Source organism: Ornithorhynchus anatinus, chromosome 9, assembly GCF_004115215.2.
Source record: "Ornithorhynchus anatinus isolate Pmale09 chromosome 9, mOrnAna1.pri.v4, whole genome shotgun sequence".
Taxonomy (NCBI): Eukaryota; Metazoa; Chordata; class Mammalia; order Monotremata; family Ornithorhynchidae; genus Ornithorhynchus; species Ornithorhynchus anatinus.
In genome coordinates this window covers 60,050,108-60,168,925 of record NC_041736.1, presented here as the reverse complement: position 1 = coordinate 60,168,925, position 118,818 = coordinate 60,050,108, and the positions used below count along the sequence as shown (strand labels likewise).

Here is a 118,818-nt window from a genome sequence, read left to right as displayed (position 1 = left end):
CAGCGTGGCTCAGTGGGAATCATAATAATAATTATGGTATTTAAGCACTTACTCTGTGCAGAGCACTGTTCTAAGCGCTGGGGGAGATACGGGATAATCAGATTGTCCCCCGTGGGGCTCACGGTTTTTTAATCCCCATGTTTGCAGATGAGGGAACCGAGGCCCAGAGAAGTGAAGTGACTTGCCCAAGCTCTCACAGGAGACAAGTGGCGGAGCCGGAGTCAGAACCCACGACCTCTGACTCCCAAGCCCGGCCTCTTTCCACTGAGCCACGCTGCTTCTCCGAGAGCCCGGGCTTGGGAGGCAGAGGTCAGGGGTTCAGATCCCTGCTGCTCTGCCACCCGTCGGCTGTGTGACCGTGGGCAAGTCACTTCACTTCTCGGTGCCTCAGTTCCCTCATCCGGAAAATGGGGATGAAGCCTGTGAGCCCCACGTGGGACAAACCCGGTGACCTGTATCTCCCCCAGAGCTTAGAACGGTGCTAGGCACCTAGTAAGCGCTTAACGAATACCACCGTTATTACTGTGGCATCCAACCCGATCAGCTTTTGTTTACCCCAGTGCTAAATAATAATAATAATTGCTATGAAGTGGTGGAGCTCCGAGGGGAGACCGGGTTTTCTGCCTCCCGGGCCCTGCGAACGGCACCGGGGAACGGCTTTCAGCCTCGCTGGGCCTTCGGGGAGGGGCAGGGAAGGACGGGGAGCGTCAGGGGGGTCGGGGGGTTCATTATGGGTCACCTGGGGAGAGTCGGAGGGGTCGGATGGTCCGTGCCGGGTCACCGGGGGAGAGTCCGGGGGGTCGGATGGTCCGTTACGGGTCACCCGGGGAGAGTCGGGGTGTCGGATGGTCCGTTACGGGTCACCCGGGGAGAGTCGGAGGGGTCGGATGATCCGTGCCGGGTCACCCGGGGAGAGTCGGGGGGTCGGATGGTCCGTTACGGGTCACCCGGGGAGAGTCGGAGGGGTCGGATGGTCCGTGCCGGGTCATCCGGGGAGAGTCGGGGGGTCGGATGGTCCGTGCCGGGTCACCGGGGGGAGAGTCAGCGTGTCGGATGATCTGTGCCGGGTCATTTGGGGAGAGTCAGGGGTGCGAGGCGGTCCGCGCCGGGTCACTGGGGAGAGTCAGGGGTGCGAGGCGGTCCGCGCTGGGTCATCGGGGAGAGTCGGGGGGGTCGGATGGTCCGTTACGGGTCACCCGGGGAGAGTCGGGGGGGTCGGATGGTCGGAGCCGGGTCACCGGGGGAGAGTCGGGGGTGTCGGGTGGTCCGGGCCGGGTCGCCGGGGGAGAGTCGGCGGCGTGGGGTGGTCCGTGCCGGGTCGCCGGGGGAGAGTCAGGAGGGTCGGATGGTCGGTGCCGGGTCGCCGGGGGAGAGTCAGTGTGTTGAATGGTCTGTGCCGGGTCCCGGGGAGTCGGGGATGGAGAGGGAAGAGTCGGGGCGGCGGATGATCCGTGCCGAGCCACCGAGGGGATAATGAGAAGGATAACCGAGCTACTTGCTGAGTGCTTCCTAGGTGCCAGACCCCGTACTGAGCACCGGGATGGGCACGAACAAATGGGGTCGGACACGGTCCCCGTCCCGCGTGGGGCTCGCGGTCTCGATCCCCGTTTTGCAGACGAGGGAACTGAGGCCCGGAGAGGTGAGGCGGCTTGCCCGAGGTCACCCGGCCGACGAGGGGCGGAGCGGGAGAGTCGGGGGGGCGACGGAGGGTCCGTGCTGGGTCAGCGCGGGGGAGTCTTCGAGATGACGATGACGACGATGGCATTTAAGCGGAGAGGGGACAGTCGGGTGATTCGACCGCGAGCCCGTCACCGTGCAGGGATCGTCTCTGTCGCCGCATCGTCCATTCCAAGCGCTCGGTACAGCGCTCTGCGCGTAGTAAGCGCTCAGTAAATACTATTGAATGGATGTTGGATGATCTTATATCGGGTGACCAGGGGAGAGTCAGGGATGGAGAGGGGAGGCCAGGACGGGGAAGAGTCAGGGGCGTCAGGAAATCCGGACGAGCGGCCGGGTGTCCCGGAGTCAGGCGCTCGGTACAGTGCCCTGCACGTAGTAAGCGCTCGATAAATGCGACTGAATGAAGGAGTCGGAGGGGCCGGCCCTCGGTGACGTCATTCCCGGTTTAACGCCTGGAGCGAGCCCGGGCTCCGTCGCGACGATCCAGCCGGGCGCCGGGAGAGGCGACCGGCGGGGCCGCGGGGCCCCGGACGGGGGAGACGTCCCAGGACGCCGCCGCACCGGCTGATTTGGCAACTCTGACCTCCGCTCCTTGTGACCCGGGGGTCACCTTGTTCGGCCTGTCGATATTTGTCGCGCGCTTAGACCGCGCGGGGAGCTGTAGTAAGCGCTTAGGGGAGGGACGGAACAACTAGCGGACGCGATCTCTGCCCTCAGAGCTGCCAGACTGAGGGGCCGAGGAGACGCGCCAGAGTTTAAAGTAACGAGCGTCAAAGCGCTCTTCACGGGGTGCGGGGACAATAGGGCCGCGCAGAGTAAGCGCTCAATGAATTGGACGGATCGGTCCGTCCGATCGTACCTACCGAGCCCTTACCGCGCGCGCAGCACCGTACTGAGCGTTTGGAAGGATGAATCGGGGGAAAGAGATGCGATTTCACGAGGTCTTTGAAGATGGGGTGAGCAGTCACCTGGAGGATGCGAAGGGGAGAGGCTTTCCCAGTCAGTCGGCCGGAGTTACTGAGCGCTCACCGTGCGCAGAGGACTGTACTGAGCGCTCGGGAGAATACGACGACGCAAAGGCGCGTTCCCTGCCCCAGGGAGGGCACGCGCGAGAGGTTGGCGGATAAAACGCCGAAGAGCAGGGGGCCCGGTAGGAAGAGCGCAGGCCTGGGAGTCGGAGGACCCGGGTCTAAACTCCCGGCTCTGCCAGTCGTCCGCCGTGTGACCTCAGGCGAGTTCACCTCACGTCCCCGGGCCTCAGCCACCTCACCCGTAGAACGGGGATGAAGGCGGCGGGGAGAAGTCCGCCGGCCCCGGCGGTCCCCCGGTGGCCCGCCGGCTCCTCCGCCGTCCCTTCCGGCAGCTCCGCCGCATCGGGCGCTCGGAAAACTTCCTTCGACAGATCCCCGCCGGCCCCCGCGATGCCGAGAGAGCGTCCGCTTGAGCGGCGCCCGGATCGCCACGCGGCCCGGGAGGCCGTTTGGGACGGGGGCGCCCCGTTAGGCTCTGCCCACGGGGAGAACGGTGGCCGGAGCTGGCGAGGTCCAAGGGGCCGGAGACCCGCCGGGCCCGCCCGGGGCCGGGCCCGCCGCTCTGGAAAGGCGTCGTCCGCCGGAGAACGCCTTTGGATCGGAATCTACTTGGGGCGCGGACCGGACGGGTCCCCGCCCGCCCCCCTCGGGTCCCCCCGGCCCCGGCGACCGGGCGGAGCCCCTCCGAGGCCGACCCGGCCCCCGCGACCGCGTCCCCCCTCCCCGCTGCCCTCCGTGACGATAATCCTCGCGGTTAGAGCCCGGGCCCGGAAGGCCGAAGGACCTGGGTCCTAATCCCGGCTCCTCCACCTGCCCGCTCTGTGACCTTGGGGCCACCCGCTTCTCTTCTCCGGGCCTCAAAAGTTCCCTCATCCGTAAAAGGGAAGCAGCGGGGCTCGGCGGCAAGAGCCCGGGCTTGGGCGTCGGAGGTCGCGGGTTCGAATCCCGGCTCCGCCGCTTGCCAGCCCTGCGACCGTGGGCAAGTCCCTTCACTTCTCGGGCCCTCGGTGACCTCATCTGTCAAATGGGGACGAAAACTGTGAGCCCCACGTGGGACAACCGGATGACCTTGTATCCCCCCCCCCCCAGCGCTTAGAACAGTGCTTTGCACACAGTGAGCGCTTAACAAATACCGTCGTTACCATTATTAGAACGGGGGGGGGGGGGTGTTAAGGCGGCGAGCCCCACGCGGGACAGGGACCGTGTCCGATCCGACTGAGCCGGGATCGACCCCAGCGCTTAGAACGGGATCAGGCACGTAGCGTGCGCTTATGAAATAATAAGAAGCGCTTACTATATGTCAAGCACCGGCCATCAGTCGAACTCCCGGACTGATCAGGAGGCACGCGGAGAGACCCGCCCGTCCAGGCCGAACTCCGGTCCCGCCCGGAGACACGGCCACAACGGAGCCGGTCCTCCCACTCTCCGGAGGTCCCCCCGGCAGGGCGGAGCTGGAAAAAAGCGCGCGTCAAAGGTCCCCGCGGGTCTGTGCTGGTGTTGTGGCCCGGTGTCGTGTCCGTTCCGGCCCGGCCCCATTCAATGATAACACTGATGACGACGATAACGGTTGAGGTGTCCGTTAAGCGCCCACTGCGCGCCAGGCACCGGACGGAGGTACCGGGGCGGACAGAGGCAAATCGAGGGGGCGGGGCGGGGCTCGCGGTCTCAATCCCCATTTCCCGGACGAGGGAACCGAGGCCCGGAGGAGTGAAGCGACCCGCCCCGGGTCACGCGGCAGACAGGGCGGCCGGGCCGGGATGAGAACCCGGGCCCTTCCGACCGCCGGGCTCTAGCCGCCGGGCCGCGGCGCCCGTCCGACCGTCCGGAGCTTCACCCGGCCCGACGGCCGAGGCCGAGGCGGACCCGGCCCGTGAGAGAGCCCGGCGGGGGGCCCGGCCTGCGGGCGGAGCCGGAAAATGAAGGAGAAGCACAGAGGGGAGGGTCAGGGCGGGAGTCCTTTAAAAGGAAAAACAGCGAAAGGCGCGACGGGGCGACACCGACGTCCACCCCGGCTCACCTGAGACCGGGCACGGGCCTTCCCCCGCAGACCCACTCGGGTCGGGGGCCTCGGGGTTCCGGATCCGGCCGGTCCGACGGGCGGTTCCGACCGGGGGAGGGGGCGGGGGGGCACGCCGACCCGCCGAGCGGACGGACGCCCCTGCCTGGAGCGGGCGCGGGGCCGCCTACTCCAGGGACTTGGCGAACTCCGCGTAGTCGATGTAGCCGTCGTCGTTCTTGTCGTCGTCCCGGAGGACGTCGTCGATCAGGCCGGTCAGCTCTTCCTCCCGCATCACGTGCACCCGCTCGCTCCCTTCCTGGCGGAGAGAGAGCCGGGCCGGTCCTGGGGCGGGGGGGGTCCCGCCGGGGGTCCGCCCCTCGCCCCCCGGGGCGGCGGCCCCTCGCCCCCTCACCTCCTTGTGGACGTGGCTGATGGCCGTGGCCAGCTCCAACCCATCCAGCAGGTCGTTGCCGTCGTAGTCGTGCATCTTGAAGTAGTGGAGCTGGAGCTCCTGAGGGGACATCTCGGCCTCGGGCTTGTCGATGACGCCGTCTAGGTGCTCCAGGATGTGGCTGGGGCGGGACGGGGCGGGGGGTGGGAGGGAGGCGCCCTCGGTCCGGCGGCGGGACCCGCCGGGCCTCCCCCGCGGCCGCCGGCCGGTCGGCGGCGCCGGAGCCGAGGGACGGCCCGGGTCCCGGCCCGCCTCGGCCTCCCCGGCCTTCGCTCCCCGTGGGCGGGCGGGGTGCCGCCCGGCCGCTCCGGTCGGCCCGGCCCGGGGATTTTCGGGGAGGCCCCGGGCGTTCCCCGGGGGCGGCCGGCCCTCCCCCCGGGCCCCCGCCGGGGACCCTCCCTCCCGCGGGCCCGATCGGGCCGGGGCCGCCCGCGCCCGCGGAGGGCAGACGGCCGACGCCGTCGTCCCGGACCGCCGGAGCGGGAGGAGGTCGGCACCGAGGGGGGACGGAGTCTCGGGCGGGGGGATGGTGGACGCCCCCGCCCCACCCCTCCCCGCCGCCCCGCTACGCACTCTTTGTCCTGCACCGTGCTCCGGTCCAGACGGCCGCCCCGGGGGCGGCCGTCCGCGTGCTCTTCGGCCGAGCCGAGGCCGCACAGGAGGAAGGCGGCGACGAGGGTGACGCGCGTGGAGGAGCGCATGTCTCCGGGTCCCCGGCTGGAGGACGGACACGGGGAACCGTCTCGGGAGCCGGAAGGCGACGCCGAGCGCGGAGCCGGGGGTGGACGGCGGCCCCGGCCCGGCGGCCGGCCGTGCCCCGAGGGCGGGGCTTCCTTCGCTCGATCCCACCGAGCACCTGCGGCGTGCGAAGCGCCGTACGAAGCGCCTGGACTCCCCGGGCCCCCTCCGGACCCGCCCACGCCCACGGGCTCAACGCCCGCTCCGCTCACGGGAAGGAGCGGGGCCGGGAGGCGCCCGAGACCCCCGGCGCGGGGCACGTTCCCCAGATCCGGGCTCCGGACCCGGGGGGGGGGGGCGTCCGAGCCACCCGACCGTCCGTCGGCCGTTATCGCTTTGGGGCCGAGCGGCGTCCTGGGCGCTTGGGAGGAGCCGGAGTTGGCGGACGCGTTCGCCGCCCACCGCGAGCTTACGGCCCAGAGGGGGGTAAGGGAAATTTTAAAAATTACGCTTATGGAGGTAAGCGCGGCGGGCCCGAGGGAGGAGTGAATAAAGGGCGCAGAGCGAGTGTGCCGACAATAATGACGTTGGGATCTGTTAAGCGCTTACTACGTGCAGAGCACTGTTCTGCGCGCCGGGGTGGATACCGGGTCATCAGGTCGTCCCACGTGGGGCTCACGGTCTTCACCCCCGTTTGACGGGGGAGGTCGCCGAGGCACAGAGAAGGGAAGGGACTCGCCCACAGTCACACAGCCGACAAGAGGGAGAGCCGGGATTCGAACCCATGACCTCTGACTCCCAAGCCCGGGCTCCCGCCACTGTGCCACGCGGCTTCTCTAAGTGGGGAGAGCGGGGCTTGCCTCCCCCTCCCCCATTTTACAGATGAGGAAACCGAGGCCCAGAGAGGTGAAGTGACTTGTCCGGGAGCTCTCGTCCCGCCCCCGCCCCCCCCCCCCCCCCCCCCCCGGTCTGCTGGATAACCTTGGACAACTCCCAGCGGGGAGGGGCGAAGCCGGACTGGAACCCAGATCTCCTGCCTCCCCTTACCACTAGCGCGGACCCCACGGCGGGTCCGGGCTGGGGCGGACGGGACAGGGAACCACCAGACATCTCTTTCTAGAGAAGCGGCGTGGCTCGGTGGGAACAGCCCGGGCTCGGGAGTCGGAGGTCGTGGGTTCGAATCCCAGCTCCGCCGCTTGTCAGCTGGGTGACCTCGGGCCAGTCACTTCGCTTCTCTGGGCCTCGGTGACCTCATCTGGAAAATGGGGAGGAAGACTGGGAGCCCCACGGGGGACGAAGCGATCACCTGTAATCCCCCAGCGCTTAGAACGGTGCTTGGCACGTAGTAAGCGCTTAACAAACGCCATCATTATTAAACAGAAGGGCTGTTCGCGAGTGAGAGGAGGGGGAAAAAGAAAAACCCCATCGATTTTTCCACAGAGAAAAAGAAAAATCAATCCAGCTGGGGGGGAGGGGGGAAGGTCGCGCCGGGACTCTGGGTCCTTCCCAAAGGCTAAAGGCAAATTGCATCAGCTTCCTTATCCGTCTCCCAAGTGCAACCTCACTAGCCCACAAGGCCACAGAAACCTTATTAAAACGGGGGTTAATAATAATAATAATAATAATGATAACGACGGCATTTGTTAAACGCCTACCATGTGCCAAGCGTCGTTCTAAGCGCTGGGGGGATACAAGGTCATCAGGTTGACCCCCGTGGGGCTCCCGGTCTTCATCCCCATTTTCCAGAGGAGGTCACCGAGGCCCAGAGAAGCCAAGTGACTGGCCCCAAGTCACCCAGCTGGCAGGCGGCGGAGCCGGGATCCGAACCCACGACCTCCGACGCCCAAGCCCGGGCTCTTTCCACTGAGCCGCGCCGGGTAGGTACAGGATGGCTTATCTATTCATACACGTGACTCCTATTAACGCCCGTCCCCCCCCCGGACCCGAAGCTCGGTACGGGCAGGGAATGCTCATTCCGTTGAATCGAACTCTCCCAAGCGCTCAGCACAGCGCTCTGCATCTAGTACTCTTCCGGTTGCAGAGCGCACTTGCTCAAATAGCAGTTGTTATCATTATCATTATTGATTAAGCAGCACACGGAGCTCCCACCCCCCGGAGGTGGCCCTTCGGGAAGCGGGGGTGACAGACCGCCAGGGCTCTGCCCCTCCGGCGGCTCCGGGGAGGGCGGGGGAACCGTATCCTGCAGAGGGGCCCCGCTGGACCCGGCTTTGGTTTTTAAAAATGCTGAGCAGCGTGGCTCCACGGAAAGAGCCCGGGCTTGGGAGGCAGAGGTCACGGGTTCGAATCCCGGCCCTGCCGCTTGCCAGCCGCGTGGCCGTGGGCGAGTCGCTTCACTTCTCCGGGCCTCGGTGACCTCATCTGTCAAATGGGGACGAAGACCGGGAGCCTCACGGGGGACCACCCGACGAGCCCGTCTCTCCCCCGGCGCTTAGCACGGTGCTCGGCACGTAGCGAGCGCTTAACGGATACCAACGTTATTATTATGACTTGTGCAGCACTTACTGAGCGCCGGGCGCCGTGCTAAGCGCCGAGGCCGGACACAGTCCCTGTCCCACCTGGGTCTTGATCTCCGTGTGACGGAGAACTGAGGTCCGGAGAAGTGAAGGATGAGACTAATTATGGTGTTGGTGAAGGGCTTACTATAATAATGTTGGTCTTTGTGCAATAATAATAATAATAATAATCATCACTAACACTAATTATTGTACTAGCGCCTACTATTCCTATTGGTTATTATGAGTACTGAGCACTGCGTGAACGGGTTGGACACGGTCCCCGTCCCCCGTGGGGCTCACTGTCTTCCTCCCCATTTTCCAGATGAGGTCACCGAGGCCCAGAGAAGTGAAAATGACTTGCTCAAGGTCACCCAGCTGATAAGGGACCGAGCGGGGACTGGAACCCATGACCTTCTGCCTCCGGGGTCTACCCAAGTGATGATAATAATAATAACGTCGGTATCCGTTAAGCGCTTCCTATGTGCCGAGCACCGTTCTAAGCGCTGGGGGAGACACGGGGGAATCGGGTCGTCCCCCGTGGGGCTCCCGGTCTTCATCCCCATTTGACAGATGAGGTCACTGAGGCCCAGAGAAGGGAAGTGACTCGCCCACAGTCCCACAGCCGCCAAGTGGCAGAGCCGGGATTCGAACCCATGACCTCTGACTCCCAAGCCCGGGCTCTTGCCGCCGAGCCACGCTGCTTCTCTGCTTGACTCGCCCAAGGTCACACATTCGGCGCTTAGAACAGTGCTTGGCACATTGTAAGCGCTTTAATGATAATGTTGGTATTTACTAAGCGCTTCCTCTGTGCCAGATCATTGGTCAGAGCACTGGGGTGGGCTCAGGGTCTTCATCCCCATTTTTCAGATGGGGGAACTGAGGCCCAGGGAGGTGAAGTGAGTCACTCGAGGTCACGGTGCTTGGCACGCAGCAATATTGGTCTTTGTAAGCGTTTACTATGTGCCAAGCACTGTACTAAGCGCTGGGGGGGGGGGGGGGACGAGGTGATCCGGTGGTCCCACGTGGGGCTCGCACAGTTAACCCCCATTTGACAGATGAGGAAACTGAGGCCCAGAGAAGGAAGTGCCTCGCCCGAGGTCACCCGGCTGACAAGGGGCAGAGGCGGGATTCGAACCCACCACCCGTGACTCCCCAGCCCGGGGTCTTGCCAGGGAGCCATGGGTGGGGGGGGGCGGGCCAGCCGGAAGGGGGCGCTGCAGCTTCCCCGGGACCGCCCCCCCGGACCTCAAGCCATCGGGGGAGGGGCAGGGGGGTCCATACCTCCGCTCCGTCGCCCGCCCAGCGGCCGGTCCTGCCGCCAACCCTCCTCTCTTGGCCCTGCCCGGCCACCGTCCGCCCGCCCGGACCCGCCCCCTCCCCCCCCGCCGCCTCTGCGCACGCGCCGGCCCCCTCCTCCCGCCGCCTCTGCGCACGCGCCGGCCCCTCCCGCCCTCCCATTGGCGGCCGCGCCCCCTCCCCCCCGACCTGGGCTCGCGGACGCTTCTGGTGGCTCCACGTGGCCTCGAAGCCCCGCCCCCCCGAGCGGGGCCACGCCCATTTCTCCCTCCCCGCGCGCGGAGGCCAGTGGGAAAACCGGTTGCTAGGAGACGCCTCCACCCTGGCCAAGCGGCCTATTCATTCATTCATTCATTCATTCATTCATTCAATAGTATTTATTCAGCGCTTACTATGAGCAGAGCACTGTTCTAAGCGCTTGGAATGGACAAATAATAATTATAATAATAATGTTGGGCTTTGTTAAGCGCTTACTATGTGCAGAGCACTGTTCTAAGCGCTTGGAATGGACAAATAATAATTATAATAATGTTGGTCTTTGTTAAGCGCTTATTATGTGCAGAGCACTGTTCTAAGCGCTTGGAATGGACAAATAATAATTATAATGTTGGTCTTTGCTAAGCGCTTAGTATGTGCCGAGCACTGTTCTAAGCGCTGGGGGAGATACAGGGGCATCAGTTTGTCCCACGTGAGGCTCACAGTCCTCATCCCCATTTGACAGATGAGGTCACTGAGGCCCAGAGAAGTTAAATGACTTGACACCGGGCCTGGGAGGCGGAGGGACGTGGGTTCTAATCCCACCCCCGCCCACTGTCGGGGACAACCTTGGGCCAAGTCACTTCACCTCTCTGGGCCTCGGTCCCCTCATCTGTCAAATAATAATAATACTGTTGGTATTAAGCGCTTACCATGTGCAAAGCACCGTTCTAAGCGCTGGGGGAGAGACAGGGTCATCAGGTGGTCCCACGTGGGCTCCCAGGCTTCATCCCCATTTTCCAGATGAGGAGACTGAGGCCCAGAGAAGTGAAGTGACTTGCCCAAAGTCACACAGTTGGCAAGCGGCGGAGCTGGGATTAGAACCCATGAGGTTACTGAGCCCCAGAGAAGGATAGTAATAATAATAATAATAATGATGGTATTTAAGCGGTTACAATGTGCCAAGCACTGTTCTAAGCACTGTTCGGTACAAGGTAGTCAGGTTGTTCCCCGTGGGGCTCCCAGTCTTGTTCCCCCTTTTCCGGATGAGATCACTGAGGCCCAGAGACGTGAAGTATTACTACTGCTAATGATGATGCTATTTGTTAAGCGCTTACTATGTGCCGAGCACCGTTCTAAGCGCTGGGGGAGATCCAGGGTCATCGGGTGGTCCCACGTGAGGCTCACAGTTAATCCCCATCTTACAGATGAGGTCACTGAGGCACAGAGCAGTGAAGGGATCATAATACGGATGGTGTTTGTTAAGCACTTACTCTGTACCAGGCTCCGTTCTAAGCGCTGCGGTAGACAGGCGATGCGGTTGCCCCCCGTGGGGCTTACAGTCTTCATCCCCATTTTAGAGACGAGGTCACTGAGGCCCTGAGAAGTGGAGTCATAATAATAATAACTGTGGTGTTTGTCAAGCACTTACTCTGTGCCAGGCACCGTTCTAAACGCTGCGGTAGACAGAAGGCGATGCGGTTGCCCCCCCGTGGGGCTTACGGTCTTCATCCCCATTTTAGAGACGAGGTCACTGAGGTCCTGAGGAGAAATAATAATAATTGTGGTATTTGTCAAGCACTTACTCTGTGCCAGGCACCGTTCTAAGCGCTGCGGTAGACAGAAGGCGATGCGGTTGCCCCCCGTAGGGTTTATAGTCTTCATCCCCATTTTAGAGATGAGATCACTGAGGCCCTGAGAAGTGGAGTCAAAATAATAATTGTGGTATTTGTCAAGCACTTACTCTGTGTCAGGGACCGTTCTAAGCGCTGCGGTAGACAGAAGGCGATACGGTTGCCCCCCGTGGGGCTTCCAGTCTTCATCCCCATTTTAGAGACGAGGTCACTGAGGCCCTGAGAAGTGGAGTCCTAATAATAATAACTGTGGTATTTGTCAAGCACTTACTCTGTGTCAGGGACCGTTCTAAACGCTGCGGTAGACAGAAGGAGATGAGGTTATCCCCCTTTTCCAGGGGAGGTCACTGAGGCCCGGTCGGTGCCAGCCTCAGGGAGCGGCTAGTAGGGACGAGGCAGTGTGGTAGGCGCCTCCCCCGTCGCCAGGCGGCGACTGGCTCTCCTCCCCTCTTCAAAGCCCTACTGAGGGCTCACCTCCTCCAGGAGGCCTTCCCAGACGGAGCCTGCTCCCCCCCCCCCACCCTCTGCTCTTCCCCTCAGCACCGTGATCACCTGTATATATTATTTATCACCCTATTTATTTTGTTAATGAGGTGTCCACCCCCTTCCTTCTATTGATCTCGATGAGGTGGTCTTGTTTTCGTTTGGTTCTGCCGTCCGTCTCCCCCGTTTGGACCGGGAGCCCGTCTTTTGGGCAGGGATGGTCTCTATCTGTTGCCCAGTTGTCCATCCCAAGCGTTTAGTCCAGTGCTCTGCGCATAGTGCTCTGCAAAGCAGCGTGGCTCGGTGGAAAGAACCCGGGCTTGGGAGTCAGAGGTCATGGGTTCGAATCCCAGCTCTGCCACTCGTCAGCTGTGGGACCGTGGGCGAGTCACTTCACTTCTCTGGGCCTCGGTTCCCTCCTCTGTAAAATGGGGATTAACTGTGAGCCTCCCGTGAGGCAACCTGATGACCCTGTATCTACCCCAGCGCTTAGAACAGTGCCCCGCACATAGTAAGCGCTTAACAAATACCAACATTATTATTATTATCAGTGGAAAGAACCTGGGCTTGGGAGTCAGAGGTCAAGGGTTCGGATCCCGGCTCCGCCACATTGTCAGCTGTGTGACTTTGGGTTGGGAGAAGCAGCGTGGCTCAGTGGAAAGAGCCCGGGCTTTGGAGTCAGAGGTCACGGGTTCGAATCCCGGCTGGGCCACTCGTCAGCTGGGTGACTGTGGGCGAGTCACTTAACCTCTCTGTGCCTCAGTTACCTCCTCTGTAAAAGGGGGATGAAGACCGTGAGCCCCACGTGGGACAACCTGATTCCTCCGTGTCTCCCCCGGCGCTTAGAACGGTGCTCGGCGCCTAGTAAGCGCTTAACAAACACCGACATTATTATAGTAAGCGCTCAATCAACACGATGGAATGAATTTATCTTGCTGAGGCTGCCTGGTTCTCCTTCGCTTTGCTGTCTGGCTCCCCCGTTTAGGCCGTGAGCCCCTCTTTGGGCAGGGACGGTCCCTCTCCGTCGCCGGGCTGGCCTTTCCAAGCGTTTAGTCCAGTGCTCAGCGCAGAGTCGGTGCTCAAGAAATACGATTGCATCAATGCGTGAGGGCCCGGACCCCCCGGGGACACACAGACAGATAGACAGACACACACACACACACACACACACACAGACAGACAGACAGCCTTGTGACGTGCCCGGGGCGGGACCAGGACCAGGACCAGCAGGAGAGGAGGAAGAGAGGAGGAGGAGAAGGAGGAGGAAGAGAGGAGGAGCAGCAGGAGGAGGAGCAGGAGAAGGAGGAGGAAGAGAGGAGCAGGAGAAGGAGGAGGAAGAGAGGCGGAAGAGCAGCAGTAGGAGGAGGAGGAGCAGAAGGAGGAGGAAGAGAGGAGGAGGAGCAGCAAGAGGAGCAGGAGGAAGAGAGGAGGAGCAGCAGGAGGAGGAAGAAGAGAGGAGGAGCAGGAGAAGGAGGAGGAAGAGAGGAGGAGGAGCAGGAGGAGGAGGAAGAGAGGAGGAGCAGGAGGAGGAAGAAGAGAGGAGGAGCAGGAGGAAGAGAGGAGGAGCAGGAGGAAGAGAGGAGCAGCAGCAGGAGGAGGAAGAAGAGAGGAGGAGCAGGAGAAGGAGGAGGAAGAGAGGAGGAGGAGCAGGAGGAGGAGGAAGAGAGGAGGAGGAGGGGCAGGAGCAGGAGGAAGAGGGGAGGAGCAGGAGGAGGAAGAAGAGAGGAGGAGCAGGAGGAAGAGAGGAGGAGCAGGAGGAAGAGAGGAGCAGCAGCAGGAGGAGGAAGAAGAGAGGAGGAGCAGGAGAAGGAGGAGGAAGAGAGGAGGAGGAGCAGGAGGAGGAGGAAGAGAGGAGGAGCAGGAGGAGGAAGAAGAGAGGAGGAGCAGGAGGAAGAGAGGAGCAGCAGCAGGAGGAGGAAGAAGAGAGGAGGAGCAGGAGAAGGAGGAGCAGGAGGAGGAGGAAGAGAGGAGGAGGAGGGGCAGGAGCAGGAGGAAGAGAGGAGGAGCAGGAGGAGGAAGAAGAGAGGAGGAGGAGCAGGAAGAGCAGTAGGAGGAGGAGGAGCAGTAGGAGGAGGAGGAGCAGTAGGAAGGGAGGAGGAGGAGGAAGAGAGGAGGAGGAGGAGCAGCAGGAGGAGGAAGAGGGGAGGAGGAGGAGGAGGAGCAGAGCGGCCGAGGTCCGTGTGGGGAGGATGTCGGCGTCGGGGGTCCCGGGCTGGTCCCGGCAGAAGGTGGAGGCGGAGCTGGAGCGCTGCCGGGCCCGCTGCCACTGGGGCCCCGTGCCCACCCTCGTCCTCCAGCTGCAGACCCTCGCCTTCGCCGCCCCCGCCGCCGGACACACCGGTGAGACCCGCCCCAACACTCGGCCCACTGCTCCGCGCCCAGGAAGCGCTCAGTACATAGCAAAGAGGGATGGGGCCGAGCCGGGCCGGCAGACCGGGCCCCTCCGACTCCCGGCTTCCCCCCGGCTTAGGCCTTACCGCCTCCCCCGCACGACGACGTCGTCGTCGTCAATGGAAATCATTCTCTTCTCAGTGGAGATGGTGGTGGCATTATTATTCGAAAAGTCGTTTTTATGCTGATTACTCTTGTACTGACGTCCGTCTCCACTGTAGACGGCGCCAGGCCCCGGCCCTTAGCCGCCAGGCCGTGCTGCTTCTCCCGCCTGTTAGGATTAGCATCATCGTTAGTGATGGAAATATAGTTCTAGCAGAATTGGAAATGATATTAGAAATGGTGGTTTTAATGTTAATAACGTCGGTGTTCGTTAGGCGCTTACTACGTGCAGAGCACTGCGCTAAGCGCCGGGGGAGACACAGGGGAATCAGGTGGGCCCACGTGGGGCTCCCGGTCGTCATCCCCATTTGACAGATGGGGGAACTGAGGCCCAGAGAAAGTGAAGCGACTGGCCCACGGTGACACAGCCGACAAGGGGCAGGGCCGGGATTCGAACCCATGACCTCCGACTCCCAAGCCCAGGCCCTTTCCACTGAGCCACGCCGCTTCTCTCTCTCTTGTACTGATGTCTGTCTCCCCTGTAGACTGTGATGGGCCCCGACTGCTGGACCGTACCGCTTCCCGGGCATATTGTGATTGTCATCATCATCATTGATGATAATCATAATCATAATGTTGGTATTTGTTAAGCGCTTACTAGGTGCAGAGCACCGTTCTAAGCGCTGGGGGAGAGACAGGGTCGTCGGGTGGTCCCACGTGAGGCTCACGGTCTTCATCCCCATTTGGCAGATGAGGGAACTGAGGCCCAGAGAAGGGAAGTGACTCGCCCACAGTCCCACGGCTGACAAGTGGCCGAGCTGGGATTCGAACCCATGACCCCTGACTCCAAAGCCCGGGCTCTTTCCACTGAGCCACGCATTAGCAGAGAGAGTTCTATTATTAGTACTGGGAATGGTGTTCTGATTAGAAACAGTGCCCGTTAGCAGAAGAGGGGTCTTTATTATTATTACTATCTGCTTGTACCGCCGTCTCCCGCACCGGAGGGTGTGAGCTCGTCGCGGGGAGGGCGTGTGTCCGTTTAATGTTGGATTGGCCTCTCCCAAGCGCTCAGTCCAGTGCCCCGCACACAGTAGGCGCTCACTAAATAGGACTGAATGAATAGGGCAGAGCCGGGTCGAGAACCCAGGTTCCTCTGACTCCCGGGCCCTACCCGCTGGGTCATACTGCGTCTCATGCACGTTGTGATTATCAGCGTCATCGGCATTATTAGTAGTAGAGAAAAGTTATTAGTGCAAACGCGTTATTATTAACAGAAATAGTGTTATCGGAAATAGTGTCTTTATTATTATTATTACTATTTACCTGAATTGATGTCGGTCTCCTCCACGGTAGACTGTGAGCTCGTCCTGGGCGGGGAATGTGTCTGTCTGGTGTTGGATTGGCCTCTCCCAAGCGCTCAGTCCAGTGCCCTGCACACAAGAAGCGCTCAATAAATAGGAATGAACGAATATGGCAGAGCCCGGCTGAGAACTCAGGGTCCTCTGACTCCCAGGCCCCGGGCCCTGCCCGCTAGATCGTACTGCTTCTCCTGCATTTCGTGATTATCATCATCATCATCAGTAGCAATGGTTCTATTATGATTGGAAATGGTGTTATTATTATTAGAAATAGTGTTATGATCAGAAATTGTGTTTTTATTCCTGTTACTGTTTACTGGTAGTGACGTGCGTCTCCTCCACCGCAGACTGTGAGCTCTTCGTAGGCTGGGAATGTGGCTGTTTAGTGTTGGATTGGCCTTTCCCAAGCGCTTAGTCCAGTGCTCTGCACACAGTAAGCGCGATAAATACGAATAAGTGACCGAATTGATTTGGCAGAGAGGAGTTAAGAACCCAGGTTCCTCTGACTCCCAGGTTCTGCCCACTAGGCCACGCTGCCTCTCGTGCACATTGTGGTTATTATCATTAGAAATGGTGCTATCGTTATGATTATTGGAAATGGTGTTATTATTATTAGAAACTGTTATGATCAGAAATAGCGTTTTTATTATTATGACTGTTTACTTGCCCCGACGTCTGTCTCCTCCTCCCTGGACTGTGAGCTCGTCGTGGGGAGGGCCCGCGTCCGTTTAGGGTTGGATTGGCCTCTCCCGAGCGCTTAGTGCAGCCCCCTGCACAGAACCAGGGTGGCTCAGTGGAAGGAGCCCGGGCTTGGGAGTCAGGGGCCGTGGGTTCAAATCCTGACGCCGCCACTTGTCAGCTGGGTGACTCTGGGCAAGTCGCTTCACTTCTCTGGGCCTCAGTGACCTCATCTGTCAAATGGGGATGAAAACTGTGAGCCCCACGTGGGACCACCAGATCACCTTCTATCCCCCCAGCGCTTAGAACAGTGCTTGGCACATAGTAAGCGCTTAACAAATACCACTATTATTATTATTATTATTTTGTGGGCCTCAGTGCCCTCCTCTGTCAAATGGGGATGAAGACCGGAAGCCCCACGGGGGACAACCTGATGACCTCGTATCATCCCCCCCCCAGCGCTTAGAACAGTGCTCGGTGCATAGTAAGCGCTTAACAAATACCACTGTTATTATTATTATTTTGTGGGCCTCAGTGCCCTCCTCTGTCAAATGGGGATGAAGACTGGGAGCCCCATGGGGGACAACCTCATCGCCTTGTATCCCCCCAGTGCTTAGAACAGGGCTTGGCACATAGTAAGTGCTTAACAAATAGCACCATCATTATTATTATTATTATTATTCTGTGGGCCTCAGTGCCCTCTGTCAAATGGGGATGAAGAGAAGCAGCGTGGCGCAGTGGAAAGAGCCCGGGCTTCGGAGTCAGAGGTCATGGGTTCGAATCCCGGCTCGGCCACTTGTCAGTTGGGTGACTTTGGGCGAGTCACTTCACTTCTCGGTGCCTCGGTTACCTCATCTGTAAAATGGGGATGAAGACTGTGAGCCCCACGTGGGACGACCTGATTCCCCTGGGTCTACCCCAGCGCTTAGAACAGTGCTCTGCACATAGTAAGCGCTTAACAAATACCAACATTATTATTATTATGAAGACTGGGAGCCCCACAACCTCATCACCTTGTACCCCTCCCCCCCAGCGCTTAGAACAGTGCCTGGCACATAGGAAGCGCTTAACAAGGCCCATCACTAATATTATTTAGTAAGCGCTCAGTAACTCCCATCAAATATTAATTGCCATTGTTCTGTCTCTCCCGATTAGACCGCAAGCCCGTCAAAGGGCAGGGACTGTCTCTGTTACCGGTTTGTCCATTCCAAGCGCTTAGACCAGTGCTCTGCACATAGTAAGCGCTCAATACAGACTATTGAATGAATGAATGAATGAATGAATGAATGAATGAATGAATGAAGCCTCCTAGAGCGCCCCCGTCCGGTGGGCGGTGGAAACGAGGAGGGCCGGGGCCCAGCGGACTTCCGGTTTCCGGTGGGCGGGGCCTGCGGAGCGGAAGTGGGCCCGCCCTGCCCATCCCCCCCCCCCCACCGGAAGTCATCCCAATCACCATGGTGATGCTACTTGTTAAGCCCCCACTGTGGCCCATTGCCTCATTCCTCCATTCGGTCGGATTTACTGTGCCCCTGCTGGGTGCAGAGCACTGTGCTGAGCGCTTGGGAAGTGCCATTCAGTAGCAAGTAATAATAACAGTGACGATGGCATTTGTTAAGCACGCGCTTACTATGTGCCAAGGACTGGGCTAAGCGCCGGGGAGGTCATCAGGTTGTCCCACGTGGGGCTCACGGTCTTAATAATGATGTTGGTATTTGTTAAGCGCTTACTGTGTGCAGACCCCTGTTCTGAGCACTGGGGGAGATACATAGTGATGATAATGTTGGTATTTGTTAAGCGCTTACTCTGTGCAGAGCACTGTTCTAAGCGCTGGGGGAGATATAGGGTCATCAGGTGGGCCCACGTGGGGCTCACAGTTTTCATCCCCATTTCCCAGATGAGGCCACTGAGGCCCAGAGAAGTGAAGTGACCTGCCCACAGTCACACAGCTGACAAGTGGCAGAGCCGGGATTCGAACCCATGACCTGTGACTCCCAAGCCCATGCCCTTTCCACTGAGCCACGCTGCTGCCCACATTAATATATGTTAATATATATATATAAATAATAATATTGTATTTAAGCGCTTACTAGGTGTGAAGCACTGTTCTAAGCTCTGGGGGAGATACAAGGTCATCAGGTTGTCCTACATGGGGCTCCCAGTCTTCATCCCCGTAGGACAGATGAGGTCACTGAGGCCCAGAGAAGCGAAGCGACTTGCTCAAAGTCACCCAGCCGACAAGCGGCGGAGCCGGGATTAGAACCCATGACCTCTGACTCCCAAACCCGGGCTCTTTCCACTGAGCCGCGCTGCTTCTCTAAATAAATAGTAATTATTATTATTTAATATGTGCCGTGGAGTCATTTCCGATTCATAGCGACTCCATGGATATAATTTCTTCAGAACGTCCCGTCCTCTGCCACCTTTCTAACGGTTCTTCCTTTATCGCGGTTAGGGTCTCTATCCATCTTGCCGCCCGTCTGCCTCTTCCACCTTTTCCCTGGACTTTTCCTAGCATCAGTGTCTTCTCCAGGGAATTAGTCCTCCTGATTATGTCTCCCAAATAGGCTCATCGAAGTCGAGTCATTTGGCCTTCCAAAGGCCTCTTTGGTTTAATTTGCTTCAAAATCCATCTGTTCGTCTTTCGGACCGTCCGTGGTATTCGCAAAAGCCTTTTTCAGAACCACATTTCTAAAGAATCGATGTTCTTCCTGTCCTGTTTTTTCACTGTCCAGTTTTTGGATGCATTCGTTGTCAGAATTATAGATTTGTACAGACGTATACATAAGCGCTGAGGGGCGGGGAAGGGGGGAAGACCAAAAGGGAGCCGGTCAGGGAGATGTGGAGGGCAGGGGAGCCGAGGAAACGTGGGGCTTAGTCCGGGAAGGCCTTCAGTAGGGACTTTGAAGGGGGAAAATTATATCGTTATTATTATTATTAGAGAGGTTGGGGGGTCAGTGGAATTGATTGTGTGTGTGTGCATGGGTACAAAACCATAATTTTATCATCATTAGAGATGTTGGTGGGTCGGAGGAATTGATTTTGTGTGTGTGAATGGGCACCAAATCATTTTTATTATTGTCATTAGGGATGTTGGAGGGTCAGTGGAACTGATTCTGTGTGCCCGCATGGCTACGAAACCATTATTATTATGATGATGATTGTTAGAGAGGTCGGTGGATCAGTGGATTGTCTGTGTGTGCCCGTGGGTGCCCGTTTCCGTGGGCGGACGTGTACGTGAGCCGCACCAAACCGGATGACCCGAGGGATGGGTGTAGGTGGATGTGCCATTTGGATTTGCTCCCGAGTTAGAGCGGAACCCGGATTAACTGTGGGCTGGGAAAGAATCACCTTTAAAGACTCAGTTAAGAAATTATTCATTCCTTAGAAAAGCTCAGAAAGGAGGAGGAAAAAAATATCGCCCTGCCTCCAGCGCTTCCCTGCCAGTGGACCCTCCGCCGTGGGGGCAGGAAATCAGTCCGTCAGCGGTATTTAGTGAGTGCTTACTGCGTGCGGAGCACCGCACTAAGCGTTTGGGAGAGGTCAACACGACAATGAACGGACACATTCTCTGTCCACAGTGAGCGGCGAGGTCTCCCGGCTCCGCCCGAGCGGGCACCAGGGCCTCTCCCGTCGTGTGCCATCTTGAGAAGCGGCGCGGCCTAGCGGGTAGAGCCCGAGCCAGAGGACCTGGGTTCTAATCCCGGCTCTGCGCCTTGTCAGCCGCGTGACCTTGGGAAAGTCACTTCACTTCTCTGGGCCTCGGTTTCCTCATCCGTCAAGTGGGGATTAAGACGGCGAGCCCCGTGTGGGACAACCCGATCACCTCGTATCGGCGCTTAGAACAGCGCTTGGCACCTAGTGAGCGCTTAACACATACCGACGTTATTACTATTATGACTGGGAGGCCTCCGACACGCGTCTGTGACGGGAGGGGTCTCTCGCTCGGCCTTCGGGGCCCCCCGCGTGCACCCACGTGCACGCCGCCCCGCGCGTAACCCGTTTGGACGCCCGCTCCGTCTTGCAGATGACTTTGGGAAGCTGCTGCTGGCGGAGGCCCTCCTGGAGCAGAGCCTGAAAGAGAACATCGCCCAAATCAAAGACGCCGTCCCCCTCCTGGAGAAGAGCGAGTCGAAATTGGGCGAAGCCAAGAAGTACCTGACGGGGATCCTCACCAGGGGACGGCTGCCGGTGAGTGCCCGCCCGGCCGGCACCCCCCCCCCCCGGGCCCGGCGGTCGGCGCCTAGGCCGGGGCGTCTAGGCGGCGGTCCTCAAGCTCCCCGTGGGCCGGGAGCGGGTCGGTTATCTCTCCCGAGCGCTTAGTACAGCGGTCTGGACATCGGAAGCGCTCGGTAAATACCGTTGACTGACCGTGTTCCCGGCCTGGAGGATAGAGCCCGGGCCTGGGACCGGGAGATGTGAATCCCGGCTCCCCAGCCCCGCGTCTGCTGTGGGATCTTGGGCAAGTCACTTCACTTCTCTGGGCCTCAGTGTCCTCCTCTGTCAAATGGGGATGAAGACCGGGAGCCCCACGTGGGACGGGGACCGTCTCCGACCTGATGACCTCGTATCTCCCCCAACGCTTAGAGTGCTCGGCGCGTAGTGAGCGCTTAAATATCAGCGTTCTCACTCCTGTCAATACAACGGTCCCTGTCCGTCACGAGCTGACGGTCTAGAGGGGGAGGCGGGTGTGAGTGTAAGTATTTTATGACCGAAAGATAATATATACCAGCGGTTACCGTTAAGCGCTCACTACGTGCCAGGCACCGTACCGAACGCTGGGGTGGATGCGAGCGAGTCGGGTCGGCTCCGGGGAGAGGACCGTTCAACAGAGTTGGTAGACCCGGTCCCTGCCCACGGTTAATCGGTGTTATCTCCTGAGCGCCTCCCGCGTGCAGAGCACCGTACTGAGCGCTTGGGACCGTTGAATACGGTCGGTAGACACGTCCCCGGCCCACAAGGCGGTTCCAGCGTGGAGGGCGGGCTCTAGAGGGAGGCGGTGGGGTCGGGCGGGCCGGGGGCCGGCGAGGGGGAGGAGGGGGTCCGTCCGGGAGGCGGGCGCGGCCGGGGTCCCTCGTTTCCGTCCGTCCATCCCTCCGTCCCTCCGCCCAGCCCAAGTACACGCGCGAGGCCATGCTGATCCTGGGGAAGCTGCACTTCGCCGAGGGCTCCTACCGGGAGGCGGTCAGCATGTACGCCCGCGCGGGCATCGACGCCATGACCGTGGAGAACAAGCCCCTGTACCAGCTGCGCCTGGTGGCGGAAGCCTTCGTCATCAAAGGTAGCGGCCCGGGAGGGGGCCCGCACGGCCCCGGGTCCCCGGGGCGGCGGCGGGGCCCGGACCGTCGGGCGGGGCCGGCGCCGCGGGAGCCCGGGAGCGCGGGGCGGCGGCCGGGGGCGGGCGGAGCGACGGGCGGCGGTCGAGGCCGGCCCTGCGGGAGCCCGGGGCGGCGGCGGGGGGGCGGGACGTCGGGCGCCCCGTGAGTCGGCGGCTGGTGCCGACGCCCCGGGGCCATTCCTCGCTCGGCCCGGGGCTCCGGCTCCGGCGGGGGTTCCCCGGGGGTGGGGGGCCGGTGGCCTTCGGGGACCCCCCCGCCCTCGGGGTCGGAGACGGGCCACCGACGCCCCCGACTCTCCCCCGGCGCCCCGGCCCGGACCCTCCGAAACCTCCGGCCTTTCCCGTCTCCGCCCCCGACCTTCCCCGGCGAGCTGGGGTGGACCGCTTGTCCGTGGATCTGTCCCGACCCCTCTGGGCCCTGCAGATATCTGCAGCTGCGTGAATAACGCTTTTCCGGCCGTGGGAAGGCGCCCCCGCCTCGATTTTCTTCGTCTCCTGCTCCTTCGAGCTAGGCTGGGGAAAGGGCCCTGGGGGAGGCGGAGGGGAGGGTCGGGGGGGTCGAGGAGGCCGCGTCTTATCTGAGCCTCCCCCTCCCTCCCTCCCTCACCCCCGTACCCCCTCCATCTGCCTGTCCTCCGATCAGAGCGGGAGTGCCCCCCCGCCCTGCAGTTTCTTCCATTCTCCCCCCACCCCGCCAGCTGCCACGCCAAGCCGTTCTCACTGATTTCCCCCCCGAACGGACGCCCCAGGCCCGCCGCCGGTCTGAGGCGGGCTGGGCTCGAGGAGGGAGTGAGCCCGGCCCGCCCGGGACCGCCGAGGCCCGCAGAACCCCCGGCAAGGCACGCCGAGCCCGTGGCCCCTCTGCCGTCACGCCGGGCTGAGGGAGGGGAAGGAGGCCTGGGGGCAGTGGACGGAGGGGGGGTGGCGGGGATGGGAGAACCCCCGAATCTTGGCACCCCGGCCCCTGAGGCTTCCCAGAGCAACTCGGTTTCCCAGGGGTCTGGCACCTGTCCCTCTTCCTCCTCTTCCTCCTCCCTCCCGTCCTCCTCCTCCTCCTCCTCCTCCTCCTCGGCCGCTGTCAGTTCTTTTCTGGACGGTGCCCCATTTATCTGCTTTCTCTACCCTGCTTTCTGTCCCTTTCAGCTTTATCCTCCAGCTTGCTAGGGGGCCGACAACTCCGCTGGCCACAGGTCCTCGATGGGTAGGTAACCAGCGCCTTGTCCCGAGCATGGTGGTCTGGCTTTGGAGGGGCGGGGGGTCGCGCCACCTCCCTCCCCCCCAGCGCCGGGGTCCCCTCCCTCCCGGGGGTCCCGGGCCGGGGCTCGCGCTGGCAAGACCCCGCCTGCTCTTTGGTGGAGGGCGAGGGAAGGGGAGCTCGCGCCCTAGCCGGGGTCCCAACCGAACAGGAGCCGGGAGGGGATAAGGATGTAGCTCTTCCCGGGAACGCCAGGGAGCCCGGGGGGATCCAACTGGGGAAGACCTCCTGGAGGAAGAGGAGGAGGATTGGGCAGGGGGGAGATGTGGCAGCTGGGAAGGGAATCCCTCCTCCCTCTCCCCGTTCCTCATTCCCCTTGTGCCCCTCCTCTTCCTCCTCCTCCTCCTCCTCTCTCTCCTCCTTGCCCTCAGGGTCTCCTCCCTTGGCTCAGCATGACTCCTGCCCCCGTGACCGGGCAGTCTGAGAGACGCCCCCGCCGGCCCCCCGACTCCCGTCGGGGCCCACCGATGCCTCGCCGGTCCCCCGGGGGCTGCCCGACGTTGGGGTGTAGGGGCTGGAGCGGGCAGTCTTCCGCACTCGGCCGGAGAGACCTGTGGTTCCCTGGAGCGTCCGGGGGCCGAGGGCCCGGGGGGACGGGACAGGGGCCCCGGGGTCTCCCGAGAGGGCCTCGCTTCCTGTGGGAGAGAGAGAGAGACCGACCGTGTCTCCTCCCCACGGGCCTCTCCCCCTCCCCCGGGCCCGTCGTCCCCTCGGCCTAGGGCCTCCTCGTCCGCCCCCGGCTTCCTCCGTCCGGCCGTGACTCGGTCGGCAGGCCCTGCCACCTGCATTTGGTGCCCGAGCGACGAGGCCGGATCTGTAGATTGAGCCGCGACTATGGCATCCCACCCCCTCCCCATCCCACCCTCTCCCCCTCACCCGTACCCGACCGACCCGCCAGCTCCAGCACACGGTTGGGGTTGAATTCTGCTCGGGGCCTGCGGCTGCTCGCCCCAGGGGACCCCAGCTGGGACCCCGGGGGAGCCGGATGGCCTCAGTCCGCTGGCTGGCCGGGGGAACCGGCTCTCCGCCCGAGGGCGGGAAAGGGGGAGGGAGAGAGGGCTCTCTGGGCCCGGGGCCTCCTGGGCCCCGAGCCTCCACCCCTCTGGCTTCCACGGGGTCGCCCTGGTCGTCCTCAGCCACCTGCAGGGCCGCCTCTGGGCCGCTCCCTTGCCTACCGCCCCGGGACTGGCCCTTGGCCTGGAGAACGTGAACCTAGGTGGGACTGACCAAACCCTCCCTCTCCTCCCACCATTTGCCCCCCCAGCTGTACAGCCCTGTAATCAGTCGATCGGTCCCATTTACCGAGCGCTTAGCGTGTGCAGGGCGCTGCGCTAAGCCCTCGGAGGAGGACGCTAGAAGAGGGTTGTAGCCGCGGTCCCCGCCCACTGCGAGCTCAGCGTCTAGAGGCGACTCCCCGGGGCAAGGGGAGCCTTCCCCACCCCCGGTACTGGCCGCCCCCAATCTCGGCCCGCAGCCGGACCTGACCCGTCGCCCGGCTCGGCCTCCCGCCGCCCGAGGGTGGGGCGTCTCCTCCGAAGACGAGGGTCGGGGGGCCCCGGGGGAGGGAGACCCCGGCCCGCTGGGTGACCTTGAAAAAGTCGCCGGACCTCTCTGGGCCTCCTCCTCTGTAGAATGGGCATAATGATGCCCGCCCCCGCTCTGTCTCCCAGGATCGTGGGGCGGTTAAAAGGAGACGAGTGACGCGAGAGCGCTTGACCCAGCCCCGGCGACTGTAATAATACTAATGATGATAATAATAGTGATAGTAATTGTGGGTTTGTTACTGCTTCTCTCTCTCAAGCGCCGGGCTTGCCACACTGCAGTCAGTTACGCTGAGAAGCAGCGTCCTCTAAAGGGTAGAGCCCGGGCCTGAGAGTCACAGGACCCGAGTTCTAATCCCCGCACCGCCGCTTGTCTGTTCTGGGACGGCACTGTTGCCTAATGGATAGGGCACGGGCCTGGGAGTCAGAGGGACCTGGTTTCTAATCCTGGCTCTGCCACTCAATAATAGGATAATTATCTAATTATCTGCCGCGTAACATTGGGCAAGTCGCTTCACTTCTCCGGGCCTCGGTTACCTCATTTGTAAAATGGCGGGGATTAAGACGGTGAGCCCCGTGAGGGGCTTGGACGGTGTCCAACCTGATGAGCTCGTATCTAGCTCACCACTTAGTACAGTGCCTGCCACAGAGTGAGTGCTTAACACGTACCGCGAGTCCTATTATCATTATTATTATTATTATTATCATCATCACTGTTATTATCGTTCTCGTTGCCGCCCTGGTGGTGGTGACGGTGTGGGGTCCGCGCCAGCCAGGGAGGGCCGCTAGAAGGAAAAGCCCGGATCGGATCGGAGAGTGGGGAGCCCGACGGTCACCCCGGGGGTGGGGAGGGGGAGCGTGGGGAGAGGCCGGGGGTCCGACCGGCTGCCGTCCTTGCAGGCCTGTCCCTGGAGCGCTCACCCAACTCCATCGCCTCCCACACGCGGCTCACGGAGCGGCAGGAGGAGGTGACGGCCTGCTTCGAGAGGGCGTCCTGGATCGCCCACGTCTACCTGCAGGAGCTGGAGAAGGTGGCGGGCACTCGGGGTCCGTGGGGTGGGCGGTCACGGGACCCACCGGCCCCGGGGCGGGAGAGACGCCCTGAGATTCGGCCACCCCGACGGCACGTCCGCCGCTCTCTCCCCACTTGCCGTGGGATTGCGGGCTCCCGGAGGGCAGGGAGCGGGTCTGCTCACCCTCTCCTCCGCCCCGGCGCTCGGCACGGCGAGCTCAGTCAATCAGTCGGTCGATCGATGGTATTTATCGAGCACTTAGGAAGCGCAGAGGACTGGGCCGAGCCCTTGGGAGAGGACAGAAAATCCGAATTGGGAGTCGGGTTCCCCGCTTACAGTCCGTCGATCCGTCAGTGGTATTTATTGAGCGCTTGCTACGTGCGAAGCACTGTACTGAGTGCTTGGGAGAGGGCAGTAGAACAGAGCTCGTAGTCGGTACCCCTGCTCAGCATCAATCAATTACTGGTATGTTTTGAGCGCTCACTGTGTGCAGAGCGCTGTTCAACGGATTTAGCGGTCACGTCCCCCGCCCCAAACGAGCTGACAGTCTAGAGGGGCTAGTCTGGTGCGAGTCCAGAGAAGCAGCGTGGCCCGGGTTCTAATCCCCGCTCCGCCACTTGTCCGCTGCGTGACCTTGGGCGAGTCACCTCCTTTATCCACGCCTCACTTCCCTCGTCCTTAAAACCGGGGTGAAGACCGCGAGCCCCGTCCGGGACGGGCGGTTAGCCTGTACTCATCCCAGCGCTTAGTACGGAGCCCGGCGCTCACTATTTTTTAAGAAAAGGGTTTGGGAGCCGGGAGCGGCCGACCTCCTCCCTCTCGGACGGCGCCGGGGGCCAGACCGACCCCGGCGGTCACTCGGCTTCTGTCCCCCCTCCGGCCCCAGGCGGCAAACGGCACCAACGCCAGGCACGTGAAGGGCAGCAGCGGTGGCGCCGCTCCGGACTTTGAGCTCACCTTCTTCCTGGAAGCCGCGCTGCAGAGCGCCTACGTGGCCAACCTGAAGAAGGGGTGAGTGTGCGGCCGCCGGGGGGTTGGGGCAGCGCCGCCAACCCGCCGGGCACAAGGTAATAATAGCAACGCTAAGATTCACGGTGTGCGTTAAGCGCCCGCCCCGTGCCGGCCACCGTGTCGAGCGCCGGGATGGATCCGGGAGGATCGGGTCGGACACGTCCCCGTCCCACGTGGGGCTCCCGGCCTCGGTCCCCGTTGTACGGACGAGGGAGCCGAGGCCCGGGGAGGTAAAGCGAGGCCCCGGCTCACACGGCAGACGAGGGGTGAGGCTGTTCGTTAAGCACTTGCCGTCCATTCATTCAGCCGTATCGCCTGAGCGCTCGGGGTGTGCGGAGCGCTGGACTGAGCGCTTGGGAGAGGACAGCAGGGCAACGGACAGGACGCGTTCCCCGTCCCCAACGGGGCGAGCACTGCCCCGAGCCCTGGGTTAGACAAAAGATGATCGCACTGGACACCTGGGCCTCACGATCCAAGGGGGGACGAGCACTTTCGCTCCGTTTTACAGCCGAGGAGACCGAGGTGCAGAGAAGCGAGGCGACTTACCCAAGGTCACACTTACCCAAGGTCACACAGGTCTGGCTCCCGAGCCCGCGCTCCAGTAGGCCACGCTCCCGTTTTGGGATTGGCTGTTTTGGGGAAAAACGCAGGAATGGTTTTTCCAGGGCGATCGGCTGGGAGCTCTGGGCCTCAGGCGCGGGAGCTCAGAGCTTAGAACCTTTTTTTTTTTTATGTTATTTGTTAAGCGCTTATTACGTAGCAGGTACAGTATTAAGTGCTGGGGTAGGTACAGATTAATCAAGTTGGACACAGTCCATGTCTCATGTGGGGCTCACAGTCTTAGAGAAGCAGCGCGGCTCAGTGGAAAGAGCCCGGGCTTGGGGGTCAGAGATCGTGGGTTCGAATCCCGGATCTGCCACCTGTCAGCCGTGTGACTGTGAACAAGTCACTTCACTTCTCTGGGCCTCAGTGACCTCGTCTGTCAAATGGGGATGACGACCGTGAGCCTCACGTGGGACAACCTGATGACCCTCTATCTCCCCAAGCGCTTAGAACAGGGCTCTGCACATAGTAAGTGCTTAACAAATACCAACATTATCATCATTATCATTATTATTATTATTATTATTATTAATCTCCATTTTACAGTTGAGGGAACAAGGCCATACAGCAGACAGGTCAAAGAGCCGGGATTAGAACCCAGGTCCTCTGACTCCCGGGCCCATCCTCAATCTACTAGCTACGCCGCTTCTGGGCTTGTGGGGTCGGCCCTGGAGCCGACACGCTGTGTGACCACAGGCAGCTTGCTTAACCTCTCCGGGCCTCCTCAGTTTCCACCAACTGGGATCTGCCTGCCGGGGAGGCCGTGCGGAAGACCCGAGGCCGCAGGCGGGGAAGGCTCCGTCGGGGGGGGGGTCTAACAGTTGGAGGCGGCGTATGCACCCCGAATGGCAGCGTGGCTCAGTGGAAGGAGCCCGGGCTTGGGAGTCCGAGTTCATGGGTTCTAATCCCGCCTCCACCACCTGTCAGCCGTGTGACTTCGGGCCAGTCTCTTCACTTCTCTGGGCCTCAGTTCCCTCCTCCGTCAAATGGGGATGAAGACTCTCCACCCCAGGCGGGACAACCTGATGACCTTGTATCCACCCCAGCGCTTAGAATAGTGCTCGGCACAGCGTAAGCGCTCGACAGATCCCATCGTTATTATCGTATTTCTCGGCTACATCTGCCCGTGGCCCGTTATAACAGTCCGGTCCGTTAGGCCCCGGGGGAGTTCAAAAAAGCCTCCTGTCCCGCGGCAGCTGCCGAAGGGGAAAGGCTTTCTCTCCCCTCTCTGGTCCCGTCAGCGGCCCCGAGGAGAGGGCCCGGCCTTGGAGCGGGACGGCCCGGCGGTCGGCCCGAGCGAGGCCTGCCTCCCCTTCTCCTCCCCCTCAGGCGGGGAGACCGGCGGGGGGGCAGGGCCGGGGCCGGGCTCCTCGGCGGCCGCGGCGAGCAGCCTCGGGTGGAGCGGGTGTCGTTGCCGCTTCCCGTATCTGCGGCCTTTGGGTCGGAGGCCCGTCGCTTCTGCTTTCCCCGCGCCCTTTGCCCGCCGGGCCCAGCGTGGCCCGCTGGCCGCCCCCGAGGGCGGGGGGTGCAGCGGAGCGCGGACCCTCCGGACTGACCCGTCTGAGCCGCCCCGCGGGCCCCGGGAGACCGGCCCTCCTGCCCTCTCGCCCGGGGAAGGCCACGGTGCCGATTTGAAGGGGCACACGTGGCCTCAAGCGGCCTCGCAGGTAGATTAGTGAGAGTAATAACCGTGGTCATCGCACTTACTGTGTGCCAGGCACCGGGCTGAGGGTTGGGGTGGATACAAGCAGATTGGGTCGGACACTGTGCCCGTTCCACTTGGGGCTCACGGCCTTGGTCCCCGTTTTATTCATTCAGTCGTTCAGTAGTATTTATTGAGTGCTTACTATGCGCAGAGCGCTGTACTAAGCCCATGGAATGAACAGTTCGGCAACAGATACGAGACGGTCCCTGCCCATCGATGGGCTCACGGGTCTGATCGGGGGAGACGGACAAAAGCAAGACAACCTAATCACGATAAATAGAATCAAGCTTTACAGCCGAGGTCACCGAGGCCCGGAGAAGTGAAGTGATTTTCCCCGGGGTCACACGGCGGGCAGGTGGCAGGGCCGGGATTAGAACCCAGGTCCTCCGACTCCCAGGCCCGGGCTCTTTCCACCGGGCCACGCTGCCGTCCGGGTTCTCCGCACACAGTGAGCACTCGGTAAATGCCATCGATCGGGAAAGGATTCCCCACTCCACGGATCCCTCTCGATCCGGCCTGCCGCAGTCAATCAGTCGGTGGTACTTACTGAGCGCTTACCGCGTGCAGAGCACAGTGCTAGGCACTCGAGAGAGTACACTACGGTCCAATCACCAGCTCGCTCCCAGGTCTCGTAAGTGAGGTGCCCGCTCCTCAGTCCATCCATCAAGGGGCTGCTGATTGAACGCCTGCTGAGTGCGCGGCACTGTACTGAGCGCTCTGGGGAACCGGCACCCAGGAGCTGGTGGCGGAGGCGGTCTGTTCTGTCGAAAGGAAACGAGGAAGCCCCGCTGGACGCCTGTGGCTGACGGGGCCCTACCTGCCTCCAGGGGGTTCCCCCCACCCCATTCTCTGGGAACGGGAGGGCGGGTGGGCGTTCCCGCGGCCCAGAGGTTTATGGAGTGTTTATGGAGTCTGTTTTGGTTTTTGAGACCAATAATGATAATAACTGTGGTATCTGTTAAGCACTTACTATGGGGCAGGCACTCTGCCAAGTGCTGGGGGTAGATACCAGGTAATCAGGTTGTAAATCGGGTTGGACAGAGCCTCGGTCCCACCTGGGGTTCCCCCGATCCGGGGTCTGTCCGTCCCCCACCCGCCGTCCCCCGACCCCCCCAAGCCTTAAAGCACGGGCTTTGAAGTCAGAGGTCATGAGTTCAGATCCCAGCTCCGTCACTTGTCAGCCGTGTGACCGCGGGCGAGTCGCTTAACTTCTCTGGGCCTCAGTTACCTCATCTGTAAAATGGGGATGAAGACCGTGAGCCCCACGTGGGACATCCTGATTCCCCTGTGTCTACCCCAGCGCTTAGAACGGTGCTCGGCACATAGTAAGCGCTTAACAAATACCGACATTATTATTCGTCTCCCTCCCCCCGAGCCCCACGGCACTTATGTCCACCTCTATAATTTATTTCTGTTACCGTCCGTCTCTCCCTCCGGACGGTGAGCTCTTTGTGGGCGGGGAATGCGCCTGTCTATTGTTCCGTTGTCCTCTCCCGAGCGCTTATTACGGTGCTCTGCACGCAGTAAGCGCTCGATAGGAGTGACCGGCCGACCGACTGGCGGTGTTCGGGGGAGCCGAGGGAGGGGAACGACCCCGACTCCTCCAGGCCCGCCGCCCGGCTTCATCCCGGGAACTCGGTGGGCCGGCCCGGCCTCACGCGACGACGACCTCCCGCTTCCTGCCTCCCGCTAGGAACATCGTGAAGGGCCTGAGGGAGCTGAGAGAAGTCCTGCGGACCGTGGAAACCAAAGCCACCCAGAACTTCAAAATGGTGAGGGGGTCCCTCCTGGCGGAGAGGGGCCGGGGGCGGTGTGGGCGGGAGCGCGCCCGAGGTGTCGGGGGAGAAGGGGTGCAGGATCATGCGGGACCCTGTCCCCATCCCCTGCCTTCCCTCCCTGGTGTCGCTGGGGACGGGGAGAGACAGTAGACCCAGCCACCATTCGTTCATTCATTCATTCATTCATTCGTATTTATTGAGCCCTCACTGTGCGCAGAGCACCGTACTAAACGCTCGGGGGAATTCAATACTACGCTAAACAGACACGTTCCCCTAGAGTGGGGGAGACAGACATCAAGAGAAAGATCAGTAAATGACAGAGATGTGTCCCAGCCCTGGGGCTGGGAGGGGGGATGACAGTGCTTGGCACATAGTAAGTGCTTAACCGTACCATCATCATTATCATCGTTATTAAAGGGTCGAGTCAGGGCGACGCAGCAGGGAGTGGGAGAAGAGGAAAGGGGGCTTAATCGAAGGCAGGGGGAGAGTCATTGTCAGATTAGAGGAGGGAGGGCCGTTCCGGGCCAGAGACAGGATGTGGGCGAGAGGGACGAGATAGCCGGACCCGCCGGCCCCGGCCCGGGAGAGTCAGAGAGCCTGGGCTGAGGTGGGGGGCGGCGCCGAGGGCACGTACGTGACCCCCACTGCGGCAAGAGAGGGTCCGGGGAGACCGCAGGGTGAACTTTGGGCCCGGGGAGGGGAGGGCTGGGCGGGCGACCCGGGCACCGCTGCTCTCGGCGGCCGTGGAGCCTCTCTCCGTGTCCGCGAGGGCGGGCTGGCGGGCCGCCCCGCCCGGAGGCAGGGGGATGGACTGGACGACCCGACCCGTCGAGGGCTCGTCCGCCGGGGAGCTCCCTGAGGGGCCCCGGGCCACAGGGCTTCCCTCCGGAGCGGGATCGGCCGGGTGCAGTTCGGGTCGGGGCAGTCAGTGCCGTTCATCGAGCGCTTTCTGTGTGCGGAGCACTCCGCTGAGCGCGTGGGAGAGGACCGTACGACCGAGCCGGGTAGACAGGTTCTCCGCCCACGAGTTGACAGTCTAGAGGGGGAGATAGACGTTAAAAGAAATGGGGGTTTTTTTTTTATGGTATTTGTTTAGCGCCTACTGTGTGTCGGGCACTGCGCTAAGCTCTGGGGCGGATACAGGCAGATCAGGTTGGGTACGGTCCCCGTCCCACGTGGGGCTCCCCGCCTCAACCCCTCTTTTACAGAGGAGTCTCACCGAGGCTCGGAGAAGTGAAGCGACTTGCCCAAGGTCACCCGGCAGACGAGCGGCAGAGCCGGGCTTAGAACCCAGGTCCTTCTGCCTCCCAGGCCCGGGCTCTATCCGCTAGGCCTGGCTCCTTCCCTGATTGACGCGTTTAATATTAATTAGAGAGCACTCGGTGATTCCCCGTGAACCGCTAGTTAGCGGTCATTAGCGGACAGCGGTCACTCCCCAGAAGCCGCCCTCCGCCCCCCGGGAGCCCCGACCCGCCGCCCGGGGCCGCGGGGGGCCGGGGGGGGGGGGGGGGAGGCGGCGAGGGGGGCGCCGCGGCCCGTCTCCGGCCCGTCCCGCCGAATCTCGCGGGGTGCCGTTGGGCAGACGGCGGCCAAGCAGTTGGCGGGCGTCCTCCTGCACTCCCTGAGCGAGGACTGCTACTGGAGCCCCCTGTCGCTCCCGCTGCCCGACTTCGTCACCAAAGAGGAGACTGGCTTCGTCACCCAAGCGCTCCGCAAGCCCCACCTCTACACCGGAGACAAGTAAGCTCTCCTCCTCCTCTTCCTCCTCTTCTTCCTCCTCCCCTCCTTCCTCTTCCCTCGCTGCCCCCTCCCGGGAGAGGCCTCGCTGACCAGCGGTCGGAGCCCTGCACTGGGAGTCTTGTTCTCCCCTGCACCCGGCCCGTCGGGTGACCGTGGGCACGTCACCCTTGCCTCCCTGGGCCTCAGTTTCCCCCTGTCAATCAGGGAGGTCCGTCCACCGCCCCCCCCCCCCCCCGCCTCTCACGGGAGGCGTAAGGACGCATTAGATCATTGATGAGGCTTGGGGGTGGGGGGGCGGTCGCCAGAAGACCTCGCCAGGGTCGGGGCGGGGGAGGGAAGCAGCGTGTTCCCGGAGGAGCCGTGTGTTCGGGGCCGGATGGGGGAGGGCGCGGGGCCGGGGAGTAGGGGCGACAGTGTCGGGTGGTGGATGAATCATGCAGGAGGGTGTCCCGTTACCCCCGGCGGGGGCGGGGGACGTCGCGTCCGGGCGGAGGAAGGCAGGCCCGGACCCGGGCCGAGTTTCCGACCCCCCCCCCGCCCCCGTCTCCCGCCCCCGCCCAGCCTCTACTGCCCCCAGGACAACATCGAAGAGGCCCTGCTGCTTCTCCTCATCAGCGAGTCCATGGTGAGTGGGCGGGCTCGGGCCCCCGGCCCCCCCCCGGGCGGGCAGGATGGGTGCCACGGGAGGGGACGGCGAACGCGGTGGTCCCGGGGCCGAGGCCGCGGGCTGGCGAGCCGGGAGGGTCCTGCCCGTCTCCCGCGACCTGTCGGCGCCCACCCCGAGCCGCCCGCCGCCGGACTTGGGAAGGTCACCGTGGGGGGCGGGGGCGGGGTGGGGGAGGAGGAGGGGAGGGCGGCGCAGAGGACTCCCCTCCCAGCCGCAAATCCCACCTCCGTGGGAAGCGGGAATCGCGGGGGGACGGGGAGGCGAGAATTGGCGATCCGGGACTGACAGACCGCTAGGCTTCGAGCCCGTCGTGGGCAGGGAACGCGTCCGTTGTTCGGTCGTCCTCTCCCGATCGCTCAGTACGGTGCTCTGCGCGCTGTAAGCGCTCAGTAAGTGCGACCGACAGACCTCGGGCCTCCCCCGGGACCGACCGGGGGAACGGCCCGAACCGGGGCCGTCACCGGGAGCGGAGGGGCAAGCGGCGGCGGACGCGGCAAGGCAGCCGCCCCCTCCAGAGCGCCGAGGCCGAGAACACCTCCAGCCTCACGTCCGTGACCTCGTTTCGGCCCACCGGGCCCGTGAGGGCGGAACGGGGGCCCGGCCAGGTTAACCGACTTGCCTGAGGTCACCCCGCGGGCTGGAGCGGGGCTGGGATTAGAACCCGGGACTCCCAAACCCCCTGCCCCGGGCTCTTTCCGCCGGCCCACGCGGCCTCCTTTCCGGAGAGACTGGTGCCCTGCCGAAGAGGTCCGGTATCTCTGTGGGGGGTGGGCAAAGCCAGACCGGCCCCATTTGGGGAGGGGGCGGGAGGGGGGCATCTCTGGGAGTTCAGATACCGGGAATCGAGCCATGAAGGAGGATGGCCCGGTTTCCTCTGACCAAATGCCCAGCAGCCTGGCATCGGGGCCCGTTTCCCCCCCCACCCCGGCCACCCCCGTGGGGCGGACGGGGTTTCCCTTGCGGCAGGTTTCTCCCCCCTGCGGGAGGCCAGTCACCTCGGAGAGGGGGGCCGCGGGCCGGGGAAGAAGCCGAGTCCCAGCTCGACGGTTCCCTCGGAAGATCGGGATCCCTCCTCCTCCCGCGTGATTGTCCTTCCCGGCAGAGGCCACCTCCCCCCCGCGGCTTGTCGGGAGGCACTTCTCGTCCCTCCCGCCACCCTGGCCTAGCCCCCGGTCCGCCCAGCCCGGGGACGCCGGGACCCTCGGCGGGACCGTGTGCTGGTGGCTCCTGGACACCCGCCCTCTTGGTCTCGGATGGGTGGACCTTCCGGGGCCCCCGACTCTCTCCTCTGCCCCCCGGGCAGACCCGTCACCTCTCCTCACCGGCCCGGACCTGGGCACCGCCGCCCCCCCCCCCCCCCCCAGGGGTTATCCCCGTCCCAAGACCTCTCTTCCCACGCCGAGCTTGAGGTCCAGAGGGTTCCCGAGCTGCAGTGCGGACTAGGAGGTCGAGCCCGGGCCTGGGAGTCGGAAAGACTTGGGTTCTGATCCCGACTCCACCGCGTGTCTGCTGTGGGACCGGGGGCAAGTCGCTTTGCTTCTCTGGGCCTCGGTTTTCTCGCCTGTAAAATGGGGGTCGCGACCGTGAGCCCCGCGAGGGACCTGGAGTGGGTCTAACCCGATTCGTTTGTATCCATCCCAGCGCCTAGAACGGTGCTTGGCGCAAAGGAGGCGCCTCACGAGTACCAGTCAAAAAAACCAAAGAAACGCACGGTGACCCACTGTGCCGCTTGCCGCCCCTGACCCCGGACCCCCCACCCCTTCCCCAGGCCAACCGAGACGCGGTGTTGAGCCGAGCGCCGGACCAGAAGGAGGACCGTGCTGTGAGCCTGCGGGACGCCTCGGCCGTCTACGACCTCCTGAGCATCACGCTGGGCCGGAGAGGGCAGTACGTCATGCTGTCAGAGGTACCGCGTGGCTCGGCGGAAAGAGACCGGGCTTGGGAGTCGGCGGTCACGGGTTCGAATGCCGGCTCTGCCCCTTGTCAGCCGGGTGACTGCGGGCAAGGCACTTCGCTTCTCTGGGCCGCGGTGACCTCATCTGTAAAATGGGGATTAACCGTGAGCCTCACGGGGGACAACCTGATGACCCCGTATCTCCCCCAGCGCTTAGAACGGCGCTCTGCACATAGTAAGCGCTTAACGAATACCAACGTTATTATTACCGTGATCTCGCCACCGGCCGGCAGGGGGCGGTAGGCCCAGCGGCCTGAAATACCGTGATCTGGCCGCTGGCCGGCAGGGGGCAGTAGATCCTGCGGTTTCAAGTGGTGTTTTCACTACTGGCCGGCAGGGGGCGGTAGGTCCCGCGGCCGGAGGTACCGCAGTCTCGCCGCTGGCCGGCAGGGGGCAGTAGGTCCTGCGGGCTAAAGTGGTGTTCTCACTACTGGCCGGCAGGGGGCGGTAGGTCCTGCGGGCTAAAGTGGTGTTGTCACCACTGGCCGGCAGGGGGCGGTAGGTCCCGCGGCCGGTGGTCCCGCAGTCTCGCCACTGGCCGGCAGGGGGCAGGATGGCCCGCGGTCGGAGATACCGTGGTCTGGTCATTGCCCTGCAGAGGGGCAGGTTGGAGATACCGTGGTCCCGTCATTGCCCCGCAGGGGGGCAAGATGGCTTGCTGTCGGAGGTACCGTGGTCTGGCTCCCCACCCCGTGCCCGTCCCAGAAGCCGCGGGCCCTCCCCGCTCCGTTCCCCACCCCCCCCGGGCGAAGGGGTCGGCGGGGAAGGGCAGGAGGAAGCGTCCCAGCGAGACCCCCCCGACCCCCAGCGCGATGTCGGGACCGGGCCAGGTCGGCTGGCACGGGCCCCGTGAAAGACCCCAACCCCGGCTACCCCTTCACCCCTCGCTCCAAGATGGGCCAAAGACGAAGAGCGGCAGGGAGCGAGGCTAGAGCCGGCGGGCCGGTGCCTTGCCCAAGAATCGGAGAACCGTCAGGGGTCATCGAACCCCCTCTTCCCGTGATTCCCGGACAGGACCGTGCCGAAAGCGGCCCCGGAGCTCTCGTGGTCTCCCCGGGTGGCCGGCCCCCTTCAGGCCCGAAGCCCTTTTCCCGCTCCCTCTTTCGGTCGGTCGGAGATTCTTCCCGGAGTTTGAGCTAAACCCTCCAGGCTGCCCTCGTGGGCCCTTCCGGCGTGACTTGGGCGGAGGGGTCGGACCGCAGGGGCCGGAGAGTCAAACCCGTCATCGACCGGGGGGCGGGCGGGAGGGGAACCGGCCGGCCGACGGCGTCCGAGCGGCCTCGGGCCCGGCCCTGACCGCGGCCCCTTCCGCAGTGCCTGGAGCGAGCCATGAAGTTTGCGTGTGAGGAGTTTCACCTCTGGTACCAGCTGGCCCTCTCCATGGTGGCCTGTGGCAAGGTGAGACGCCAGCCTCTCCTCTCCCTCCATTCAGCTCTCTGGGGGCGCGGGGAGAGGTCGGGGTAGAACCCAACCCAGGAGTTAACTAAGTCCTGTGGTCGTTTAGTTGCATCGTACTGTACGTTTCCAAGGGTCCCGCGCAGCCCCCTATTCGTTGGATCGTATTTATTGAGCGCTTACTGTACGTGAAGTACTGTACTCGGCGCGCTGGGGAGAGGACAGAATAACACCAGACACATCCCCCGCCCACGAGGAGCTCGCGCTCCTTCTTCAAGTCAGGAAGTTGAGTGATCTGCCCGTCCTGGGGGGCTAGCGGCTGGTCGCCCGGCCCCGCTCCCCACCGGGCCTTGGGCCTTGGCTGGTGCTGACGGGATTCCCTCCTCCCTCCTCCCCTTCCTCCCACCCCTCCCCCTCCCCTTCCTCCCACACACCCCACCTTCCTCCTTCCTCTTCTTCCCGGCCCCGTCTCCCTTGGCCCGGCCCGCTGGGCTGGGCGCAGGCCGAAGCTGGAGCCCCGCAGCCCCCCTGCAGCCCCCGGGGCCCCGGTGCGGTGTGGGTGGGGGGGTTTATGGGGTTCCTGGGGGCTGGGGGAGGTGGGGAGGAGGTGGTGGGAGGACCTGCCCCTCCCCAGTCCCCAGTCCCCATTCCTCTTTCTCTTCCCGCCCGAACGCTCCTCCTCCTCCTGCCCTGCCCTCCTCACCCGACCTCGCTGTGGGCGGGGAACGTGGCTGCCAGCTCCCTTCTAGCGTCTGCTCCCGAGCGCTTAGTCCAGTGCTCTGCGCCCAGCCGGCGCTCAGTAAATAGCGTGGGTTGATTCGCCTCTGGCCCCTTCCCCGTGTAGGTCGGGGGTTGAGGGAGGAGGGTGCGGCGGGGTCCCCAGAGAGGGAGGGTCGGCGGCTGCGGGACCGGTTGGAGTTGGGGTTCTGGGTTCCGGACCCGCTCCCTTCTTCACCCGGGAGCGGTCGAAGCCGCTCCGGCCCCGGCGTTGGCAGCCGGCGTCGGCACCGGGCGCGGGCGGCCCCTAGAGCGGGAGGGGCGGGTGGGCCCCTGGGGCCGGTGATGGGGGCGGGCCCGGGACCCCCGTCTGCCCGGAGGTCGCCGCTCCCGGCGCCCCCGCCCCATCCCCGCGCCCTCCCCGCCGCTTCCTCGCAGTGCGCCTACGCCGTGTCCATCCTGCGGGAGTGCGCCAAGCTGCGCCCCGAAGACCCCACGGTTCCCCTCCTGGCGGCCAAGGTCTGCATCGAGCCGCTGCACTGGGTGAGCCGGCGGGACACCCGCGGCCGGGCACGGCTTGGGGCGGGGGGCGGCGGCGGGGGGCTCCGGGGGGAGGACGGGCGGGCGGGCGGGCCGGGGGAGGCCGGAGGAGACGTACGGGTGTCCTCTCCCAAGCGCTTAATAAATCCCGCCGGTGGAGGGGTCGACTGGCACCAGCGATGCCGTCTCTTGCGCTGGGTGGGGGCAGCGGTCATTAAATGGGGCGGGCGGGACCCGATGGTTACCGGACGGGGCCGGGAGTCAGAAGGTTACGGGTTCTAATCCCATTCGGCCACTTGCCTGCTGGGTGACCTTGGGCCATTTGCTTCACCTCTCTGGGTCTCAGTGACCTCATCTATAAAATAGGGCTTGAGACTGTGAGCCCTCATGGGACGGGGACTGGGTCCAACTCTTTTTGCATGTGTCAACCCCGGCGTTTAGTACGGTGCCTGGCACATAATAAGCGCTTAACAAATAGCACAGTCGTCATTATTCCCGGCCGCCTGCTGAGAGTAGGACACTGTACTGAGCGCTTGCCAGAGGGCTGCAGGACTCCTCGCATGCAGTGGCCCGGGCACTGGACAGAGGCGGGCAGGGCCTGTTACCCCAAGGCCTCGTGCTCTGTCGGGGGCGGGTTTTCCGAGTGAGGGGCCGCCCTCCTGGCTCCGTTTCTCCGGAGGGGGGAGGCCGGACTGCCAAGAGGCCAGAGCGGCGGGCCCTGCCTCAGTTTCCCCTCCCTTGGCCACTCTCTGCACCTGAGCCCTGCGGGGAGGGGCCGGGGGACCAGAGACACCTCCCCTTCCTCGGACAGAACGCTTTTCCCTGAGGGAGGAGGCCCAGGGGAGGACTCCGAGCCCGCCGGGGGTCGGCGTCAAGCTGTCGGGGCGGGGAGGACCGGGCCATCCCTGTCCTCGGCCCCCCCCAACGTGCCCTCCGCCCTCTGCCCTCCTGCCAGTTCTGCAAACTCCGGTCGGCTTCCCGGAAGCCCTAGGTTTAGGTTTTCCTGCGTTGGGGGAGCCGTTTCCTCAGATGTCGTAATCACAGCGATTACGTGCACCGAGATGGCCCGCTAAGAAATTCAGGAGCGAATCACTCCAGATTGAGATCGGCCGAGTTAGGAGACGAAAGGATCGGGTGACAGCAAACCCAGCCGAGCCCCGGGGGGAGGGAGACCCGAGCACGTCCCCGGAGCCGGGTTCGGGACTGTCGTTCGGAGGTCCGGGAGGGGGAGAAGGGGCGCGGTGAGCGAGCGGGAGCAGAGGCTCCCCCCCGCCCCCACTCCAGCTGGCCGGGCCCCCGGCCGGGGCACGGGCACGTCCGTCCGCTACTCTGCCGAGGCCGACGGCTGCTTACCCGCCCTCCCCGGCCCCGTGCCAGACGGCCCGGGCCGGCTCACTGCGGGGAGCGTCGGGGATGGTTAAAAGGGAGAGTCGGGTGTTGGGTGGTCTTATATCGGATCACTGGGACGAGGGTCGGGGGTGTTGGATGGTCCGCGCCGGGCCCCTGGGCGAGAATCCGGGACGGCCGGCAAGCCAGCGTCCACTCCCCAGCCGGGGGCTACAGGCCGACCGGGCCCCCGCCCTCGCTGGCATTTCTCATCCCTTCTACCCGCCCTGAAGCCAACCTCACCCCTTCTGGACTCAGAGCCGGGGCTCGCCGTGGTCACTCTTGTCTCTCCCCTCCCCTTCCTCCCTCTCCCGTCCCCCTTCCTCCCCGTCGCCCCCGGCCCTCGCCCCACCTCGGATGCCGGGCAGCTGGAGGAGGCCGAGCGCTTTGCCCAGACGGTGGTGGACATGGGCGATGCCGCCGGGGAGTTCCTCGCCAAGGGCTACCTGGCCCTGGGCCTCACCTACAGCCTGCAGGCCACCGACGGTGAGTCCCGGCCCGGCCCGGCCCGGAGTTAGACAGCGAGGGCTGTCGGCGGCGGGTGGGCACAGAAGCATCGTGGCCTAGTGGACGGAGCGTGGGGCTGGGAGTCAGAAGGCCGTTTGTCTGCTGAGTGACCTTGGGCGAGTCACTTCACTTCTCTGGGCCTCAGTGACCTCATCTGCTAAAGGGGGGTTGAGACTGGGAGCCCCATGTGGCACAGGGACCGCGCCCAACCCGATTAGCTTGTATCCACCCCGGCGCTTAGTCCAGTGCCTGGCACGTAGTAAGCGCTTAACAAATACCACAATTATTGATTATTACTACACTTCTCTGGGCCTCAGTTACCTCTTCCTTAAAACGGGGAATAGACTGTGAGCCCCATGTGGGACTGGGACCGGGTCCAACCCGATTGGCTTATTTGCTCGTATCTGCCTCAGCGCTTAGTACGGTGTCGGCCCATAGTAAGCGCTCAACAAATAGCACAGTTATTATGATATTGCTCACTGTCTAAAAGGGAGGTGAGCAGGATTCTCCTCCATTGCACAGGTGAGAAAACAGAGGCCCAGGGAGCCCCCTTCCCACCCCCTACCCTATTAAATGTACCCAGTCTGAACTCCTGCCCCTGGCTTTTGTGGGTCAGCGGGGTAGGGGGGAGGTCAGGGTGGCGGGGGGGAATGGGCAGAGACAGACCATTCGCCCGTTGACCTCCTGGGAGCCGGCCGGGCGGGCAGCCGGGCGTCTCCTGGCCCTGGCGCCCACCGCAGGAGGGGCATCGGACTGCTCAACCCCAGCTCTGCCCGATGTCTCCCGTAGCTCGGCCCGCTCCCTCAGGACACCGGGGCGGGATGGACTGACGCCTTTTCCCTGCGTCCCACCCTCCCGGCCAAGCCCTCAGCCGGTCACCGGGGGCCGAAGCGGGTCCCGGGGCCGGGAGGCGGGGGGAGATTTTAACAGGCCCCCTGGCTCGGAGCCGGGCAGGACGTCCAGACGGCCCGGGGGCTCCGTGCGGGGCCGGGGGTGGCCCGACATGGCTGCACTCCAGGAGTCCCAAGGTCACATCTGCCTCTGCTCGTTCCTGCCCCTCAGCCACGCTCAAGGGGACGCAGGACCAACTGCACAAGAAAGCCCTCGAGACGCTGGAGAGGTGAGAGAGACGTCCTCTTCCCCCGAGAGCGGGAAACCTGCCCCGGCCTGGCCAGCTCCACCCCTTGCCCCGGCCTGCCCCGCCCGCTCCCCACCACTACCCTGGCCCTCCCCGGCCCCATCCTGCCCCAGTCCTGCTCCTTCCGGCCCTACCCCCCGCTCTCCACCCTCTTCCCAATCTCCTCCTCCGCTCTTGGCCCGGCCTGCCCTCGGTTCGTTCCCCCAGCGGGGCCGAGAAGACCCCCGGACAGGATTGAAGCTGCTGCAGACCCCCCAGGGCCTGCCCCCAGCGGGGGAGAGGGCAGGCGCGCTGCCGCGTCCTCCCTGCGTGACGCGCCGTCTCGTCCCCCGCAGAGCCCGGCAGTTGGCCCCCGAGGACCACCAAGTCATCCTCTACATGTCTCTGCAGCTGGCTCTCGTCAGACAGGTGGGCGTCTCCCCCGCCGCCCCGACACCAGCTCCCGCCGTCCGCCCTGGGCTCTCTCTGCTCCCCCGTCTGTCCCTCGGTCCCGAAGCCTGCTGGGGTCTTCCTCCCCCGCCTCCCCTTCCTCCCCGACGCCGTTGTGGACCCCACAGGCCTCAGGTCCCCCGGCCCCGCCCAGGTCACCCAGGTGGGGGATCCCCGGTCAACCCAGTCAGCCGACGGCTCCTCCGGGGGAGGCCGGCCCGGCGGGGATGGACCGACCGCCCGCGTGGCCGGGGCGGTTCCCTTTCTGACCCGACCGAGGACCGGGGAGGGCAGGGAGGCGGGGCGGGGCTGAGCCGGGGACCCGGTGCCGCAGATTCCCGAAGCCACGGAGTGCCTGCAGCAGGCCCTCAAAGTCTGCAGAGATGACGCCAACTCCCTCCACCTCCTCGCCCTCCTGTTTTCGGCCCAGAAGCACTACCAGCACGCCTTGGACATCATCGACATGGCCATCGGCGAGTACCCTGAGAATTTCAGGTGCGCCACTCTCTCCGGGCTCGGGCCTTCCCCATTCGTGGTGATCTTTTTTTTCCTCCAGTTCTTGATGGTATTTATTAAGCGCTTCATACGTCAAGCACCGTTCTGAGTATTGGGGTAGGTACAAGGTGATCCCACTGGACACAGTTCCTGCCCCACGTGGTGCTCGCCGTCTAAGTTGGAGGGAGAACAGGTATTGAACCCCATTTTACAGCTGAGGGAACCGAGGGCCAGAGAAGTGGAGCGACTTGCCCGAGGTCACTCAGCAGGCAGGTGGCAGAGCCGGGATTAGAACCCAGGCCCCCTGACTCCCGGGCCCAGGCTCTTTTCACTAGGCCGAGCTGCTTCTACTGTCAAGACCCAGCAGGCAAGGGGCACGCGCCCTGCCCCTCGCCCCCCCGGCCCAACTGCGCGTGCTCGAACGGCGGAAGTGATCCGGAGGGTGGGTCCGGACTGGTCTCTGGCAAAGGAAGAGGGAGGCCGGGACTTCAGCCGTTCACCCCGATTGGGTCTGGGGTCGGGACCGGGGCAGTCCTTGAAGCCCCGGTTCCGGAAAGGACTGATAAAGGCCAACGTCCTTCCCCCGCCCACCTCCGGTAGAGGTACAAGCAGAGCTCCTTCGGAATCGGCCTTGGCGTGCGCCGCGTTCCGACCTTGGGGACCGCTCCCCGGCACAAGGCCGGGGCCCCCTGCTGCCCTCCTCTTCCTCCCATCCTCCTCCTCCTCACCCTTCTTCCCGCCTGCCCCCCCCCCCCCGGACTTTAGGGGCACAGTGGGGGGAGGGTTGGAGAGGAGTGCAGCTGAAGCGGCCCCGTGGGCGTGCGGGCCATGTGGCCGCGTGGGCCGCGGGTGGCCGAGCACAGCTGAGCCGGGGCGGTTTTAGGTAACAGATTCCACGGGCTTTACTCGAGGCCGTTTGGCTGGGGGGGGGGGGGGTCGCTATGGAAACCAAACAAAGTTTCCCGCTGGTGACGGGTCGCCAAGAAACCACAGAGCCCCCGCAGCCCTGAGGCAGGGAGCCCGAGGAGGGTGGCCGGAGGGGGCGGGGAGTCCGAGGAGGGTGCCCAGAGGAGACGGTGCAGACGCCTCTCCAGGGGAGCGTGGCCCGGTGGCGAGAGCACGGACCTGGGAGTCAGAGGATGTGGGTTCTAATCCCAGCTCCATTTGTCTGCCGTGTGACCTTGGGCGATTCGGTTCACTTCTCCGTGCCTCAGTTATCGCAACTGTAAAATGGGGAAGAAGACTGTGAGCCCCACAAGGGACAACCCGATGACCCTGTATCCACCCCAGCACGTAGAAGGGTGCCTGGCACATAGTAAGCGCTTAACAGATACCGTGATTATTAATTATTATTATTAACCCAGACCCACCCGAGTCCCGGGCGGAGTCAGGGCCCAGACCGAGCACGGGCCAGAGCCTCCCCGAGTCCGGCTCGGCGGTCCGTGACTCTGTCGCGCGGGCGGAGGTGGCTCGAGCGGGCGCGAGGTGGTCTTGCCGGGGCGGGAGGCGGGCGGAGCCACGTGCCGTTTCTGTGCCCGGCCCGCAGCCTGCTGTTCACCAAGGTGAAGCTGGAGCAGGTGGTCTGCGGCCCGGAAGAAGCCCTCGTCACCTGCCGTCACCTGCTGCGCACCTGGCAGGCCCTGCATGGAGTCTCCCAGCTCGGGTAGGTGGGGCGGGGCCGCTGAGGTGGGGGCGGGACACCGGGGCTGATGCCAGGACCCCGACTCCACCGACCCACCCGCCGCTTACCGGGGGCCCGTCCCCAAGGCTCCACCCCCTCGTCCCTTTGTGGCGGGGTGAGAGGATGAAGGCCGTGGACTCTCTGGCCGCGGTCGCCGAGGGAGAGACGAGGCGGCGGGGAGGTTTGACTGCGGTTTCCGTGAAAGAAATGTCAGCAGGGAGGTTTAGCGGCGGTCGTCCTGGGAGAAAGAACGGTGGAGAACATTGACCCTGGTTACCATGGAAGCAATGAGGCAGGAGGGAGCTCGCAGTTGCCCTGGGGGAAATAAGGCAGCGGGAAGGTTTGATCCTGGTTGCTGTGGGAGAAATAAGGCGGGGGGAGGTTTATCCCCGACCCGTCGTCACTTCGCCGTCGTGTCTCCCTCCCCTCCGCCCCCTTTCCGTCGTCTCGCAGCGACTCGGAGAAGGAGAGCAGCGTGGCGGAGGGCCCGCTGGTGAGGAAGCCCAGCGGGCTGCACCTGACCCTCCCCGATGCCCACGACACCGACTCTGGTGAGGGCAGGCGCGCCGGCCCCCCTCCCCGCCCCCACCCCCTGCCCCAACCCTGGCCGAGGGCAACAGCCTCCACCTGGGACTCGTCTCTCTGGGCCTGGGGAGGACTGGGGGCATCTGGGATGTGGCCCCTGCCCCTGGAGCCCCGACCCGTGCCCTGGATCCCCGCCAGATAGGGTGGGCCCCTCCTCACCGTAGCCCGGGGCCCGCGCCCTCCCCCGTCGCCTCGCAGGCTCCCAGCGGGCATCGTCCATCGCCGCGTCCCGGCTGGAGCAGGCCATGTCTGAGGTGACCATGCGCAACTCCACGCTGAAGCAGGGGCCCGTGCAGTTGTGGACCACGCTGGAGCGGATCTGGCTCCAGGCCGGTGAGGCGCAGCGATCCCGGGGGCTAGGGGTGGGCAGGGCCCCCACCGCCACCTTCCCCTCCCGGGTCTGCTCCGTGCAACCTCCGCCCCCCGCCTGTGGGGTCGGAGCGAGCGGTGGTGGTGTCTGCCCCCTCGGCGGAGCCGGGGTGGGGGCAAGCGGGGAGAGGAGACCCAGTCCCTGCCCTCCAGGGGCTGCCGGTCTGAAGGGAGACAGGTCTCCTCCTCTCCCCTCTTCTCCCTCCGTCTCCCCTGGGGGTCGGGGGAGTGACAGAGGGGGGCAAAGCCAGGACTCACCTGACTCCTTGGACCCCAAGCCCCGCTAGCCCACCCTACCCGTTCCCAGAGCCCACCCGAGGGGTCGCGGAGCTGGGCGCCCGCTGGGCCGGCACGGGGTGGGGCGGGGGTGTCCGTCCGGGAAGGTCCCGCGGAGGGGACCGGGTCCCCTCGGCCCGGCCTGACGGCGGCCCGGCTGCTTCGCAGCGGAGCTGTTCATGGCCCAGCGGCACCTCAAGGAAGCCGCCTCCTGCGTCCAGGAGGCGTCCAGCCTCTTCCCCACGTCGCACACCGTCCTGCACACGCGCGGGAAGCTGGCCGAGATGAGGGGCCGCCTGGAAGAGGCCAAACAGCTGTACGACGAGGCGCTCACCATCAACCCGGACGGCCAAGAGATCATGTCCAGCCTGGTGAGCCTCCACCCCCTCGTCCCCGCGCCGAAAACCGGCCGTTGGTGGGAATGATCCGGGGGAGGGCCAGGTGAAGGGGCCCTGGAGAGGTCAGCACTTCCAGCCTTCTGTCTCCCCGTCCCCCTCGGGGGCCGGGCCGTGAGGAGCCGAGCGGAGGGAAAGCGGCGTGGCTTAGCGGGCCTGGGAGTCAGGAGGGGCTGAGTCCTCTGCCACATGTCTGTGTGACCTTGGGCAAGTCACTGCACTTCTCTAGGCCTCACTTCCCTCATCTATGAAATGGGGATTAAGTAGCCGAGCCCCATGTGGGACAGGGACTGGGTTCAGCCTGATTAGCTTGAATCTACCCCAGCACTTGGAACAGTACTTGGCATGCAGTAAGCACTTAAATACCATCATTATTATTATGAGAATAATAATCCGCCCCTGGGGACGTGACTTGGCGCTAGTAAGGGATAGTGATGGTGTCAGGTTTGGAACCCAGAGCCCCCGAGTCTCTTCTTGGGAATGGGCGAGGCCGGGCAAGCTCCCGGTTGAACCCTGCCTGCACCTCCCCGGAGAGCTGCACCCGCGTGGGGACTCCAGGCCGCTGGGCCCGCACCGAGTGGCGGGGTGGTCCGGAGCCTCCTTGGAAGGAGGAGGAACGAACGGCCCCTCCGGGCCCAGGACGGTGGGGCTACGGCTCCCGGCGGAGGGAGACGGAGGGCAGGGAGGACGCGGGCCTCCAGGGCCGAGGGAGCGGTTCCGGGAAAGCCCGGTGGCCCCGCTTCCTCCTCGCCGCCGACTGCCGCTCCGGAATTCCTGGCCAATTCCCTCCACAATCCCCGGGCCCTCCGTTCCAACGGTGGGGGCTGCCATCTCCTGCGCGGCTGGGGCCGGGAGTGTGGGGGCGGGGGCTGGGCGCCGACTGCGTTTCTTTGGCAACGGGAGCTTGTTTTGGCAAACGCGGGGCCTTCGGGGACCCTCCGCCTCCTGTTTCCGAGCCCCTGGCGGGAGACTTCCTCTTTCCTTCTGGGTGTCCGGGACCGCCCAGGGCCGGGCTCCGTGCTCTTGTCCGACCGCCCAAGGAGGAGAGGGCAGGTGGCGTTCTTCCCTTGCCCGGTCAGCCCCTCCGGACCCCACCATCCCAGGTCCACCGCGGCACGGCCGGGGCCGGGACCCAGTGGCCGATTCCAGCCCGGAACCCGGGAGCCCCAGAGCCGCGGGAGCCAGGTCAGGCCGGGGCAAGTCCATCTCCCCGGAAGTCAGAGCCACATCTCCCCGCCTCCGCCACCAGCCCCAAGGGAACAGGCCGACTGGGCCGCAACCTTCCTCCTGGAGGAGGAGGAGGAACTGTTCATCCATTCCAGAGCTGGGGAACGCCCCCCCCCCCCCCCAAAGCATCAAGATGGTTGTGGTGACCGGCCCCGTTCCCTCACCGGTCGCAGCGTGGGTGTATCCCAAGTGGGCAGCTGCATTCCCTCCACCCGGCGACTGTGCTCCTCCCGGCCACGGTGCGGAGGCTGCAGAAGGGAGGCGCCCACCCTGTGCCCGCCCCGCACTCACCCCTTGCTCTCCCTCTTCCGCAGGGGCTGATCCTGAGCAGGCTGGGCCGGCAGTGCCTGGCGCAGAAGGTGCTGCGCGACGCCACCCGGGTGTGCAGCACCAGCCACGAGGCGTGGAACAGCCTGGGCCAGGTGCTGCAGGGCCAGGGCCACAGCCAGGCGGCCGCCGAGTGCTTCCTCACCGCCCTGGACCTCGAGGCCAGCAGCCCCGTCGTCCCCTTCACCACCATCCCCCGCGAGCTCTGACCGCACCCCGTCCTCCCCCACCGCTTCGGAAACACAGCCCCGCGCTCCCTGCGACCCCCGCCTCCTCCGCCTCTTGTCTGCCCCCGCCCCGGGATCGCCCGGCCGGAAAGCTTGGCCACAGGAGCGGAGGCCTGCGGCCCCGCGGGGACCGTTGGAGGGAAAGGCCTGGCTTCCGTCGTGCAGCAGGGTCGGGGGGGATGACACCAGGCCGGGTTTGGGGGGCACCAGGCCGTGGTTTGGGGGGGTCACGGCGGGCACGGGCCGAGTTCTCTGGGGGTTGGGAAACAGGCTAGGTTCTGGGTTTGTATATATTGATACAATTTGGGGATGGGGTGGGTGGGGTGGGGGGGGTGGGGATTGTACCCAGGGCACGCACAGACATATACACACACACTATCCACCCAGTGCCGAAAGCCCCCTGCCCCCGATTCCTGCCATTGGAGCTCACTGTTGTGTTGGAGAGCCATTTTCCTTTGTGGAAGTGGCCACCAGTCAAGTCACCGCAAAGGCTCCCTCGGTGCTTGCCCGATGCGGCTGTGACGCCCCCCTTCCTGACTCGCCCGAGAGACTGGTCCCCGGCCCCTACTTTGCCAGTTGGTCCCGGGCGGGGCGTCTGGATGGCTGTCCGTCCGACCATCCAAGTCGGGAGCTGTGGCCAGCCCTCCCGAGAGGGACGGGGACTCAGGATGTCACTGCGGGAGGGTCTGGCCTTTCTCAGGCCCGGGCCGGCCACCCCACGGCTTCTGCAACGCTGGCGGAGAAGAAGACGGGGCGTTTGCCGTGCCCGGGGTCCCCGCGGTGGAGAGGCCGACTCAGATGGCAGATATCCGGGCACGTGGGTGTCCGCGTCCGTCCTCGGGACGGCCAGGCTGGGAGGTGACCGGCCAGCTTTCTCCCAGGGAGAATAAAGTCCCCGGCCACTGGAGTCGCCTTCTCTTAGTTCGAATCTTTGGCGAGTGCCTGTCTCAGCTGTGTTTTTCTGGGGGCGGTGGGGGGAGGAGGGACGTCCCGATTCCCCAGGGCAGGTGGGCAGAGCCCCAAACTTGGGGCAGTGAGATTCTGCTCCCTGGACCGAGTCCCCTATCTCCGACCTTTCTTCCCTTCCTCTCTCCCTCCTCCTCTCCCTCCCATTTCCTCCCCTTTCCACCAGTCAGGGAGTTATCTGACAAGGAAATGAATGGAATTCTTACCTCTCCCCCCTCCAGAGTGGGATCAAATACTTGACTGTGTCCAACCCGATTTGCTTGTGTCCACCCAGCACTTAATACAGTGCCTGGTACATAGTAAGCACTTAATACATAATTATTATTATTCACTGTAGTGCTCCAGGCTGGCTGCTGACCTTGGCTGCCATCCTCAGGCGCTGCCCACCCCAGCCCCTTCAGTGATGCCATTGAAGGAACCTGGATGGCAGAAAGTCCTATAGAACCACATGTCCCTCCCTCTCCAGGGGAGCCCCCTTTCTTGGAGATGTTTTTGAATCATCCCATCTCCTTTAAATACCCCCCCCCCCAACACACACTGTAGCCTTTCCCACCAGCCCCAGAAGCCCCCAACTCCAGAGGCAGTTTCGACTTCCCACCACATTCAGTCAGGTCTCCACCTCCGTGCCTGGATCCCCCCTTGTCCTCCCCGTCCTTGGGACACCTGTCTTCCCGGCCTGAACTCTCATCTGCCAACTGGGCAATTACATCAACCTCCATGCTGGCCTTCCCTGCCTCTGGCCTCGCCACACTCCTGTTGCCCCCAGCACTGTGATCTGAAGTGAGGCCCCATCTCAGCTGCGGCCTTTCAATCAATCGACGGTATTTATTGAGCGCTTACTGTGTACAGAGCACCGTATTAAGCCCCCGGGAGAATACGACACAACAGTGTAACAGGCACATTCCCTGCACGACCTCTCTGTTCTCTCCTGCTGTTGGAAGGCTTTTCACTCCCCACAAAGTAACCATTAGTTGGAAAGAGGAGGATGGGGGAGTTGGAGGCTTTTGTCCTGAAAACCTGGGGTTCTCCAGTGTCCACCGGCCTCCTCCTTAGCCCGGAAGCTCCCTGACCAGAGCAAAACTGCCCAACGACCCCCTCAGGACGCCTTCCCTGATTGAGGCCCGCCTCTCATCAGCTGATCACCTCAGTCACCGCCAACCCTTATGTATACATCGCTCGTTTTGCTGGTTGCTGACTTGAGCTGTTACCATTTGGATCTCTGTATTTAGGCAGAAACCGTATACCTCGTACTTTTTATTTTAATGCTCCCAAATGCTCTGTGCACGCCAGGGGCCCGAATCAGGGCTCTGCCCACCCCAGACTCCCAACTACAGCTGACGATTCCCCTGCCTCATTTCCGAACCAGCCCCAATCTGGCATTCGCCGTGGCAGTGCCTAGCCATCCCTCAGCTTTTCCCCTGGCTTCGAGGACCCTGCCTTGGGGCATCGGCGGGTCTGGGGGTCTCCCGGGTAGCTGTCAACCCTGCTCAAAGACGCATCTCCTTTCCTCCAACAGTCCACTTAGCCATGAGATGGCCTCCTCGGAGAGCCACGGACCACAGAGAGACGCCGGCCCCAGCCTTCTCTCCCCCTCAGTCAGGTGCCCCCTCGACTGGAGGGAGGAAGAAAGGGAACAATAGAGAGTCCGAGACCGGAGCCCTAAAAGGAGCAAACGTTAACACTAGCCAGCCTTGGCCATCCAAGGGCCCAGTGGTGTTGGAGGGGAAGCAAGTGACCAACGGGTGGCTCGCTCCCCCTCTCTTAGCAAAGCAAACTATGAAGGGCTTGGCCAAAAGGTGGATCCAGAGCCAGACGGGGCCTGTGAACCCCGGGACCCCTGTCTGTGTGAGACCCTGCCTGGTTCAGACCGCCTGGACATCGTTCCCGTCATTCGTTCATTCAATCGTATTTACCGTGTGCAGAGCCCTGTACTAAACGCTTGGGAGAGCACTGAGGGTCCCATTAGGAGCTGCCCTGGGGTGACCCTGGGTAGCATAGGGAACCAGAGCCGGGGGGGGGGGGGGGGATAGCCAGGGCACCCAGGACCGGCTCAGTTTTCAGGGCTTTTCTTTATTCATGAGGGTGCTCTCTCTGGTTGCATTTCATCGCTCGGATAAATTGGCCCGGGGCTTCATGCATATTTACGAAGCGCCTAGGGTTTCCAGCGTGCAGAGCGGAGAGGCTCTGGAACGCAGAGAGCAACCTTCAGATGCATCTTGTCGAAGCGAGAGCGGTGGCATACAGGGGAGAGGGCCTGGGGTGAGGTGATCAGGGTGTGGGTCCCGCGGAGGGCCGCCCTCTAAAAATAATAATAATAATTATGGTATTTGTTAAGCGCTTACTATGTGCAGAGCAAGCACTGTTCTAAGCACTAGGGGAGATAAGGGTAAGCAGATTGTCCCACATGGGGCTCCCATTTTTTAAACCCCATTTTTACAGTTGAGGTCACTGAGGTGCAGAGAAGGGAATTGACTTGCCCAAGGTCACCTGGCTGACAATAACAATAATAATTATGGTATTTGTTAACTGCCCCCTGCCCACCAGCTGGTCAGAGTGGGGAGACCACAGGGTCTGATGACATCTTCCACCTCCCCTTTCAGGTTTCTGCCCTCTGAATCCGGCCTTAAAGTTCAACTTCCTCCTTCTTTTCTGTGGCATTGATTAAGCGCTTACAATGTGGCAGGCACTGCTTTTAAATGCCGGGGTGCAAACAAGCTACTCAGATTGGACACAGTCCCTGTCTCACATGGGGCTCACGGTCTTCATCCCCATCTTACAGATGAGGTCACTGAGGCCCAGAAAAGTGAAGCAACCCAAGGTCATACACAGCAGACAAGTGGCTGATCCAGGATCAGAACCCAGGTCCTTCTGACTCCCAGGCTCGGGGTCTAGCCACTGGTCCACGCTGCTTCCCATCGTGATCTCTCCCCAGCTCGGCGGTCTCAACTGGACCCGGGGGCCTCCCCCCAACTCAACAGCTCCTTCCCTGCCATCTTGGGGAGCACCGAATTGGAGGACCCAGGCGTCCCTCTAAGATCCCAGACGGCGAGGAGACGCATCGCTAGCCAAACAGAGACCAGGCCCAAGCCCTCCCGGCACACGCCGGCTCGGAATTTTGGTCTCCGGCCCTATAAACGGAGACGGGGTGCGGCCGAGGAGCTTCGCTTTATGTTGGGGCGACCGAGAAACGGCAAAGAGGGCGACAAGGAGACCGCGTCATCACCTCGATCACTTGGAGGGGTCCGGTATTCGGGAGGCCGAGTTGGCCTGGCAGGGGAAGGCCGGCGCTCGCCCCTTTCCCTTGGCGTCTGCGTATCCCTCGATCTGGTTTGAAGAAGCAGTTTCTCCCTGCAGGGCAGGGGAGGTCACAGGACGTCCGGCTGGTGGGAGAGCCCTGGTTGGGTGGGGCGGCTGGCAAGCTGGCAGAATTCGGGTTTATCTTAACCGTCCCGGGTGGGAGGGAGGGCCTGGAAACTAAAGGCTCGGAACTCCATGGGGAAAAAAGAATTGGAAGGGGAATTAGGAGTCACAGCTGACCGCAAGCTGGGGGTATCGCGAGAGCATGGCTGGCAAACAAGAGGCCATTAGAGGCACAAGGAATAATCTGTCCAATCCAAGGCACCTGGTCAGGACAAAGGTTTTTCCAAGAGACTCTCTTCCCCCCCTTTAACCCCCTCTACCCCAGGTGATCCCAATCCCAGCACCTAGTCCACGGAATTGCTGTTCAAATGCTGAAGTACAAAGCCTGGATTTGTGGAGGTCACACCTCATTCCCCACTCGAGAATAAGGAAAGCCACTTGCCACCTCAACTTTATTTTTCTTTTTTATGGTATTTGTTAAGCACTTACTATGTGCCAGGCACTGTTCTAAGCAGTGGGGTGGATACAAAGTAATCAGGTTGGACACAGTCCATGTACCACGACGAGCTCACAGTCCTCATTATTCCATTTTACAGATGAGGAAACTGAGGCTCAGGGAATAATAATAATAACGCTGGTGTTTGTTAAGGGCTTACTATGTGCAAAGCACTATGCTAAGCACTGGGGGGATTCAAGGTAATCAGGTTGTGGGGCTCACAGTCTTAATCCCCATTTTACAGATGAGGTAACTGAGGCACAGAGAAGTTAAGTGATTTGCCCAAAGTCACACAACTGATAAACGGCAGAGCTGGGATTAGAACCCTCGACCTCTGACTCCCAAGCCCGTGCTCTTACCACTGAGCCACGCTGCAGACAAGTGACTTGTCCGAGGTCACACTGCAGACGAGTGGCAGAGCCGGGAGAAGAACCCAGGTCCTTCCGACTCCCAGGCCCGGGTTCTAGCCACTAGGCCACGCAGCTTTTGCTGGCGGAGCCCCGAACAGTCCAGGGATCCCTGCGGATCCTCGCCCAGCCTTCCCGGTCTGCCCAATGCCCAATACAGCTCCAGCCTCCGGGCCTTCCCGGCTCCGAGAGGGGTCGGAGGCGGCCAGACAGCGCTATATCTCTGGGGTCTCGGGCACACTCCTTGGATCTGCCCTCCCAACTCCTTTTCTCCTCCCTCCACGAGTCTGCACTGCCAGCCCCGTCTGGTGCCCACTGGGAGGTGAGAACTGCATCCTTCTCATGTCAGTGACCCGGCGGAGCCGTGGTGCCCGCAACCGAGGGGGGTGGTAACTGGTCCTTGAGGGGCTTTGCAGGTCAAACAGTTCCACCGGATTATGAATTCAGAGCCCGAAACCCCAGAGACATAATAATAATAATAATTACAGTATTTGTTAAGCGCTTATTACGCCCTGGACTATGTGCTGGGATGGATACAAGCAACTCGAGTTGGATGCAGTCCCTGTCCCCTGTGGGGCTCCCAGTCTCAATCCCCATTTTGCAGCTGAGGTCACTGAGGCACAGAGAAGTGAAGTGACTTGCCCACGGTCACACAGCCGACAAGGGGCACAGCCAGGACTAGACATCTCCCTAGGGATAGGGAAGCAGCGTGGCCTAGTGGAAAGAAGCCGGGCCTGGGAGTCAGAGAGCCTGGGTTCTCATCCCAGCTTCGCCCCATGTCTGCTCGGTGACTTTGGGCAAGTCACTTCACTTCTCTGTGCCTCAGTTCCCTCATTCGTAAAATGCGGATTAAGACCGTGAGCCCCACGTGGGACAGCGCCCTTTCCTCTCCACCTAAATGGCTACCTTACTGCTTCAGGCTCTTGTTATATCCCGGCTAGACTACCGTGTCGGCCTTCTCTCCGATCTCCCTTCCTCCTCTCTCGCCCCGCTCCGGTCTATTCTTCACTCCGCTGCCCGGCTCATCTTCCTGCAGAGGCGCTCTGGGCATGTCATTCCCCTTCTTGAACACCTCCAGTGGTTGCCTATCGACCTCCGCTCCAAACAAAAACTCCTCACTCTAGGCTCCGAGGCTCTCCGTCACCTTGCCCCTTCCTACCTCTCCTCCCTTCTCTCTTTCTACCGCCCACCCCGCACGCTCCACTCCTCTGCCGTCCCTCCGTCTCGCCTATCCCGCCGTCGACCCCCAGGCCATGTCCTCCCGCGGTCCCGGAATGCCCTCCCTCCTCACCTCCGGCAAGCTAGTTCTCTTCCCCTCTTCAAAACCCTACTTAAAACTCACCTCCTCCAAGAGGCCTTCCCACACTGAGCTCCCCCTTCTCCCTCTACTCCCTCTACCGCCCCCCCTTCACTCCGCAGCTTAACCCTCTTTTCCCCCCATCTCCCTCTGCTCCTCCCCCTCTCCCTTCCCATCCCCTCGGCACCGTACTCGTCCGCTCAACTGTATATATTTTCATCACCCTATTTATTTTGCTAATGAAATGTACATCGCCTCGATTCTATTTAGTCGCCATCGGTTTTTACGAGATGTTCTTCCCCTCGACTCTATTTATCGCCATCGTTCTCGTCCGTCCGTCTCCCCCGATTAGACCGTGAGCCCGTCAAACGGCAGGGACCGTCTCTATCCGTTGCCGACTTGTTCATTCCAAGCGCTTAGTACAGTGCTCTGCACATAGTAAGCACTCAATAAATACTATTGAATGAATGACTGTGTCCGACTTGATTACTTTGTATCTACCCCAGCTTGGTTCATAGTAAGTGCTTGGTGCATAGCAAGTGCTTAACAAGTACAAAAAGAAAAAGAGATTAGGAAGTTCAGGGACCATTCTAGCCAGGCAGCTGTCATGAAGGAAGCGCAGGGAAGAGAGCCCAATTCTGGACCAACGGGGCCAAGACTAGGGGATCTGGGAGGGGTTGGCACCCGCACAGATGGAAGCCCCTCACCAAGAAGAGGCAGCGGATTCCGTGCTGCGGCGGAGGCGTGGGGCCTCGTTTTCCCTCGGCCCCATGGATGGCGGGTTTGCCCCATCTCCGGCTCAGCACCCTTACCTTAAAAGTCAAAGGTGTTGTTGAAGAAAATGTTGTGCTCCCGCCCCATCTTGGCGATGGTCCGAGGCTGCTTGGGCATTTGTCTGGTGGGGGAGTAGGTGCCCGGCCCCGGGGTTTTCTGCAAGTCAGAGGGATACGGTCAGCGCCCCGAGGTCTCCCCCAAAAGTACCCCCTTCCCCAGCCCCTCTCGCTGGACAGTCACGGCCAACGCCTGTGGGACGGTCAGGCTGGGGTGTCCGCTGCACCGACTCGCGGCGGGGACGGAGGCAGGGGAATGGCCACAATCCACACCCGCTGCGAGGCTTCCAGGCCAGAAGGCCGTCTTGTTTCCTGGTGTGGGGCTCTGGGGGCCCTGTCCTTCCGAGTCCCTGCTGGGTCACACTGGGGACGAAGGGGCAGGGACCCCGCCATTGAGGGAGGGGAAAGGGGAGAGGGATTTCAGGATACCGCTCCCTCACCAGCCCCTTAAGCCCCCACCCCGACTGGTGTCCCTCCCGGCCCCATGCCCGTTCTCACCATCCCCAGCTCCAACGAGGCCCTTGACTGGGGACGAGGCCCTCGTATATGGCCTCTCCTGCCCAAGGTCATACAGCGAGTGAGCGGCAGAGCCGGGCTGAGTTCCCAGGCCCGGGATCTTCCCATTAGGCAGCTCCACTTTTCCCAAGCGGCTTTTCTTTTCTCGGCCTTGTCTCTGCGCCTCCCCAGCTCTGATTAGCCACCGTATAATTATGGTTCCCGTCCCTTATTTCAACAATAAAGAAAATTGGTCCCAATTATCGTGGTTATTTAGAGTGTGGCTTTTCCTTCAAGAAGTGACTGCAGCCTGAGAGCGGGGTAGCCCGGGGTTACGATACGGCGACTCTGTCGGGTTCCCAACGTTAGCTTACAGTTGTCTGTAATTACTCCGTAAAAGCGGCGTGGCGTTCCAGGGCACGGGTACGACAGAGAGCTAACAAGCAAGAGTCTTCCCTTCTTCCCTCCCTCTCTCCCGCCCTCCCTTCCTTCCAAATTTGGAGCCGGGAGGGCTACCGAGGCAGAAGCCCTTCCGCTTGGAGCCGTCCCGGGAGGTCCAGTGGGTTCAAAGACGAGGTCGGTGGTGTCTGAGCCTATGCCTACTTGTTTTGTTTTGTTGTCCGTCTCCCCCGTTTAGACTGTGAACCCGTTGTTGGGCAGGGACTGACTCTATCTGTTGCTGAATTGCCCATTCCAAGCACTTAGTACAGTGCTCTGCACATAGTAGCGCTCAATAAATACGATTGAATGAATGAATGGTGGGGGGTGAGGGAAGGAGGGTCATCGAGGTCAGCATGGCCTCGTGAATAGACCCCGGGCCCGGATGTCAGGAGGATGCGGGTTCTAATCCCGGCTCCGCCACTTCTCTGCTGTTTGACCTTGGGCAAGTCACTTCACTTCTCTGGGCCTCAGTGACCACATCTGTAAAATGAGATTGAGACCGGGAGCCCCACGGGGGACAGAGACTGCGTCCAACCCAATTTGCCTGTATCCACCCTAGCGCTTAGTACATCGTCTGGCACTGTTATAATGCCACAATAGTTATTATTATTAAGTCAGGGATGACAGCGGGGCCGGCGACGGGGTTGGATCGGCTCCCGCCGGGGCCGTGAACCCTGCATTAGTCCCGCCAGGCCGAGGACAAACAGTTCCGGGGATGGGACCGCGTATGTCTGCGGGCCAGGGAAATACAGCCGCTGCTCTTCACGTCCCTGCCTGGAACAGGGAGCTGCAGCAAAGCAGGCAGGGACCGAGTCATAATAATTATAATGACGGTACTTGTTAAGCAGTTATTATTTGCCTAGCACTGTTCTAAGCCCTGGGAGAGATACCAGTTAATCAGGTTGACCACAGTTCCTGTCCCAAATGGGGCTCATAGTCTTAATGCATGGCGTAGAGGAGAGAGCCAAGGCCTGAGGGTCAGAAGGTCATGAGTTCTAATCCCGGCTCCGCCACTCATCTGCTGTGAGACCTTCGACAAGTCACTTTACTTCTCTGGGCCCCAGTGACCTCACCTGTAAAATGGGGATTGCGATTGTGAGTTCCACCCGATTTGCTTGCATCTATCCCAGCCCTTAGTACACTGCCTGGCACATAGTAACCGCTCAACAAATGCCGTGATTATTATTTTTTATTAATCCCCATTTTCCAGATGAGGGGACTGAGGTCCCGAAGAGTGAAGTGACTTGCTCGAGGTCACACGACAGACACATGGCAGAGGCGGGATTAGAATCCAGGTCCTTATGACTCCCAGGCCCGGGCTCTATCCGCTAGGCCACGCTGCTCCTCAGAGGTGCAGGAGAGAATTTGGGCAGCCCGGACGTTCCCCTGCACCCAGCAGGCTCTCGGGATGCGCAGATGCAGAAACCAGCCAGTCTGCCTCTAACCCTCATCAGACAACAGCTTCCTGTGGCTTCCCTGCTGCTTCCGGGAGGCCCACGCTTCCCGGGCCCCCCCGTCCAGTCTGGCGGATCGGGAATGGTCCAGGTCCCCTCTCCGGGTTCGGCGGCACTCACAGAACATATAGGAAGGAATCTGGGCACTTTGGACTGGAAGCAGGATGTCAGGGGTTGGCACTTCTCCTCCTTCAAGTTGTAGTAGCCTGGTCCTGGGCCTTCTCTCTGGAAGAAAAAACGGACATTTCCCAGAGACAGGGAATAATAATAATAATGGTACTTGTTAAACATTTCCTATATGCCAGGCGCTATACTAAGCGCTGGGGTGGATACCAGCAAATTGGGTTGGATGCAGCCCCTGTCCTATATGGGGCTCACAGTCTTAATCCCCATTTTGCAGATGAGGTAACTGAGGCACAGGGAAGTGAAGTGACCTGTCCAAGGTCACACAGAGAGAAGCGGTGGAGCCGGGATTAGAACCCAGGTCTTTGTGACTCTCAGGCCAGTACTCTATCCACTAGGTCACACTGCTTCTCTTCTCCACATTCCCCAGGGGAGCTGGGTCAGGAGCAGGGGGTCGGGGTGAGGAGGGCATGCTATCACCCTGCTTCCTCCCCACCCCTACGCAACCTTTTTACAAACCCGCCCAGCCCACTCTTGCCGACACCTGCGATCCAGAGTCTCCCTCCAGCTTAACAAACTTGACTTCACTGGAGTCCCCTCCCTGAACTTCCTCAGTGACCATATTTTCTCAATTCTGCTTTCCTTTGGAGGCAGTTTGGACCCAGGGAATTCAGTAGCTGGTAATTAATTCCAATCCCACTTCCACTCGTAAACACTAAGATCCAGGAGGATGCGATAATAACTATGTGTTCGCAAATTCTCCTGTCAAATCCGACAACCCAGAATGTGAAGCTAACTTCTTTCGCCCCATTTCCATCTGGCACCGGCTTCTTCCTTGAGATTTCTGCCTGCCCTGCCAGGACAATTTTTACATTTTGATGGCAGAGGCCCTTGTTTAAGAACTTGCCGGTTGTTTTTCTTTTGGTATTTTTAACTGTTTATAATTATATCCTACTGGACTTGCAGAGTTTCCCAGACTAACCGAACAAAGGAAAGTCTCCCTGTTTGATTTCAGCGGAATCTGAGGCCGAATCCCATGGGTGGAGAAAGGATCCCCTGAATCTGTGGATTTAGCACAACATAAATGATTATGGTACTTGTTAAGTGCTATGTGACAATCACTGTTCTAAGCACTGGAGTAGATACAAGTTAATCAGTTTGGACACAGTCCCTGTCCCACATGGGGCTCACACTCTTAATCCCCATTTTACAGATGAGGGAACTGAGGCCCAGAGAAGTGAAGTGACTTGCTCAAGGTTCACAGAACAGAAATGTGGGGGAGCTGGGATTATTCATTCAGTCAGTCATTCAGTCATTCGTTCAATCAATCATTTCCTGAGCGCTTACTGTGTGCAGAGCACTAAGAGCTGGGAAAGTACAATTCAGCAATAAAAAGAGACAATATCCACCCACAACAGGCTCACAGTCCAGAAGGGGAGAGACAGGCATCAAATCAAGTAAACAGGCATCAATAGCATCAGTATAAATAAATAGAATTATAGATATATATACACACCAAAACAAACAGGCATTAATATAAATAGAATTATAGTTATGTACATATATGCACAAGTGCTGTGGGCCGGGGGGCGAGGGTAGAGCAAAGGGAGCGAGCCGGGGTGATGGGGAGGGGAGGGGGAGCTGAGGAAAAGGGAGGTATAGTCTGGAGATTAGAACCCAGGTCCTTCTGACTGGCAGGCCCAAGCTCTATCCACTAAGCCACGCTGCTTCTTATCTCTGCTTCTCGTCTCCAGCACCACCGAGTTCAGGTCCGTTTCCTTTTCAGAGACGCAAAGCTCGAGAGGGACTTGAAAGTTCGCTTTGTCAAATCTCAGCTCCCACAAAAGTGGCGAAAAGCCCCATCTGGGGATGCTGCCTTGATAATGGTCAACCCATTTACCGGGGACAGAGGCTCTGTGAAAAGAGCAGCGTGGCTCAGTGGAAAGAGCATGGGCTTGGGAGTCAGAGGTCATGGGTTCGAATCCCGGCTCGGCCACTCGTCAGCTGTGTGACTTTGGACAAGTCACTTGACTTCTCGGTGCCTCAGTTACCTCATCTGTAAAATGGGGATTAAGACTGTGAGCCCCACGTGGGACAACTTGATTACCCTGTGTCTACCCCAGCACTTAGAAGAGTGCTTCGCACATAGTAAGTGCTTAACAAATACCAACATTATTATTATTATCCCTTTCCAGTGGGGCTCTGGGAGATTGGACAATTTCGCTGCTGGAGAAAATAGCACTGAGTGGCAAAGATCAATCAATCAATCAGTGGTATGTATTGAGCACTTCCTGTGCTTGGGAGAGTACAATACAACAGAGTTGGAAGACACGTTCCACACCCATAAAAAGCTCAAAGGTAGAAATAGAGCTTAGAGGGAGGTTTAGAGTGTCCTTCTGGTTGTGGACATAAGTGCTTAGAACGGCACTCTGCACTCAGTAAGTGCTCAGTAAATACTATTGATTAATAACAGTACTAATGAGGGACGGCAGCGTTGTAGACGCAGGCAGGAAAAGGAGAAGGACCGGCAGAAGGAGGGAAGATGAGAAATTCAGCCTCGGACATGTTCAGCTTCAGGTGTCGGCGGGGCATTATTCCCTCTGTGAAATTCTACCTGAGCAGGGGCCTGGGAGTCAGCAGGATCTGTTTCTAATTCTGGCTATGCCCCTTATCTGCCGTGTGACCTTGGACAAGTCACTTCACTTCTCCGGGCCTCCATTTCCTTGTCTTCGAAATGGGGACTAAGACTCAGTCCTAAATGGGACAGGGACTGTGTCCAACCCAGTGCATAGTACAGTGCCCGGCACATAGTAAATGCTTAACAGATGCCATAAAAGATAATAAAATAAGGCTTTAAATATGGGAGAGTGGTCATCTGTCAGATGTGAAAGAGAGAGGGCATGGGTGAGGGTTCGGTGTCGAGATAGATAAGATGGAGATACGGTGAGTAGGTTGGCATTAGAGGAGCAAAGTGTGAGGGCTGGGTTGTAGCAGGAGAGCAGCGAGGTAAGGTAATAATAATGATGACATTTGTTAAGCGCTTACTAGGTGCAAAGCACTGTTCTAAGTGCTGGGGAGGATACCACGTGATCAGGTTGTCCCACATGGGGCTCACAGTCTTAATTACAGTTGAGGGAACTGAGGCCCAGAGAAGTGAAGTGACTGGCCCAAAGTCACACAGTTGACAAGCGGCGGAGCCGGGATTTGAACCCTTGACCTCTGACTCCCAAGCCAGGGCTCTTTCCATTGAGCCACGCTGCTTCTCTAGAAGGGGGGTGTGGCGCTAGCTGATGGAGTGCTTTAGAGTTGATGGTGCGGAACTTCTGTTCGACGCAGAGGTGAATGGACAATTCTACTGGAGATTCTTGAGGAGTGGGGAAACGTGGTCTGAATCGTTCTGTAGGAAAAATGATCCGGGCAGCATTAATGAAGTATAAACACGGAGTGGGAGAGACAAGGAGGCAGGGAGGTCTGCAAGGAGGACGATGCAGTAATCAAGGCGGGAAAGGATAAGGGCTTGGATTGGCGCAGTGGCAGTTTGGATGGAAAGAAAAGGGCAGATTTTAGCAATGTCGTGAAGGTTCCACCGACGGGATTTGGTGACATTGAACACGTCAGCCGAATGAGAGAGATGAGGCGAGGATAACACCAAAGTTAAGGGCTTGTGAAATAGGGAGGATGGTGGTGCTGTCTACAGTGAGGGAGGACAGGGTTTGGGTGGGAAGATAAAGAGTTCTGCTTGGACGGGTCAAGTTTGAAGCATCGGCGGACATCTGAGTAGTACATCATAGTAAGGGGAGGGGGCATCCAATTCTCCCCAAGTAGACTCCGATTCTCGGCGCCTCGTCCAGAGTCACGCCTGCTCTTTGGGCACTTTGTTTCCCCGAAGGATCTGACCGGATCGATCCGGGAAGCCCACGGCACCGGAGCCGCTCCGCCCGGCCTGGGGGTCCGGGGCCCAGGTCCGAGTTGCGCTTCCTCGGGTAGCCCCGTCTGCAATTTAGGGGTCGGTTTTCTAGGAGCAGGCGTGACTCCGTCCCCTCCTCTGGTCTGAGGAACAGTGGGGCTGGCAAGTCTGCAGTTGGGGAAGGGGAGGGGGCAGGGGAGAGGGACTCCCACCGCGTCCTAGGGTGGGAGCCGAGTGGGGGCCAAAAATGCCCCCGTCTCCGTCCTTCTGCCTGCAGGGCCGTGGACCGCTTCCCAGAGAGACCCCAGGGAGGCCCTGCGGCCGAGTCAGCTGCAGCCCGGAGGACTGAATCCCTTCTAGATGCAGCTCCGGCTTAGGCCTCGCCATCGGAGAGGCCAGTGGGCCCTGTGGGACACTGACTCACAGGGCGGTTCTAGCGTGGGAGAGGACCAAATGGACAGAGCAGATGGGTGGGTGCCCGGGGCAGCTGGAGAAAACGAGAGAGCATGAGAAGGACAGAGAGAGAGTGTATGTGTGAGTATGTGTGTTTGTATGTGCATTCTTCTTGGAAGCTGTTGATGAGCCAGGTGGGATTGGGGGCAGTGAGGCCTCTAGGTTCATCATGAAGCCCACCGCCTCCTGACCCAGCGTGGGAGGGAAGGCTGAACTACAGAAGAGGCTCCAAACAAGAGGCCGGAGAGGAAGCTGCAAAACGTCAGCCAGGCGTCGCGCCCCGAGAAGACACGGCGCCAACGGACCGGACCGGCGGGCGGCAACTGGGAAGGGGCCGGCTCTTTCCAAACTCTGGGAAGCCTGTGTCTGATCGGCACCAAGAGCGGCAGGTAGCAGCTACGGCAGGGTGGCAAGGAGCATCTTTGGCACGTGTACAGCGTGGAAGGGACTAATTAATTAATTGGGGTTTTTGTTAAGCGCTTACTGTGTGCCAGGCACTGTACTAAGCCCTGAAGTGGATACAAGAAAATTGGGTTGGACGCAGTCCCTGTCCCGCCTGGGGCTCACAGTCTTAATCCCCATTTGACAGATGATGTAACCGAGGCAGAGAGAAGTGAAGTGACTCGTCCAAGGCCACCCAGCAGACAAGCGGCAGAGCCAGGATCAGAACTCATGACGTTCGGACTCCCAGGCCTCCGCTCTACCGATCCCACTTCCGACTTCTCGGCCCCCGTGGACACTCGCGCTGTCGGCAGGACGATCCCTGAGCCGGGCGGTCGGCCTGCACGCTCCACGCCAACATCGATCGCTGCCGGGCGGGTCGTCGCTGAGCCGGCCCGCGCACACGACTGACACTGACCACTCAGCCGGAAGGACACCTTGCACGCACACACGAACACAGACACGCTGGCCGGGCTGGCTTGCACACGCGACTGATGTTGATCTCTGAGCCAGGAGGACACCTCGCACCACGCGCATATGCACGCAAACGCTCAGTGCGATCGTCGCTAAGCCGCACACCCACGTCGGGAGGGTCCTCGCTCTAGCCAGGAACAACCGCCCGGGGAATGACACCGTGATAAGGTCGGGATATGGACAGCCACCCTCCTGGAGAGGTAAGGGGAGGAAACTGTGTTCCAAGCACGACACAAGGTAGCGGGCCTGAGAAGCAAGTGGGAGAAGATTATCTTACAGATGAGGCTCTCCCCGCCCTCCGAGGAGCAGCGGGTTCTGCGGAAGAGCTGGAGAAGAATGAAACAGGGTCAGTGTATAGAATGTGGTGTAGTAGTAAGTTAGTGGAGAGAGCCCGGGCCTGGGAGTCAGAAGGTCATGGGTTCTAATCCCGGCTCTGCCACTTGTCTGCTGTGTGGCTTTGGCTAAGTCACTTCACTTCCCTGCGCCTCAGTTACCTCATCTGTCAAATGGGGATCGAGACTGTGAGCCCTATGTGGGACAGGGACTGTGTCCAACCTGATTTGCTGGTATCCACCCCCAGTGCTCAGTACAGTTGCCTGGCACATAGCATTTAACAAATACTATAATAAGGATAATTATTATTATTAAGTGCTTAGTATAGAGCTCTGCAGACAATAAGCACTCAGTAAATATGACAATGAAGGAAGGAAGGTCGGGCTTGGGTCATGGGCCTGGTGGACTTGTTACTTTCCTACTCCAACCCAGCCCGCACGCTTGGCTCCCCTAATGCCAGACTTCTCACCGGGTCTCCATCTCGTCTATCTGGCCACCAACCTCTCGTCCACGCCCCGCCTCTGGCCTGGAACGCCTCTCCTCTTCACGTCTCACAGACCATCGCTCTCCCTCGCTTCAAAGCCTTATCGAAGGCATGATAAGAGGCTTTTCCCGACTAAACCCTCCTTTCCTCTTCTCCCAATCCCTTTGGCGTCGCCCCGACTGGCTCCCTTATTCATCCCCTCCCTCCCAGCCTACAGCACTTATGTCCCTGTCATTTATTGATTTATATTCATGTCTGTCTCCCCGTCTTGGGAAAGTACACTATAATAGAGAAGATACAATCCCTTCCTACAAGAAGCTTACAATCTACAGTGACAGACATTTAAATAAATTACAGATGGGAAAATAGTAGAATGCAAAGATATATACATAGGGGCTGGGGGTCTGGGGTGGGTACTTAAGGGATACATAGCCAAATGCACTGGTAACTCAGAGGATAGGGAAAACAAGGGCTTGGTCAGGGAAGGTCTCTTGGAGGAGATGTGCTTTTAGGAGGATTTTGAAGGTGGAAAGAGTAGTGGGTTATCAGATATGAGGCGGGAGGGAGTTTCACACCAAGGTAGGACACGGGAAAGAGGTCGGTGACAGGATAGATGAGATCAAGTGAGGAGGTTGGTGTTACAGGACACTGGGTTGGCTTGGACTCGGAGATCAGCGAGGTAATGTAGGAGGGAAGGGTGCTAAACAGCCGATGCGAAGGCGTTTCTGCTTGATTCAATGATGGCGGGGCAACCAGGATAACACAGTTATCATTATTAAATGGGCTCCCAATCGTGGAGATTTAAGCAGTGGCTGCTCATGACCTCCATAAATTTTAGAAGGCTCATACAGTGCCTGGCACGTAGTAAGCACTTAACAAATACCATAATTATCATTATTATTCCCTATAACACCAAACTTGTTGGATTTTGTATTTTAAATGGTCTTCTGTGTATTAATGCATATAATAATGGGTAAGAATTACAGTAATCATGGTTAAGCTTACTAGGTTAACAAATACCATTATGATTATTATTATTACTACTAAAACTATACCAACCCCACAGCTGGACCCTAAACGACCTGGTAAGGAGTCCACATCCTTGGTGTGTACCCAGCAGCCGTGCACAGAAGCAGCTCTCCGTTTTCACTTTTCGCCTTCCAAGCGCAGGACTCGCCGAGCTCTTCGAGCCTCACTGTCTTCTCTCGTCTCCTCTTTTTGTCCTGGCTTTTCCCACCTGCCTCTTCTAGACCCCCATTCCTTCCTGAAGCCTCACTCGGCTTTTCTAACCCCACATCCTCTCTCTTCACTCATGTTTCCTAGCTTTATCTGGCCGCACCGCTTTCCCCCCTCCGGCACCTGGGTGTTTGCTCCTTCAGAGGGGAGGGGCGGCCTGGAGTTTCCAATCTTACTGTTGACTCATAACTAAATCACCTCCTCCACCTGCGCTATTGACTCAACGGCCCCGACAAAGGAAGAATTCCTCCCTAAACAGGTCCGAGGTTCGGACGAGTCACTGAGGATTGCCGTCTGGTGCCACCCTAGAAGCTTTCATGGAGAATGGAATTAATCCGGCCCGGTAACGAAAGGCAGCTGGCTGCCAGTTCACGGCTGCTCAACCACCCAGGGGCAGCTGGTAAATATTTAGGCGATGGGGCTCCTTTGAGCTGTCCCGGCCTTGTCATTTTCCAATATTAGATGAAGAAGAACTTGGCACCAGCATTCATCCTGGTCAAAAATGTGACCAGGAGTTTATTCATTCATTTGATCGTATTTATCGAGCGCTCGCTCTGTACAGAGCACAGTACTGAGCACTTGGGAGAGGACAACAGGAGAATAAACAGACGCATTCCCTGACCACAACGAGCTTACGGTTTAGAGTGACTCCGGGCCCTAACCCGTCCGGTTCTGACGGGGATGGGGCAGAAGACGATTGTTGCCCAGGTCCGGTTAACCATTCCAAGCCATCCGTCTTCACTTCCCTGGGCCTCAGTTCCCTCCTCCTCTAGACCATAAGCTCACTCTGGGCAGGGAATGTGTCTGTTATATTGTTTTGTTGTATTCTCCCAAGTGCTTAGTACAGTGCTCTGCACACAGTAGGGGCTCAATAAATACGACTGACTGACTGACAACTGACTAAAATGGGGATTTAGACTGGTGAGCCCACATGTCGAGGGCCAGGGACTGTGTCCAACCGATTACCTTGTATCTACCCCGAACTTAGAATGTGCCTGGCACACAGTAAGTAAGCCGCTCGAACAAATCTACTTCAATCATCAATATCCATCGATGCAGAAAAATGGCAGAGGTCCAGGTTGGCCCTGTCGGCGGGGGTGGTGAATGTAAGGAGTGGGAGGAGGCAATTTTGAGTCCAACTCAGTCCCGCGCCATCCCTACTGGAGGGACAACCGGGCCTAGGAGTCAGAAGGACCCTGGGTTCTAATCCCGGCTTCGCCATGTGTCTGCTGGGTCACCGTTGGGCAAGTCACTTCCCTTCTCTGGGCCTCAGTTCCCTCATGTGTAAAATGGGGATTAAGACTTTGAGCCCCAATCTGGGACAGGGACTGAATCCAACCTGATCATCTTGTATCTACTCCAGGGCTTAGTACCAGTCCTTGGCACAGAAGTAAGCACTTAAAAATACCATTAAAAGGATGGCAACCACTGGTTCTGATGGGCATCCGTCAGTTTTATTGATTCTAGCCGCCTCTCCCTGTCATTGGTATATTAGAGAGGCCAAAAAGTAGACTTTTTTTCTCTTTTTTTCTCACCCCTTTACTCTTTAATATCCTGGCTGTGGAACCACCTCTGCTGTTTTCGGCTATAATTTACCTCATTTGGCTTTTGAGATTCCTAAAATCCAAGCTCTCCATCAAGTGGAGTTGCCATTATTGCCCTGTCGGCTAAACTGGGTATAAAAATACCTTTTTTTAATCTAGGAGAAAACTGTTTACTTTCTTCAAAGCAAACACCACTCCTCTAATCGCAGGTTGGGTAATTGCTAAAACATACTTACCGGAGTGAAATGAATTGTTGGGAACCTTTGAACTGCAGAACGAAACATATAGTGCCTGTATTAAAGAAAGCAAGGCATACTTAATCATATTTTTTCTTACCCGTCAAATGTCATTAGCCACTCAGGGCCCAAAGGACATGAAATAGATTTTGATTGGATATTAGTGTCAAAAGTCACCTCTCTTAGAATTGGGAGCAGCACGGTCCCAGTGGAAACAGCTTGAGCCTGGGAGTCAGAAGACGTGGGTTCTAATTCTGACCCTGCCACTCGTCTGTTGGGTGACCTTGGGCAAGTCACTTATACTCTCTGGAACCTCATTTTATCTCATCTGTAAATATGGGGATTCAAGAATAATAATAATGTTGGTATTTGTTAAGCGCTTACTAATGTGCAGAGCACTGTTCTAAGCACTGGGGTAGATACAGGGGAATCAGGTTGTCCCCTGTGAGGCCTCACAGTCTTCATCCCCATTTTACAGATAAGGTAACTGAGGCACAGAGAAGTTAAGTGACTCGCCCACACTCACAAGCTGACAAGTGTGGCAGATATGGGGATTCGAACCCATGGCCTCTGACTCCCAAGCCTGTGCTCTTTCCACTGAGCCAGTCTGCTTCTCTAAGACAGTGAACCCTATATGGGACTTGGACCGTGTACAACCTTATAGCTTGTATCTACTTTGGCGCTTAGTAACAGTTTCCTGCCACATAGTAAGTATTTAACAAGAACATAAAAAAAAAAAAACGGTGAGTCCCTAATACATGGAGATGGATGATGATCCAAGTTATAGTAATCCAGTAGCCACCTCAATCAATGAATTGACAGTATTTATTGAGCACCTACTATACGAGCATCGTACCAACTGTCCTGGCCCACGAGGAGCTAACAATCTAAGGGGGAAAGCAGAAGTGAACATAATTTACAAGTGAGTGTTCAAAGAATAGAGGATGTAAAAAGAGAGGAAAGAAAGGAGGGCTTAATCAGGGAAGGGCCTCTTGGAGGAGATGGGCCTCCAATGAGGCTTTGAAGGATGGGGAGAGTCATTGGTCTGTCGGATACGAAGAAAGGAGTGCGCGTTCCAGGACAGGAGAAGGATGTGGGAGAAAAGTCGGCAGTGAGATAGATGTCTGTATCTCCCTCTGTAAGTCTTATTGGAGGCGAGGGACTGTTGTCAACCAACTGTTGTCTTGTACTCGCCCAAGGGCATAGTTACAGTGCTCTGGCGTACAGCAGGTGCTCAATAAATACGACTGGATTGATATGTACATTCTATTATTTATTCAGATTCCACTACCTGTTCAATACCTTTCTGTCTGTCTCCCCCTTTTAGACTTGCAAATTTCTTGTGGGTGGAGCACGCATCGTGCGCTTCTGCCTGTACTCTCCCAAGAGTTTAGCACAGAGCCTTTCCCCAGTGGGTGCCTCAAAAAAGACTGAGACTCACCACTGCTAAATCTATTTTACATATATATATATATTTAAATACTGTATAATCTATAAATCTAGAGTACAGTGCTAAGGGTTAGTACCAGTGCTTCGCACACAGTAAGCGCTCAATAAATTTCGACCTGAATGAAAAAGACCAGTGTATTTTCAAGGCTATAAGTAAAAGAAGCATAGAAAAGCTGATTTACCGAGACGGGGTATGTTGGAACTGGAGCAGGAAAGAGGTCATATTGTGTTGGTGAGAGGTCTATGTCCTAATAAGAGCAGACCACAGGACCAGTGGGGAAAAAAACGATACAGGTCTAAGTCTTAGATCCTTGATCTACGCTTCTTGCCTCCGACTTCCACCACTGTCCCCCCAGCTCTGAGCTGTGAGCTCTTAGGCAGGGAATGTGTCTACCAACTCGGTTGTATTGCCACTTTCCAAGCGTTTAGTACAGTGCTCCACATATAGTAAAGCACTCGATACTTACGATCGATCGTTGATCGACGTCCTAAGCTTAAAGCTGCATACCTTTAGTGCGAAGAAACGTGGGCCTGGGAGTCAGAGGACGCTGGGTACTTAATACTGGCTCCTGCTGGGACCTTGGCCAAGTTCACTTAACTTCACCGTCCCTCCGTTTCTTCATCTGAACAATGGGGATTCAATACCCGCTCACCTTACCGCTTAGACTGGGACAAAGACTCTATCCGATCTGATAATCTGGTATCTACCTCAGTGCTCAGTATGGTGCTGGACAGATAATAAGCGCATAATCAATCAAGGATATTTATTGAGTGCTTACTGTGTGCAGAGCACTGTACTAGGCACTTGTGGGGGGGGGGGGCAATCGCAAACGTCCAAAGATCACAGATCCAAGGGCAAGAGTGGCTCATTGTATTCGTACTCCACCTGCCTTAAGTACTCTGAGATGAAATTAATGTCAATGATCTGTAATTCCCGCTAGACTCTAAGCTCCTCAAAGATGGGGATTGGATCTCCTAGCTCTATCATGCTCCCCGAACTGCTTACGACAGTGCTCTGCACATGACAGGCACTCAATAAATACTATTGATTGCCATGGCTGAACCAGTCTCTGTTTCGTTTTGTTTCTCCCCCCTCGGGGGGCCCTGAAAGTTTTACATTCTGGGGATCTCAGGAACCATTCCTGACAGCGCAGAATGGGCTGATCGGTGGATCGATCGGCCGAGGCGCTCGGCTGACAGCTCCGAGGTTGGGACACGGGAAACCGCGGGGTGTCGGCGGCAGGGTCTCCGTGGCGGGAGCCACATCCCTCCTGAAAGCCGGGCGCCGAGGAACCGTCACCCTCCAGATCCACTGAGTCAGGCCGACCCTGGTCGAGTGATAGCCGGGGGCCGGACGGCGTCAGTTGCTGAAACGTTTGTGGCCAGCCAGCCAATTCACCTTGGCGGATTTTAGCGGGAGACGCTGAAAAATAAGTATATGCGCATACCTTGTCTTTGTAAGTCAGTGTTTGTGAGCTCTTCCTTGGGGTGTTCTTGAATGAGTAAGTTGCCTTCTGCTTGCTTAGCAGTTCCAAGAAGTCGGGAGGCATGAACCTGGGTGTGTCTGGCAGGTTTGGGTCCCTCCACTCCAAGATGGATGCTCTCTTTCTCCCTTCGCCTTTGAAACCATAAGTCGGCCTCACCGGGTTTAAGAGGGATTCTTGAAGAAAATCGCGGATCGGGTAGAAGCCAGGAGAAGGGGTGTCCTGTTGAAAAACCCAGAGGGCTTTGAGATCTCATCGTTCTGTTTCGCTGCACCTCAGGATGCGGCTCCCCCGCCCCAACGGGAGGGAATAGGGGGCTTTCTCTGCCACAGCCCTCCCGCTTCGTCTTAGCGGAACGCCACCGGAAAACCAGAGCCGCTCTGCAGCTACGCCACGTTGCGGAGGTTGCCGGATCCAGATCTTCATATTTCGGGAATCGTCTCAAACGACTCATTTCATCCCATCGGCAGGACTGTTGGCATGGACATTTGAAGAAGTGGGAGATATTTATTTACCCCTCTAGACAGTCAGCTCCTTGTGGGCAGGGGATGTGTCTACTAACTCTGTTACACTGTCCTCTCTCAAGCGCTTAATACAGTCCTGTGCACCGGGTAAATGCTCCGTAAATATGACTGAATGATTTGCCCCAACAAAAACCTTCCTTGCAAAAGTCTGGGTGTAGGTCCCAACGCTGCAGTCCAGCCTAAGGCCTGCTTTCATTTTTCCCTCCCTCCGGAGTCAAAGCAGTAGCCGACTGGCCTACTTTTTGGTTATTCCCAGCGTTTCCCCACCCTGATCTGACCCACATCTAGCACCTCCCTCAGCAGGCCGGGAGTGAGAGGCGTTTGGACAGAGACGGTGCGGAACAGCCTCTTTTGTCGGGTGGACGGAGGAGGGAGAGAGGACCATTTGGGCTGACTTGGGACCCCTTAAGATGAAAGGTCTTTTCTCTGTCACGGTCTTACATTTGCCCACATTGATCTTATTGGGTTGGTTGAAATGGGAGCTGGAAAAAAATCATGTAAAATAACACCATTCTGAAAAAAAATGGAAAGCCCGACCAACATATCATTATTATTATTATTATCTCCCTCTAGACCGTAAGTTCCTTATGGGCAGGGAGCATGCCTACTACTGAGTCAGTCAGCCAATCAAATTTAGTGAGCCACTTGCAGCGTGCAGAGCACTGTACTAAGCACTTGGGAGAGGACAACAGAACAATAAACAGATGCATTCCCTGCCCACCGCAAGTTGACAGTCTAGAGGGGGTGACAGACATTAATATAAATGTAAATAAATAAATAAAATATGCTATTCTGCTGTATCGTAGTCTCCCAAATGCTTAGTATAGTGCTCTGCACATAGTAAGCACTCAATAAATATCATTAGATTGAGTGATGATGATTATTATTACTATCCTTGTGGTATTTGTTGGCGCTTAGTTTGGGCCAAGCACAGTATACAGAATCAGGTCAGATCCAATCTCTGTCCCACAAGGGGCATGAGAAGCATCACGGTCTACTGGGAAGGGCAAGGGCCTGGGAGCCAGAGGACCTGGGTTCTAATCCCACATGTCTGCTCTATGACCTTCGGCAAGTTCACTTTACTTCTCTGTGCCTTGGTTTCCCCAACAGTACAATGGGGAATAAATAGTTGTTTAGCTGTATCTCCCTCCTACTTAGATTGTACGCTCCCTGAGGGGCAGGAACTGTATCCAACCTCCTTAATTTGTACCTGCCCTAGTGCTTAGAACAGTGTTTGACACATAGTGAGGACTTAACAAATAACATCTAAAAAAGGAGAGCTCCCAGTCTAGTTAGGAGGGAGTGAAGGAATTGAATCCCCAGAGAATTTAGAGGAGGAAACAAGTAATACATTGTTTCTGTATTAATCTATCAGTGGCATTTCTTGAGTGCTTACTATGTGCAGAGCACTGTACTAAGTGCTTGGGAGAGTACAATAGAACAGAATTTGCAGACACATTCCCTGCCCATAATGACAGCGTTATCTTTGAGCATCTTATTTACTTAAATGAGAAGCAACTTTGCCAAGGAGCTCTGCAGTTGTCTGAATTTCACCTTTTTAGTCATTCGCTTGTTAAAATTAATATTTCTTTCCCTGTCACATGTAATTACTAAAATTACAGCTGCATAATGTAACAGACATTGTCAAAGGAAAATGTTCCCAAACAATTCTTGATAAATAGAAACCTAAGAATAATTTAAAAACTACTTTGAATGAAATTCTCCACCAGCCTCTCTTTCAATTGATGAATTTCTTCTTAACTTCATTCTATTAAATTTAATAAACACGGGTTATTGTCATATATTTCCGCAGTTGAGAGAAAAATCCTCAGGCTAAATATCACCACTTTACAAAACTTCATTTGAAAAGAAGTATCTCTTCCAAATCATTCCAAATAGATACTGACATCTTTTGTACCAAGGCTACAATCAATCAATCAAGTTTATCGAGGGCTTCCAGTGTGCAAAAAACCATACTAAGCGCTTGGAGGAGTATGATATAACAGAGTTGGCAGACATGTTCCCTGCCCACAGTAGCTTACATATGATCCTTCTTTAAATTATTTTTAGATTTGAATACTAAGAATGTAAAATAATAAAATAATGTTGGTGTTTGTTAAGAGCTTACTATGTGCCGACACTTTCTAAGTGCTGGGGTAGCTACAGGGTCATCAGGTGTCCCACGTGAGGCTCGCCAGTCTTAATCCCCATTGTACAGATGAGGTCACTGAGCACCGACAAGTGAAGTACTGCCCAAAGTCACACAGCTGACAGGTGGCAGAGCTGGGATTAGAACTCAGACCTTTAACTCCTAAGCCGGGCTCTTCGCTAAACCACACTACTTCTCTAGACTGTAAATCGTTGTGGGAAGGAAATGTGTCCAATTACTTATTTTGTACTCTCCCAAGTGCTTAGTAGAGTGCTCTGCACACGTAAGCGCTCAATAAATACAATTGAATGAATGATTGAATGAATGTTTAAGGTATCTAATAGAGATTACAAACAGCCTTTCCTCTCAGAAAGAAACGTTTGGGAGACAACAGTCCCTCTAGACTGTAAGCTCATTGTGAGTGGGGGATGTGTCTATCTGTGCGTTACTCTGCCAAGCGCTTAGTCCATGCTCTGCGCATAGTAAGCGCTCAATAAATATATTGATTGATTGTTAGAATATGCTGAGAGAAGAATTTGAAATGTTTTGAGTCTTAGAAAGGTGGATAGAAAACCAGGTATTACTGTTGATGCTATGGCCTTTTTGGTCTAATCTCAAGAAACAGAATAAGAAGGTGCCGGCCCCAAATTCAACTGGCTTCGAAGCAGAACTCTTTATAAATAAATTATGGTATTTGTTGAGCACTTCCTATGTGCAAACCCTCTTCTAAGTACTGAGGTTGATACAAAGTAGTCAGGCTGTCCCACGTGAGGTCCCAGTCTTCATCCCCATTTTCCATATGAAGTCACTGAGCTCAGAGAAGTGAAGTGACTTGCCCAAATCACACAGCTGACAAGTGCAGACCGGATTAGAACCCATGACCCCGACTCCCAAGCCCAGGCTCTTTCCACTGAGCCACGCATGCTTCTCATACACGGGGAGTAGAAGACAGTGAGCAGGAATTAGAGAGGCAGTGTTCAGTGGATAGAGCACGGGTCTGGGAGACAGAACATCAGGCTCACAGTCTAGAAGGGGGAGAAATAAAACAATAATAAAATATTGATATGTAAGCGCTTACTATGTGCAGAGCACTGTCTAAGCGCTGGTAACACAGTAGAATCAGGTGTCCCACGTGGGGCTCACAGTCTTCATCCCCATTTTACAGAGATGGTAACTGAGGCACAGAGAAGTGAAGTGACTTGCCCACAGTCACACAGCTGACAAGTGGTAGAGCCAGAATTCGAACCATGACCTCTGACTCCAAAGCCCATGTTCTTTCCACTGAGCCATGCTACTTCTCCAACAAATCCACGTTTAGACTGAGCCCGTGGAGTCTTGCCGAATTGTAGGGTCCATCTTGACGCTCTCTGACTCTCTAGACTGTGCCGCAGGATTGGTCTCTGTCCCGAATCTGACTCCAGCGCTTCATGTCACTGCATCCAGTGACGCGCTCAATAAATACAACTGAACTGACAATGAATCTAGACTGTGAGCCTTGGGTCAGGGATTGTCTCTCTATCGCCTGATGCACTTCCAAGCGCTTAGTCCAGTGCTCTGCACCGTGTCATTCAGAAATGAGCGCTCATATAAATAAATACTGACAATGTATGAATGTAGACTGTGAGCCATTGTGGCAGGATTGTCTCCTTATTGCTGAATTTACTTCCAAGCCTTAGTCCAGTCTCTGCACCGTGACGCTCAGTAAATAGAACTGACTGACAGCTCTGCACATAGTAAGCGCTCATTAAATACTAATGAATGGATGAATGAATGAATGTAGACTGTGACCCTGTTGTGGCAGGGATTGTCTCTCTTTTTTGCTGAATTGTACTTTCCAAGTGCTTAGTTCAGTGCTCTGAACCCGGTGAGCATTCAGTAAATAGAACTGACTGCTCTGCACATAGTAAGCACTCATTAAATACGAATGAATGAATAAATGAATGAATGAATCTAGATTGTGAACCTGTTGTGGGCAGGGATCGTCTCTCTCTTTTGCTGAATTGTACTTTCCAAGTGCTTAGTTTAGTGCTCTGCACCCGGTGAGCGCTCAGTAAATAGAACTGACTGCTCTGCACATAGTAAGCACTCATTAAATACGAATGAATGAATGCATGAATGAATGAATGAATCTAGATTGTGAACCTGTTGTGGGCAGGGATCGTCTCTCTCTTTTGCTGAATTGTACTTTCCAAGCGCTTAGTTTGGTGCTCTGCACCCAGTGAGCGCTCAGTAAATAGAACTGACTGCTCTGCACATAGTAAGCACTCATTAAATACGAATGAATGAATGCATGAATGAATGAATGAATCTAGATTGTGAACCTTTGTGGGCAGGATCGTCTCTCTCTTTTGCTGAATTGTACTTTCCAAGCGCTTAGTCCAGTGCTCTGCACCCGGTGAGCGCTCAGTAAATAGAACTGACTGCTCTGCACATAGTAAGCACTCATTAAATACGAATGAATGAATGCATGAATGCATGAATGAATGAATCTAGATTGTGAACCTGTTGTGGGCAGGGATCGTCTCTCTCTTTTGCTGAATTGTACTTTCCAAGCGCTTAGTCCAGTGCTCTGCACCCGGTGAGCGCTCAGTAAATAGAACTGACTGCTCAGCACATAGTAAGCGCTCATTGAATACGAATGAATGGATGGATGGATGGATGGATGGATGGATGGATGAATCTAAATCGTGAGCCTGTTGTGGGCAGGGATCGTGTCTCTTTTTTGCTGAACTGTACTTTCCAAGCGCCTAGTCCAGCGCTGTGCACCCAGTATTTGCTCTATAAATAGGCCTCCCCTCCCCCCCGTACCTGTTCCGGCGGGGGTGGAGCGGGGGCGGGGGCGGGGCCGGGGCGGGGCGGGGGCGGGGGCCGGGGCCGGGGCCGGGCCCACGTTGAGTTTCTGGTTCATGGCGCTCCCGCCCCGCGCCAACGCTCCTCATCCCGCCCCCCCCCACACCCGTCTGACGACGCGGGCCTCGCGCCCCTCTCTTTCCCGCCTTTCTCGGCGGGCCTCGCGCCCTCGCACGTGCTTCCTTCCCCCCCCACCCCCCTCTCTCCGCGGCCTCGCGCTCCTCTCTTTCCCGCCCCTCCTCCCCGCCGCGCCCTCGCACGTGCTTCCCCCCCCCACACCCCTCCTCTCTTGTCGGGCCTCGCGTCCGACTCTTTCCCGCCTCTCTCCGCGGGCCTCGCGCCCTCGCACGTGCTTCTTTGCACTTGCTTCTTTTCCCCATCCCTGCTCTTCACGGGTCTCGCGCCCGACTCTTTCCCGCCTCTCTTGGCGGGCCTCGCGCCCTCCCACGCGCCTCCTTCCCCCACCCCCTCCTGCCTTTGAGGCGCTCGCGCGCGCCCGCCTCTTTCCCCCTCCCCCGTCAGGACGCGGGCCTCGCGCCCTCCCGCGCGCCGGGGGGCCTCGCCTCCCTTCCCGCGCGCGCCTCGCGCCCGTTGCTAGGAGACGACCCGCCCGGCGAGGGGCAGGAAGCCACGCCTGCGCACAAGCGCTCTCTCTCTAATAATACTGATAGCATTTGTTAAGCGCTTATTGTGTGCCAAACACTGATCTAAGCGTTGGGGTAGATACAAAGTAGTCAGGTTGACATTCTTAATTCATGGAGTTGACAGTCTTAATCCCCATTTTAATAATAATGTTGGTATTTGTTAAGCACTTACTAGGTGCAGAGCACTGTTCTAAGCGCTGGGGGAGATCCAGGGTCATCAGGTTGTCCCACGTGAGGCTCCCAGTCTTCATCCCCATTGTACAGATGAAGTCACTGAGGCCCCAGAGAAGTGAAGTGACTTGCCCAAAGTCACACAGCTGACGAGGGGCGGAGGTGGCATTAGAACCCATGACCTCTGACTCCCCAGCCCAGGCTCTTTCCACTGAGCCACACTCTCCCTTTCTTTTTCTTCCTTCCCCCACTTCCTGCATCGTGCAGGGCTCTGTAATAATAATAATAAAAAATAATAATTATGGTATTTGTGAAGTGCTTCCTGTGTGCCAGGCACTGTACTAAGCGCTGGTCTGGACACAAGCAAACGGGGCTGGACCCAGGCCCTGTCCCGCGAGGGGCTCAGGCTCAATCCCCATTTTACAGATGAGGGAACTGAGTCCCAGAGAAGTGAAGTGACTTGCCCAAGGTCACACAGCAGACAGGTAGTGGAGATGGGATTAGAACCCACAACTGTACTAAACACTTGGGAGTGTACACCACAATATGAGACACATACAATGCTCTGCACGTAATAAGCGCTCAATAAATACGATTGAATGAATGATGTTGCCGAATTACACATTCCAAGCGCTTAGTACAGTACAAAATAAGCGCTAAATAAATACAATTGAATGAAATACGATTGAATGAATTCTGGGCTCATTTGGCTGAAAAATATCCCATGATCAGGTCAGTGGGGATTTAAGTTTTTTTATTCAGTAGTGGCCCACACAACCAGAAATCTATGCATTTGGGCTGCATTAATTTTTTTTATTGATAACAATGGAGTATAGGCTGCTAGCCATTCAAAAGTATGGATTCTCTAGCAGTAATTAATTAATCGATTGTGTTTATTGAGCACTTACTGTGTGCCGAACACTGTATTAGTCAATCAATCATATTTATTGAGCGCTTACTGTGTGCAGAGCACTGTACTAAGCGCTTGGAAAGTACAATTCGGCAACAGATAGGGAGAGTGCAATATGAGTTGGAATAAAGAAATAAAATATGAGTTGAATGAATGATTGAAAGATCAATTCCCTGCCCAATCAATCATACTTATTGTTTACTGTGTGCAGAGCACTGTACTAAAGGCTTGTGAAAGTACAACGATGTAAGAGACACATTCCCTGCCTATTAGGAGCTTACAACCTAGAGGGGGAGACAAGACAGTAAGGTAAATTATGGATAAGTTTATAAATGCTGAGGGTGGGGTGAGTAAAGATTGCAAATCCATGTTCAAGGATGACGTGGAATGGAGAAGAGGAAATGAGTGAGGGCTTAGTCAGGAGAAGTGATTTGAGCAAGACTTTGAAGGGGAGGCACAATTGGGGTGAAAGCAAAACGAAGGTTTAATCAACTTTATTAGTAGGTAAATTCTTCAAGGCACAGATCCATTTTGATCAAATCAGTAAGAAAACTGGCAATTTAGCAGACTGGACTAGTCTGGAGAATTGGAGTCACTGTCAGGGTGCATAGATTTCATTTCTAACTAGGCCTTACTGGCCAAGGAGTTCATGTGTGCTAATTGGATAAATAAAGGAATTATTTAACCTCACCAAATGGGTCTCTGGGTTGACCTCTGATCTAAGTAATGGGGATCAATCCAGATTTTACGTCAGGCAGAGATTTTCAAATCATTTCAGGCAATAAACTGGTTGCTACACTGTAAGGTCATCACAGGCAGAGAATATGTCTACCAACTCTATTATACTGCACTTTTCCAAGCATATAATAGAGTGCTCTGCACATTATAAATGCTCAATAAGACTGATTGATTGTGCAAATTTATTAATAATAATAATAATAATGTTGGTATTTGTTAAGTGCTTACTATGTGCAGAGCACTGTTCTAAGCACTGGGGTAGATACAGGGTAATCAGGTTGTCCCACGTGAGGCTCATTACCTGTTAATCCCCATTTTACAGATGAGGGAACTGAGGCCCAGAGAAGTGAAGTGACTCACCCACAGTCACACAGCTGACAAGTGGCAGAGCCGGGAGTCGAACTCATGACCTCTTGACTCCGAAGCCCAGGCTCTTTTCCACCGAGCCACGCTGTTGCAGAGCATCCCCTTCTCTCTTTCTACCACCCACCCCGCACGCTCCGCTCCTCTGCCGCCCATCTCCTCACCATCCCTCCGTCTCGCCTATCCCGCCGTCGACCCCCGGGTCACGTCCTCCCGCGGTCCCGGAACGCCCTCCCTCCTCACCTCCGCCAAACTGATTTTCTTTCCCTCTTCAAAACCCTACTTAAAACTCACCTCCTCCAAGAGCCGTTCCCAGACTGAGCTCCTCTTCTCCCTCTACTCCCTCTGCCATCCCCCCTTTACCTCTCCGCAGCTAAACCCTCATTTTCCCCTTTTCCCTCTGCTCCTCCACCTCTCCCTTCCCATCCCCGCGGCACTGTACTCGTCCGCTCGACTGTCTATATTTTCGTTACCCTATTTATTTTGTTAATGAATTGTACATCGCCTCGATTCTATTTAGTCGCCATCGGTTTTTACGAGATGTTCTTCCCCTTGACTCTGTTTATTGCCATCGTTCTCGTCTGTCTGTCTCCCCCGATTAGACCGTAAGCCCGTCAAACGGCAGGGACCGTCTCTATCTGTTGCCGACTTGTTCATCCCAAGCGCTTAGTCCAGTGCTCTGCACATAGTAAGCGCTCAATAAATACTATTGAATGAATGAACATTACACTAAGCACTTGGGAGAGTACAACAGAATTAGACACATTCATTCCCTCCCATCATGAATGTGAATTAATCCAAAGCCCCTTGATCTTTCTGTATTCCAAACTCAAGGGTATTTTTAAAAAATGGATTGTTTTGCATTTCAATTCTTCTTGTCTTGGGTGGAGGTCGATGAGTTCTGTGAAGTTGCAGGGATAAATTGAAAAAAATCAAATTGAAAACTTGAAAGTAAAATTGACCATTGAGTTAGGGGAAAAAATGGGGTATTGGAAAAGGAATCCAAAGAGGAAAACCAGATGGGAGAATTTGATATGGAGTCACAGGACTTGGGTGACAAGAGCTTGAAGCCCTAGAAGCCCCCCCCCCCCCCAATACCCTGAGGGATTGGATGGGTTAACAGTGATTCTTTAAATCTTTGCCTGCTGTTAAACAGCCAGGTTCTTTAAATAAAAACTTTGCTTTCTCCACCTAAAGACAGGTCATGAGCTGGGATTAGAACCCAAGTCAGTCATAGGGAAAAAGTCATTTAGTTAATAGGAAAATGACTTTTAGTTAATAGAAACAGCCAGGATTAATCAGAGCCTAATCAAGTAATCAACGGTATTTATTACACATTTTTTAGACTGTGAGACCTTGAGAGTGACAACTGTTAATTCTTTCCCAGCACTTAGTACGCTTTTCTCTGCACTGCATTTAAGTGCTTTTGGAGAGTATAATATTAAGAACCCTACCCGAGGAGCCTACAGTGGAGTTTTGGGCAGGGAAGGAGGGAAGGAAAAGGAAAATAAGTGATGCACACTCTCACCAACTTAACAGGACATGTCACTGCCCCCGGTTTTCAGTGGAAGCTTTCTAAACCCACTTTAAAAGCAACTCAGGAAAGAGTCCTAAAACCCACCAAAAAGCGGGGTAAATGCTGATGAGTCTCCTAAGGGAATGATAGATGAGTCTGTCCTGCCAACCATGTTACTTGTAATTTGAGGGGAGAGATAAATCATATTTATAGAGCACTGTATTAATTAAAAAAAATTAGTATTCAAGCACTTACTATGTGCTGTTCGAGATGCTGGGGTGGATACAAGCAAATTGGGTCAGACACGGTTCCTGTCCCACACAAAGCCCTTAGAAGAGCGGGTAGACATGTTTCCTGCCCAAGTTCACGGTCTGTATCCATTTTCACCACTAATTCCAACCTTCCCCATCACCTTTTCTTAAAAGACGTCACAAGTATCAAATTGCTCAAGTCTTGGGGTGGAATACTAACTAGCAGAGAAATAATCAAAGGGCAAAGAAAGAAACAAGAGCTGAGGCTGGCCCCTAAGTCAGCGAGAATTTATAGCAAGCCCATCACCAGTATCTTCGCCAGGAAGCAGGCTAGTTAATAAAGATGGAGACTGGATGGATCTCGTGGCAGGTAACTGGCAGACATCAAGGGTCCTCGTGGAAAGGATGAATCCAGGAAGACATCAGAGGCTTTGAAGTCAAAAAACACAAGGTTTCCTAACAACCTGGAGTTTAAATTCTGATGCCCCATGGAAATTATAGCTACACATGCTTGATTGACAGTCAAACCTATAAGTTGGTCTATCTTAATGGCTAACAGCAGGAAGGATTTGTCTTCAGTGAAAGTTTTGATGCCCATAGACAAGCGTGTCAAGTGATCAGCATGGCAGAGAGGCAGGGTGGCCTAGTGGCTAGACCCAGGGCCTGGGAGTCAGGAGGACCTGGATTCTAATCCTTGCTCCACCACTTGTCAGCTGACACACCTTGGGAAAGTCGCTTTGATTACCTCATCTGTTAAATGGGGACCAAGACTGGGAGTCCCATGGAGGACGTGGACCGTGTTCAACATGATTAGCTTCTATCGACCTCAGCATGTAGTACAGTGCCTGGCACGTATAACACATTTAAATAATGGCATTTATCGAGTAAAATCCAAGTGTCAGTAGGCACGTCCCCTGCCTGCAAGGGGGTTACAGCCTCGAACAAGGCTCCAGAATAACTCCAAGAAACATTCTAGAAGGGCTGCTTGGTGCTCTCTACTCTTCGGAAAGTACGTTCTTGCCAACTTTAGTTCTCAACACCCAAATTGGGGGGTAGGAAAGGGATCATTCGAAACTCAAGTGGCACCCGCGACTGGCTTCTACTTCAATTCAGTGTGAGAGTTGACCTTCAGTAGATGAGCCTCCTTTAATTCTTGAGAGCCACATCAAAAATACCCCAACCTTAAAAAACTCAAGGATACAGTGAAACAATGGGTAAATTGTAATTTTTTATTGGAAAACAAATATACAACTTGGAATGGATTTGAGGCAATTTGTGCCATAAGCAGATTCTCTGAAAATAAGTGGCTAAACAAAGTTTAAAAAGCATAGTAACAATAGAAGAAAATGTTTTCTGGTACAGGACCAGCAGTACAAAAAAATAGTGTACGAGTACCTGGATAATACACCCGTTTTGCAATAGTGCAACTTTAAGTACATATTGTTGACTGTCCAGAGTCCACGTAGAGTTACACTCCACACTTTCAACAATGACATGCTGACAGTTCTAAAGAAAACTACTTCTTTATAATAGGCATAACCCAGATGTTCCCTCATTTGACCAATTCCATCTAAGTTTCGATGTGCAGAAGGGCTTAGATATATCCAGAGTAAGCCACATGCAACATGTTACTTGATCAATTTTCCAAAATAAAAGTTTCAAGGACAATGACAGGAAGAGAAAGGGAAGAAAAACATGGAGGAATGGAATCCTAATTACTATACATGCATATTCTTTTGACAGAAGAGGGGGAGGGGAGAACCTTTTACAGATAAGTTACAAACAAAGAAAAGGCAAATAAACAATTTTGTACAAGAAATTTAACACATTCTGTACAATGTCTTCACTTTGCTGTCATCATTTGTACAAACTCTGCAAAAAAACAAAAAATAAAAGAAGGTTAAGTGAAGGGTTCTCAACAGCCATGATATCCTATACAATGACAGTGCACCCCAGTCCCCCCCCCACCCCCAAAACTGAATTTGGACTCGTCAAACGTCCGAGGTGGAAGCCTCGGACCACTGAATCACCGTTAACTACAAAAGGATCTTAGTTCCTCAAGGGCCCACACTAGGTCAGAATTATTCCCGGGGCTCGTGATGTTCCCCTTCTACAATCCCTTCAGACCAAATGCATCGCGATGAATAGGCCTGGAAACCAGAGGCACTGGGTTCAAATCCGAGCTCTCCCACAGGTCTGCTGTGTGATCGCAGGCAAGTCACTGAACTTCTCTATGTCTCAGTTTCCTCATCTGAAACAGGGGGCTTCAAAACCTGTTCTGTAGGTCTAATCTCCACCTCGCCAACTACATCAAGTCATAGAGTGACGCGGGAGGGGATGCAGAGGGGGATCCCCAACTGGCACTGCAAGTCATACCTTCGTAGTTTACTTGACCATCACCATCAATATCTGCTTCCCTGATCATCTCGTCAACTTCTTCATCTGTTAGCTTCTCGCCCAGGTTTGTCATCACATGGCGAAGTTCTGCCGCACTAATGTAACCATTACCGTCCTTAAAGCAAAACACAAAAACAAAAAATAAACACCCCTCAAATTGAATAAGCTGGTTAACTATAAAAAAAAAAAAAAAACCCCAACCAAAAAACCACACTCGATATAGCCTGACCAGGCTTGATAGAACCAAATGGAAACGTTGGGAAGAACTTTAATGGCACAGATCATTCTGTGAGTGGTTTCAGTAAGATGCCATGAACTTCGGAGGACCCCAAAAGAGGAGACTTGAATACTGAGTCGCGTATGCCACAGCCGATCCTTCCAAAAAGCCGATTCTGGAAGACCCATCGGCCCAACCCACGACCTCGCCTAAAAATTTCTCTGGCAAAAGTGCTGCAGCTGAAAAGTCAATTTGTTGCTTTGACTGAAATGTGAACCCCATGGTAGGCGAGTCAGACCGGTTTGGTACCTTATCGAACACACGGAATGCTTCTCTAATTTCTTCTTCGCTGTCTGTGTCCTTCATTTTCCTTGCCATCATTGTCAGAAATTCTGGAAAGTCAATAGTGCCATTTCCTGAGGAGGGAAACAAAACAAACCAACAAAAAAAGCTTTAATTCTTAGTCACCAACTGGGCATGGGGAGGGGAATAAAGTGCAGAGGCTGGAAGAATCGTTTACTTACCATCGGCATCTACTTCGTTAATCATATCCTGTAGCTCCGCTTCTGTTGGGTTCTGCCCAAGTGACCTCATTACAGTCCCCAATTCCTTCGTTGTTATAGTGCCATCACCATCCTTGTCAAATAGTGAGAAAGCTTCTTTGAATTCTGTTGGGAAAGAGAAAATTGGAATTGCTTAGTCATGGGGAAGACCCAACATTCAGGCCAATATCTCGCTTACGCTTAGCAATGCCAGCAGTCTTGCGGAGTTCTTAGGATGGGAGGCGGACTATTCATTTGCCTGCAAGAGTGTAAGCTATTTTTCATGAATAGTAAGTGGTAAAACTATCCTGAAATGGACACGCACTAAATGTACTGTTCTCATATCGGAATCAAGAAGTCATTCCACATTACCTGCAGTGGTTATCTACCAGTTCAAACATGTTTACTGAAGATGTTTTAGTTAAAACTATCAGTTTGAAAGAAAGGAATTGGGATGCAGAGACTCAAATCTCTGCCTGTAAAGAGAAAAAATTCTATAAAGATTACTAAATATATGGAAGGAAAAAAAAAAAACCAAACCCAAAATGGCAGTGAAAAAGGACCAAACAATCATGTCAGAAAGAATGATTTAAGGCCTCAAACCAGAGTCCCATCAACTACACTCAATCCTGACGTGATTTTGCTAGAACAAGGTTGGGGAATTGGGAAATACTACAGCATGAGCTCTCCTTTTTGCTAGTCTATATTGTAACTATACTCTAATCTGTAACTTTGTCGAGTATTTACTGCATATAGCACACTGAACTACGTGCTTGGGAAAGTTCAAGTTAACAGAGTTGGTACCCATGTTCCCTACCCACATGGAGCTTTGACAGTCTAGAGGGAGAAAAGAGGATGTAATGCCTTTCAAATTCAACTCTTAAAATGCATCCCACTTAGCTTTAACAATCTCTCTCAGAAGGTTAGATCCAAATCCCTTGGGTTGGGAGACGCCCAACTTTCTAGTTGCTGTTGCATTCAAATTAATGGATGCTTTGAGATTAGTTGCTGAGCCAGAATCAAGTGAAAAAGCTAGTCAAAAGTTGTTTGACAGCACCATGTCTTTTAATGTGCTTTCTCCAAACCCTCACTGAAAGTGTACATTTTGCTGCCACATTGCAATAATTTGCATGTGTTCCTCATGGGCAAAGCAGTGTTTCCTTTTTTGCCTGTTTCTGACCTACTGCCCCTATATTTCCAAAGAAGTGCCCTCGATTGAGCTTTGAGATTTAGGAAACGCTTTGGTGTTTGCTCTGACCACCATGACTTCTTCAGATTGCATGATTAAGACTGTGAACCTTTTGGGACAGGGACTGTGGACAACCTGATTATCCTGTATCGACACCAGAGCTTAGAACAGTGCCTGGCACACAGTAAGCATTTAATGAATACAATTATTATACAGGCCCCTTTCTCTCACCTTTCCACAGCTGTTCACTAAACCTTACCGATTAGGGGAACCCACTGAGGCTTAAAAGGTGGTGCAGCCAAAACCAAAGGAAAAATCCCAACAGCAGAAGGCAAACATTTGGAATTCTAATTCTATGCCCAGGAAGATGTGTACAAATATTTATATATAAAAAATATATAAATGTAAAAAAAATTATCAACCAGATTGAGGAAGGGCAAATTCGTGAATATTAAAGTCCACAGGGCGAACATGAAATTCCATTTGAGGTATCTTCACCTCCAAACCTTCCTCTTTTTGGACAAGTGTTAATCTTAAATTCCTCCCCAAGTTGTGACACGGCTCAAAGAAATGACATGTGTCTACATGAAGTCAGGCTAGCTCTTTATGAGAAAAGCTCAACCCTGCTGGATTAAGCTAATACACTTGAAAAAGGTTAGTGTGACAAACATGAAGAATGACTATCTTGACTTGCATCTTTATGATACCATGAAGAAGTCACGGACAGCAGCAGCACGATTGTGCACTAGAACCTAACCTACAGACCAAGACACGACCTACTATTACTCCGTTCATCAAGTACTCCCTTTCTCCTGCACCGCCTTCAAAAGTACACAAGTCTCCAAAGCACTGAAGAATTCTTGGAATTTTCTCCTTCAACAGCTAGCTCCAAGTTGGAGTTCTCAAACATTTAGTACTTTTAGGGGGAAGTATGGGAATAAGTGTCCTTAGAAGTACTACACAGCTGCTGAATACCCTGAATTATGTGTATCTTGATCAATCTCAATTAGAGTATTGTAAATTCTAAAGCAAAAAACAAAAGCAAAAAAAAAAATCAGGAAAATGTCATTTTCCCCTCAAGAATAAATCTGTAACATAACCACCACATAAGCTATTTTCTGAAATTGTTCACAGCCAGTGTCCATTTTGGATTATAATGGCATGTAAGTGCCTACTATGAAACCTTTTTTTAATATAAGTTTTTATTTATTAACTGTTCAAGTTAACCAGGCCGGACACATCCTTGGCTTTAGCTGGTGATGAGCAGTCCCACTTAAGTGGAAGCCAGTTGCCACCCTATGTTGCCGAAACCTGAGGGAAGCATATATTTAGGTGAGCCAGAGGGGAGGACTGGGGAGGAAACACGGGGGTCGGAGAGAATAAGGAGGCTTTCTGCTACACTGAGGAGAGGTGAACTCTCCGTGGGCTTAGGAGAGCAGGTTCAGTCAATTGATGGGCTTCACTGAGCGCTCACTGCATGTAGAGCACCAATCCAAGCAGCTGGGAAAGAACAAGGCAACAGAGCCAGAAGGTGCCAAACCTATCCGCAGGATCCACAGTACACAGGGAAACAGACGTCCACATAGGTGACGGGTAGGGGGACACAGGTTGAGTAGTAAGCAGGACACTTGTGCTGGGTGATGAGTTCCCTGGAGCAGACCTATTACTGGGTGCTCCTAACCTTTAGGTTGGTACAGGGTTGGATCAGGTAAGGGCTTCTGCTCCAATGACTTTCTCCCGGTCCCCAAGGTACCTACCACTCCAGTTTTCCAACTGAAGAGGAAGGTTCATGTGATCAAGGTGAGCAGACTTTAATAAGACCCCCCGACACCCTACACAGACCAAAAAACCCCATCCAACAGCACCCCCTTTTCTCTCCAAAGCATGGGGAAGTGGGGGTGATTAAAAGTGAATGACATGCAGTGGGCTTCCAAGTACCTTGGGATAATGAAGGCAGTGAGGGGACTAGCGATATAGTGTGCCCACCCGAATCAATTTTTATGTCAAGAAATAAATGGAATTTGAGTATTTTGAAGTTTCAGATGTAGCCCGGTGAGTCGACTGAATCCAACTGTGAATGCTTTCAGGATACTGATTTCGGGACGTGCATGGACTTCATCTTTGATTCAGGGGAAGAAAGGGGTGGTAACTGACTTCGGGTGATGGGACAGTCCTGCCCCGGGACCTCAGCCCACTTCCAGGCTCTGTCTCTGGCCCCACTTCACCCATTCTGCCCTAGCCTGCTTTCCTTGCCTCACCCGTGCCAGCCTTCTAGCAGAACACTGCTCGAATCTGCCTCCTTCCCTTCGCTCTCGTCGTTGCTCCTGCTTCAACTCCCTCCCCTCTCCCTCCTAAGACAAACTACATTCAAATCCCTCCTCCTCTCATTTCCCCAGGGGCATCTGAGGGCTTAACTCTGGTGCGGAGGACTGCGTTAAGCGCTTAGGAGAGGCACAATGCAACAGAGTTGGCAGACATGTTCCCAGCATCCTGTACCATACCATCCCTTCAAGCAACTCTGGCTGTTATTTATTTAGCCCCTACGCAGCTTTGTTAGTGCTCTAAATATCTTGTCTTGTCCATTAAAGTACAAGCTCTTTGTGGACAAGAAACTCACCACTCAGTAGATGCTACAACTAGGAAAAATCTAGGAAAATATGGGCTGATCAAGGGCATTAATTCTGTCAGTCCTCAGCACCTCCTCCCCAAAGGATACCCAGTCTTAGAGACTCTCCCCAACCTCACTGCTAATGGGAGTAGAGGTCGCCTGTCTTCAGTAACTGCAGTAGCCAGTTTGATCAGCAGGATATCCTGTTTCAATACCAGAATGCAAGTCCGGTTGGGGTTAGTGTGGATAATCACCCCACAAGGTTGGCTTTTTTGGGGGAGGGGGAGGACAGGCAGGAAAGAGAAGATGACACTCTTCTTTAGAGGCTTCCCGGAAGCCTTTGGTCTACCTAGGCAGAGCCCAATCTGGCTAGCTCAGGCTCTTAGTTAACCACACACCAGAGATTAAAAATAGCTTACTGTAAAATGCTCTAGTGACCTCACAGGGAGTTTCTTTATCCGTTCCTCTTGCACTACAATGGCTGAGTCTGATAGTTTTAGGACTATAGCTTGTCAGGTCACCCTAGACTGACTTCTGGTAAAATGATAGCCCCAATCAGTTTTGTTTTTAAAATGGTGTTTGTTGAGTGCTTACTATGTGTCAAGCACCATTTTAAGAGCTGTGGTGGATACAAATCTATCAGGTTAGCATAGTCCCTGTCTCATATGGGGCTCACAATCTTAAGTAGGAGGGAAAATAGATATTGAATCTCCATTTTACAGTTAAGGAAACTGAGGCACAGAATCAATCATTTATTGATCACTTACTGTGGGCAGTGCCCAATATGACAGAGTTGGTGGACGTTCCCTGCCCACAATGGGCTTACAGTCTAGAGGGGAAACAGACACCAATATAAATTAAAAAAATGGATATGTACATAAGCACTGCGGGGCTGAGAGAGGGGGGAATAAAAGGCGCGAATCCTAGTGCGAGGTCAGTGACTTGCCTACGGTCACACAGCAGTTACACAACCGAGGCAGGATTAGATTAGAACCCAGGGTCCGACTCTTGGGCCTGGGCTCTCTCCACTAGGCCACGTTGCTTCCCAACATTCGGCTGTGGATTGTGGGGGCCAAAAGGGAGCGGGCCTGTTTGAAAGAGGCTCTGTGGGTCCAGTAGGCTCTTAAGCAAAGAAACTCTTCAACCTCCTCTGGCCACGTTCTCCAGAATTAGTTAGGCAGCCTTGGTAAAGCACCAATCCTGAAGGAGGCTGGTCTTGAGGCCTTCACTGGTGAAGTTCTGATCACTGTGCCCGCTGTTAGGTAGGGATTGTCTATCTGTTGCCGAATTGTACTTTCCAAGCGCTCAGTAAAGTGCTCTGCACCCAGTAAATGCCCAATAAATACAATGAATGAACCTACATGGGTACTTCTTAGAGTCTTGTTGTGTGTCAAAGCTGCGACAACTGCTTTTGGCTAGTAGTCTGGCCATCATAATTAACGAATGCCTCGATCTGCAACTAATCTAGCCGGCTCCAATAGGGTCCCAGTGCTTTAACACCAAGCAGTTCGGATCGGGGCCCCCCTGCAGAAAACAAGGTGAGATTCCAAAGATTTATGGACTGGCATGACGGAGAAAGCGTTCTATGTCACCGGGCAAATCCCCTGACCAACTGCCCAGCCTGGCACTGGCCCACTTGAAGGGTGGGAGGTAGACTGCACATCGCTCGAAGGGTAGCTAGCAGGATGCTTTGCTGCCAAGCCTCCCACCAGGGACTCCGGGTTGGGTTAGAAGGGGAGGTGGGCCGGGTTAAAGACAAAGCCGTTCTCCCCCATGCTTTTGGACTCCAGGTCTGGAGGGTACCTTCTTTAAAGGACTCCTCTGCTTCTTGTGCCGAAGTTGCTAAGAAGATCAAACAGATGATTTCTACCTCTTTACCAAGCCACTCACTGAACCCTCCCCTCAATCCAGAAGAGGCTGCAGGTTCGGTGGGGTCAACTTTGTGTTTCTCTCTTTGCTGGGGAAACAGCATGGCCTACTGGAAAGGGCCCAGGCTTGGGAGTCAGAGGACCTGGGTTCTAATCCCAGCTCTGCCACTGGCTTGCTGTGTGACCTTGGGCAAGTCACTTCACTGCTCTGTGCCTGTCGCCTCATCTGGAAAGATAGCCTATGTGGGACATGGACTGGACATGCAGTAAACTCTTCAACACCATATTTAAAGCAAGAACTAGCATGGGGTTGAAGATTTTCCAAACTATTCTTCCTCTGAGGCTAAAAAAATGCTCCTTAGCAGATGACCTGCTATAACTCCACCCAACACTCCTTCCTTAACGACTCCCTCACCCACTCCCCATACAACTCATTTAAAATGGCCCTCGGTGACCATGCCATCCATTTTAGTAACAAAAATCACAATCAGGCTCAAACACCCCCAAAATCTCCTTTGCCCTTCATGAGATCTCCCACCTGTGTTTCCAAACTCAATCCCTTCTACCCGTGCCTCTGAGCCGACTCCTAAATCCCCTAGACTTTGCTACAGTCTTTGACACTGTACCCACCACCTTCTCCTGGAAATTACACCATCTTACTTTCATCTATTATCCTTTTCTGCTTCTTCCTCCCTCTCTGGCTCTTTCGCCAACTCTTCCTCTGTCCCTTTAATCTGTGGGAGGTCGGGAGGGGGTCCTCTCAAAGCTTAATTCTGGGTCTCCTATTCACAATCTACCCTCGCTCTTTTGCGGCACCTCAGCCACACTCCCATGGGTTTCAGGATGACCAGCTCTCTCTCACCAGCCCCAACCTCTCATCCCATTTGCCCTCTCTGCCTGGATGTATCACACGGGTGCCTCAAACTCAACATGTCTACAACTTGAATTGCCCATCTTCCCTCACCCACCACAGACAACACCGCGATCCTTCCTGTCTCACAAGCCTGCCACTTAAAATGGCATGAGTTGACTCTTCCTCTTTCAACCTACCTAGTCCATCTGTCAGTCACCATCATCCCTAGCATTATCTCCTCCAGATCCCAACCCCCTCCTCGCCAAACTGTCGTCCTGGTCACCACCTGCTGCATCGCCTTTCTCTTGCAAACTTCCCCACCTCCAGGCTCTCCCTGTCCAGACTAGACCAATCGGTCTCCAAAATGAGCTACTCGAGCCTCTCTCCGGCCAGCTTCAACTCTACTCAATCAAGATGCAGGTTTAGCAGTAACCTGTCTGCCCACTGCATGTGTTTTCACTATGTGTTTGATGTTAGAAAAATCCAAGTTCAACCTGGATAGACAGAATTGTGGTTCATGTTGCAGTCGAGTACACTCAACACATTTGCCTTACTGGAGGATTCACCAAAAAAAAAAAAAAAAAAAAGCCACCCCCCACATTGGGAACAAACCCCCTCCATTAAAAACAAAAAACAAAAACCCAAAACAACAAAAAAACCAGTAAATTTTCTGTATTGCTTTCCTTAATTACTGAAGGAACACCTCAGCCGTTGATTTGGAGGCAGTTTAGTATTTTTAAAAACTAAGTTAATAATCAATCTCGTTACCTCTTAGAGACTTCAGGACCAGTTGGCATTCACTCAGATATATTTACTGAGCGCTTACTGTGTGCAGAGCACTCACTCCCCCGTCCTTCCTCTACACCTCCCCCTTGACCTACAAGAGGATGGACGCAAGACCCGAGCTTCCAGCCACCAGTTTTCTCCAGGGCCCTTCCGCTTCTCTGGGCTGGCTTTAGGATCAGCTCTTCACTCCAGTCCTTTAATGAGATAGATGCAACCTGGTTCTCCAGGAAACACGATCCTCACTGGGGAATTGACGTTTAGGATCAAGTTGGAATGAGAGAGCTGCCGTTTGCTCCTTAAAAAGGTGTCTATCCATCCTAAGAGGCTACAGACACGCTGGCATTCTAAACTACACTAGAAGTCAACATAGGTGAAGGGCAACTAGAAGTTTGTTTGCCTCCTTAAGGTGTGTATCCAACCTACGAAGCCACAGACATGCCAGCATTCTAAACTACACTATAAAACTAGCATGTGTGAAAGGGAAATAGAAGCTATGAGACTAATTTGATGAGGTTATGAGATCCTACATGAAAGAGGTGGTTTTTAAGGCCCAAAACTAACCTTGAACTTCTATTCCAGTAGGAACACCAGTGCATTGATTTTTTTTTTTTTTCCTAAGCCCGCAGTAGCCTGTCCTGCATTTTCACTGCATCAGACCTTCAACACCATAAGCAGCAATATCTGAGGACATCAGTGCAGGGCTGTTAACATTTTGAGTGAACCCTTCAGTGATGTCACACTGAACTGTTCTGTGATGCCCTTTGAGATTGGAGAAGAGAATATTAACAAACAGCTTCAACAATAAAAACAAAGTAGGTTTCTTTTAGTCAGCGGGTAAATTACTCCACGAGTCTCTTACCACAAATTTTTTTTAATTTTTTTTTAGACATCTCATATACCATTAACTCATAAGACCAAGCTCCAGAATCTCAAACAAGACCATATTTCTGAGATTCAAAAAAAATCACCCATGCTACATTTAAGAATCTTGTTTTTTCACATTAGAACTGACAGGTCTCCCTCAAATAATAATTATAGTATTTGTTAAGCGCTTACTACGTGCCAAGCACTGATTTTGACGCTTAGTTTTACAGTAAATGCCTTAGGCGGACCACGTTCTTTTTTGAAAATTAAACTCCATTTAGGATGGCTCCAGAAAAGACACTTTACAGTCACCCGGTTAATAATAAAAAAAGTTAGATAACAGGTTTTGTGTTTTTTTTTTTACATGAGACTAGCTTTATGTCAAAGCCTATCATTAAGCATCTAATTTTCTAAAGATTAATAAAATGCTTTAAAAGTCTCTAATGCAGGCTTGAGATGATAAAAATCCTTTTATTTTATTGCACGAGGTCTGCTTCCAAAAGGCATTCCTGGATGAATCCACCCACCCTGCCCCTTAAGGTCACACTATCCCTTCAGCCACCTCAGTCCATAATAATGTTGGTATTTGTTAAGCGCTTACTATGTGCAGAGCACTGTTCTAAGCGCTGGGGTAGACACAGGGGAATCAGGTTGTCCCACGTGGGGCTCACAGTCTTAATCCCCATTTTACAGATGAGGTCACTGAGGCACAGAGAAGTGAAGGGACTTGCCCACAGTCACACAGCTGACAAGTGGCAGAGCCGGGCTTCGAACCCATGACCTCTGACTCCAAAGCCTGTGCTCTTTCCACTGAGCCATGATTTATATTTCATTTATTCAGATGTTTTTGTATATTTGCATTCTTATTAAAAGCATTAATTTACTGTATCTACATCTAATGGGACAAGGATTCCTTCCATATGCTAATCCTTGCACAGAGAAAGTGTTCGTTCACTCAATACTAATGATACTTCTGATGTTTGTTTCTCCGACTTCCTTGTATTTAAGCCCTGTAGCCTGTAAGATAGCGCTAAAACCATTAGTGGTCCAATTATCTCTATAGTTGGAGACAATCTGATTTAAAAATGCATATTCAGTGAGAATTTATTTTTAAAACCAAGATTTGGAACAGGTTACAGAGTTTTAATTTTCCGTGCACTACATAATGGGAAGAACACACTTGGAAAACCAAGCAATTTTCAGTAGCTTAGAGTTAGAGAGAATATACAGAAATGTTAATTAAATGTGACCAAATGCCAGTTGTTACTCTGAGCAGGGTGATTCTCAACCTGACTCTTTAAATGCAATAAAATCGCTTTTACAACCATATTGACTTCAATAATTCAACTCCAATTAGCTAAAGATGCTATTGTTCTTTACTAACTAATTTGATAGTATGGTGGAGAATCTGCATTCAAAGCCCATTATTTCTGGTCCCTTGACTTTCAAGTTAATGATCCTTGAATGGAAATATCCTCTTCCTTTCCTCTTCTATTCTGAACCTCACTCGACTTGGCTTGGGGCAGTTGCCTAGGGATCAGCATCAACATTAGCAACTGCTCTGGAGCTTGATGAAATTGGATATGTGGCATTTGAGTCATAGGGCAGAGTAATCTCGCGCGCACACACAGGAAAAACCCTTCTAGATCAATTTGTTGGCATGTCCAAAAATCCATAAAATCCCACCCCTAAGACTGTGCACTCATCCCCAACTGAAACAGGATCAGTTAATGTCACCTGGTGCTTAATATGCATTTAGCAATTGCATTTGGTCTTGGTCATCTTCCTAGAGATGAAAGGGGGGCATTAAAAAAAAAAGCTACCCAGGTAATGCTCTCGCGCTTTATGATTTGAAAGTAGGCAACTCAAAGCATGCTAAAATGATTATTTTGCTATTAAATCAGTTTAGTACGGCCCAGTTGGCTGTAAGAGCAGCAAAGCATTTGGCTCACCTGCAATTTGCTCTTCTGTCAGTTGATCGGCCTGCAAGAGAAGTAGTGGAGTTAGTAAGTGAGAAAGCAGTTCTTCAACTCGGAAATAAACCACATGGCTACGGATCAAGACAATGTTACACCAAAGGTAAGAAGCTCAAAGCCACATTATTTTCAGGCTCTTGCATGCTGTGAGGTCCAGCAAATGCTCTGGCCTTCCACACTTCCTGGAAGAGCAGAAAATAAATTGATCATCTCTCCCTCAGCCACAGGGCATGTTAACAAAAAACCCACCACGATACTCAAAGTCGCTCACTCTCTCCCCCACCAAGGTAACCCTACAGTTTGCTACAAGGATTTCTACAAAACCGGTACATGCAGTTGCGTAAACAAGGCATTCATTGAGTGGGACCGAAACCAAGATTCACATTATTAAAAATCAAGGCTACCTAGAGTTGACCACCCCCGGCCCCCTCAAAAATAAAAGGGTGGGGGGAAGGAGAGACATTTTAACACTCCTCTCGTTTAGAACTTCAGCAGAAAATTGAAGAAGCATTCAAATCAAGATGCTTCCTGAAGCTCGAGCAAGGCCGACCGTACACAGGGCACTGCTGACTAACGTTCCCTGAGAACATCAACTTCCCTTTTGGCAGCAGCTCTGAGCAGGTATTTGATTTTAACTAGTAGCTAAGGTGAGGTTCTTCAAACATCTGCAAATCCAGTTAGCCAAGCGTCTTCCTATAAGCCACTCAGGGTTTGGCCAAGTGTCCTTCGAAAAGCAGGGAGGGATCTCTTGAATTCCTGTTCTGAACTCCTCCTGCTTATGTTTCTCTCTGGAACTTGTCTTGGAAGGATTCTCGGGGACACAGTAGCGGGTTTCTTAGATTCCTCCTCTTAAGTAGGCCACAAAAACTGCCCCAAGGATGAGGCAACCCCAGCAACTCCACTAGCTTTCTCTAGTCTAGTTTTCTCCCAAGACCAAAATTTCAAAGTGAGTTTCTAATCATCCTCCTTTAGCATGAGTAGACCCATAAGGGGTTCATTTTCTAGACTTCAGTAGATGAGGAGTAACATAATTCCTACACTGTAACCCAAATAAACACTAAAAATAAGTCACCACCAGCAAGGTGATCTGGTCTAGTTCCCTAATTCCGAGTGAACACCTAAAACCACCCAAGACAGGTGGTGGTTTATCCTATTTTTAGGAATCTGCAGGGATGAAAATCCCACAATCTCTATCGGCAGCCAGTTCTGGTGTTTAATCACACCTGCAGAGTAAAGAATTTCTTTGTAGGTTCTGGAAGGACATAAGTTTTGTATCCTATTATCACTCCAGACCCTGACAGCTAAGAGAGAGAGAGAAAAAAAGCACAGCTTTTATTAAGAACAGGCTGTTGCAATAGCAAGCTTCCATTTAGAATCTACTAAATCTCTTCTCAACTTTGTTCTACTTCACTCGAGTAACTTTCTCCTTGAAATCAAGGCACTTTTTCTATGGCTCAACGGATTCGGGGAAGAGCAATCCTTCTAGTCTCACTGAAGGGAAGTCAAACTCCTTAATCTTTGTCCTAATAGGGAGACAAACACTGGGATGCAAGAGATATTTAATTCCCCTGGCACTTTTAATGGTACAGTATCCTGCCCTGGCTTCCCTAAAGATTGTGCAAGTGTATTAAAGAGCTGAGTTTAATATTGATAAGTAGGGTGACCCTTGGGTCACCTCTCTCAAAAGATGACTGAAGCATAGCCGTAAATGTTATATAGCCGTGGCAAAGATGCTTTTGGAAATGAACTTTAACCCATGTGTGGGAGCACGGCCAACAGTCCCTTCCACGTGGCAGAGGTAGTCCGTCCTTGGCTAGCCCATTTGCGGCACCACCCAAAGCCTGATAAAGGCTGGTCCTTGACTACATAAAAGATCAACCTGGGCCACCTAATCTTACCCCCCCCCCCACCCCTCCCTTTGCTTGCTACGCTCATCTTGGCCTAGTGGCAAGAGCTCGGGCTTGGGAGTCAGCGGACATGGGTTCTAATCCTGGCTCTGCAGCGTGACCTTGGGCAAGATGCTTCTCTCCCTCTGCGCCTCAGTGACATCATCTGTAAAATGGGGATTAAGACAGTGAGCTCCACATTGGACAACTTCATTACCTTGTATCCACCCAGTGCTTAGCACATAGTAAGAGCTTAAACACTATAATTATTATCCTCTAGATCAGCAGCTAGATGGATAGAGACCATAAAGATAACAGAAGAACTGTTAGAAAGGTTGCAGATTACGGCAGGGGACAGGATGTTCTGGAGAAAGTATATCCATGGAGTCGCTATGAAATGGAAATGACTCAACAGCACATAATAAATTATAAGCTCACTATGGACAGGGAACATATCTGCTCATTTCTCTTGTCCTCCCAAGTGCTTAGAAGAGTGCTCTGCACACAGGGAGTGCTCAATAAATATCACTGACTGATAGTTACTACCCTGGCAAAGTGGTTTGGTAGAGCACTACATTGCGCATCGACAATTTCATTAAAAAGAGGATTGTGTGTAATATATTTAATATATTGCAAAGATCCGGGCAGCCACTACCCAATCTTCACAACTGAAGATAAATCGCACACTCCACTCCTCTTCACCCCCCAAAAACAGAAAATCAGGAGTAGCTGGTCAAATAACAGTGCCCCACCTTTAGCGGCGAAGCAGAAGGGTGACAAGGAGGAGCCTTGTGAAGATGTGCAGTGCTTGGCACACAGTAAGCGCTTAAAAACACCATAGTTATTAAGATGGCCCAATAATCTGAAGGTTGCATATCAGGAAACCCATTCGGTGGGCTGGGCATGGTGCCGGTGGAAGCTGGATGACCACTACCTTCAGAGCTCAGATGAATTTCAGTTCCAACGGTTCTAAATTCTGACCAACTCTGGCTTAATAAACACCCTTCGGGTTTGCAAGTTAAGGAATAAATGCCAGCCCTGAAGTGCATCACAATTCAATTATTCACTCTGGACCCAGAGGAAGTCTTTGGTTCCCCCAAGAGAAGAGTCAATCAGGGGTAGGAGCTCCTTACTGTGTGCAGAGCACTGTATTGAGCACTTGTTAGTAGCTGAAAGCTTCAACTACTAGACGATATGGATTACTGGACTATATAAACCAGTATATTATGTAGTTAAATCTTTACTCCGCCCTAGGTCAAAGGCAGACTTTTGTTCTCTTTTAAAAAAGAAAAAACCCACACCCAACATCTTCCTTGGAGTGTCAGCTCTGAAAAATGGCTGCCCCATATTGGTCTCACAGATGGTGAAATATTTCTTTTTTTAAAAGGTATTTGTTAAGTGCTTACTACGTGCCAGGTACTATTGTCAGACTGGACACAGTCCCTAGTCCACTAGGCCATGTTGCTTCTAATAATGTTGGTATTTGTTAAGCGCTTACTATGTGCCGAGCACTGTTCTAAGCGCTGGGGTAGACATAGGGGAATTAGGTTGTCCCACGTGGGGCTCACAGTCTTAATCCCCATTTTACAGATGAGGGAACTGAGGCACAGAGAAGTTAAGTGACTTGCCCACAGTCACACAGCCGACAAGTGGCAGAGCTGGGATTCACAGGGCACTACAGGGAATTAATTTTATTAAAAATAAGGTGTCTCTAATGAGATGGACTGACTCCACTCCAACCCCCAACTGCCAATGTTTTAGAATCAAATCTGCAAAATCCTCACGACGGAACTAAGGGTGGACCCAACGCCGCTAGTAACTATTGGGTTTCAATAAATCTATGCGCTAACACCTTTTTCACTTCTATTCAGGTCTTTGGAAAAAAAACTATATGAATAGCAAGTGTTTCTGGGCTTTTAATGCTCAATGAGGCAAAAACTATTCTATGGCCAATACTAAGCTTTAGATATAACGAAGGGGAAGGGTGGGGAAAATAAAATAAAACAGAGGAGCCCTCATCTCCTCTTTTCCCATTCCCTTCTGGGTCACCTTGACCTGTTCCTTTATCCACCCCCACAGCACATACATGTACATACATACACATACACAGTACATCTCTGTAATTCAATTATATTAACATCTGTCTCCCTCTCTAGACTCTAAGCTCCTTGTGGGCAGGAAATGTGTCTGTTATATAGTGTTGCACTCTCCCAAGAGCTTAATACAGGGGGCTGATGGAAGAGTGATCCACACATAGCTTGGCACCTTACCCTTGCAGTCTAACTTTTCACGGGGAGCAGGTAACTGGATAAATTCACATCGAGTTAACCTGGGCAATCCGAATCCAAGTTTAAAACCGGGATATCAAGATTAGAGCTAAAATATTCCACTTGCATTTCTTACACCCCATTTGGTTCAGATTTCTGCTGGCCCTGGCCTACCAAGTCTGTTAAATTGTCACCCTGCTTCCTGCACACACCCAGAACTGTAACCTTGAATTTCAACTGTCATAATTTCGTTTTACAGGAGGATCTCCAGCATCTGTGAGGTGGGGTGGCGCTTTCATTTTGTGAGTCAACGCACTAGAAATACCAAAAAAAAACAAAAAAACACCCCTTCTCAAAACAAGATCGGAAGTCACACCTCAACGTGCAACCCTTCTCGGTAAGTCTCATGCCTACCATGAATCCGGGACGGATCTAACGTCAAAATGTATCCACTGCACTGCAGCAAAAGCCCCAAGTGACATTCTCGGGGATCCCTGCCGTCTCTCACTTGCCCGGGAATCCTTTCTTCGGGAAAGAGGTGGGTCAAGGATTCGCACCTCTTACCCATCAGAGAGAGGCGGAAGAGATGGGGATTCTGCACAAGAGGAGGGAGCCCCGCGATAAGGTGGCCACGGCAGATGGCGGGCACCGTGCCCCGCCTCTCCTCACCCCCACCATCATCAGATTGGCGGGGAGGAGGAAGGGTCTGTGAGAAGGGACCTCCACCCATGAGAGACTGAGGTGCCCTGAAATATTAGGGATGTGTGTGGATAAACGGGGCTCGGGGTTAACATTACAACCCCTGCCCTCTCTGGGGGGTGTGGGTGTGTGTACACACAAACAGGAGTCAACGTTTAATATTGGCCTGGGAATCGATATTATTTATTGGGCACCCACATTCACTCAGTCGAATTTATTAAGCACTTAATCATGATAAACACGGTATTTGTTAAGCACTTACCATGTGCCAAGCACCGTTCGAAGCCCTGGGGGAGATACAGGGCCAGCAGCTTGTCCCACGTGGGGCTCCCAGTCTAAGCGCTTAGTCCAGTGCTCTGCACATAGTAAGCGCTCAATAAATACTACTGAATGAATGAATTTGACCGAAGAGGGAACTGAGGCCCGGGGAAGTTCAGTGACTTGCCCAAAGTCACACAGCGGACAAGTGGCGGAGTCGGCATTAGAACCCACCACCTCTGACTCCCAAGCCCGGGCTCTTTCCACTCCTGCTCCTCTACTGGGTGCAGAGCACTGTACTGAGCGCTTGGGGAAGCACGACAATCAACAGGGACATTCCCTGCCCACAACGAGCTCACAGTCTACGGGGTGGGTGCAAAAGACAAATACAAATAAATAGAAGTACAGACAACGTGAATGCTGTGGGGGCAAAGGGAGCCACGCAGAAGGCGTGGGAGACAAGAGAAGGCAGGGCCTGCACTGTGCATTCATTCATTCGCTCTATTTACTGAGCTCTCACTGTGCGCACAGCACTGTGCTAAGCGCTTGGAATGGACAATTCGGCAACAGATAGAAACAATCCCTACCCGACGGGTTCACGGTCAACAAGGTGGGGATGAAGTCTCTGAGCCTCATGTGGGGCAATGCTTGTGTCTACCCCTGCAGCTTAGAACAGTGCTTGGCACATAATAAGCGCTTCAACACCGCAATTATCTTCAAAAGGGGGATGGAGACTGTGAGCCCCACGTGGGACCACCTGATGACCCTGCATCTCCCCCAGCGCTTAGACCAGGGCTCTGCACAGAATAAGGGCTTCAATTCCCACATTAGTACTAGAACCCAGGCCCCTTCTCAACCCCCGTGCCGACACTGTGCTGGACGCAACGTCGGGGAGGCTGACGTTGGGACCCCGGTGGGGGAGGGGGGAACCGGCGGCGATGCCGCAAAGGCGCGCGCGCCCCGCCGCCTCGAGGCGGCCGGCGCATGCGCGCGCCGGCCCCGCGGGGGGGGGGCGCGCGGGAGGGGGCGAGCGGCGCGCGCTCGCGCGCATGCGCGCCCCGGGGTCGCCCCCTCCTGCGCGTGGCGGAGCCGCGAGACAAAGCTTCCCGCTCCTCCCCTCCCCCGCCCCAACGGTCGGGCCGCCTTTCCTCCCTCAGGGCTGTTGGAACAACACCTGCGACGCCCTTTTCCCCCCCCCTCATATAGACACACGCCGCCCAAACCGGCATCGAGGTCGGGGGGGGGGGGAGACATCCACCGCCCCCCCTCTGGGCGCCCCCATCCTCCCGGATCTCCCCCCCCACCCCGCCATCACCCCGAGATCCGAGGCGGCAGGGTCGCACTCACCATGCCGCAAGCCTGTCTGGGTTCTCAAGCACCGAGCTGATACAACCTCCGCCTCGGCTGCTGCGCTCGACTCGTTCTTCCTCCGCCCCCGGCGCCTCATAAACACCTCCCGCCCCTGGATCCCTCCGCGCCACCGCAGATAACGGAACGGAGAAACGAGTTCCGGTCAACTGAGGAGGACCACCCCCCCTTTTCAGTCTTCTGGGGGGGGTGGGGGCGATCGATTCGGGATGGGAAGGGAGCTATCGATCCGAAGAAGGGGGGCTCGCCCGTCGTCCCGGTGGAGGGGCGATGTGGGGGGGCGGAGGGAAACGCCTCAGAGGCGCTACTTTTCGGCGCGGAGGACACCGGCGCGGGGCGCCGAGGAGCGCTGAGACCGGGAGGCGCTCCCATTGGTCGGTTTGTACCTGCAATGCGTCACTGGGACACGCAGCCGTTGGGCCGCGGCTGTTGCCGCACGAGCCGGCCGGTCCTGCCAACTGCGCCAGGCCGCACCATCGCCTTCCCCTCCCTCCTCACACACACACACACACACACGTGTACATATGTGCGCACACCTATGCCCACGCCGCGTCCAAGACGACCTTGAAGGGGGGCGGAAAAATCACCCAGTATCTGAGAGGCGCTCCCCCCCCCACCCCGATTTCCACCCCACCGGCTACCGTTCCAGGAGCCCGGGCTCACTGACAGGACCCGCCTTGGGTTACCCTGTTACCAAAAATAAAAAATAAATGAAAAAAATCACCCCAGATGCCCGATTGGGGGGACATCTTTCCTTCCCCAGCCCGCCCTCCAAATTCCAGCCCCTCAGGTCCTGGCTGCGCAGCAGCGTGGGCGTCCATTATGTGACTTGATCCAGTCCCCTCACATCGCCCAAGCCATCCTTTAATCGCACCGTGCTTCCCTCGGGCCTAAAAATATCGCTTTGTCTCACACGATTGCCTCAAAGTGTGTGTGTGCGTGTGATTATTTTGCAGGCCTCTAGTTAGCTGCTCAAAACTAGCCCCTCACAGGGTTTAGCCGAAGATAGGGAGAGGCCCCCACCCCACACATGCACACGCACACTGAAACTGGAGGTTACATAATTGAAATTCAAAGAAAAGAAAGGCTTCCTGCAAAGGACTATTAAATCATACTGCATTAAAAAAAAAAAAAAGGTTTCCCAATTCTGAGCCAGAGAACTCCCCGCTTGGATCTCTACCAGGGCCCCAAGCCACTCTCTAACACCCCTACGGAGCACGCTCGGCTCTTGCTTGGTAGCAGGCCGCATCCATCCATCGATCAATCAATCGGTGGCATTTATCGATTACTCAACTGGGCTCAGAGCACTGTACTAACTGCTTGGGAGAGGATAACAGAATGGGCAGACACGGGCCCACCAGGAAATCACAGTCTAGAGGGGGAGACGGATTTTGTTTTTCCCTTCGCTCTCGCTAAATCGAGAGCCAGAAAGAAACTGATTATGACATCAACCTGCCCAAACAAAAATAGAAGCTTCAAAATGACAGTCCTTCTTCCCTCCAAACGTGGCACCCCCCGGAAATACACTGTCGTTAGTCACATCATCGTCATCAATCATATTTATTGAGCACTCACTGGGTGCAGGGACTACAAAATGCTGGGCGAGTACAATGCAACAGAATCGGTGGACGTGTTAGCTGCCCACACAGAGTTGACAGTCACATGATGACCTTATCAATCATTCGATTGTATTTATTGAGCATCTACTGAGTACAGGCACTGTATTAAGCACTTGGGAGAGTTCAGGAGAGTAGACAAGATCCCTGCCCTAGAGGAGCTTACAGTCCTGCTGCACGTAGAACACCGTACTGGTGCGTTTGAGAGAGTACAGTGCAGTACAGAGGAGCTGACAGTTGCCAGGAGAGTTGACATTGAAATTATTTACAGATGAGAGCAAGAAAGAGAAGTGGAAGTGTGTGTAAATTAGTGATTCAATAGTAAGGTATCTAAATTAATATATACCAAAGAGGGTGGTTACATGATATTTGTTAAGCGCTGACTTTGTGCCAAGCACTATATTACAAGTGTATACTTGGCGTAGGAATCCCGAGGTGGTGGGCTGGGGAGATAAAGTTGGGAGAGGAGAACAACCGCTGGTATGAAAATTGCTCCTATTGTCATCGTATTAGGCAATGGAAGAAGCAGTGTGGCTCAGTGGAAAGAGCCCGGGCTTGGAAGTCAGAGGTCTTGGGTTCGAATCCAGGCTCTGCCACTTGTCAGCTGTGTGACTGTGGGCAAGTCACTTCACTTCTCTGTGCCTCAGTTCCCTCATCTGTAAAATGGGGATTAAGACTATGAGCCCCATGTGGGACAACCTGATGACCCTGAATCTACCCCAGCGCTTAGAACAGTGCTCTGCACATAGTAAGCACTTAACAAATACCAACATTATAATTATTATGGTTATTATTAGTCTCTTAGACGATAAAAATCGGGATTTTAAACTCTTCAAAGCTGGTCCTGTTCCATTCACACCAAAAGAGGCCTTTCACTACCAGGAACTCCAATACACCCTTTCACTGATCCAGATAAATTCTCCCTTGTCTCCTAGAGTTTAATAAACCCTTAACCAATCCTGTACACCAGAGATTCTACCACAGAAACCATCGTATACCGCAGAGTGAGCAACAGGGTGACTCTACACTTGGGAATTGTTTTCGAGGGGAAACAAAATGACAAAATGAATAACCCTCTCTTTAGAGGGAGCAGGGAGCAGGGAGCATATGACCAAGAGGAGTTAGAAGGACCTGGTTCTGGCTCTGCCACGTGCCTGCTGTGTGATCTTGGGCAAGTCGCTTCAATTCTCTGTGCCTCAGTTACCTCATCTGTAACATGGGGATTCGATACCTGTTCTCCCTCTTAGTCCGTGAGCCCTGTGTGGGACAGGGACTGTGTTTGACCTGATTATCTTGTATCTTCCCCAGTGCTCAGACCAGAATTTGAAGCATAGAAAGCGCTCGACAAATATCAGTTATTAAGTAGCATTATTTAGAAAACCCAAGAAAACAGTCCCCTGTAGACTGTAAGGGAACGTGGCCCGCTATTTCTGTTGTTACGTACTCTCCCAAGTGCTCAGTACAATGGCCTGTACATGGCAAGTGCTCAATAAATACCACCGATTGATTCGTTGAACCCCAAACCCACAAATGTAAGCACAATAAAGCTTTGGAATTTGTGCGTTGATATTTGTGCTTATAGAATATACATCTAAGTATATGTTCTCTGGACCTTTTAAATAGGGTAGATGAAAATGCCTTTCGATGTCTGAAATTCTTTTCTAATTCTAAGGGTACATCTGCAGGAAATAAAACAAGGGTATGATTTTATGATAAAACAGCATCATCTGCAGAGCAAGAGCCTACTGGCCCCTTCGGGAAGATCAGGCCACTGAGACTTACGTATATTTGAGCGTTTTCCAAGTCAATTCAATTTACAGAATGCTTGACTTCTCCAAAGGGATGACGATGATGGTGAAGGAATCTCCCGTCAAGGACATCAGACCAGCCTTGGACCTAAGACTTCAGGACCAAGACCTCGCTGAGCTTCAAATGGGATTTACTGAGCACTTAACTTTGTGCGGATCATTGTACTAAGCGCTTGGGACAGAACAACAGAGTTGGTAGACAAGATCCCTGCCCACAAGGAGCTTAAAGTCTAGAGGGCAAGACAGACATTAAAATTACAGCTAGGGGAAGCAGCGGAATTTAAGGAGATGTACCTAAGCGCTGTGGGGCTGGGGATGGGGTGAGCATCAGCGTGCTTAAGGGGTAGACACCCAAATGGTCTGCTGAAAATTCTAGACTGTAATCTCGTTGTGGGCAGGAAATGTGTCAGTTTATTGTTATATTCATTCATTCAATAGTATTTAATGAGCGCTTACTATGTGCAGAGCACTGAACTAAGCGCTTGGAATGTACAATTCGGCAACAGATAGAGACCATCCCTGCCTAATGATGGGCTCACAGTCTAAGCCAGGGAGACAGACGGACAAAAAAACAAGATAACGTAATCACGATAAATAGAATCAAGGGGATGTACACCTCATTAACAAAATAAATAGGGTAATAAAAATATATACAAATGAGCACAGTGCTGAGGGGAGGGGAAGGAGTAGAAGGAAAGGAGGGAAAGGGGGCTTAGCTGAGGGGAGGTGAAGGGGGAGCAGAGAGGGAGCAGAGGGAAAAGGGGAGGCTCAGTCTGGGAAGGCCTCTTGGAGGAGGTGAGCTCTCAGTAGGGCTTTGAAGAGGGGAAGAGAGTTTTACTGTACTACTGTACTTTCCCAACTGCTTAGTACAGTGCTCTGCACACACTAGGCACTCGATAAATATAACTGAAAGAAGAGTGGGGAGATTAGAAGTTAGTCAGGGAAGGCTTCTTCAAGGAGATATTATTTCTGTAGATTTTGAAGAAGGGGAGAGTGGGGGACTGACTGTCCCTGGATTTTGTCTCCTCCTGGAAAAGGTAAATACTTCACTCCAGAGGTTTAAAACGCTGTCTCTGGCTCCATTTCCATAAAATAGAAACAGGGATGGGCCAATATTGAAGTCTTTTTTTTGTTTTGGATTGTCGTTCTGAGTTTACTATACTCTTCCAACCCATAAAGTGTTCAGTGGCTTTCTGAGGGGATTTTAGAGCAGGGCATTCCCTTAGGTACTTTGTTCTCTTGCTTGGTCTTGTGGGCCCAGCTTAGCTATTTTGTTAACTGTTCTAAAGGGAGTGAATGGATCCAGATATATAAACAGAAAGTCTTCCTTTATGCTGCCTCAGATTCAACAGTAAATGACATTTTCAGTCCACATTTCCCTCCTCCTCGTGAACTCCCAGTAGCTGCCCACCCACCTCCACATCAAACGGAAACTCTTTACCATTGGCTTTAAAGCCCTCAATCACCTTTCCCCCTCCTTCTTCACCTCACCGATTTTCTACTAAAACCCGGCCCGCACACTTAGTTCCTCTAATACCAACCTAATAATAATAATAACGGTGATATTTGTAAGTAGCTACTATGTGTCAAGCACTGTTCTAAACCCTGGGGTAGATACAAACTCATCAGGTTGGACACAATCCCTGTCCCCCATGGGGCTTCCAGTCTTAATCCCCATTTTACAGATGAGGTAACTGAGTCCCAGAGAAGTTAAGTGACTGGATGAAGGTCACACAGCAGACAAGTGGCAGAGCCACGATTAGAACCCAGGTTCTCCTGACTCCCAGATCCATGCTCTAGCCACTAAGCCATGCTGCTTCCCTGACCTCGATCTCGTCTATCTCGTCACCAACCCCTCACCCCCGTCCTGCCTCTGGCCTGGAACGCCCACCCTCCTCATATCCCACAGACCGTCACTCTTCCGCCTTCAAAGTCTTATCGAAGGCCCATCTCCTCTAAGAGGCCTTCCCTGACTAAGCCCCCTCCCTTCTGCGTCGCCTTCGCACTTGGATTCGCACCCTTTACTCACCCCTCCCTCAGCCTCACAGCTCTTATGGACACATCCATCATTTATTTATATTAAACAGCATGACCTAGTGGGAAGAGCACGGGCCTAGCAGTCAGAGGACCTGGATTCTAATCCTGGCTCTACCAATAGCTTGCTGGACGACTTTGGACAAATCACTTCATTTCTCTGTGCCTCGGTTCTCCTGTTCTCCCTCTTACATGTGAGCCCCACGAGGGATCTATATTCATCGACCCCGCCCACAGCACTTATGTATTTATCCGTAATTTATTTACTTATATTAATGCCTGCCTCCCCCTCTAGACTGTGAGCTCTTTGTGGGCAGGGAATGTATCTGTTAATTGTTATATCGTCCTCGCCCAAGTCCTGAGTACAGTGCTTTGCACACAGTAAGCGCTCAATAAATTTGATTGAATAAATAAGTGAATGAATGAACTGTGTCCAACCTAAATCATCTGAATCTACCCCAGCAAATAGAACAGTGTTTGAAACATAGTAGGTGCTTAACGACTGCCCTAAGAAAATAACGTCTGCATCTCTCTGAACTGTAAACTCACTGTGGGCAGGGAACGTGTCTACCGACTGTGTTAAATTGTACTCTCTCAAGCGCTTAGTACAGTGTTCTGCACACAGTAAAGGCTCGATAAATATCAATGTTTGATTGATTGGTGCCGGTGGAAGAAGGAGAAAATCACAAGAGGAAGCAGCAGGCAGGAGAGGCAAACCCCTAGAGTAGGGAAAGTTCATTTCAACATTCATTCATTCATTCATAAATATCTGCCCTCTCTCCCTCTTAGAATGCGAGCCCTATGTGGGTCAGGGACTGTTAGAATTGATCAATGTGTATAGGCCCCAGTGCTTATTACAGTGCTTGGCCCAGAGCAAATGTTTAACAAATACCTTGGTTTTTATGATGTCATTATTATTATCATTCATTCATTCATTCAAAAGTTATGTATTGAGAGCCTACTGTAGGTTGACCACTGTACTAAGCATTTGGGAGAGTACGGTAAAAGTAAAATATGGGGTCCCTGTCCTCTGAGAGCTTACAATGTAAGAATTATCCTGGTATCACTCATCACTTACTATGTGATAGTAATAATAATAATAATAATAATGTTGGTATTTGTTAAGTGCTTACTATATGCAGAGCACTGTTCTAAGCGCTGCAGTAGATACAGGGTAATCAGGTTGTCCCATGTGAGGCTCACAATCTTAATCCCCATTTTCCAGATGAGGTAACTGAGGCACAGAGAATTAAAGTGACTTGTCCACAGTCACACAGCTGACAAGTGGCGATAAACACGATAAATGCTATAAACACCAGGGTGACATACGAGATTATCGGGTTTAGGAGAGTGCCCATCCCACTTGGGGTTTACATTCTACTTTATTCCCATTTTACAGATGAAGAAACTGGTGTCCACAGTGGGACTGTAAACTCACTGTGGGCAGGGAACGTGTCTACCAACTCTGCAACTCTTATTATCCCAATCAATTAGTACAGTGTTCCGCACACAGCGCGGATGGATTTAAGATCACCTAAGAGAAGCAGAGATTAGAGCATGGACCTGGGAGCTAGAAGGACCTGGGTTCCAATCCCGGTTCTGCCACTTGTCAGCTGCATGACCTTGGGCAAGTCACTTAACCTCTCTATGCCTCAGTTACCTCATCTGTAAAGTAGGGATTGAGACTGTGAGCCCCATGAGGGACATAGACTGTGTCCAACCTATCTACCCCAGCGCTTAGTACAGTGTCTGGCACATGGTAAGCACTTAACAAATACCATTTTAAAAAAACAAAACAAAAAACCCAAACTAAAATCATGCAGCAGACCAGTAGCAGAGTTGGGATTAGAACCCTGGACTTCGGTCTCCCAGGCCCATCCACTTTCCACTGCTGGAGCCAGGCGGACCTGAACTGTATACAGATTCAGTGGGTGGGGAGGATGTAACTCGATAACTGCAAGAGAACAGAAAACATTCCACATGAATAAGAATGAGTGGAACACTTTTGCTAGATAGATCCATGGGGGCGGGGATGGCAACTGGAGGGCATGAACAGGGCGATAGAAACTGGTTGGGGAGAGCTCCCTGGAGGAGGCGGAGGCGGGTTTCTCAGGTGGGTCTGTCTCCCTGCCCCCTTGGGACCCTTCCAGACCAGAGGCAGTGTGGCCAGATGGCTAGATCCCGGGCCTGGAAGTCAGGAGGACCTCGATTCTAATCCCAGCTCCACCGCTTCTCTGCTGTGAGACCCCAGGCAAGTCGCTTCTCCTTCTCCGGGCCTCAGTGACCTCATCTGGAAAATGGGGATTAAGATTGTGAGCCCCATGTGGGTCAGGGACTGTGTCCAGTCTGATTGTCTTGTGTCTACTCCAGAGCTCAGAACAGTGCCTGGTCCATAGTAAGCATTTAGCAAGTACCATAATTATTCTTATTATTACTACGTCTACTGAAGACCCTAAACCTAAATCCCATAGTCTTCTAGCCAGGTTCAGACCCAGAAGTTCATCGATTCCAGGGTCTCACTTGTGAAGAAACAAATTACTGGGTATCACTAAGATTGGAAGACCTTTAAAAGCTTGGAGATCAGCGCGGCTCAGTGGAAAGAGCACGAGCTTGGGAGTCAGAGGTTGTGGGTTCTAAGCCCGACACCGCCACTTGTCTGCTGTGTGACTTTGGGCAAGTCATTTCACTTCTCTGGGCCTCAGTGACCTCATCTGGAAAATGGGGATGAAGACTGTGAGCCCCACGTGGGACCACCTGACGACCTTGTATCTACCCCAGCGCTTAGGACAGTGCTTGGCACATAGTAAGCGCTTAACAAATACCAATATTATTATTATTTTTAACAAAGGGACTGTGGGAAGAGTAGACCCTCAGCCCAGCTGCCCCCTCCTCATCCCTGCTTCACCGCCCTCTCCCTTGAGTCCTGGCTGAACAGTGTGGACAAATAAGTAGAGTCAGGAGATCCAGAATCTAGTTGCCAGTCTGTCCCTCGCCTGTTCTAATTACAGTAATAACAATAATTGAAGTATCTGTCTCAGTGGCCTCCCCATTTCCCGTGGCTGGGTTCTCCCTTAGCGTTGCCCAAATCCATCCAGCTAGAGATAACTTGAAAAGAAGAAGAGGAAGAAAAAAATCCAACGTTCATTTAGTTCTGCATACTGGCCCTGACAAGTCGCCTGTGGTGAGGGGGCGACCAGATTTCAAAACTGAAAGCAAGAGAAGACGGACTATGACCCAACTACCAGTAAAAAAAACAAAACTGAATTAACGGATGACTTCAAAAACCAACCTTCCAGAATCAATCTACTCACTCTAAGAGGGCAGTGGAAGAATAAAGGGGTTGGGCTTTGCAGGGAGTGTTTAAATGACAGTGGCCTGGAGTCCTTTTTGATTTAATTTATGTGGAGAAAATTCCCAGAGTAATTTCTGGATTATTGCTAATCGTTCAGTGTTGTGGCTAGAAAATTGAAATTGAACCAATTTAAAACAATGTCCACACATATACTGATGCCTGTTTATTATATCGATGCCTATTTACTATGTTGATGCCGGTTTACTTGTTTTGATGTCGGTCTCCCCCTTCTAATAATAATAATACTTATGGTATTTGTTAAGCCCTTGCTATGTGCAGAGCACTGTTCTAAGCGCTGGGGTAGATACAGGGTAATCGGATTGTCCCACGTGGGGCTCACATTTTTTTAATCCCCATTTTTACAGATGAGGGAACTGAGGCACAGAGAAGTTAAGTGACTTGCCCAAGGTCACACAGCAGACAAGTGGCCGGTGTGGGCAGAGATTGTCTCTCTTTCTTGCTGAATTGTACTTTCCAAGGGCTTAGGACAGTTCTGCACACAGTAAGCGCTCAATAAATACGATCAAATGAATGAATTTGTTGAGTGCTTTCTAGGTGCCGGGCACCTTACTAAGCACTGGAGTGGATCCAAGCAAATCACGTTGAATACAGTCCCTGTTCCCTAAGGACCTCCCAAGTCTCCATCGCCATTTTACAGATGAGGTCACTGAGGCCCAGAGAAAGGAAGTGACTTACCCAAGATCACACTCCAAACAGTTCGTCGTAGGCAGGGAATGCGTCCGTTTGTTGTTGTATCATGCTCTCCCAAGCCTAAGTACAGTGCTCTGCACTGAGTAAGCGCTCAATAAATATGGCTGAAGGAATGAACGAATGAATTGTGTGGAGCCCGTGGAAGACCAAATCCTAGGGCAAATGGATTCCCTCTACTGGATCCATGGAAGCAATCGCTGCCGTTCAAATGTGTTTTCTGAAGTGGAGATCCAAACTGGACAGTGTGATTACAGCACTGTGGGAGATAATGAAATAAGCTCATAAGTATCCCTCACCATACAAATTGTCATTTATGATCCCCCCTCGCCCCACTCCCCCCACTCACTGACCTTGTCTGCTGCCTCTTTAGAGCAAAAACGCCTCTCAGTTTCATAGGCAAACTCCGATTATCATTCAAACAACGAGCTGCCTTCCGAGCGGCTGCTCTCAGCGTTCAGAAGGACAGCAGGTCTGAAGAAGGGAAGCCTTGGCCCTCAGTATTTATTAAAAATGGACGAAAAATAGATGAGGGGGGAAAATCAAGTGTTGTGGCTAATAGATGCCGAGCACAAGAAGGTAGACTTCTAATTTTAGCGCATTAAGAGACTGATTGATTAATATAGCAGTAGGAAAGAGGGACCGGGTAAAAGCATGTTGTGTTTAAGGGAAAATAACAAATCTTTCCGCAGAAAGTCATTCATACCTCTTTCGGAAATTGAACGTGCTATCTTTATCAAAATCTGTTTACTCTGAAAAATTAAAAGAATAATCAATCACTCACTGGTATTTATTGAGTTCTTACTACATACAGAGTTCTTCACTAAGCACTTGGGAGAGAACAGTACAGCAGAGGGTTGGTTTGGGGTTTTTTTTTAATGGTATTTGTTTAGTGCTTACTATGTGCCAGGCCCTGTACTAAACACTATGGTAGATACAAGCTAATCAGGTTTGAAACAGTCCCTGTCCCACATGGGGCTCACAGTCTTAATCCCCATTTTTACAGATGAGGAAACTGAGGCCCAGAGAAGTGAAGTGTCTTGCTCTTGGTCACACAGAAGACAAATGGGGGAATCCCGTAGAACCCATGTCCCTCTGACTCCCAGGCCCTTGCTCTATGCACTAGGCTAAGCTGCTTCTCCTAGAGTTAGCAGACTAAAGATAAGTTAGCCTCAGATGCGGTATTAATATGGTGTGGAATTTCTGTGGTTATTTCCTGGTAATCATTCAACCACTTTATGTCAAGAAGTCGAACCAATTTTCTAAATTCAATCGCCTACTTCCATATTTCCTTTATAAAGCTAATTTACGTGGATACATAACAGCGGGAAAAGGGCCTAGTGTTTGTACTAATTCTTCCATCCCTCGGGCGACTTGGCTAAGCATGACAGAGGAGGCTTTTTACCATCTAGAAATCTATCATTTGAATGTAAATCCCAACTGCATAAACAGGGCTCCTTAAAATGTCAACCCAATGGAAAGCGACCCTGGGGTGACTTCTTTTGATGCTAACTGTCAAGTTCTTACTAAGCCAAGCACCGTCCTAAGAGCTGGGGCAGATATAAGCTAATAAAATTGGACCCAGTCCCTGTCCCACATGGGGCTCACAGTCTTAATCCCCATTTTACAGATGAAGTAACCAAGGCACGGAGAAGTGAAGTGACTTGCCCAAGGTCACCCAGCAGACAAACGACAGAGCTGGGATTAGAATCCAGGACCTTCTGACACCCAAGCCCGGGCTCTATCCATTAGGCCACACTGATGGTTAAGGAATCCACCCCTCTATCAGTACTATTTATTGAGTGTCTACTTTTGTGGAGCACCTGTATTAAGCAGTAGGAGGAGAATACTGACGATAGGAGATTTAAATGAAGTCCCAAAGGAGCTTAAAATAGAGAAAGAGTTCCCTGGGTCCTGGTTTGGCTCCACTGCATATTCCAGAACTGAGTTTGAATCCTCCTGAAGTACAAGATAATCATGCTCGCATTTCTAAACTGCCTTACTCAAGCTCAGCTGATAGGTGGGCAAAAATGAGCAGGGTGGTTTACCCTCTTTCCCGGGGGGCATTTAATATTGTTTTCATCTTCTCTTTTTGCATTTGTCAAGTCCTTACTACGTGTCAAGCACGGTTCTAAGCACTGGGGTAGATACAAACTAATCACACAGAAACAGTCCTTGTCCCACATGGGGCTCACAGTCTAAGTAGGAGGGAGAACAAGTATTGAATCCCCAATTTACAGGTGAGGAAACCGAGGCCCAGAGAAGTGAAGTGACTTGCCCAGGGCCACCTGGCAGGCAAGTGGCGGAGTCGGGATGAGAAGCAGCGTGGCTCACTGGAAAGAGCACGGGCTTTGGAGTCAGAGGTCATGGGTTCGAACCCCGGCTCTACCACTTGTCAGCTGTGTGACTTTGGGCAAGTCACTTAACTTCTCGGTGCCTCAGTTACCTCATCTGTAAAATGGGGATTAAGACTGTGAGCCCCATGTGGGACAACCTGATTCCCCTGTGTCTACCCCAGCGCTTAGAACAGTGCTCGGCACATAGTAAGCGCTTAACAAATACCAACATTATTAACCCAGGTCCCCTGTCTCCCAGGCCCGGGTTCTTTCCACGAGGGCAAACTGTTGTCTCTGGTCCATACTGCTGTCTCCTTAAAGTTGATGCAACCAATCTCCGAACTAGGCCCAAGCCTGGCCATTTTCAGAGGTCTGCATGCCTCCTCAGCAGTGGGAGAGAAATAAGACAGAAAAGCAGCATGGCCTAGTGGATAGAGTACAGGCCTGGGGTTTTCATCTTGGCTCCACCACCTGCCTGCTCTATGACCTTGGTTGAGTCTCTTCACTTTTCCGGGTCTCAGTTACCTCATCTGTAAAATGAGGATTAAGATTGTGAGCCCCGTGTGGAGCAGGGACCGTGTCCAACTTGATTAGCTTGTATCTACCCCAGCGCTTAGAACAGTGCCCGACACATAGAAAGCACTTAACAATACAATCTTCAAAAAAAGGAAAAGACACCTCCCACCTCTGGACTGGATGCAAATAAGGCTTTCTAAATTCCTGTCTGCAAAAGACCTGCCCCTTGCCTGGCTCTGACTAGCTTACCATCCCTTCCAAGGATGTTATTTTCCCTAGCAAATTATCGCGAAACTTTTTTTTTTTTACTTTTAATTTTTTTAAACCACGGAGTGGTCTGGAAATACTTAGTCTTTTATATCCTAGCTGTGAAGGCCTCAGAAGAGCTATGTACTTGGAAACATTTGCCCGGCTGAAAGCCTGATTTAAAGTCCTTTTCTTAAGTTCGGCTTAGAGACAGCATCCCCCGCCCCCAAGCCCCTGCTGTTCTGGCCAAGATGAGGACCCTCAGAGGATAAGGATTGGTTGCAGGGAGCCAAGACTGTGGAAGCCCCCCTCCCTTTGCCCAGAGAATGAGACAACTTTGTACTTGACAACTGCTCTCCGTGGGCCAGCCTCTGAAGGCTCTGTCTCTACTGATGGTTATACATTGCATTGGTTGGTGGAGAAGCAGTGTGGCCTAGTGCCTAGAGCCCAGGCCTAGGACTCAGAAGGACCTGGGTTCTAATGCTGGCTCTGCTACTTCTCTGCTGTGTGACCTTGGGCAACTCACTTCAGTTCTCTGGGCCTTAGTTACCTCACCTGTAAAATGGGGATTAAGACTGAGAGCCCCATGTGGGACAGGGACTATGTCCAACTGATTAGCTTGTATCTACCTCAGCGCTTAGTACAGTGCCTTAGTACAGTGTAAGCACTTAACAAATACTGTAATTAATAATAGTAATAATAATGATAATGATGATGGTATTTGTTAAGCATTTACTATGTACCGGGCACTGTACTAAGCACTGGGGTGGATACAAGCAAATAGGGTTGGATACAATCCCTGGTTCATGTGGAGCTCACAGTCTCAATCCCCATTTTACAGATGAGGTACCTGAGGTACAGAGAAGAGAAGCGACTTGTCCAAGGTCACACAGCAGGCAAGCGGTGGAGCCAGGATTAGAACATACGACTTTCTGACTCCCTGTGTTCTCTCCACTGCACCATGCTGCTTCTACTGGGGGCTCTGGGTTGGCTCCCTGACTGGGGAAACTGGAAACCCAGACGTCTGACCCCGGGAAAAAACAGGGATGGGGTGGGGGGCCGGATAGGCAAACCAGGCTCTCTCAGCCCCGCTTGAAGCCTCATAAGGAGGCCTAGGATCAAGCCAGTTATTTCCCTAGACTGTAAACTCGCTGTGGGCAGGGAGTGTGTCTCTTACATTGTTCTACTGCCTGCTCCTAGGGGCCTAGTACAGTGTTCTGCACGTGGTAAGCACTCAATAAATGCCATCAGTTGATTGAGTCCCGATAGACCATGCCCTCCTGTTGCCAGGCTGGGCTGCCAGGCTGACCCGACTCCCTTTTCGGCATTGACACGGTTTCGGGAAAGTGACAGGAGAGCTCATTAAGCGCTTCTCCGCTGGCAAACTCCCACTGGAAGCTCCTTCTCCGCAAGGCAAGTGTCGAGGTTCACTCGTCAGCCGGGTGGCCTATTTAAGTCAGGCACGACGGCTTGGTCGATACGCTAATAACAATCACTGTGGTATTTGTTAAGCGCTTACTATGTGTCAAACATTGTACTAAGCGCTGAGATAGATGCAAGATAATCAAGTCCCATGGAGGGCTCATAGTCTAAGTAGGAGGGAGCACAGGTATATGAATCCCTATTTTGCAGATAAGGAACTGAGGCACAGAGAGGTAAAGTGATTTGTCCAAGGCTACACAGCAGGCAAGCGGCCAAGGCAGAATTAGAACCCAGATCCTCTGATTCCCAGGTCTGGATTTTTTTTTATGGTATTTGTTAAGTGATTACTATGTGCCAGACACTGTACTAATGCTAGGGTAGATACAAACTAGTCAGGTTGGACCCAGTCCTTGTCCCACATTCATTCATTCATTCGTTCAATAATATTTATTGAGCGCTTACTATGTGCAGAGCACTGTACTAAGCGCTTGGGATGAACAAGTCGGCAACAGATAGAGACAGTCCCTGACGGGCTTACAGTCTAATCGGGGGAGACGGACAGACAAGAACAATGGCAATAAATAGAGTCAAGGGGAAGAACATCTCGTAAAAACAATGGCAACTAAATAGAATCAAGGCGATGTACAATTCATTAACAAAATAAATAGGGTAACAAAATATATACAGTTGAGCGGACGAGTACAGTGCTGTGGGGATGGGAAGGGAGAGGTGGAGGAGCAGAGGGAAAAGGGGAAAATGAGGGTTTAGCTGCGGAGAGGTAAAGGGGGGATGGCAGAGGGAGTAGAGGGAGCTCACATGGGGCTCACAGTCATAATTCCCATTTTACAGATGAGATGACTGAGGCCCAGAGAAATAAAGTGACTTGCCCAGAGTCACATGGCAGACAAGTGGTAGAGCCGGGATGAGAACCTGCGTCCTCCTGACTCCTAGGCCCGGGCTCTATCCACTAAGCCACACTCCTCTTTCCCCTAGATCCACGCTGCTTCTTTTTAAAAAAGCACTTAGGACAGTGCTTGGCACATAGTAAGTGCTTAACAAATGCCATTATTATTATTATTATTGTTATTATTAAAAAGCCAAGTGAAGGCAGGGCTGAGGCCAGTGGCTGAGGCTGGACACTGGAATCACTTCCATTTTAAGCTCACGAATGATTATTAACGCCTAATGAAATCAACTCTGAGGATTGGCTTTTTGCAGGAGGCCTGTGAATATGCGCTCTCTCTCCTTCATCATGAGGACCGCATGGAAATCTACCTTGGATCCAGGGTTTGATTAAAGATGTGGTTGGTGTTTTCTGTGCCTCAGTTTCTCTCTCTGTTTCTGTATTTCTATCTCTGTCTCCATCACGCTCTCAATCCCCGTCTCTCTGCATCTGTCTCCCACTGGGTCTGTTCCTGACTCCCTCTGTTTCCCTGCCTGTGTGTATCTCTCCGTCTCCCTGTCTCTCTCCCTCTGTCTGTGTCTGTCTCTGGCTGTCTCAATTTAGGTGTGTCTCTCTCTGCCTCTCAGTCTGTGTCCCTGTGTCGCCGGTCTCCCTCTCTCTGTGTGTCTCTGTCTGTGTCTCCTCGTCTCTCTTTGTTCCTGTTTCTGATTCTCTCCCTCCATGTCTGTCTCTGACTCCCTCTCTGTGTCTCTGTGTGTCTCTGTCTATGTCTCCCTGTCTCCCTACCTCTCTCTTCTGTCTCCCTCTCTGCCGGTCTCTGACTCCCTCTGTGTGTGTGTGTTTGTGTCTCTGCCTCCCAGGCCATGTCCGTCTCTGTCTCCCTGTCTGTGTGTCTCCATGCCTCTCTTTATCCCAGGGATTTCCCTTGTCCTCAGTCCGCCCTGGACCGGGGCTCTGGTCAAGGAGGGTATCTGAAGGGAGCCTACGGCCTGGAATACCCTCCCTCCTCATATAATAATAATAATAATGTTGGTATGTGTAAAGTGCTTACTATGTGCCAAGCACTGTTCTAAGCGCTGGGGTAGATACAAGGTCATCAGGTTGTCCCACGTGGGGCTCACAGTCTTAACCCCCATTTTCCAGATGAGATAACTGAGGCACAGAGAAGTTAAGTGACTTGCCCAAAGTCACATAGCTGACAGGTGGTGGAGCCGGGATTCGAACCCCCGATCTCTGACTCCTAAGGCCGAGCTCTTGCCACTGAGCCATGCTGCTTCTCATCCAATATCCAATCAACGTGTTCGTTGAGAGTTTACTATGTGCAGAGCACTGTACTAAGCGCTTGGGAGAGGACAATACAACAATAAACAGGCACATTCCCTCCTCTCCTCTTCTCCTCCTCCCTTCCACGTCACCCTCAGACCTCCTTCTCTGCAGAACGCCGCCCTGCCTTCCTCCCTTTATTCCCACCCCTTCAGCACTTATGTACATATCAGTCATTTATTTAATTCCATTAAAGTCCGTCCCCCCTCCACCTGCAAGCTCGTTGTGGGCAGGAACTTACAAGGGTTTAGTACAGTGCTCTGCACACAGTAAGTGCTCAATAAATAAGGACCGACTGACTGATAGACACATTCCAAGCCTAGAGCAGGGAGGAGGAGCTCACCTGAGCTAAGATGGAGTCCAGCTCCCTGCAGCAATCACAGAGAAGAGGTTTGGCTCCTCATTGACTCCCAGGGCCTTGCTCTTCCCATACTCCCTTGCTCCTCTCTTGCTCCTCTCATACTCCTTTGCTCCTTCCATGCTCCCTTGCTCCTCCCGTCCAGTTCTCCGCTCCACCACAACGCCCAGAGGACTGACAGGAGTGAGAGCCCTTAGGAGGCAGTGCACCCGGCCTAAACAGCATCCGATTTTTACATTCGCCGCCCATCCCATTCGCCATCCGTCTGCTGCGAACATCCAACCGGAAAAATCACCCCCAGTGATTCCTGTTGGGGAAAGCTCTTTGCGCTGGAAGTCGGCAAACCTGACACGGCTCAGATTTAACCAGAGTTTAGGCTCCCCCCGATTAGACTGTAAGCCCGCCACTGGGCAGGGATTGTCTCTATCTGTTGCTGAATTGTATATTCCAGTGCACCTAGTAAGCGCTCAATAAATACTATTGAATGAATGAATGAATATTGGAGTCTGACAGCAAACATTGCTTGGAAAATAAATATCTGACATGTAATTATTTTCGCTTAAGCGCCTCTCGACCCCCGAGCTCACTTATGAAAAAGATGCAGTGCATCCTGATTAAATATGCACGAGTATACATTCCCCTGATTGTGGAAGTAATAGCTGACTATCTAAAGGAGTAAGGCCTACCCACGGAAGAATTAATTAAAGTGAAATTGATTAAGGAGAAGAGGGTCAAAATCTATCTGTAATGCAGGGTTCAGTTGAACTGGAGCCTCATTTCTCACATTCTTTTCTGACCAAGAGCCTCCCGTTAGTGTTTCCTGGGAATATTCCTCTCCACGCTACTCCCGGGAAGCAGCGTGGCCTAGTGGGTAGAACTGAGAGTCGGAGGACCTGTGTTCTAAACCTGGCTCCGCACGTGCCTGCCGTGGGACCGTGGGCAAGCCACTTCACTTCTCTGTGCCTCAGTTTCCTCATCTGCAAAATGGAGAGTCAATGAATCATATTTATTGAGCACTTACTGTATGCAGAGGACTGTACTAAGCGCTTGGGAGAGTACAGTATAACAGAGTTGGTAGACACGTTCCCTGCTTACAATCTAGATTCAAAACCTGTTCTCCTTCCGCCTTAGACTGTGAGCTCGTTGTGGTCAGGGAATGTATCTGTTTATAGAGAAGCAGCGAGGCTCAGTGGAACGAGCCCGGGCTTGGGAGTCAGAGGTCACGGGTTCGAATCCCAGCTCTGCCACTTGTCAGCTGTGTGACTGTGGGCAAGTCACTTCACTTCTCTGGGCCTCAGTTCCCTCATCTGTAAAATGGGGATGAAGACTGTGAGCCTCACATGGGATAACCTGATGACCCTAAATCTACCCCAGCGCTTAGAACAGTGCTCTGCACATAGTAAGCACTTAACAAATACCAACGTTATTATTATTATTGTTGTACTGTACTCTCCCAAGCACTTAGTACAGTGTTTTGCACACAGTAAGTACTCAGTGAATGTGATTGAATTGAATGAATGAGCCTCATGTGGGACCTGATTAGCTTGCATCTACCCCAGCGCTTAGAACAGTGCTTGGCACATAGTAAGTGCTTAGCGAATATCACAAAAATTATTATTATTAGCATCATCAGAAACATCACTATTCTCTATCCCAGTACTTAGAGTAGAGCTTGCCATGTAATGAGCACTTAACAGATACCACAAAAAAAAAAAAAGCTGGGTCAATAACCCAAGAACACAAAAGCAGTTCAGACAGTTAATAATAATAATAATAATAATGTTGGTATTTGTTAAGCGCTTACTTGTGGGAGGCAAGAGAACTGTTCTTGTTGATCCTCTGGCTTCTAGTCATTCGGGAAATCAAGTGGGGATTTAATCAGAAAAGAGGGGAGATGGGAAACCACTGGGCGGTAGGAGGGCTGGGAGTCTAGAGGGAAATTTCCAAAGCTCTCCCAGGCCTGGGTGGGACCTTCAGTCATTCAGTCAGTAGTATTCGTTGAGTACATACCGTGTGCAGAGCGCTGTACTGAGCACTTGGGAGAGTAGAGCACAACAACATAACCGATACATTCTCTGCCCACAATGAGCTTACAGTCTAGAGGGGGAGACAGATAGTAATATGAATCAATATAAATAAATAAAGGACTTTTCCCTGGGGAAAGCCTCTCTGAAGGGAGAGTAGCTTTGGAATCACAACCAGCATAGTCTCTCTCAGAGCTTACTTCCATGATAAGGAAGAGATCAGATAGAGGCAGCTATCCCATGCCCCGGCTCCCAGCAAACCAGAGTTATCCCAGCTCCCTGACAGCTATCAATGACTTCTTTTTTCTATGTGCCAGGCACTGTACTACGTGCTGGGAAAGATCCAAACAAATCGGCGTGGACCCAAACCATGTCCCAGACAATAATAATGGTATTTGATAAGTGCTTACTATGCGCCAAGCCTTGTTCTAAGCACTGAGGCAGATACAAGGTCATTAGGTCGTCCCACTTGGGGCTCTCAGTCTTCATCCTTATTTTACAGATGAGGGAACCGGTGCACAGAGAAGTTGAGTGACTTGCCCAAAGGCACCCAGCTGACAAGTGGCGGAGGTGGGATTAGAACCCACGACCTCTGACTCCCAAGCCCCGGCTCTTTCCACTGAGCCATGCTGCTTCCTCCGATACCTGCCTGCTGAAAACATTCTCCTCTCTGTCTTTGTGTCCTTCCCCTGTGGTTCCTTTCCTTCTCTCCTCTCTCCCTTCATTTCTCTGTGGGTCTCTCTCTTTCCCTCTGTGTCTCTTCTCCCTCTTTCATCTCCATCTGTGTCTCTCCATCTCCTTCTCTCTCTGTGTCTCTCTTTCCTTCCCTCCCACTTCTTTCTCCCTGTGAGTCTGTCTCCTCTCTCTCCCCTCCCCTTTTTTCTCCATCTCCTCTCCTTTCTCTCTGTGTCCATGTCTCCTCTCTCTCTCTCTCCCCCCTCTCTGTCCAGAGGCCTCCACAGATTTGAGACTGACGAAAAAGGTCTGCGATGGACAGGCCTCTGGACGACCTGAGGGACCGCGGTCGCCTTTTACCACAGGATCTGTTGGACTTTGAGCTGTGAAATTCTGCTCCTCCAGCCGCAGCCCCCCGCTGCTCTCCTGGTCTTTCTGTATTCATCTTTGTCCTTGTCCTTCGGGTCGTCTTTGTGATTTTAATGTTTCATCCTTTCTGGTGTCTGCCTGCCAAACCCCTCCCCCTACTCTTGGTTCTGAGCTCATGAGCTCCTTGGGGACCAGAAAGTGACTCCTGGGAATAATTTTTATCAGTTGTGGGCAGGGAATGTGTCTGTTTATTGTTGTATTGTCTTCTCCCAAGCGCTTAGTACAGTGTTCTGCACACTGTACTATGAGAAGCATTGTGGCTTAGTGGCAAGAGCACAGGCTTGGGAGTCAGAGGGCGTGGGTTCTAATACCGGTTCCTCCACTGGTCTGCTGTGTGACCGTGGGCAAGCCACTTCACTTCTCTGTGCCTCGGTTGTCTCATCTGTAAAATGGGGATAAAAACTGTGAGCCTCACGTGGGACAACTCCATTACCTTGGGTTAGAACAGTGCTTGGCACATAGTAGGCGTTTAACA

General features: G+C 54.5%; 4 protein-coding genes across 8 annotated transcripts; 1 reads left to right on the top strand and 3 right to left on the bottom strand.

Moving 5' to 3' along the window:
* Positions 1-4,652: 4,652 nt before the first annotated feature.
* On the bottom strand, positions 4,653-9,730 carry MCFD2 (multiple coagulation factor deficiency 2, ER cargo receptor complex subunit). 2 transcript variants are annotated; one of them, XM_029071600.2, is made up of 4 exons: positions 9,637-9,730; positions 5,735-5,878; positions 5,123-5,282; positions 4,653-5,026 (listed from the first exon to the last, which is right to left on the bottom strand). In XM_029071600.2, exons 2-4 carry the CDS (start codon positions 5,860-5,862, stop codon positions 4,895-4,897), a joined length of 420 nt encoding a protein of 139 aa, XP_028927433.1. In that variant the 5' UTR covers positions 5,863-5,878; positions 9,637-9,730; the 3' UTR covers positions 4,653-4,894. The 2 variants fall into 2 exon arrangements, with proteins under 2 accessions (XP_028927433.1, XP_028927432.1); XM_029071599.2 differs by lacking the exon at positions 9,637-9,730 and adding an exon at positions 6,487-6,523.
* Positions 9,731-14,081: 4,351 nt separating this feature from the next.
* On the top strand, positions 14,082-46,824 carry TTC7A (tetratricopeptide repeat domain 7A). Of its 3 annotated transcripts, none has more exons than XM_029072148.1 (20): positions 14,082-14,303; positions 20,517-20,680; positions 21,602-21,770; positions 25,524-25,654; positions 26,523-26,647; positions 30,649-30,727; positions 32,316-32,473; positions 33,035-33,098; positions 34,909-35,046; positions 36,409-36,492; positions 37,645-37,749; positions 39,501-39,618; positions 40,702-40,759; positions 41,113-41,185; positions 41,637-41,701; positions 43,248-43,364; positions 43,836-43,933; positions 44,166-44,300; positions 44,781-44,983; positions 46,549-46,824. In XM_029072148.1, the coding sequence occupies exons 1-20, from the start codon at positions 14,153-14,155 to the stop codon at positions 46,768-46,770; spliced, it is 2,457 nt and encodes an 818-aa protein (XP_028927981.1). In that variant the 5' UTR covers positions 14,082-14,152; the 3' UTR covers positions 46,771-46,824. The 3 variants fall into 3 exon arrangements, with proteins under 3 accessions (XP_028927981.1, XP_028927980.1, XP_028927982.1); XM_029072147.1 differs by having other exon boundaries at positions 41,541-41,701; XM_029072149.2 differs by lacking the exons at positions 14,082-14,303; positions 20,517-20,680 and adding an exon at positions 22,971-23,028 and having other exon boundaries at positions 21,752-21,770; positions 41,541-41,701.
* Positions 43,038-68,751, bottom strand: STPG4 (sperm-tail PG-rich repeat containing 4). Of its 2 annotated transcripts, none has more exons than XM_029072153.2 (6): positions 68,663-68,751; positions 67,397-67,462; positions 65,766-65,820; positions 56,655-56,759; positions 54,127-54,244; positions 43,038-43,620 (listed from the first exon to the last, which is right to left on the bottom strand). In XM_029072153.2, the coding sequence occupies exons 2-5, from the start codon at positions 67,435-67,437 to the stop codon at positions 54,128-54,130; spliced, it is 318 nt and encodes a 105-aa protein (XP_028927986.1). In that variant the 5' UTR covers positions 67,438-67,462; positions 68,663-68,751; the 3' UTR covers positions 43,038-43,620; position 54,127. The 2 variants fall into 2 exon arrangements, with proteins under 2 accessions (XP_028927986.1, XP_028927985.1); XM_029072152.1 differs by lacking the exon at positions 43,038-43,620 and adding an exon at positions 50,901-51,242.
* An 11,271-nt stretch (positions 68,752-80,022) lies between these two features.
* Positions 80,023-98,644, bottom strand: CALM2 (calmodulin 2). Its single transcript, XM_029072059.1, has 6 exons — positions 98,572-98,644; positions 92,091-92,121; positions 81,953-82,096; positions 81,738-81,844; positions 81,191-81,326; positions 80,023-80,686 (listed from the first exon to the last, which is right to left on the bottom strand). The coding sequence occupies exons 1-6, from the start codon at positions 98,572-98,574 to the stop codon at positions 80,658-80,660; spliced, it is 450 nt and encodes a 149-aa protein (XP_028927892.1). The 5' UTR covers positions 98,575-98,644; the 3' UTR covers positions 80,023-80,657.
* Between the last annotated feature and the right edge of the window lie 20,174 nt (positions 98,645-118,818).

Bases quoted from the DNA above. Each gene is read 5' to 3' on its own strand.
- MCFD2 (XM_029071599.2), bottom strand. The intron at 5,283-5,734 runs GTGCGTAGCGGG...GTCCCGCCCCAG, and splicing joins AGCACGGTGCAGGACAAAGA to CCACATCCTGGAGCACCTAG. The intron at 5,027-5,122 runs GTGAGGGGGCGA...TCTCTCCGCCAG, and splicing joins TCAGCCACGTCCACAAGGAG to GAAGGGAGCGAGCGGGTGCA.
- TTC7A (XM_029072147.1), top strand. From the start codon at position 14,153: ATGTCGGCGTCGGGGGTCCCGGGCTGGTCCCGGCAGAAGGTGGAGGCG. The intron at 25,655-26,522 runs GTGGCGGGCACT...CTCCGGCCCCAG, and splicing joins ACCTGCAGGAGCTGGAGAAG to GCGGCAAACGGCACCAACGC. The intron at 41,186-41,540 runs GTGGGCGTCTCC...CCGGTGCCGCAG, and splicing joins AGCTGGCTCTCGTCAGACAG to ATTCCCGAAGCCACGGAGTG.
- STPG4 (XM_029072153.2), bottom strand. From the start codon at position 67,437: ATGACCTCTTTCCTGCTCCAGTTCCAACATACCCCGTCTCG. The intron at 65,821-67,396 runs GTAAATCAGCTT...TCTTTAATACAG, and splicing joins TTCCAACATACCCCGTCTCG to GCACTATATGTTTCGTTCTG. The intron at 54,245-56,654 runs GTGAGTGCCGCC...TCTGACTTGCAG, and splicing joins GATTCCTTCCTATATGTTCT to AAAACCCCGGGGCCGGGCAC.
- CALM2 (XM_029072059.1), bottom strand. The intron at 81,327-81,737 runs GTACCAAACCGG...TTTTGCTTTAAG, and splicing joins CATTCCGTGTGTTCGATAAG to GACGGTAATGGTTACATTAG. The intron at 80,687-81,190 runs GTATGACTTGCA...GTTTTTTTGCAG, and splicing joins TGGTCAAGTAAACTACGAAG to AGTTTGTACAAATGATGACA.